Consider the following 136,660-nt stretch of genomic DNA (forward strand, 5'->3'; position numbering starts at 1 on the left):
AATGTGTGATTATGTTGGCATGAAAACCCTAGAAAACTAAGAACATAAGATGAACTTGTTGAATATGGTTTGAAGGTTTTAAAAATGGCAAAGTTTGATCTATTTGGTTTAATGGTCAGATTTGGAAAAGTGTTTGTAGAAACCTTATTGGTAGTTTCCTAATCTGGGTCTGATTTCATATGTACAAATTGGACTGTCATATCTGCATCATCACGTGTACATGAAAGGGACAGCTTCCGACTCGCAACCACACGATTACGACTCGAGACCACGCCGTTGCGACTCGCAACCAAAGCGTGACAACTCGAAACCACACGGTTGCGACTCGCAACCATAGCAGGACAACTCGAAACCACGAGATTGCGACTCGAGACTACGTCGGTTGCGACTCGCAACCACAGCATGATGACTCGAGACCAAACGGTTGCGACTCGCAACCATAACGTGACAAGCCGAGATCTCCTGGTTGCGACTCGAGACCTCCTGGTTACGACTGGGCTGTCCATTTTGGTTATTGGGCCATTATGTGTTATGGGCTATCTGTTGACTGGGGTTATGTGTTACTGTTGACTGCTTAATTGTTTAGGCCGGCCCAATAACCCCATGACTGTTTGTATTGTTTTGCATGTTACGTGCCAGTTATGTGTATAGTTTTTACGCGATTGCTTGTGCACCAAACCTGACCTATACCGGTAACCATGTTAGGACGTGGTGACCAACGTGATTGACAAGTAACCTAAACCTACCGAGCAACCCAAGGTGAGTTCACAACTTAAAAGCATGCGTCCCGGTGGTTTGGGACACGAGACTAAAACAACCCTATCCCCTGGTAAAGGGGGATACCATTTACATACCTTCCCTGGTTATTGGGAACAAAACTACTTTTCCTTCCCTGGTTATTGGGAACAAAACTACTTTTCCTTCCCTGGATATTGGGAACAAAACTACTCTTCCTTCCCTGGTTATTGGGAACAAAACTACTTTTCCTTCCCTGGTTATTGGGAACAAAACTACTTTTCCTTCCCTGGTTATTGGGAACAAAACTACTTTTCCTTCCCTGGTATTGGGAAACCTTTTGGTTAATTACGGTTTATACGGATTGCAACTAACGGCACTAAACGAAACTCTATCACTCAAGTCCCTACTACATAATACCGATTAGTCGCCGGGGCCAGGCGAACGGGTTATTAGTTGATAGCGCTATTTAGGTGTTTACCAGCCTCACACCGTGCCCTGGTTTGGGATCGGTCGTGAACTAATAGACTCAGGCATCCGTCAATGATGATAGAACATTGGCAACGGGGCATCCTGCGGATACGCAACGGTTACCTAGTGTTCGGTATTGGAAAAACAGTTTAGTCGCTAACTTTTGGGGTAGCTCCCCAGGGCATGTATAAACGGGTAAATTAACCGGTGAAACAAGTTTTTGGTAATTAAAACTGGACAACTAGTGAACTCACTCAGCATTATTGTTGACCCCTTACTGCATGCTTTGCAGGTAACCAATGATTCAGGAGCTGCTGCTTGGGGATGTGTAGTGTTCGTCAAACCCGTGTGTCGGGATAACTGTTTTGAACAATGAACTGTCTTTAAAACTATTTTGGTTTATGCTTCCGCTGTTTTGTTAAACTAATTACCGAATCTAAACTCTAATGTTGCTAATTACTCCGGATATTAAATACTTCTACTATTAATTAAATGCTCAGTATAATTGGTGGCTGGATCCTGGTCAGTCACGCCCTCGAAGCGGGTGTTATCCGCAGGAGGAATTTGGGGGTGTGACATATAATCCTTCATATTTATTAGACAGGGGACATAAGTCACGACTGTCAATGTCGTACCGACATTTTATATAGCACAAAGGCTTGTTCCAAAGGACTTTTCGATGGCACAGATGCCTTGTCACTAGGGAAATTTTAAAACATAATTAGTGATTCATTTGGATCGGAAAATTTCATAATTCATTGCCTTGACAAGAAGTTATGAAATAAAACTATCTTATTCATGTATACATCTTTGCCCGTAGGTATACATCCTAGATGGATGTTTAGATGTGTACATCATGTTCGACGTTTATTAGCCATGATTCCTATTGATCATTTAGGCTAAATAAGGGGTTTGGAAGTTCCTAATATAAAGATGACAAGTGTGATTTTATCGCATCACGGTTGTCGGGAGGTGCTAACACGTTTTCAGGTGTTAATAAGGATCTGAATCTCTTTTAAACAGGTTTTTTACCATCTTAGCCAGGTCTTTAATGACATTCAAGCTAGGTTATACCTTTTAAGATTCTTTTTTAATACATATACTAGGAGAAAAAGAATGATATTTAGTTTATTCAGGATTTTCATTATAATTATCCTAAATTTAATTAAAATATAACTATGGCACAAAAGGCCTAGTCACGTAGACAAGTTTAATTTATAACCAGGATTCTCACAGAATCGAGGTATTAGGGTCTGAATCCAAGTTCATTACCTTTTCTTGACAGGGAGTTGTAGGTTACCCCTGTCCTTAGTCCCACAGGACGTTAATTATTGCCCGTAGGCACTTCATCCTTAAGGGATGGTTACATAGTTACAGGGAGATTAAAATATCCCGATTTCAAGATGGCCTGTGTGACTTTATCACATCACAGTTTGCCAAGCATGTTAACATACTTTCAGATGTTAACAAGATTTGGAATCTTTTGCGCAGGTTTTACCATCTTGGCCATGTCTGCAATGACATTTAGGCTAGGTTTTACCATCTTGGCCATGTCTGCAATGACATCTAGGCTAGGTTTTATCATCTTGGCCATGTCTGCAATGACGTTTAGGCTAGGTTTTACCTTTAAGATTCTTTTAATATTTAACGCAGAGCAACCCTAGATTGAGATGTAAACAGGGATCTAAATCTAATTGTGGAACTACCATCTTGGCCCTGTCTTAAGGTGACACATGGGCTAAGTCTTGTCCTTTTTAGATTTTTCCATTTTATTACAATGGTAGATCTTATAGCAGGAATGTTATTTCAAATCCAACCATTCCATTAAAATTTAAACAGGTACATGGTTGCCCTAAACGGGACTTCTAATAGCAATGACTCGCCCATGCAGGGGCTAATCAGAAAAATAACAATGGAAATAAAAACAAATCAGGAATAGTCCTAAGTTCTTTGTCTAGACTCAAGAATCAAGAAATGTGCAATCGTGTAACTAAGATTAAACACAAAAGGCTAGTGTTTAATTCACTCAGTGTTGGCTCTGATACCAACCTGTCACACCCCGATATTTCCACGTATTACCGGTGGGCCCGGTGGGGAGTACCGTGACATAGTTGATATCATCATAGTCAAACAACACAAATTTAAATACACAGCGGAAGCAAAAGGTAATTATATTACAATCCGATATAAAGTAATATCCAAGTATTACAAACGGAATGTAATGGATCCACAGGCGGATCAAAATAAAGAGGAAACTTGTTCAACAGACTTTAACATCTAAGCTTGCGAGACTTCTATTTGATGCTAGGAGAGACAAGCCTATTACGCGTAGTACCCGCACTTAGTCTTTTTGGGAAAATACGTCAGTTTACACTGGTAAATACAATTTAACTGACTCATTTTGAAAATGTTTTAAAAATTGATTTGAATGCCCGCGGCACAAAACTTTTTATAACTTGGGATAATTATTTGCTTATAATCTTGTAAAAGAATTACATGTTTATTTTGCGTTCAGTTGTCCGTGTCGTTCCGGGTTAAAGATTAATAGACACACCACTTAGTATAATTCTGTCGCGAGACTTCTCTCGTACCGACGATTATACTTTATTGAATGCACTACGGGTGTACGCCTACACCCGTATGCTAAGGTCGTGGCCATTCTTAAATGATGCCAAGGATATCCGGGACATGGTCATTAAACCCCCAAAGGCGATAAACAAACAAAACAACATTTTCAAACGGGTCATTTCGACCATACTTAACCACCGACCGGTTAAGGTCGATTACCCGACCAAGCGGTATTTTATATACCGTACCCCAAGCCCGTATAGGGAAAATAAGTTAAAAGTATTTACCTGAGCAAATTTATACAATTTATCCCAGCCGTATACCACCAAGCAAGTACAGATAGCTTTTACTGGGCTCCTAAATCTGGAACAAAGGTTTTTAATAACCTATTAGATTCCTAACGGGTCTTAATTAAGCCTATGCTTATACCGGTTAGTTTTAAAGGAGGATACGGTTCAAAACACATGATTAAGCGAGAACCGGATTAGAATGTGGTTTAGACCCGACAAGCTTGTATACTTGTGTAATAAGGGTAAACTAAACACATTCTGGATTTTGAGATAAAAAATGATAAGGTTTGACCCGTTTCGGCTAATTTATGCAAACTAGTTACATAAGCCGATCCGAACGCGAAAAGGGCGTAACGGGTAACCACAAGAGTCATGAACAGGTTTCCTAAGTTAATATGCCTTAAATATGTTATGATATCAGTAGGATACCTTCCATTATGCCCAAAACGAATTTAAAACCAATTTATGCCCCGTAGGGGTATTTTGGTCATTTTAGAGGTTATAAAAGAGATTAAATATCATTCTGAGTTCCAGGTCTGATATAATCAGTAAAAATACTTAGTTTACTAAGTTATAACAGTAGGGTATAGCATATATGTGAAATTTACTACTTATAACCAAATAATGCACCGTAGGGGCATTTTGGTAATTTCACATAAGCTTAAAAGGTCAAAACTGGAAATCTGAGTTTAAAACTTTTCCTTACTGTTAAAATATAAAAATTTACTGAATATATCAGTAGGCATCAACGCTTATATGTTTAAAATAGTTTTGATACAGACTATGCGTTAAAAACGCTTAAAAAGGCGATTTGGAGCCAATTCTGGGTTTTCAAAGGAAAGCTGATATTTTTATTATTCCAGGAGGCTCAAAATAATTTATTTATCATATTAGATCCATAGAAAAAGGTTTGACATCAAAAGGATTTTTAAAACTCATTTTATAGCCCAAAAGGGCAAAACCGACAACTACCAAATCAAGCTTAGAACCCTATGTTATGCTCAGCCTAAAAATAATTAAAAATCTCCAAAAATACCAAATAATATATTATATCAGTGGGTAAAAAGTTTGATATAAAAAACTGGGTTTAGATAGGCTATACGCTAATTATGCCATTTAATTAATAAAAAGCTTTCTATTTACGCTAATGAGCATAACTCTTAATCTAGACCTCAAACTGATGTTAAATTTTAGGGACAAATTTATAATTCAGTAATAAAGATTATTATCCTCTCATATTTTCAAATTTCTCGTTTTAGGGTCAAAAGGCATAACGGTCAACATTTAGGCATTTAAAGGAAACATGCGTGAACTAGGATTTCTATGGAACCAAGTTGTATAACCTTGGAGGGTTATACTAACTTATAATACGGTCCTAGTGGAATCCTAAGGCATATCTAAATTAATCTAAATCGGGTCAGAACTGAAAGTCATAGCAAAAGTCAACTTTTGCGACTTTCGGTTCCTGACCGAACCTATACTTAGAATTGTCGGGTTGAATCATGCTTAGGCATGTTCAACTAATATTTACCAAGTTATTAAAGTGAGAAAACTGATTTTATGACTTTATATTAATAGTTATGTATTTTACTTAAAACTAACCCGTCTGACTTTTATTTGACCCGACAATTAAACTAAGTAAACGTGGTAATTAGGAGGCGCCTTTTTGAGGGTTAATTACCTACCTAATTACGGTCACGTAGCCATGTTCGCTACAAACAATAGCTTAACCGTTTAAAAGTCAAAGCGTTTATCGAAAACGCTTGACTTTTTGGTTTAAAACGCTAAACCAACTAAATTAGCACGAAAGAATACTTACTAAGAGTCCAAAGGACTGAAGGAGGTTCTCAAATAGGTTCAAGATCCTCCTAATTCACAGACAAGAGCAGAATGAAGGAATTGGTGTGAAGAACAAATGAAATCCCACATCTATTTATAGTTTTTGGGATTGCACGGGATCGCGACACATGTCGGGAGGTTATAATCAGATCATGACAAGTGTAAAGGGTTCTTAAATTACTGTGGGCAGCCCCTAGATTCAATGTTTGTGAGTATGAAAACCATTTTGAACAAAAACCAGCAATAAACAGGCTGTCTGCAGTTGTTCTGCATCTGATCAGCCCACGCGGCCCGCGTAGGGAAACCCAGGCAGCTTACGCGGCCCGCCTGCATGTCCAAACCAGCAAACATAGTTCCAGAATGTACAATATCAGTCCCTGCACTTGTTAAAAGGCTTTTCTGACACGCATAAGGTCCGTTAACCTCATTTCAAGGCTCCACCATGATGCCCACACATAGGGGACATGAAACATGCTCAAAAACATGTCGGATGTCGGTTGGTTTGACCGTACGGTCGCGATGTGCGTCGAATTACGACGAAACACGGACGGACGCTAAAAACGGTCCAAATCCCGCGACGAGTGGAATTTTATCATGCCACACACTAAAATAAAATATTTTAGTGCTTACATAAATTTTTGGGTGTCCGGGGATATACAGAATGCGAGATATGCGCAAAAGTGCAAACTTGTGCACTTTTTGACACTTTTTGTCCCTGCATGATATAAAAGTTTATTTTTGTGCACCAAACGCTTCTAAGCCTATATCTAAGCTATATAAAGGATAAATAGGGTATGTTTAACTTATGGACATATTCTGGAAGGTCCGATACCCTACGAATTGACATACTTTTGCAGTTTGACGCAATTAGTCCCTTAATTGCGCAAAGTAGTGCGGAATGCCGTTTAATGATATCCAAGCCTTCCATGACCCATACTGGGCATTCCCAAGCATATACTTAAATATTACTACGCTTTTTCCCTTAAATGGTCAACTAAAGGCGTAGATTCAAAAGTTGACGCTTTAGGCCCCTCTATTGCGCAAACTTGTTCATCTCATCATTTACTTATAGGCATAAAAACCTTAGACGGCCCTTATTTGGCATTCCCGAGTGTATAATTAAATATTATGAAGCTCCCGGTTTGTTAAAGGTCACTGAGAGGTAAGAATTAACATGTTGACGCTTTTAACCCTTTATTGCGCAAACTTTCAATTTATTACGCAAACGGCTACACTTAATCATCATGTGGCACATTTGTGAACATAATCATCATGAGAGGTTATTCAGAAACTTATTTTAGGTATGCTAACACTTCTAGTCCTTTCAAAATCAAAGTTTTCGATTTTTCAAAAAATTACACGTGTCAATACATCATTGGACGTGATTTTTAGAGGTGTTACAATTAAGATCTGGTAACGGATTAGATTTATCACCTCTTTTTTTACTCACCCTAAGACCGTTACACGAACTAACAGGTCCATCTTTAAAAAAATCCAGCCCAACAGGTTTAGAAGGTGATACTAAACCTTGGGCTTGCCTTGACCCACCTGAACCCAAAGGATCAGAACCCGCATGGAACATAAAAACACCTCCTGTCCCACTCTTAGGTCCCACTTGTGATGTCTCCTGGGATTCCACCTCACCATGACTACCATCATTCTTAGGACTACGTACTTCCACATTCTCATGCATCTCTTTCTCCACTACATTAAACCCTTCATGCCCATCACTATACTCCATATTATGACTAGCTTTTTAACCAGAATCATTATTCAGCGATGACGACCCATCCACCTAACAAATAAAGTTTGGCGACCATTCTCCCTCTTCTTCAACCACCCAAATCTTAACCCGACGGTCTCTCCACACAATTACCACCTCTTCGTTAATCTTCCTTCGGTGATTAACGACAGTCGCCATTTTATTAAAAGCTAAACACCAATCCGTTGAAGAGGCTTCCGATGGTTGTACAATGCGACCGAACCTTTCACCGATAGAATTGAACACACCTTTATCCCATAACTCCAACGGAATACCCCGAACAATCAACCAGACTAACCGACTAAATTCTAAATCTTGACCATTCCAAACCTCCATATTCTTTGCCCAAACTTCCCAAAAAAACTTTTGATTAGTAAAAAATTCCATAGCTGTCTCGGGGCCATTAAAACAAATCAGGATTTTCAACCCCCCCCCCCCCCCCCACAAAACTTGTTTTGGCTCCAAGCATATTATCTCTGGAAAGGAAAGTTTCTAAAGTATTCAACAATTCCAAAGATTTGACCTTAGCAATTAAGGACTTCCCTTTCCACTTCTCATTAGCCTCCGTGATACTTGGATTTACCAAAACAACATTCTTCTCCTCCAGATCTCGAATTCCTCCATTGCCAACCTTCTTGAGAACGTTAACACCCTTCCATGTTGTAGCTTTAGACGTCCCCACTAAATTAACATTAGGCACCGGCACGCGAACCCTACTCCTATCATCGTCACCCTCTTTAAACCTTGACCCATTCCGTACTAGTAAATCCTTACGCATCGGCAAAGTACCCTGATTAAACGGCCCATCTCTAGTGAACCTTGCAACATTAACTCCAATAATAGCCCCATCAATGGTCACCGTCTTCAACTTTTCCAACCACATCTCAACGTCTTCAACTTCTTTTAAACGAATAAAACCAAATCTATTACCCGCACCATCTCTCTTTTTTGGAATGAACGCATCTCCCAGATTACCCAATGGAAAGAACGCCTGCCAAAGTCTCGTACTTGTACAATCATTTAGGAGATTGGAGATAAAGAACGTTACCGCATTACGAAGCCTTTCCTCTCTTCTTACCCATTTCATCTCCTTTTTCTTCTGGTTCCTGGACACAACCGTCTGCCACCTCTCATCTGATCGATACCACGATCTGTTGATGCGTTGTTGCTCTACCTATTTCCTCTGTCTCAGTTCTCTCAGATCTTTCGGCTCCTTCTCCCTCTTTCGCCCTCTCTCCATATCTACTTATTTACAACTAACAAACATTTAGGGTTGGGATAAGATTGGTATAGAGTACCTCTACCCACACCTGTATCGCTATCAAAAATGTATCGGTATCCAATGATATTGACTATATATAACATGAATTTGAATAATATGCTATTAAATTAACAATGATAATGATAATTAACTAATGAAGAAACAGGATATAAGTTGTGATGGTCTCTTCTATCCAAGAGGTGAAGGCTTCAAATCTAACATGTAAATCCTATAATCTGCATATTATGGTGTATTTGTCTTAGAAAATCCAAGAGTTGTGCGTAAATGAGGTTCAGCGTCGCCTGACTTTTTCATACCATGAAGCGGAAGTCTCCCCTTCTGGTAGTCCTGAGTCCTGACATCGCGGGTGCTGAAGGACCAGTGCCCTGATTTGTTGGAGTCACCGTGTGGGCGGTACGAGTACCGCTTGCGCACATGGCTCCAACGTCTGTGCGTTCTGTCACACCCCAACCGATGGCGGAAACATCGGGGCGTGGCACTTAGCGAAATAGATTGTCCAGAAGTTTCCATAACAACTATTATTACCAATTATTTAAAGCATCACGTCCCATACCATGACATAAAACGTAACACAATTATTACAGGCAAAGTCAAGACAAATTGTTCTGTTCCGACAACTCAGAATTTAAGTACAGACAATTCATTTATTTGTTTCTAGACCTTTCCTAGCCTCGATTTCACAGCAAGCAAAGCATCTTAACATCTTAAGCACCTGCCACATACGTTAAAGTAAAAGTCAATACACATAGTGTAAAGGTGAGCATACAAGTTTAATAGATATAATAGAGTTCGAAATCGTTTACGCATAACCAGCATGTACACATTGTGAAATTAAGCACGTAAGTTATCGACATGATCCTATCAATTCCAATGGCTGCGGGTTGACTGCCCGAGGCAGTTCGTAATACACACTCACCACTGTGAGCCATGTAAATAATTGTCCTTAACAACCCTTGAGTGAACAGGTGCTGAGTCCAAACTATAATCCACATGTAAACATAACAAACAAGCATTCATTAAGTCACGTATAACATGCGGTAACGGTTAGCGTTAAACTATTGCATAGTGTGTTTGATGTGATTTAGAATAAGTAACGTATGTAACACCCAAAAGTGCGTAAAGCAAAAAGGGTTCGAGTATACTCACAGCGATGATGGATTGAAGGGAGCGCTAGAATGAGTTTAGCTTGATCAGAACGATAACACAAAAGATAAGCGACGCGTAAAATGGTGTGGAGTGTCAATGGATCGGACGGTAATGATGACTGTCGTAAGGGTCATGCAAAAACCTAAATAAACTATGTAGATAGTGTAAGTAGGGTATCGTATCCATGGGGAATTTGTGGTTAGCGTTAAAGAAATTAATTAAAACTAAATTATCTAAATCGGGGGTTTGTTTGTTTGTTTGTAAAGAAAACACAATTTGTCACGAAAAGTGTTATCAAGATGAGAAGAAGTAACCTCCACCCGGAATCCCGAATACCCATTTTAATATAAAAATCCGTTTTCTGATTCAAAACATCACATAGACATGGCCTCGGAATTAATGAATTTGATTAGTTAATAGGGATAGTTTTTAAGAGTCACTATGCAACCTAATAACCCGTTTGTTTGTATCAACTACCCACCAATTTACTAACCCGCTAACAACGCAAGGAAGTTGCCAATACGCTTAATAAATGACAAGTAATTCAAACACAAGAAACGTTTACCAATAATTCAACACAAGTGGTCAAGCTGTACCAGTTTACAAGAATCAGAAAAACAGAAAATTATATCAAACCGTGTAAACGTTCATCCGGGCAGAAGTCACGAGAGGCTTAGCCGCGCATAATGATCTTCACGGCTTCGGTTGTCATCCCGGGTTAATCAGATTTCATGGAATGGCTTGAGAGATGAGATGGAATAATAATGCTGAATTCGTCCCCAATCTCCAATGTATAACGGCTGATGTCTAAGATTATGAAAAGATCCCTTTTTAAGCAAGATTAGCCGACTTCCTTCTTTTTTTTCGTTATGTGGCTCTTTAGAATAACGTAATGGGCTGCCAACTTTTTAATTCCTTCGATCTTCAACATGCCAACAAACAGCCCAACACAAGCCCACTTTTGATGTCTAGACTTCCATGTTCCAACGTGCTCCTATCATGCAATTTGACAACATTTAGTTTTGACTATTAAAATCAAATTAACATTCAAAGACATTTTTTTTTTGAACGGCAAAAACACTTTATATATATATATAAAGAGCCAGCAAGAAGCTGGAAAACAAAACAACGGACCCGAAACAAAACAAGCTACACCAAAACAGGTTACAAAAGATCTACAACGTCAAACATGACCCATTTACTCCAAGAAGGTTTCTTGAGATTGGATCTATTACAGATCCAAAGGAAGGATTCTTCTTTGATTAAATCGACCATTTTGTTGATGGGGATGAACGAATCTTCAAAAACTTTAACGTTCCTGGCTTTCCATAGGATCCAGACCGTGGCCATTAAGACCGTGTACACTAATTTTTTCCACACTTGGTCTCCTGGATTTCGCCGAATATGATCCGATAACTCACTGAGTTTGGAACAACTCTGGTATCTTAATCGCAGCCAGGAAAGGATGTTCCACCAGACACATCGAGCCCATAAGCAGGAAACGAACAAATGGTCTGAATCTTCTTCCTTAATGCCACACCGAGGACATAATGCATCCCCGATCGGAACACCTCTTTTGATCAGGCCCACCTTTGAAGCGACTTTCCCAAGAAGAGCCCTCCATAACAGATAGTTGGCTTTAGGAGAAGCCCAATTGTTCCAGTCGAAAACCATAATATCGTTGTTTTCACCGTTGCCTCTTATGTCTATGTCTTTCCGAACCTGCCTGACGGAAAAGGAACCATCAGGATCAGACACCCATTTCCATCCGAAATCTCCAGCCACCAGATTCTCCTTAATATCGATACCGAGCTTTAATAATTCCGACGCTACTGAGCCGATGTCTTTCCAAGCTCCGGGGATAGATTTTTTAACCGGAATAATACTTTCGTTCAAAGAATTATGGTTACCTCCGTGAATAGCCTCCACCACTTTAACCCAAAGTTGGTTTGGATTCTGTTTTGCTCTCCACCACCATTTTGTTAACATCGCATAGTTATAGCTTTGGATCCCACCAACTCCCATTCCTCCTACTTTTTTATGCTTTAAGATGAACTCCCATTTCAACCATCTTAATTTGTTCCGATTGTTTCTTTTGCCCCATAAAAATTCTCTGCGAATTTTCTCAATTCTTTTGATAACACATTTGGGGGCAATAAATAAGGATAAAAAATAAGAAGGCAGGCTCCCAAGAACGGATTTAACCAAAGTCAATCTTCCGGCGAAAGAGAGATGATTAGCTTTCCATCGGGAAAGCTTAGAATATATTCTATCAATGATAACCTTCCAGAACGAGGCACGCTTCATGTTCACACCGATAGGGACCCCAAGATAAGAAAAAGGAAGGGAACCCGCCTCACAACAAACTTTGCTTGGAAGGTGTTCCACTTCATCCGGATCCACTCCAATCCCATAAATCTTACTTTTCCTCCTATTGATTTTTAGCCCGCTGACTAGATTGAGCCATCTAAGAAGCCTATTAATGGCAATAATATTCTCTTCCAACCAGACCCCAATAAAAATCACGTCATCGGCATAACACAGATGAGAAATATTGGGACCCCCATTCGGGAGCTGGCAGCCTTGAAACACACCCATTTGAGTCAGCCTATTAACGAATAAAGTCACTATCTCCATAGCGATAATGAACAAAAAAGGAGAGAGCGGGTCACCTTGACGAAGCCCTCTTTTAAACGGGAACTCGTTAGTTGGAGAACCGTTCACTAAAACGGACCCCTTTCCTGAAGACAAGCAGCCCTTAATCCACGAAACCCATTTAGAAGGGAAATTCATCTTTTCCATAATCCCGAAGAGAAACTTCCAATTTATGGAATCGTAAGCTTTTTCGAAATCCACTTTAAAGATAAGCACCTTCTTCCTAGCCTTTTTAGCCCACGCAATCGATTCACTTACTATGAGGGTACTATCAAGGATATTTCGGCCTCCCACAAAAGCCGATTGCTCCGAAGAAGAAATGTTTCCAATGACCTTTTTAATTCTTGTAGCCAGGACCTTTGCAATAATTTTATACATAGATCCAACTAACGATATCGGCCTGAAACTAGCGAGGTCTTGAGGATCTTTACATTTGGGGATGAGAGCGACGAAAGAGGAGTTGCACCCGCCATTTATAGACCCCGTAGAATGAAATTCCTTCATCACCTCCATAATAATGTCTTTAAACTTTAACCAGAAGACCTTAAAAAACCTCAAAGAGAAGCCGTCCGGCCCCGGCGCTTTCCCTCCATCGCAGCTTCTAATCGCCTCCAAGATTTCCTTTTCTGAAAAAGGCTCACACAACATCAAGCCTAGCTGGTTCGATAACGAAGGAAGGCCACGTTTATCATAATCCGGTCTTCGTCTAATCGGCTCCGCAAATTGTTTTTTGAACCAAATTCTTATTTCTTCTTTGAGCTCCAACGGGTCCGAGATAACCCTATCATTAAAAGACAGACCTTGAATTCTATTTTTCGCCGCATTTATCCTGATCGCTTTGTGAAAAAACTCACTATTTGCATCCCCATACTTGAGCCACTTGACACGGGCCTTTTGATGTAAATCTTTGGATTTCATAGCCTCCAAACGGATTAAAGTGTCCCGCAATTCAATTCTTTTAGCTTTATCTTCAGAGGAAATCGGCCCAATGCAGGCCTTATCCTCAATTTTTTTAATGGCTTCTTCCAGCTCAAGAGTGGCCTTAATATCATTGGCCTTGATCTCCTTTCTCCACTGCTTAATGTTATTCTTAATGCATTTTAAAATTTTTGCCAACCTCACATCCGCCGGACCTACACCCATCTCCACTAACAAGGCACAATCCACAATCTCCCCTAGCTTCTTATCACCAAGCCAAGAGTTGAAAAATTTAAAAGGAATAGGACCGAAATTATCCGAAGCACACAACAGAGAAATCGGACAATGATCCGATGGACCTTTTTTATGGACTTGAAATTTTGCATTGGGCCAATTACTCAAAAAAACATCGTTCACCAGACATCTATCTAATTTACTCAGTTTAATGTCTCTGTGACCAGAAATAAAGGTGAACTTACCTCCCATCATAGAGTATTCAAAAAGCCCGGCAGCGGAAATGAAATCGTTAAACGAATCCGAAGAGGCTCTATCAAAACGCGAGTTGACTCTTTCGTCTTCAGTTCTAACATCGTTGAAATCACCCAGCAACAACCATAAGCCATTTTGACTCAAAACCAAATCCTTGATTTCATCCCAAAGAATTCTCCTACGAGAGGGTTCATTAGGAGCATGCACATTCACAATATGAATACGATTTTCCACTCCAGACAACGAGCCTGAGCAAAGTAGAAATCGCTGATGCTTGATAACCGAATCAACCGAAAAGATATCTGGATCCCAAATAGAGAGCAATCCACCCGATCTGCCAACAGAATCTACCGACTCCATCCTCATGTTAAAATTTCCCCAAATCCTCCGAGCAACTTCCTCTTTGATATCCGATTGATGAGTCTCCTGAATGCAAACAAAATTACCTTTAACGCTTCCTTTCAAAATGTTGATCCACCGACATTTCTGAATGTCAGCAACCCCATTCAGATTAATTGAGATAAAATTCATTGATAAACAACTCTTCCTTGTTCCCCACTGACGAGCTTTCTAACGTGATTGTCAAAGCCGTTAACATTTATTCCAAGATTAACTCCAAGTTCGAGCGTCCTTCTCACCTCCTCTTCGAAGTTGAGACGAACCAAGTCTTCCTCCGGCAACCCGGCCTGCGTTCTTGAAGAGTCCTGAACCTGAGGGTTTCTCTCCGCCGTAGTACCATTCTTATCTTTCTCCATCCTGAAGATTTCTTCAATGTCGAAAGGGTCAGACGAACATGGGTCCACCACTCCTTCATTAAGATCCGGGATATTATCTTTAAGGTTCCTTGAATTATGAGGCCCCTTTTTGGGCCTAAGAGTGATGTAACTAGGCCTAGGGGAATCTTGGGTGGGTTCCAAAACTGGGCTTTCACCATTACCCACAAAATCCATACCCGGGCCCCCCCCATTAGGTATATGCTCCTCTGGGTCCACAATTTCTCTTTCCACATCATTAAAATCGCCTCCACTAAGACTAGCCTCCATTCCTTCCTGCACGTGGTCCTCGAGAACTGGAGGTATTAAGACGTTTGAGTCTCCCATGCATGCAGAATTATCCATGCAACCTTTCGTTTTCCGAGCCCTAACTATCGAAGGATCACCAATATCCGAAGACTTAGCGGGAGAATCCATAACGTTGTCGCACCCCAGGGACTCATCAGCTTCCGAAGAGTTAACCGGAGATCCAGGAATGGATGTTTCGTCTTCCAGGAACGCCGGAGACCAATGGCCGGAGATTTCCTCCACCCAGATTCTTAGTCTGTGATCTTTCCAAGATAAAACAAATTCTTCGGAAATTCTTCTTCCCGAGTTTACAAGCACAGCCAATCTATCTTCCGCTAGATTTCCATTAGCCGCATCAACGTCCGATTTGACCAACAATCTGCCACACCTCTCGCCAATCTTGTTAAAAACGTTATGATCCCATAAGCTGACTGGCACCCCTAATATCTTGATCCAAGCCACTCTCTCGAAAATTGGTGGCAAACCTTCCCAAACATAAAGTCTTGAAAACCATTTTTCCCATTCATTTGCCAAGTTGATTCTGAACTCTTCTGCTTCTGAATGATTATTAAAACAAAGGAGAACCTTGAGGCCCCCCAGGTATTTCAGTTTGAGTCCTTCTTCCGTAATGAACGACAAGTGCGAAACTAAATCATTAAGGATATCGATGTCTTTAACTTCTCCCACAAGAGATTTGAACTCCAAGTTCGATTTTGTCTCCACATTCATAGGGGGTAGGGCAATAATGGCATCCTGGTCTTTACTACACGTTCCGGCAACAACAGAGCTGAAAGTTTTTCCTCCAAACCGAGGAAGAGATGACTGAGCTGGGATTGCATGGCTAGTAGGAGCCTGTCTCCTTTGTTCAGAATTCGTCTTTTTAGCCTGATTCAATCCCTGTAATCTTTCGAAAACAGACACCCTATTGCCATTAGTCCAGTAAGCATTTTTGGATCCGTCTCTATTGAATCTGGCAAGATTAACGCTTAAGACTGCTCCTTCTATCCGAACCTCCTTCAGTTTCTCTATCCACCAGACCGGGTCAGAAACGTTAGATAATTTGATGAAACCAAATTTGTTACCTCCTATGTCTTTCTTCTTCGGGACGAAAGCATCTTCTAGGTTTTCTAGGTGCTGAAATGCATTCCACAGTGTGTCTTTATCGCAGTTTACCGGGAGATTGGAAATGAAGAACGACGTCGAGTTTTGCAAACGGGCTTCCCTCATTTCGAACAACTTATCTTTTTTGAATTCTTGGCGACTAACAATCTTATTCCAGTTATCGGGTTGATGTTTCCACGTCCTCCGCCCCATGGATACTCCGGGAAAACAAAAGAGCAGAGATTAACACGGCCCAAGAGGTGTTAATGGGATTCGAACACGATCTAGCTTAACTATACTCAGATAGCCGCGATCGGTATCAGACCCGCTAAGCCCTCCGAAAACCGGAAAACCTCTGAGGGAAAGGAGTCCAGGAGGGAGATGAAGCCGAGCGAGAAGACAAAGAGGAAGTCGACAAAACGAAAGAGCGAAGGAAAAAATCACGAGACCAAAATAGGGGGAACGGTACGACCGGCTATAATCCAAGGATTAACCAGGACCCCTCACACTATTCCGGCAGTGATCTTACCGACGCCGGAAAAAGGAGGAGAGAGAGAGGTTTTCACGAGTTATCGGGCTACACTGGCATCATCTTAACATTCAAAGACATTAAATTGCATATCGCATTCATATTTTCTTCATATCATCATACCCGCATAATCTCAACATCTCAATTAATTGTTTCAAACACCCATTAATTGACTATAAGAAGCATTTATTAAATTTATATTATCAATTTATTACATTTTTATTCACAACTCACAACATATTAAAAACTCACTAACCTACCATATATTTATATCTTGATGGTGTATATTCTAAAGAATTAACATCAAATAAAGCTTACCGAAAATGCACCGATCAAACATCCTTACATTTATCTTTTTTTGTCCCGAAAAAATTATTTGCAATGGAATCACAATCAGAAACATTGGCATCTAATATATTCAATTACTTTATTAACAAATCAAACCACACATTAACTAGGATTGTAGGTATACGATCCACTTAAACCCAACCGCCAGCTTCCAAGCCCTTATTCACGATTCATTTAAGTTCAAGTAATTATAGTCATCTATGGATCTCACACTCAAAAGACTACAACGCCACCTAATCCCGTTTCAAGCTTATAAGATTAAAAGATTTTAAATCTACCGTCTTATATAAAAAACCCTTACGTTATTCCGATTAAATTTTTGATGGATAGATGGATGTATTGTGAGCTTACATGCTTTTGTATACGATCAGTTCAGCGGACATACGCCACACGAGTCACCATCCCCATGGTTAATGCCATAAACTTCACGTCTTTTTTTCTTTTCTTTTTTCTCTCTTTTTTTACATGTGCTCAGATGAATGGATGGAATGTTTTTTTTTCGGGCGCCACACTGTTTTGGATTTGTTTTCACAAAAAGAAACAGGTGTGCCAATTTAATCGGAAAAACTTATAAGTTTTTTACTTATGACGTACCCCTCATACTCTCCACAGTTTCAGTTTTGTCATAGTGTAACGCCCTGTGTTTTGTACTTTCTATTTATAGCTTGTCTTACTCGTGTTGCTAATTTTGGAAGCTTTGTATCATTGTACTCGTTCCTTCTAGTACTCGTTGTAAACTCGAGATTTTGATCATGAATGAAAACTTGCATTTCCTTGTTACATACTATGCATACACCATAATACGATTAATCATGAGATCATTTGATACTTCTTTGTGATACTTACAAACATATGTTGAACTTGTAAATATGTGACATATACTTGTCACTTACAAACATGTTACAAACATGTTACATACTAGTACATTACACTTTTTACCTAGTTAAATCATGTTTTATTTCATATTTCACCTTGTTACAAGTTAGGGGAAACATTGTTGCATATTATTACACAACTTAACTAACAAAATTACTCATTATAATGTTTTAAAAAAAATAAAAAAATAAAGAAATATGGCAGCCCAATTCAGCAAAATTCAGCCCCATATAGTTGGGTTTTGTGGGCTAGTTTCAAGGTGTAACCCCTTCTAAACACTTCCAAAGCCCAACCCATTGAAACCCTAATCCTTCCCCCTATAAATATCACTTATAACCAGCCTCCCTACCACTTTTGCAACACTAGAAACTCTCAAAACATCCTCCAAACCGTAGCTGAAAGCAAAGGTTCGAGTAGATTGACACCCCTTCACGAAAATGAGCATAACTCACTCAATTCTTATCCGATTCACTCGATTCTTTTTCCTACTTGCTTGGTTAATCATGTAGTTTGATTCCTTGACTTCTCCTTGGAGAAATCAGACCTGGAATTGCTCCGAAATTGACCAAAAACTTTCTGTTTTGTTTCAAACTTATGTAAACTTCATCTAACTTGTGTGAAACACATCTCAAACCAATGTCCTAATGCTTACAACCCCTCTTATGGTTGGTTAAGCTTAAAAACATGGTTGAGACATCTAAATCAGAGGTTAAAACCTCATAAACTTTCTGTTTTTAATTAGGGTTTTACCCACAAGTAATGTTCAAGTGTGAAACTTGTTGATTGTGAGATGGTTGGATTAGCTTGGGCTATCCTTCATAAGAATCCACTCATTACTTGATGTTTTACTATAGATTAGATGTTTTTAATACCTTGATACTTGTATGTTCATGACCCTCCTTGTTGTTTATAACAACAAGTGTAGTGGTGAACAATAGAGGTGCCTCAATGGAAGCTTGTTCTTCCTACCTCATGTATGTATTCTATGACACAAAGAGGTACCTAAATGGAGACATTAATCTCCTACCTCATGCTTGAATCTTAAGACTTGTAAAACTATATAATATATAAGTTATTCTATATGTATACATCTAAGTAACCAAGACTTGATGATGACTTAATAGTTATTTGTTAAGTGGACGTTACATCATCTATGACCATGCCCTTGTTACGACTCTAATGGATCTTAGAATCCATGAAATCATACCAACTCTTTTGAGTTTTAATAGTGTCAAGAACAAGAGTTATGTGTACATGATGATTATTTTCACCTATCTTACTTTTCTATACATTTTAAACTCCGAATCTATAATCTTCCGTTATACGCCAAACTCACACACCTACGTTTCCTTGTGTAGAAGGACAAGGTGCTCCGAACTAATTCATCTACAAACTTGCTCTCGGAACTTCAAGTCACCACTTGTAAACCGTGAGTATACTCGATCCCTTTTTCCCTTTACACTTTGGGATGCAACATGTATGATTATAGAAAACAAACTTTTATGCTTAAAGCAAAACATACTCTATCTATGAACGAAACATGAAACTATTGTGATCAATTGCTATGCTTGTATGCTCTATGAACGATTTGTGACGTTATATGCTCATTAACTTTGCTAGCCCACCTTAACAATTATAGCGCTATAGGATTAACGCCCCGCCCGCTATTCTAATTGGGTATTGTTGAGTTAAACATTTCTATCCCGCTAAACTATTGGGATTAGGCTATTGTGCGTTGTATTCTTGGGTTTGATCATATAGTACGCCAAAAATTGCATCGCTAGTAAATTTAATCACTATGTTACATGTTGGATATGAGTTTTTATTCTATTATGCTATGTAGTCAAACTTGTATACTCGCCTTTGCTTTTGCATTGAACTCTATTTTAATACATGTTGCAGGTTAATTGTTGAAGTATGGACTAAAGATGAAACGAGATTTAGGGTGGACTAGATACACACCTAGATTAATTTATCTTAGTTGTTATGTTACAATTTGAAACTATGTTGTTATTTATATTTGAACCTTGTATGAAAATTTAGTATTGCAATGAAATTTGAATTTAATTAAATATTGTCACATAGTGTTATGACGTCTCTAGCAATCTATACACACTTCGTCTCATCCCGATGTTTCCGCCATCGGTTGGGGTGTGACAGATTGGTATCAGAGCCATAACTATAGGGAATTAGGAAAATTGCCATGCTTTTGCCCTAATCTATAGTTCTAGGAATTTTGCCTCTTATTTGTCGTTTAAAACTTTTGTACTCTACCATGCATGCTTCCCAGCTATACTTTGATTAAAAAATTATGTGCCTTTCCTAAGGCTAACACGAATACACTTATGCTATTTTTATACTCTTGTAACACCAACGAGAAGAATTTACCAAAATAGGCGTGAAACCCACAATTTGGTAAACGACTCTCATTCTACCTTTAATCTATTTTTGCACGAAATTTCACCATTAAGCTAGGAGTGACATCCACAACTTAATGGTAAATTCCATTTCAACTCTAGTGGACCCTCGTCAAAGTGTCAAAATTTATTTTGGCCGACGAGTACCAACCACATTTAGGGTACGAAATCGTCAAGTTAGGGGTGAAACCCGCATCTTGTCGATTAAGTCCCATTCCTTGATTTTTATTCTCGCCAAAGTCCCGAATGTTCCAATCATTTAGAGATGTGTAGTAACTGGAAGGGTAAGATACCGTTAATCGCTTCTCGACGGGAGTATCTTGCCTATAGGCCAAAGCACAATATCTCTAATTCGAAAGGACTTTCGACCCACCTTGGAATAGTCGACGTTTCTCTACCCGAAACACTCCAATGTTTTATTGAGCCTCTCTTTTATGTATCTCAATTTATATGTGATTTCATACTCGAACGTTCATTCATTTCAAAATGTCGTTTTAATCATTTCGCACGTTACCGCAATCACAAACAATAATAATCCCTCGTGAACAAACTAAATTTACAATGCTTTCGTTTATTCATGTTATGTTATGTGGAACTCATGACTATGCTATATGAAATGTTTAAACTTTCATGCTATGCGAATCAATTTGAACCCTTTATGCTATGTGACTCTTCATGTTATGTGATCAATTTCATTTTTCTTAAACAAACATTGTGACCAAGTCTCACCTTTTCAATCTTTTGAATCTTAGATGTCTTCTCGTCTCTCCAAAGCATCTAAGAAGTCAAAGTCTCGCTCCACGAAGAAGATGATGGCTTTCATGGCCGATCAATTTGCGCGCGTCGTTCCAAAGGTCATTTCCGAGATTCGAGCTTCTGAAACTCCTCACTCTTCCGTCGACTCTAAGGTCGAAATACGCAAGCCCGCTTCGTTCAACTTTAAGCACTTTTCTTCGTGCAATCCCAAGCCATTTACTGGCAATGATGGGGTGACCGCTATGCTCGAGTGGTTTGACAGCATAGAGGTCACATTCATCAATAGCGATTGCCCTGACGAGCTCAAGACGCGTAGCGCGACTGGGGTATTCCAAGCCCGAGCTCTCGAGTGGTGGTCGAATGAAAGAAACATACGTTCGAACGAGTTGGCTTATGCGTTGACCTGGGAGGAGACTAAGGCCCTAATGATGGACGAGTTTTGCCCTCCGCATGAGCAACAAAAGTTGGAAGAAGAATTTTGGGTCTTAAGGCAGATTGACGATAATAACCTAGCCTATACCACCCGTTTCAAGCAACTCAGTGTCATTGTCCCTCACCTTGTCTTGACTACCGCACGCAAGATAACCAAGTACATCAATGGGTTACCCCCTAGCATGCGCGATACGATTGAGGCAGCCAACCTCGATAACATCGAAGCCGTGTACCGCTTGGCCGCTTCCCTTAATAACAACCGCGTTCGTGATAAGCAAGCCGCAAAACCTATTTCTTCCAAGCCAGCCAACCAGATTACCCAACAGTCGAATAACAATAGAGGAAGGAAGCGAAAGCCATCCAACCCCGTTTGTAACGCGATTGTGCCGCCTGTTAACCCAAACCCTGTTGCTCCTGATAACGCCCAAAGGCCGTACACTGGGATTCACCCCAAGTGTGCCACCTGTAACTACCATCACCCCGCCACTGCTAGATGTCGTCGTTGTGGAAATTGTAACCGTTATGGACATGACACCGCCTTTTGCCGCTACCAACAACAGCAAGCGCCACAAGCTCAACAAGCGCAACAAGCTCCACCTGCACCTCCAAACGCAAGACCCGCTAGGGCTTGTTTCAAATGTGGGGATGTTAATCATATTCGCCCCCAATGCCCGTTATGGAATCAAGAGCAACAACAACCTCCTCGTGGACGCGCTTTCAACCTGAACGCGAATCAAGCACGCAACGACAATGATGTCGTTAATGGTACGTTTCTTGTTAACCATCTTTATGCTTCGATAGTGTTTGATACTGGTGCGGACAAAAGCTTTGTGTCCTTAGAATTCGAATCATTGTTAAATTGCGCACGCTCTAAGCTACCCAAGTCGTTTTCCGTCGAAGTCGCCAATGGCAAATCTATCTTAGTCGATTCCATTCTCCTCGATTGTCGTCTTACTCTTAACGAGCACGTTTTCCCTATCGATCTCATACCCATGCAACTGGGCAGTTTCGACGTTATCATAGGCATGGATTGGCTTCAAAAGAACCATGCTGAAATCGCTTGTCACGAGAAGTTCGTTCGCTTACCTCTTCCTTCTGGTGACGTTTTACACGTTTATGGAGACCGACCTTCAAAGGGACTGAAGTTAATGTCCTGCACCCAAGCGAACAAGTACTTACGCAAATAGTACTTTGCCTTTTTAGCCCACGTCGTGGAAGAAAAGGGCAAGGGAAAATGTATAAGTGATGTTCCAGTGGTGTGCGACTTCCCTGACGTCTTTCCTGAAGATTTGCCTGGTCCTCCTCCACCTCGATCTGTTGATTTCCGTATTGATCTCGTACCTGGTGCAACTCCTGTTGCTAAGGCTCCTTATCGTCTTGCACCTTCTGAGATGCAAGAATTATCCTCGCAACTTCAAGAACTCCTCGAGAAGGGTTTCATCCGTCCAAGTACCTCTCCTTGGGGTGCTCCCGTGCTCTTCGTTAAAAAGAAAGATGGTTCCTTTCGCATGTGTATCGATTATCGTGAGCTCAACAAACTCACCGTCAAGAATCGTTACCCCCTTCCGCGTATCGACGACCTCTTTGATCAACTCCAAGGCGCTACCTGTTTTTCCAAAAATCGATCTTCGTTCTGGTTATCATCAACTTCGAGTCCTCGAAGAGGACGTTCCCAAAACAGCTTTTCGTACTCGCTATGGACATTACGAGTTCGTGGTTATGCCTTTTGGCTTAACCAACGCACCCGCTGTGTTCATGGACCTCATGAATCGTGTTTGTAAACCTTACTTGGATCGCTTCGTGATCGTCTTTATTGACGATATTCTCATTTATTCTAAATCTCGAGCCGATCATGAGCGTCATCTTCGTCTTATACTCGAACTTTTGCGCAGTGAACGTTTATACGCTAAGTTTTCTAAATGCGAGTTTTGGATCAAAGAAGTTCAATTCCTTGGACACGTTGTTAGTGAAAAAGGAATCCATGTCGACCCTGCAAAAATCGAAGCTGTGAAGAATTGGACTGCGCCTAAATCCCCTTCTGAAATCCGTTCTTTCTTAGGATTGGCGGGTTACTACCGTCGATTCATCTCGAATTTTTCGAAAATCGCCGTTCCTCTCACTTCGTTGACTCAAAAAGAGAAACCTTTTGCTTGGGGTCCTGAGCAAGAGGAATCTTTTCAAACTCTCAAGGATTTGCTTTGCAACGCTCCTATCCTCGCTCTTCCTGATGGGAATAATGATTTCGTGGTGTACTGTGATGCCTCGAATCGTGGTCTTGGTTGTGTGCTCATGCAACGAGACAAAGTCATCGCTTACGCCTCTCGTCAACTCAAAATACATGAGAAGAATTATTCTACCCACGACCTCGAGCTTGGCGCAGTTGTTTTTGCATTAAAGATTTGGCGACACTACCTGTATGGTACTAAGTGTGTGGTTTTCACTGACCATAAGAGCCTGCAACACAACTTTGACCAAAAGGAACTCAATATGCGACAGCGACGTTGGGTGGAATTACTCAACGACTACGATTGCGAGATTCGCTACCACCCTGGTAAGGCAAATGTCGTGGCCGATGCACTTAGTCGTAAGGCTCATGTAGATGTCATTCGTTGTTTTCATATCTCGAGCAATCTTCACAATTGCATTCGTGAAGCGCAATATTCGTCTATCAATGAAGGTTCCATGGCTGTAGAAATACGTGGAGCTTCTGAAAGTCAACTCGTTTCGAAACCTGATGGTCTTCTTTATTGTTGTGATCGCGTCTGGATTCCAGACCGCGACAACCTTCGTGACCTTATCATGAACGAAGCACACAAATCTAGGTACTCAATTCATCCTGGCGCCGACAAGATGTACCATAATCTACGTACATCCTATTGGTGGCCTGGTATGAAGAGAGACATTGCTGTGTACGTTTCCAAATGTCTTACCTGTTCGAAAGTCAAAGCCGAGCATCAACGACCTTCTGGTCTACTCGAACAACCTGAAATCCCTGTTTGGAAATGGGATAGCATTGCGATGGACTTCATAACTAAACTTCCTCGTACACCCTCTGGTTACGACAGCATTTGGGTGATCATCGATCGTTTGACCAAGTCCGCTCAATTCATTCCTATTCGTGAAGATTTCAAGGTTGAACGACTTGCTCGCATCTATACCGATGAAGTCATACGCTATCATGGTGTTCCCCTAGACATCATTTCTGATCGTGATGGTCGATTTACTTCGCGTCTTTGGCAAACTTTTCAGTCCGCTATGGGTACTCATTTGAATCTCAGTACGGCCTTTCATCCTCAAACGGATGGACAGACTGAACGTACTATCCAAACCCTTGAGGACATGCTCCGTTCTTGTGTCATCGACTTTGGTGGTAGTTGGGGTGTGCATTTACCTTTGATCGAATTCTCGTACAACAATAGCTACCACTCTAGTATTCAAATGGCTCCTTTCGAGGCATTATATGGCCGCAAGTGCCGATCTCCTTTAAGTTGGCACGAGATTGGCGATAAACATTTTACTGGTCCTGAGTTCATACAAGAAGCAACGGATAAGATTCACCAAATCCGTGATAATCTACTCAAGGCTCGAAATCGTCAAAAGAGCTATGCTAACAAGGGACGCAGACCCATGGAATTCAACATTGGAGATCTCGTCCTACTAAAGGTATCTCCTTGGAAAGGAGTGGTTCGTTTTGGTAAGAAGGGAAAGCTTGCCCCTCGCTATGTTGGTCCTTTCAAGATACTCGAAAGGATTGGCAAGGTGGCTTATCGACTCGATTTACCTCAGGAGCTCAACAATGTTCATCCCACGTTTCATGTTTCAAACTTAAAGAAGTGTCTCGCTGATGAAGGACTTCAAGTTCCTCTCGAAGATCTTCAAATCAACGACACTTTGCATTTTGTGGAGAAACCGATGGAAATCGTGGACCAAGAAGTCAAGTTATTGAGGCGCAGTAAAATTCCTATCGTCAAGGTTCGATGGGAAGGTAAACGTGGCGCTGAGTTTACTTGGGAACTCAAGAGCGATATGAAGAAGAAGTACCCTCATCTTTTCCCTACGTCTTCCTAAATTTCGGGACGAAATTTCCTAAAGGAGGGGAGACTGTAACGCCCTGTGTTTTGTACTTTCTATTTATAGCTTGTCTTACTCGTGTTGCTAATTTTGGAAGCTTTGTATCATTGTACTCGTTCCTTCTAGTACTCGTTGTAAACTCGAGATTTTGATCATGAATGAAAACTTGCATTTCCTTGTTACATACTATGCATACACCATAATACGATTAATCATGAGATCATTTGATACTTCTTTGTGATACTTACAAACATATGTTGAACTTGTAAATATGTGACATATACTTGTCACTTACAAACATGTTACAAACATGTTACATACTAGTACATTACACTTTTTACCTAGTTAAATCATGTTTTATTTCATATTCCACCTTGTTACAAGTTAGGGGAAACATTGTTGCATATTATTACACAACTTAACTAACAAAATTACTCATTATAATGTTTAAAAAAAAATAAAAAAATAAAGAAATATGGCAGCCCAATTCAGCAAAATTCAGCCCCATATAGTTGGGTTTTGTGGGCTAGTTTCAAGGTGTAACCCCTTCTAAACACTTCCAAAGCCCAACCCATTGAAACCCTAATCCTTCCCCCTATAAATACCACTTATAACCAGCCTCCCTACCACTTTTGCAACACTAAAAACTCTCAAAACATCCTCCAAACCGTAGCTGAAAGCAAAGGTTCGAGTAGATTGACACCCCTTCACGAAAATGAGCATAACTCACTCAATTCTTATCCGATTCACTCGATTCTTTTTCCTACTTGCTTGGTTAATCATGTAGTTTGATTCCTTGACTTCTCCTTGGAGAAATCAGATCTGGAATTGCTCCGAAATTGACCAAAAACTTTCTGTTTTGTTTCAAACTTATGTAAACTTCATCTAACTTGTGTGAAACACATCTCAAACCAATGTCCTAATGCTTACAACCCCTCTTATGGTTGGTTAAGCTTAAAAACATGGTTGAGACATCTAAATCAGGGGTTAAAACCTCATAAACTTTCTGTTTTTAATTAGGGTTTTACCCACAAGTAATGTTCAAGTGTGAAACTTGTTGATTGTGAGATGGTTGGATTAGCTTGGGCTATCCTTCATACGAATCCACTCATTACTTGATGTTTTACTATAGATTAGTTGTTGTTAATACCTTGATACTTGTATGTTCATGACCCTCCTTGTTGTTTATAACAACAAGTGTAGTGGTGAACAATAGAGGTGCCTCAATGGAAGCTTGTTCTTCCTACCTCATGTATGTATTCTATGACACAAAGAGGTACCTAAATGGAGACATTAATCTCCTACCTCATGCTTGAATCTTAAGACTTGTAAAACTATATAATATATAAGTTATTCTATATGTATACATCTAAGTAACCAAGACTTGATGATGACTTAATAGTTATTTGTTAAGTGGACGTTACATCATCTATGACCATGCCCTTGTTACGACTCTAATGGATCTTAGAATCCATGAAATCATACCAACTCTTTTGAGTTTTAATAGTGTCAAGAACAAGAGTTATGTGTACATGATGATTATTTTCACCTATCTTACTTTTCTATACATTTTAAACTCCGAATCTATAATCTTCCGTTATACGCCAAACTCACACACCTACGTTTCCTTGTGTAGAAGGACAAGGTGCTCCGAACTAATTCATCTACAAACTTGCTCTCGGAACTTCAAGTCACCACTTGTAAACCGTGAGTATACTCGATCCCTTTTTCCCTTTACACTTTGGGATGCAACATGTATGATTATACAAAACAAACTTTTATGCTTAAAGCAAAACATACTCTATCTATGAACGAAACATGAAACTATTGTGATCAATTGCTATGCTTGTATGCTATATGAACGATTTGTGACGTTATATGCTCATTAACTTTGCTAGCCCACCTTAACAATTATAGCGCTATAGGATTAACGCCCCGCCCGCTATTCTAATTGGGTATTGTTGAGTTAAACATTTCTATCCCGCTAAACTATTGGGATTAGGCTATTGTGCGTTGTATTCTTGGGTTTGATCATATAGTACGCCAAAAATTGCATCGCTAGTAAATTTAATCACTATGTTACATGTTGGATATGAGTTTTTATTCTATTATGCTATGTAGTCAAACTTGTATACTCGCCTTTGCTTTTGCATTGAACTCTATTTTAATACATGTTGCAGGTTAATTGTTGAAGTATGGAATAAAGATGAAACGAGATTTAGGGTGGACTAGATACACACCTAGATTAATTTATCTTAGTTGTTATGTTACAATTTGAAACTATGTTGTTATTTATATTTGAACATTGTATGAAAATTTAGTATTGCAATGAAATTTGAATTTAATTAAATATTGTCACATAGTGTTATGACGTCTCTAGCAATCTATACACACTTCGTCTCATCCTGATGTTTCCGCCATCGGTTGGGGTGTGACACATAGCTCCTAAGGTGAGAACCCACAAGACTCCTAATTTTAAGTATATTATATCGATCCTAAGGAACCTTTCAACCGGCTGGGCCTACCCACATATCCTAAGTTAGACGCGTGACTGACCGTTTATTATCTCATATATATAGTAATCAAATGCCAATGAACTGATTATACCTATCATTTTCCATTTCTTGCAAAAAAAAACTATCTTGAGACATTTTCTATTTTTTTCAATTTTTTTTTGGATTTTTCATTTTTTTTAATTTTTTTTTAATTTTTTTATATTTACGACAAAACACGACACTAAGACACAACTAGACAGACGCTAGTCTCCCCTCCCCACACTTAATTTCTTCATTGTCCTCAATGGAGCGAGAAACTATCTACGACACAACTACCAATATAAATAAATATACAAAGAAAAGTGGAACAGACTCCCCTGATTTGACGCGGTTGAATTCCTATGAGCCTTGTTCCACCACAACCGTATAGCATTTCATTCGCGGCTGCTTCAACACAGGACACTTGACTTGAAATTATTCGAATCACTTTTGTCCAAATGGAGATTGAGTATGGACAAAAGTGATCGTCACCTCCTCAGACTTCCCCACACTTGGGTAAACGCATTCGTGAAGATAATTAAAACCTGCAAGAACACACACGCAACACAAAACAAAACAAAAATACAATACTCTACATCCTCGGGCTGCCTCCCGAGAGCGCTAAGTTTTAGATCTTCAGCCAGATCGTACCTGATATGCGCTACGGTGGTTTCAATGCACATTTACCCCTTGTATTTCCAATGAATGCCCGAACTTTTACATGCCATCTCCATAAGCTCGTCAGTATAATTGGCATGTCTAGAAAGCACCTGCGGGTTTGGCTGATCCACTTCACGAGATATACACCGATGTCTTGTAGCTTCGCCCTATTCATCTTCCTCCTCGAACCCTCTTCCCCACACTTGTTAATTGGAATGATTGATACGGGAAGAGGTTCGATACACACATTTATCTCATCAGACTGCTGCTCTGCCTCATCATCCTCACACACCATCTGATCCACCAGTGACTCTTCATCAGATAAAGGATTCATTGGTGTGGTATTATCCTCCACAACCTCCTCCTCCATGTGAGAATAATCTCTAATATCATCAGGTAAAGGTGAGAGACGCTCTTCTATTTCTATCTTCATTTTTAACATCTGACACTTGGAAACTAGACAGCTGATTCGATATTCATCGGAAAGGTTGGGTGTTGATAAATACTGCTCGAGTTTGGACAATTTCACTTCCAACTTAGCAAGCCTTTTCTCCTCCTCGGTCTGATAAGTATAGACACCCTCGGGCTCATAATATGCCTCGGGATGATATTGTCGGTATCCCTGATACGGTCTTGAGACGTACGCATCCTTCAATTTTTTATTCCAATACTTCGGATTTTCCAAATACACAGCGCACACATCATCATAATCATAAGTATGATTACGACCGCAACAGAAACATCGTCCATCCGTCCTTGGCTCATAATAAGCATCCTCGTCCCGATCCCATCCGTCAGAGTAATAACCATCCTCCACCGTTGTATCATAATCATAGAAATATGGTGGATAGGAAGAGTTCTCATAGCAAGGCATCGGTGGTTCTTCCAATTTCGCTTTTTCCCGTCTAAATCGGGCCTCATGGCAACCGATACACGGGTGAAGTGGTTCCCCGCACAACTTGCATGTAGAGGAGCCGCAAAATATAGTAAGATCTGTCATCCTACACAACACAGCTCAACTACCCACGTAAATCACGAACAAACCAGATAAAAAAATATATTTTTGGGTTTTTTTTTAGATGTTTTTTTTAAAAAGAAGAACAACTAACTAACTAACTAACACTAAGCGCACTAATTCCCCGGCAACGGCGCCATTTTGATGACTTTCGTAAGGGTCATGCAAAAACCTAAATAAACTACGTAGATAGTGTAAGTAGGGTATCGTATCCACGGGGAATTTGTGGTTAGCGTTAAAGAAATTAATTAAAACTAAATTATCTAAATCGGGGGTTTGTTTGTTTGTTTGTAAAGAAAACACAATTTGTCACGAAAAGTGTTATCAAGATGAGAAGAAGTAACCTCCACCCGGAATCCCGAATACCTGTTTTAATATAAAAATCCGTTTTCTGATTCAAAACATCACATAGACATGGCCTCGGAATTAATGAATTTGATTAGTTAATAGGGATAGTTTTTAAGAGTCACTATGCAACCTAATAACCCGTTTGTTTGTATCAACTACCCACCAATTTACTAACCCGCTAACAACGCAAGGAAGTTGCCAATACGCTTAATAAACGACAAGTAATTCAAACACAAAAAACGTTTACCAATAATTCAACACAAGTGGTCAAGCTGTACCAGTTTACAAGAATCAGAAAAACAGAAAATTATATCAAACCGTGTAAACGTTCATCCGGGCAGAAGTCACGAGAGGCTTAGCCGCGCATAATGATCTTCACAGCTTCGGTTGTCATCCCGGGTTGATCAGATTTCATGGAATGGCTTGAGAGATGAGATGGAATAATAATGCTGAATTCGTCCCCGATCTCCAATGTATAACGGCTGATGTCTAAGATTATGAAAAGGTCCCTTTTTAAGCAAGATTAGCCGACTTCCTTCTTTTTTTTCGTTATGTGGCTCTTTAGAATAATGTAATGGGCTGCCAACTTTTTAATTCCTTCGGTCTTCAACATGCCAACAAACAGCCCAACACAAGCCCACTTTTGATGTCTAGACTTCCATGTTCCAACGTGCTCCTATCATGCAATTTGACAACATTTAATTTTGACTATTCAAATCAAATTAACATTCAAAGACATTAAATTGCATATCGCATTCATATTTTCTTCATATCAGGGTATAAGGAGTGGTTAAACACTTTAAAGTGGCAAACCAAAAAACCGACCAATGAGAGCGCGCCATGTCAATTAGGCAAAAGTGTTTAAACTTTGGTGAAAAATGTTGGCAATGGTTTAAACACTTGGTGAAGTGGTAAACTATTTTAAAAAAAAAAGGAAAAAGGTGTGATTGGTTGAGATAGGAATGGACCCCACCCACAATACCCTCCCTCTCTCTCCTTCTCCCTCTTGCCGAATCGGTGTTCCATCACCGATTTACCCCCCCCCCCCCATTTCGTCAAACACCCACGCGGCAAAGTGTTGGCATTGGTTTGCCGTGGGTTTGCCGATCGGTGATGGGAGTTTGCCGCATCCCACTCCTTACCATCATACCCGCATAATCTCAACATCTCATTTAATTGTTTCAAACACCCATTAATTGACTATAAGAAGCATTTATTAAATTTATATTATCAATTTATTACATTTTTATTCACAACTCATAACATATTAAAAACTCACTAACCTACCATATATTTATATCTTGATGGTGTATATTCTAAAGAATTGTGACACCTCGAAAATTCCTGTCCATTAGAATAAAAACACGTGTCATATGTGACAGACGTGTCAGAAAAACCGGAATAAAATAATGAGATACAGGGTAGGATTTCTAATAAAAAGGGGGCGTCATGTATTTAAAATACCGCTGAATGACCCAAGGGTGTCATGTATTTAGATTACCTCTGAACAACCCGCAAATTTTATAAATCCCAAGATCCTTAAATAAATATCTCATTCGGTAACCGGTTACTCTCAAATAAGTAAAGTCTCATCCTTAGTAAGGGACATGGAATTATGAGTGTTACCACTCCTAATCTAAATAAATAAAAACCTTGGTAAATAATATAGCTAGCCAAATTCTACAAAAGAATTCATGACCCAAGTTGGAATCTCCGTCAATTTAAAACCTCCCTAAATGAATTTATGAAAATGGAGACATGTAAGGTAAAGAAAGGCATGCAATGGCTGATCTTGAAGGCCCCACACCTGATTAAAGGCAGCATGTTTCGGTTTTGTAAATTGCATGGTCAAGACTTAAAAGTTTGTAAGTTTTTGCCCTCTGACCATCGCTTACGGACCGCAAGGTCCATAGCTTACGGTCCGTAAGCAAGGCGCTTAAAATTTGGTCCGCATAGGCTCGTTACGGACCGCAAAGCCTTAGGCTTACGGTCCGTAAGATAGGCACCTGAACTATGTTTCAGTAAGGTCGGTTACGGACCGCAAGGCAAGTAGTATACGGTCCGCAAGAGGTCCTTACGGACCGTAAGGCCTAAAGCTTACGGTCCGTAAGACCGTCGCTGGCAGTCTGTTTTGGACAGCTGCCTGTCCAGCCCTTCTAACCGACTTAAACAGATGGTATTCGAAACCATGGCCTTCCTAGGCAGTATATAGCTCACTAGGAACACTTGGAATGATCCCCCATCATTTGTAGACTTGCTTGTTGCAATCTAGAGCCTCTTGGTTCACTATAAAAGGAGCCTAAGTGTGATCATTTGGGGACTTGCTCATTCATATTGCACTCAAGGGCACTTGGAGCTATTCTCTGGTCACCAACTCTTTTCCTTAGGCCTCCTAATCCTTCTAAGGACTCTTGTAAGTGTCCTTATCCATGTTTAATCCTTTCTAGCTTAGCTAATTAAGTAATAGTCAAACCGTCGTAATTAAGGTTTGACTTCGTGATTAAGCATAATGTACTTTGTCTAATCACGAATTAAAGATACCTTTAGGAAGGTAATTAAGTGGGTAACAAATCCTTAAAAGGGTGTTTCCAGATTCCCACTCTAAACACGCTAATTGTCGAGTCAAAGCTTTTTATAAAAAGTCAACAGAACGCCTAATTGCGAATTAACGCATAATTAGTAATGTAGGATGCATGTAACCTGTGTAATCATCAATATAACTTTGAAAATAAAATAAGAACATGTTCCAACATGTTCAACTCGACGATTTTCTGTTTAGACCCGGTTCGGAACCGAAAGTCGCATAGTTTGACTTTCGCTTTGACTTTCAGTTCTGACCCGTTTTAGTCAAGTTTAGGATTGCCTTAGAGCTTCTTATGAACCTATATTCATGTTAGTATAACTCCCTGAGATTATACAACCCAGTTCATAAGATATCATATTCATATGCATGTTTCCGTTAATAGCTTATATGTTGACCATTATGCCCAATCAACCTTAAAAAGGGATTTTTGAAAATATGAAAGGATAAATACCTTAGCTACTGATTTATAAACTTGCACCCAAAATTTGAAGTCAGTTCGAGGTCTAGATTGAGAGATATGCTTGATAGCGTAATTAAGAGCTTCTTTACTAGTTAATTAGCGTAAATTACGTATGGCCTATTAGAACCCGAATTTTTATACCAAACCTTTTACCCTCTGTTATAAAATAATAAATTGGGATTTTTAGAGATTTTTATTTATTTTTAGGCTGAGCTTAACCTAGTGTTCTAAAGAATTTTTCGGTTTATGCCGGTTATACCCTTTTTGGCCATAAAATGAGTTTTACTAATCCTTTTGACCTCAAACCAATTTCCACTGATTAGTTATGATAAATAAATTATTTTGGGCCTTCTGGAATATTAAAAATATCAGCTTTTTACAGAAAACCCGGAAATGGCCCGAATCGCCCTTTTTAGGCATTTTTAGCGCATAAGCGTGCTCTAGAACTTCATTAGGTTTAATGATTTCAACCTACTGATATAAATAATGAATTTTTATATTGTTAAACAGTAGGAAAATATCTTAAACTCAGATTATCATTTAAACCCTTTTTACACCTTGTAAAATGACCAAAACGCCCTTGTAAGGCATAATTTTGGTTTAAATCCATTTGGGGCATAATGAAAGATATTATTCTGATATCACAACATATTTTAAGCATGTTAACTCCAGAAACTTGTATTTGACTCTTATGGTTACTCGTTACGCATTACACGCGTTCGGATCGGCTTATATGACTAGTTCGGCCATTTTAGCCGAAACGAGTCAAACCATATCATTTTGGTTTCAAAATCCAGAATGTGATTATATTACCCATATTAAACAAGTATGCAAACTTGTTGGGTCAAAACCACATTCTAAAACAGTCTTCGCCTTATTATGCGTTTAAACCGTAATTTTCCTTTATAACTAACCGGTTAAAGCTTAAGACCCGTTAGGATTCTAATAGGTTATTAAAACCTTAATTTCCAGATCTAGGAGCCCAGTAAAAGCTACGTGCACTTGTTCTATTTGGTTTATACTTGCTCAGGTAAATACGTTTAACTTATTTTCCCTATACGGGCTTGGGGTACGGTATATAAAATACCGCTTGGTCGGGAAGTTGACCATAACCGGTCTTGGTTATGTGCAGTCAAACGAACCCGTTTAAAAATGTTGTTTTGTTTGTTTAAAGCCTTTGGGGGCTTAATGACCATGTCCCGGATATCCTTGGCATCATTCAAAGAATGGCCACGACCTTAGCACTCGGGTGTAGGCGTACACCCGTAGCGCTGTATAACTTGTATAGTCGTCGGTACGAGAGAAGTCTCGCGGCGGAATTATATTAAGTGGTGTGTCTATTAAACCTTAACCCGGTACGCACCCGGGCTACTGAACGCAGAATAAACATGTAATTCTTTTACAAGATTATTAAGCTAAATAATTGTCCCAAGTTATAAAATGTTTTGTGCCACGTGCATTTAAATTAATTTTTAAAACCTTTTCAAAACGAGTCAGTTAAATTGTATTTACCAGTGCAAACTGACGTATTTTCCCAAAAAGACTAAGTGCAGGTACTAAGCGTAATAGGCTGGTTACTCCTTAAGCATCCATAGAAGTCTCGCAAGCTTAGGATGCATGAAGTCTGTTGAAATGAAGTTTCCTTTTTGTTTGATTCCGCCTGTAGATTTTGTTTCGACAATATGTGATACCTTGATATTACATTATTAATAAGTTGAAATAAATCTATTTTGCTTCCGCTGTGCATTTTAATTTGTGTTGTTTGTCATATGATGATATCAACTACGTCACGTACTCCCCCACCGGGCCCACCGGTGACACGTGGAAATTAGGGGTGTGACAAGAATTAACATCAAATAAAGCGTACCGAAAATGCACCGATCAGGTAATCTGATCGGGTGGCCGGTCGATCGGGTGATAATCCGTTCGGATGGTCATCCGATCGGGTGACCATTCGATTGGATTGTTACCTCATTTGGGATGGATGTGTTTGTGTATGATGGCTTGCCTTTTGAAGTTTTCGTTGTAGCATTTTGAAAACAGAGAAGTATCTCTACCCTTCAGGTCGATCAATCGAACGACGGTCCGATCAGGCGACGATCCGATTGGTAGGACACTCTAGTGAGAACAAGTTCACAACAGTTTGTCACTCGATCGGATTGCAATCCGGTCGGGTGGCAATCCGTGTTGAAAATTGTTTAAGTGTTGAAGTCAAAACATCACATGGTCGGGTGGTAATCCGATCGGGTGGCAATCCGATCGGTCGGCAATCTGTTCGATGTTCAAACCTCAAAGTTTGAAAATAAAAGTTTAAGTGTGGGACCAAGGTGCAAGCCGATCGGGTGGCAATCCGATCGGACGTGTAACATATCAATTTTTTTATATATAAGAATTAAAGGTTGTTTAAATTTATTAACCACTAGTAACTAACTTTACTTTTAATATAATTATTCGACCCATATAGTTTTAAAAACTATTTTATATATAACTGGTTGGAATGTTATACTAATTAATTGGCTTGTATATATGTGACATTTCTATTTACTATATTAAAATAAAGTATATAAAACTCGTATTATTAAACGGGTAGGCTACGGGTAAGTTGACTGTTAGAAATATGAAGTATCTAGACGGGCTTAGGAACCGTTTAATAATTAAATTATAAAAATACATTATGTTTGAACTTACTCTGTTTTTAATGAAACTTGGTTCAAAATGTAGATACAAATATTCTTGTTCTAATGACATATTCTTGGGATCACAAGGTATGTCACAAAACCTAGATTGGTTAAAGTTGAAATTTGAGACAAGTAGGTTACTTGCATATAAATTGATGGATTATGATCCAAGGATGAAATAAGGAATGATTTTTATGTCTAGGAGTAAACCCTAGTCATTTACTTGTTAAATTGAGGTTCATAATTGTGAATTTCATGATTATCCATTTATGTGTTAAATGGGTTTTGTAGAAATAAGATGAACCCTAGAATTATGACTATTAAAATGGTGATTAACTGATTCCATGAGATGAATCAGAGAATAGTATGCATGCTAATCATAATGGAATTGAAGTTATGTTTATGTTTAGTAGAAATAACTAGTTATGAACTAGTTGTAAATGTGTAAAAATTTATGCACATTAGGTGTTTGTTAAAATGCCTAAATGAGAACTAAAGTGTTGATATTAGAGTGAAAATGTGTATTTGAATGAAATGGCAATTACGCGTAATATGAAGTGATAAGGGTTCTAAATATTATGTTGATTTAGACTTAATGTTGTAACCCATGTGATCAAAAAGTAGTTAACTTTAGATAAGCTAAGTTAACTAATCATGAAGTCAAATAGTAGCTTCGGCATAGAAATAAGTGAGGTGGAATAGTCGTGATTTTTATGAATAATTTAACCGCCTTGTAAATGATTGAGGGGTTGTTTGGCTGAGCTTTTCAAAAGAGCTTATTTGCTTATTTGCTTATTTGCTTTCTGAAAAGCAAATAAGTCAATAAGCTGTTTTGAAAAGCTCCATTTTAAAGCTTTTCAAAAGAGCTTATTGACTTATTTGCTTTTCAGAAAAGCAAATAAGCAAATAAGCAAATAAGCTCTTTTGAAAAGCTCAGCCAAACAGCCCCTGAAAATAGTTTGACGCCTAACGAGCTAGGTGGAGGCTTGGGAAATGAAGCGGGTCAAACAAATCATGAATGGAGGAAAAGCATAATTCGGATGCAAGGTAAGTATATCTTACACTAGTCGTATATTTTAGAATATCCTTTTGTCGTATTAATTACGTAAAACACAAAAACCTAATTGAGATATGGTGTTCCGGCGTGTAGTCGTACGGAACAAGATAATCAAATATGATGAGAAACCATAGTGATGGCTAAAAAATGAGTTAAATCGGTAATTCGATCATATTATGACGAATGAAATGTGTACTTTTAATGGTTATCATATAAGGTAAATCATAAAAACTAATAAGGGCAAAATGGTAATTTGGTCACACGTTGACCTTAACCGTTAGTTTTGAAAGACAATTATGACGTAATCCATAATAGGCCAAAAAGTGTTAAGGAATGGAATTATAAGTAAAATGACCGCACGATGTGAATCGGAGCGAGTCATATATACGAGGTGGTAATAAATGTCATCTCACTAATATAATTGGTCATTTATACCAAACGGGTCAAAAGGTGAAATTATCACCCTTTGACAATATCGACTAATGGGTTGTCGAGTTGTATGATTTTAGGGAATAAATAGCACATGGATGTTTACAGCGCTATCGCTTAGCAGCCACTAAGGCAAGGTATTGAAACGGGTCAATATATTGATCCGAGCCAGGTATGTATAATAACACAACTCATCATGTAGAATTTGGAGTTCTATAAGAGTTGGACAAGGTTAAAATATAGATATTCGGTTATTTTTTTGGTAAACCAAATAAATTGAGTTATGATTATATTGTTTTAGAAGCACATGGGTTTATAAACAAGATTATAGTTAAAAGGTCGGAGTTTGGGTCAAACAAGTATTTAAAGGTCCTTTGTAGTAAAAGAGGGATGAAAATTGACCAAATTGCCCTTGTAACCTAATTCGAACGAACGACCCTTAAAGGTGGTTCGGAAACGAGTTTTAAGATTAAATAAATGCTTAGAATGAGTATAGATAGTGAAAGATGTAAATTTTTGGGTCAAATGACTTTATATGAATCTTTGCCGCAAAATGATAATCCGAGGGGTAAAACTCGGAACATATAGATATCCACATTAAATCCAACGCACATATAGTTGTGGTGGAAGATTAGTTGATAAGAAATGTAGGAATAAGATGCTAGAAATGAATGAAAACGATTTCAAGCTTTAAAGTGCTTAAATACCCTTAACGGGTCAAAATAAGCATACGAGCGAAAACGGTTTAAAATATATAAGAAACCCGCAATTAGAACCTAACAAGGTAGAAAATATTGAATTAAAGTGGTTCATGTGAAATAATGATCAAACAAATATTTGTTTGATAAATGCGTAAACGGGTCAAAATTTTGTAAAAGGTAATAAGCCGAAGGCATAAAAGTCTCAAAATTTATTAAGCCGGATGTCGGATTTTAACTCCATATGATGGAGAATCAAATTACAAACACGTAGGAAGAAACGGTAGGTCAAACGAACAAGCGGATTAAAAGTTATGAAAGTTTTCATTTTAGAAAACGACAAACTTGGAAAATCCTGCAGAGGCCACCGTAACTTACGGTATCCTTAAAGTCTTTATGCCACACACCCACTGTTTTACGGTGGAAAATCAACATTCAGGGGCTACCGTAAATTACGGTAGCCACCGTAATTTACGGTAGACCCTGTACAAAAATGTATTTTAATCAGTTTTGCTTCCCGGATTCGTTTAGACACGTTTTAAACCCCGTATGACTAAAGCATTTCATGTTTATGAAATATAGGTACTTTTTGGATGCCGGAAGACGATCAAGCTCAACGAAGGACCGAACACGATAAAGATACATGCTTCCGCACATTGCCTCGTCATAAATTTTAAACGACGAACCGATCACGTTATGTTGAATAACTGACGATTTGTAAAAGTTTTAATAAATCCGTATTTTTATAGTATGTGTAGTCTTAACTACACATCTAATTGTTGGTATCTACATGTCAAATCGTTAAATAGTAACTAGGGTCTTACATCGAGTGTCCGGCGCGATGAGTTTTGCGATTTCGATTTATGTGTAGAGCGTTGTGATGCGATAGAGTTTCCCATTCAATTTATTTTTAATCCCAACTACTATATCTAACATACAATCATCCTAAATATCTTGCGTTTAGCGTTTGCGATTCGATTGCGATTGCGTTTCGATTAATCACCACAACATAAACATAATAAACATGCACAAGTAACACATAAGGTAACACACACACACACGTAAAACAATATCCATAACACATATTTCGAGTTGCGAATGCCATTGCGATGCGATAAGCGATAAAACATGCGATAAACATCGATTAAACATCGATTATTAGCAAGTATTCCACATAATACAACTAACGTAACAAAGAAATAGACTATCTACAATTCAAAGAAGTCAAAACAGGAGTTGAGCAAGGAGTGACAGATCGCAATTAACAATCTTTTCTTCCTTTGACTTCAATCTTGACCTTGACTTTGACTTTTGAAACACGAGGTGTTACACATTCACCTTCGGCGTACTCGTCAATGGGTTGGTTTTGGACGTGCGAGTTGTCCGCTGCCATGCCCATTTGAGAGTTTTGATCGAATGGTGTAAAAGGAAAACCTTGATCAGCCATTGATCAAGAGTAGCAGCTCAAAAAGAAGATGAAAAAGTGATAGTAGAAATCCGTAGACGCCAATGAAGAAACATCAAACTAATCTGGTGGTTAGTTTGTGGTTAGTGTCTCGTCCAAATAATGTTAATCTTCTTCCGTTCTCGTCTAAACAACGATGATGATCATGCAAAACAATCAACACACCGTAAGCTAGTTACAAGGAGGAGAATAAGGGGTTCTCCTTGTAACCACCTTTCAGCGTGAGAATAAGTAACTGTTTTGAGGAAAATAATGTGTCTATTAAGTGAGAAAGCAAGAGAGCGATCCCTAAACCTGGAGGTGAGTTCCCTATTATAGCCAAGGTGGTTTGTGAAGAAGATGGGCTGATGGGCCTTGGGCCTGAGGACGACAACAAGGAATATCCATTCTGCTCCCTCTGCCACGACCGTTAGTGATCCACGTGAGAGGGTAGCTGGCGCATGCTGAATGGATCTACGTGTCCTGACGATCGTCCTTGTTGTCTGGTCTGTTATCACCAGCTAAGTGGAGATCATGGAGCAGTGGTCGGTGCACACTGATTGGTGTCGCGTATTCGTCCTTGTGTACCTTTTGGCTCCTGTACGATTGTCCATCGTGCAGCACGATCGGATACAGTATCTTGAACGCTTATTGGCCCACTGCTCTGCCACTTGTACCTTTTGTACTTGTCCGATGTTTACCCACGCTTCTGCCTTCGCATGACTCGGGTATATCCCGTGCAGTCGGCGCAGGTCGAGGAAGCCAGGTCTTTTATCTAAGGAGCTAAGTGTCAGGATTGATTTCGTTTTGGTCCTGACCTACGTGCGACGTGGAACACATCTGTGTAGTCGGTGCAAGGTTGGGGAAGTAATCAATTTGGTGTATCTTGGGTATGGTCTCGCACGCGGCTTGAGGTTGACTAGTATGGTCGGCGTAGGATTTAGGACCATACCCCTTCAGTTGTTCAAAACAAAAGTACGAATCAACTAGAAACTACAATTGATTATGTCGAAACATTAAAAAAATCAACGATAATATTGAAATTAACATTATAAAAAGTAACCACTTCAACACAGATATACACATGCAAAGTCATCTATTTTATTTTATGTATACTTTTCTAAAAATAATCCCACATCATATTGAATTTGAACTCTCAAGCTTTTGGTTAAACTTTTGGTTGGTAGGATCCTATAGTTTGTTTCATTCCAATTATCAGGGCAAATTACATAAGGATAACAGGTAGACGAGCAACAAACTGGGCCGCCATCCCTTTCTGAATAGAAAACCCTAATCTACTAAAAACAAAGCCTCGCCCCTGAGGAGTCGAAAAGTTACTGTGGACCACACGCTGAACTCTAGACAAGAACCGAAATGCCTCTGGCGCCAAGGAGCCGAACTTGTCAAACGCTAGGGGGACGAAGGCATGCTGATTATCCTCACAAGTTTTCGCATGCTTTTCCACCTTTTTTGACTCTGCTTTCAGTACCGCTTGCCCCGCCACAAACCCATTTTCCTGGAACCCGGCTAGGGGGATACACCTGTGAGATCGACACAAGCATGTTTCCCGCCCTCCCAACCAAAAACTAGCACATCAGCTGGGCGTAGGGTGAATCTCCCCTCCGACGGATCTGTAAGAAAATTAACCGCTGCCTCTTTCTTTGCCGAGATCACTGCTCGTTTGAGAATATCCATTAACGCGTCTCGAACAAAGTCATGGTTGAATTTATCAAAACGGGAAATTGATTCAAAAGCGCGAAATGGGCTATTATAGCTTTGAAGGAATTAGGGAAATTGATGAAAATATAAGTTAAAACTAAGGGTTGACTTTTCTTGTGAGTGGTCTTCCATTCTCTTTAATATAAGGCTGAGATAGAACAAATAAGTTCCTTGCTAAAATTTGTCTATGAAAAGACCATTATAGCTTTCATTTAGTTTGTCAGTGTGGCAATTACATAAAATGACACAAGATGCACACACATACAAATATATATAAAGAGTTTTTTAGGATACTTTTTTTTAACGGCTAATTTCTTTAATCCCTTGTCGTTTGTGGGATTTGAATCCAAGACCTTCCCCTTCTCAACCTAGGTGTTTTAAAGGCTTTGTCTTTGCCAGTGGACTACCAACCCATTGTTGTTGTTTTTTTTTTTTTTTTTGGGATAGTTGCGAAGAATTTTTTACTATAGTGAATGTAAATGTTTTGATACAGATGTTTATAACGGCGCTGCAAAATCAATTTAAGGTAGTGCTTTGTTGTTCGAAATGTGGATTGGGTCAAGCGACCCACTCTTGTTCAAAAATTGTCTCCTCATAATTCTTGGGCCAGGTCCAGAGGGTGAAACTTAAGTTCAACAAAAACAAGTTAAATGTAAAGGAAGTAGCCATTAGAACACTCAATGTCTATGTGGGCTTGTAATATTTTGTGGGTACAAAGGGCATTTTGATTTTGGTAACCGACCCTTGATACGTTTTCCCTCGGATCACCACACCCATGGCTATGTTCTTCTTCAAGCATGGACTAACCCTCCACTGGTAACCTCCCCATTCTCATTCACTGTGACTCCGAGAAAAGCCCCACCCGCCTGATTGCGAATCACCTCCGCTCCAAGAAACCCGCAAGTGAGCCCAGCCTCCACAGGGGTTATGTGTTGCTCCATGTCAGCCTCCACAGCCTAGACCGGTCAACCGCACTTTCCCTTGTGATTTTTCAAGGATCGCTTTTGCAAGATCTCTGAGGGAACCGAGATCTCAAATCCATCTTCACCGGTATACATGTAAGACGTTGTTGATGCGTTATAAAATTAAATTACTTCATTCATTATCAGCTTTTTGGTAAGAGCAAACATACGACCCAGTTCAGTTCAGTTCTAGTACTGGATTGGCATGCTCCAACCAGCAAAAGGAACCTTCTTTCCACCATTGGTAACAACAGGACGGTTTTCTTGAGGTCAGCCTGTGAGGCGTAGCATCTACCTACGGGCTATGGCTTTTTTATCAGATTGACCAAGCGGGAATGAAAGCTAATCTGGATTGGTTACTTCTCAATCAGTTAGTTAGTTAGGAGGAGACTGAAAATGCTTATTTAGCTACTGTTTTCTTATAAAACTAATATTATTCTTGATTTAGTGAAATCAGCCAGGAAACTACCTTAGGTTTCATTCCTAAAAAGCTCAATGAAGATGCTGTAAAAACGTTGCTGCTTAAGTTACCTTACAAAATCATTGATATATTATAGCTGCCGCTAAAATTAAAAAAAAAAAGAAAATCATCTAAAAAGGCATGTGGTTAAAGGGGAAATGGACCTATTCGGGGGCATGTTTTATCTCAAGCAGGTCAAATTAAAAATTAGCTAAAAAGGTACCTGGTGAAATGGGTCCTAATACGCCTTTTCAAATATTAGTTTTTATTGTAATAATATGATAGTGTAATCATATATAAATTTGACACGTTAGTTAGCTAAAACAGGTCAAATTAAAATAAATTAATAGCTAAAAAGGTATGTGCTCAAATGGAAAATGAGCCAATTTTACAAGGCATAGTAACCTCCTAATACACTTAAAAAAAATTAACTTATTATTGTAATACTATAATTGTGTAATCATATTTAACACGCTAATTATTATTGTGATACCATTATTTTTCCAATTACAGGAGTAGGCTTGAATGATAAGGCAACAACATACTTGAAGAATGCAGCGCTGCAAAAGTTAACTTGTTGCTATCAACTACGGAGAGAAGACATCACTTCATCCTTCTTTAACAAATTCGAGCATCTCTTCCATATTTTAATTAACCATGGTTAGTTGTAATTTGAGTCCAACCCTTCTTAAGTGGCATGTGTAAGTCATATGCTACTTATTTTAACAAAAAAATGATCTGATCAGTTTATGCAAATCCTTGTCAACTGCGACCTGCATTATTTAGATTTCAATGGCTGTTTTTATCTTTTCAAATGCATGCTCTCCATTCGATATGCAGTCAAAGAACAAATGTTTGCAGATTTACTCTAAACTCGAGTTCAGATTTAAACGAATGATTTTATTTAATAAACCCCACAAATCATTATTTGTATATTTGAATACAACGGTTACATAGTAAATGAAATGAAACTCGCCCTTTCTAGAAAATAAGCCAGTGTTACCAGAAAAGAATTAGAAATTCATGTGGAACCCAGCTACAATGAAGAATGTTGCAATGAACAAAAACTAATTAGCTGTAAAAAAAAACTGGAATAAGTAGTTTAGTTGCCACCCTCTCGTGACAAACCAAATCAATCACTATCTAGTCTCATAGCGGCCTTGTGTGTCGCCCTCTAGCACGACCACATAGTAATGCGTTCTTGGGAATGGGCAACTCGTCTCTCCACGAATGCGCAGGTGAGTACACTCGAAGATAAAACTGTTGCCCCAAATACTGCCTCACCCAATTCTGCGATCGTATGTTCCACATCCCCACGTTGTCCAGTGCGATATAGATTGCTGTCCATGCCTTTGGGTACACCTGTAGTAAACACACCGGCACCGCCTTGGTCTTAGTGTCATGTAATTAATTAAATGCATTTACACTAACAAAATCAACTTATACCTGAACGGTACTACGAGCAACCGTATCTCTTAGATTGTAGCGCCATCTACTTGCCGGTGTCCACTGTCCGCCATCCATTCCGACAACAAAGAACGAGTACCCATCGATGTGCCATGATTGGACAGTATCCTCCCAGTTTTGGAACACGATTTCAGCAAAAGACCGGAAATCAGCATGCATTACAGAGGTTGCAAGATACGCATTGTTCCCGTTGTATGACTTGTCAGAGATGCTTCCAATGCTAAAGACTCCACCAATATTGAAGTAATCGGCTAGTTTCAAAGGAGTGTCTCCGGCAACAAACGACACACCGTTGACCGCATATCTTTGCTTTCCGTTGATCCAAGGAGCCGAATTGGATAGAATAATCGTGCGGCTAGGCTTGATCATACCGTAATGGTAAGAGCCTTGTGGGTTTGGTCTGGGTCCGCTGGCAGTTAGGTTCCATCTGATTCAAGAATGAAAAAGATGAGATTTTTGTAAGTAAATGCGTTACTGATCACAAGTGCTATGCAGAAATTACCTCAAGGATCGGGCCTGCATGAGGGACCAGGCAATCTGGGTGGTAGGGCCACCAGGAGGAGGACCGGAGACCCCAATTTTGGAGTTGCGGTAGTGGAGAATGGCAGTGGTCGTGAGCACACGACGGGTGAAGCGTGAAGACACCACAACATAGTAATCTTTGACTGGCTGGTTGGCAGTGACCAAGACGGAAGCGGACTGTCCGAGGTGGAGATCGAGGGAAGTGTAGGTGTTCTGGACTGTGTGAGATCCTTCCACTTCCACAAGTTTCATTGTATGTCCCTGGATTCTAAAGTTGACGGATGTTGTCAACCCCACATTTGATATTCTGAATCTGTATGTTTTCCCTGTAAATGCATGCATGTGGTAGATTAAGCTAGCTACTTAATTAAACATATAGAAAACAGAAGTTAACTAACACGCATGACGCACCATGTTCAACTTGGAAGGTGTAACCGTTCCAGCCACGGCCATTGATGAGGAGTCCGTCAGGAGAAGAAATGCCTCGACCCATGTCCAATATGTGTCTCAGCCTCTGGTGGCTTTTTTTGTACCAATCACCAGCAAGAACAGTGTGATCTCCGGCAGGGAAAGGAAAAGGGACTGGAATACGAGGGCGGCTGTAGATTTTAATGCCGCCATAGCCTCCAGCAGCCTTCTGAAGGCCAAGTGAGGGGAAGTAGAAGAAGCTACCGATCTGATCCTTGGCTTGAAGCATGTAAGTGAAGTTCTTGCCAGGTGGGATTGGGCAAGTTGTACCATAAGTACCATCCTGCCATGAGTTTCTTCTGTGTTGTAGCCCGTTCCTGCAAAAATAAGCTCGGTTCTGAGTTATTCATGATGGGTCACTAGTACATATCTTGTCCGATTTTCATTCATACCAACCATGTAACGCGAATGTCAAATTTAGTGACCAAAAACGAAAAGGGCCATAAGTATTTGCTCATTTAAGCTCACACCATATATATACAGTATGTCCCCCCCCCCCCCCCCCAAAAAAAAAAAAAAAAAAAAAAGTAAACTCTATTAAAAGGGGTGACCTTTTCAAAACATCTTTCCATACCTAAAAACAAATAAATTCCCAAGATCTAAGATGCAAAATAACACATGGGGCCAATCATTTATTACATATAACCACTGCCAGCTTTTTATTTACAAAAATATATTATATATATTATCATATGGTGTCAATTAGGATATACCATGTTCATAAAAATAATACAAGTATAAATAAATAAATAAAATTTGTCAGAGATCTAGCAGATATATGCGACCAAGGGCTTAAGCTCACACCCTTTTGTACCATAGTACCAACAGCATTATTATATACTCTTGGTTTCATGAAAAAAATACAATAAATTTATATTTGGAACGCCTTTCAGTGAGATCTCAGTCTGAAATTACTAATTTGCTCGTGTTTTGGTCCAAACGAATTTATTATAAATACACATATTTAAGTAAACCTGTTTGAATTTAACCAAATGAGAGGGAAATAAAAAAAAATAGGAATATTGGATTTTAATAATCCCAACTATTCGCCGTTGGCCGTCAACGGTCCCAACTTAAAAAATAACCACTGACAGTCCTAACTTTTAACATATTGGCCTCCAATGGACCCTGACTAACAGAACCCTAACGCCTTTAGTTTCCGGTAGCCGGAAAAACGTTTTTTGGCCGGAAAATTCATTGTAACCTTATTATGGACCTTTGGGAACCTTTTTCTAGTAAAAGCCCTAATTATTAACGTCGTTGGAAAACTCCATTTTTGTCGGAAAACTTCTTTTTTGCCGGAAAACTCAACATTTTCGTCTCAAACCTCTTTGTAAACTTAGATCGGACCTTTAGAAACCTTTTTCTAGTCAAAAATGGTTTTCCGGTGATCGGAGACTAACGGCGTTAGTGTTCTGTTAGTCAGGGTCCATTGGTGGCCAATATGTCAATAGTTGGGACTGCTAGTGGTTATTTTTTAAGTTGAGACTGTTGGCGGCCAACGGTGAATAAAATCCAATATTCCAAAAAAATATCATCTTGATCTAGAATCAAGAAATTGGCTGTGATTAATCATGAAACCCAAAAGTGTTTCTTTACTTTGAGGACATCAAATAACTCCTCCTTCCAAAAAGGGGAAATTTAGCCACCACATCAATCAAGTGAAACCAAATGTCAATATGAATAATAATACAATACAGATCTCATAAATATGGAAACAATGTAATACAGCTATTCACAATATTTACTACAATAATATTCTATTAATGACACCAAACAAATAATGAGCAAAACCACTGTGATTGGAAATGCTAATCATTATATAACTTCAAATAGCAGAACTGAAACAATTCTTCACCAAATTACTTTCCAAGTTTCTTGAAAAATGAAATTATTTCCTATTTATTGTTTATTTTATGTTATCAATTCTGTGGGTCATCTTCTTTTCTACCAACATTCAATAGCCATATAAAACTCTACCAGCAGCAAAAAATACAACAGAATCAAGATCTGCATTAACTAAACAAGAATGAATCAAGAAGAAGTTACCAAGAAAGGAGAAAAGGCTCGTTCAAGTAATTGTAGACACTAATGATCAAGTTATCATTGGTGACACAATTGATTTGAGGTCCTGGAAACTGCCCATTGATCAGTATTCCCTGCAAAACCCAACAACATTCAAGATCAAGAAAGAAACCCTCAACTCAAATCGTGTGGTTGATGTTAGAGAGAGAGTAAGTATACCTGTTGCTTGACACCCATTGGATAAATGTCACCATAAGTGACTTTCCAAGTGAAAAACCTATATGGGTCTTCACCATTGATGCTGCTTATGACAAAAAACAGAGCACAAATCAGAACCAGGTTTCTTTTTTCCACCATTGTTCTTGAAAAACCCCTCTGTACAAAAAAGATTCAGTCTGGGTATGTATGTAGTATCTACATATAGTGGAGGGAACTGGGAAGAATGCGAGAGGTGAAGAAGGGGAGTGCGTGTGTGTTAACAGAGGCTCGTGAGTTGTCGTCTGCAATGCAATGTAATGGAAAATATATATAGAGAAAAAGTGAGTGAGGAATCTCATGTGGGTTTTTATCCGCTGTGAGACGGTGTATGGTACAGATCAATGGATCGTACTTCATTTTTTATACCTATTTATTATTTATTTATTTGGATTTAAATATATGAGTTAAATGCTTGGTTGGTCCCTGTGGTTTGCGAAAATTGCAGACTTGGTCCCAATGGTTTATTAATTACAGAGTTGGTCCTAATAGTTGTAATTTTTGCACTCGGGTGGTCCATGTTACTAACCTCTGTTAAGTTTTCTAGTTAAGTGTGTGTGTAATGTCTGTTTTACCCCTAAAGTTAAAAAACAAACAAAAATAAGTGGACCCCACCCCACCCTATCCCCACCCTTCTTCTTCTTCCCCACTTAAATCAGAGCCCGTATAAAAAGCACACAATTCATCAAATTCAAATCACACACACTTAAAAACATTGTTTCAGATCGATCTGCTCTAACAAACCCTATCTTTCATCACACATGTTTCTCATCATCACATCATCTCCATCACATATACGTACACAATTCATCTCTATATCACCTTCACTTCAGGAAGAACTAATTCACTGCAAACAATTACCGGAATTCAATTTTACCGGTAGAACATTCCGATTGACGGTTACTGGATTCGTAATTTTGCATGCAAATCGTCTCAAAGTTGTTGTAACTACTAAATTTTGTAATGGAATCGAAGTTCAGATCGATTGAAGGTACGTATTCAACTGTTCATCGATCGTGTTAATTCTATTTTGATCGGAAGTGGGTGGCTGCCGGTGGAAACGAAGGGGTTGGGGTGGGAAGCGGGTGGGGGGGCAGAGCACTCACAGTGACGATGATGAAGAAGATGATGGGGTAGGCCGGTGGTCGCCGGTAGATGGCTGTTAAAGGGTGATTTGGGGAGATGATGATGGTGATCTGGGGAGAAGATTTGGGGAGATGATGATGGTGATTTAGAGGATGGTTGTTAAAGGTTGGAGTGGGGAAGAAGAAGAAGGAGGAGGGTGGGGTCCACTTATTTGTATTTATTTTTTAACTTTAGGGGTAAAACAGACATTACACACACACACTTAACTAGAAAACTTAACAGATGTTAGTAACAAGGACCACCCGAGTGCAAAATTACAACTATTAGGACCAACTCTGTAATTAGTAAACCACTGGGACCAAGTCTGCAATTTTCGCAAACCACAAGGACTAACCAAGCATTTAACTCTAAATATATTATAACAAGCTTTGGATTTGAACTATTTTCGATCTGGCTTTGTGTTTTTAAAGAATAGGTGTTTTTCTGAGTGTCAACTAAGTAGCCATGTTGTAGGTGTTTTCAGGGATGCTATTAGCATATGTTTGAATTTGTAAAGTTTTTACCATTATTACGTATTTTAAATGATCTATGACATATCACAACATCTTCAATACTTGTTTTCTAGACGTTTTTAAGCTCACATTGAGGAAAGAGGGAGGAAATGTGGTTGATGGGAGGAGAGGCGTTTTTTCCCACAACCTCATAAAAAACTGCATTTGTGAGAGGTAGTCGTTTTTGGATATGAGAGGCGGAGGGCAAAGCCAAGGCAAGGTAAATTGTTAAGAAGTATCAAAATCATCTGTGTGAAAAAAGAAAAAAAAAAAACCCTTAAACAAAACAGTCAACAAATAATACAAAACAAAATCATCTAGGTGAAGAGAGAAATAAATTTAAACAAAACAATCAAGAATTGATAAAAAAAACAAACAGGGAATGAACAAAAAAAAAAAGAAACCGTAAACAATTGAACAAAACAATAATATATAAAAGGAAAAGGGTGGAATTAAAAAAATTATAAAAATAATATTTTTGGAAAGTAAAGTATAAACAGTAAAAATGGAGGTGCATTTAGCCACACCCCTAATACGGGTATCATATAATTCTCACTAGATACGTATTTCAATATGGTCAAACTTCATGTAAAGAAAACTATATGCTTCAAATAATCTACACCATTCAAAATTGGGGATGCAATTTCTTCTTTCTAACAAACTTTAAGTTACAAAAGCGATCCCTTGGTTTTTTATTCTATTTAGACTGGAAGGTATGGGGGCCAGCTGATGCCCGGCTAGGCCCGGCGCCGGACCCCACATCGCCCCCCTGGGGCTCGGCTCAGCACAAGCGGCGACCTACAGCCGGGTCCGCCGTGCCTCCCTTTTCTTTTTCCTCTCACATATACCTATACATACATACATATATATACATAAAGGGGTTCATCCCCCACCCCCTAGGTCCATCCCCTCCAAGCCACTCCTACGTGGCGCCTATGTGACGGCTCATCCCCTCCAAGCCCATCCAAACCATACCTTCTAGTCTTATACTTCAACCACAACTTAAACTAAAACGCCAACAGTCTTTCGGTTTTGGGTTTTTTAACAAACTTTTGTTACAAAACTGCGTGACCAAGCAGTGGCAACCAAGCCATTCATTAAAACGCAACAATTGCACCCCGATTGGCCCATCCCATCGGTGGCAAGTGACCCATTGCGCCATCCTAACCGTGAGATGCAACTCATCAGCAAGTCGCATAGCAACTGCGGCAAGCAAAACTTCAAAATATAAAGGCGTCTCTCAAGCGTAATAAAAGCAAATTCGAGTATCGATATCTCATTTATTTTAGTTTTGTTTTGGAAGTGGTTTGTTTCGTTGAGAAGCTCTCACATATTAGGATGCAAACCAAGAAATAGATACTTAGAAAACATATATGCATATATATATATACACACACATTAAGTCCTTGGTCACACAAATCTAACAGAAACACAATAACTAATTAACACATACAATATTACATTTACACTCGTTAAAAGAACATGAGATGCGATGACAAACCAAATAAAAATAGTAGTCCCATAAATTATTTTACTAGATAATATATTAAACAAGTGAGGGATGAACATGTTACCAGCTAAATATATATATAAAAAAAATAGAGGAATTACGATTTGAAAAATGGATAGTTTTAAGGAAAATTCGAAATTCCTCAAGTCAACTATGTCTTGGAATCATGGCACGTTTTGAATCAATTCTCGCCGGTGATTGTAGGCTCAGTCATTGATCACTTTAGATGGCAAGGGTGCATGTGATACTTTGAAATTGACCTCATTTACCCACTTTTAATGGAGATGAATAGGACTAGCAATTAAAAAATATTCTACTTATTTACATTCATAGTAGTTTAGAAATCCGTTTATAAATGTACTTTTTTAACAGCATTGTATAAATGTAATACATGGTTTAGAAAAATATTAAATAATCAGTAATAAATATTTACACGGTTTTTAATTAATCTTTTTCTAAATTAAGAAATCGAATTCAAAGCGATTAATAAGAGAAACATAAAAAGAAATTTTGGATCATAAAATTGTAACATGATTTTAGACGGATAGTACATGAAAATTATTGAACATAAACAACTTAAGAGTTGTTGTATTGACTAAATGTCAAAGACGAGACATCAAATGTGTAACCACGTCACGAGCGAGTAGTGAGTGTATTGAGATGAAATACACAAACGAGATTCATGTTGAAGTACTTCGTTAGAATTCGTCGGAAAATTCACAAGTGTGAATTCTAAATATGAAAGGAAAAAAACTATATGTTATTGTATAACTTTGATAAATCTTGCGAGATTTGTTCCGAGTGATTTATACGTAGATGCGTCTACCACTTGATTATTGTTAAAACTATATGGAGATTTTACATTTGTTTGGAAGAGCATCCCAAATATACATATCTTCTAATGAATAACAATAGATGTGTGCAAATCACTTATGGAAAAATTACGAATGCCATGTTTTCGAGTGTCGATTTAGTTGACTCTATCTCACACATTATAGTGATTGTAGACGACGAACATTCATCTTGTTGGTGATGAATATATTCGCCAAGTGACTTGCATTAAGACTTATGTTTAAGTCCTTATGAGTCAATGGTAATGCGTTGGAGATCAAAGGTAAACAAGTTATCTTCCTTAATTGAATGATAAAAAGATAGCTATGTGCTATATACAATAATTTGTGAGACCTTCCTAAATATTGACGTTTTAGAATTATGAATAAGTCTCTTTATTTTGTCTTAATAACGGATGAATGTTACAAAGTGATATTATGATATCCTTAGGGCTGTGAAGAATCAGAATGATGCATCTTCTGTTCACATGCTAAAGTATTGTAGTCTAAAGCATGCTAGACTAGTACTTGGTTAATTATGAGTCTTGACGGGGACTAATTAACTCTAAACCATCAAATGTGTATGAACATAAAAGAATTTGTGTACTGACAAAGTTGAGAGAGAATTTTCATTCATTATAAGGAAAAGACATGTAACTTTTGAAGAGTTTGTTCGAAAAACTAATGGGGAGAACTCATTGTCTAGGCTTATTCTAGATGTTAAATTATAATTATGCTAACTTGGTGACAAACTTATTACAATGGCATGTGTTGCTTTGGTTAGCTCGGAAGCTTATGTAAGCTAATGCAATATGAGTTGAATTCACTGATACAATGAGGTTGATCTTATTCAATCATATGTGTATAAATGTCTTCATAAGTCAAGTTACGGAAATGTTGATCAAATGGCAAGAAATGTGGGAGAGGATCCATTTAGAAACAACCCTATAAGGGTATGTAGAAATGGTTTTCACTACCCCATCTGGATGATATCCTATAACACTTAAATGTGGGGGTGTCTTGCATTTGTATCATAAAAGTTTAGCAATAAGGATTTTGTAATCCAATCTAACATTGCAAGCAGACGACTATGTGGAGGACACAAAGGTCGTAGTGCATAATGGAGATGTGTTTGCCTTAAATGATAAGCGTATCTTACAAAGACATATATTATAACCAGATTCAGATGGCCACTGAGGTTATAGTCTTAGGAGTTGACAATAGGCAAAATTAACTTACGAATTAAGAACACATCATGACAACTGATCTCAAATATGCAAAGTTATTTGTTAATGTTATGGATCCAACAACCTAAGGGTTTATTAGAGATCAAGTTGTGGAATGAGACGGAAGCCCATGGAAAAAAGGTATGTGAAGGACACCTTACTTAATTGACTGGAGATCCCAAGATCTAAGTTCAATAGGACAACTAACTCATATGCGTAAAGGTGGTCATTGTGGGGGCATAAATGATATGCATAAGATAGTATATATGGTTATACATACCCCCAAAGTATAAAAGGGTGTTTAAATACGTCCTAGTCTATTCCTATGATATTCAGTGACAAAGAGTGAGGCTAAGCATAATATGTGGTAAATGATTTGGATAAATCACGATAACCACAATGCTTTTAATGATCTAAGGAGAATCACCTATGTTAGAGAGGGTGTTTAAATACGTACTAGTCTATTCCTATGATATAAAAGGGTGTTTAAATCCGTCACAACGCGTCTATTTTCGCCGTTTGATAGGTCTGTCGCAACGTGCGAGTCAGAGATCGACTTAGTTTTTTTTTTCTCGATTTTATACGCAGGCTCGTGGTTATGTGAGAAACATGTGCATTTCATCTATCATGATATATAACTAATGAATCTCCCGCCGCATTGCGGCGGCGGGTGGTAATACTAGTTATAATAATTAAAAAAATGAATATATTAAGGAGATGAATCACTACATTCTATTTTATCAAAATTTAAGAAACAAATCACATAAAAGATAACAAAAATGCATACATCAAAACTGAAATATTTAAATTTAATAGTTAGAGGCTGAAAGATTTAAATTTTAAATGAAGTCATGGATAAGTTGAAGAAATAAATTACACATAATCTAAAGTTTTTAGATATCTTACACTAAAACTATTGACAACTGTTTTTGGACTGGAAAACAAATTTCCACCGACAAAATAATTATTTTATGTATGATTGTATTTATTTTACACAGAAAAAATATATGTATTCACAAGTATACATGTTATCGGTTATTTATTTCACTTTGCATGTCAGAGTTCATTAGTTGCAAGAGGTGTCACATGTAGCGTATATAATTGAAAAATCACATATATAATAATCGACTCAATTAAATGGTTAACCAATTTAAACACGAATAAAAGGAGAAAAAAAAATTGAAGTTTGACTTTTACTTTAAAATATCTATCATCAACTTTAATATATCGAGTAGAGTAAAACGTCATTTCGTTCAATGAGGTTTGAGCAGTTTTACGATTTTGGTCTAAAAGTTTGTTTTTCGCATCTGCATTCAAATAATTTGAAACTTTTCTATTTTCATTTGTCTTGTTAACTTCATCTATTTTTTTTCGTTAAGACAGTGGTATTATTTTTGTTTTTATTTAGTAAGGGTATTTTTGAATATATGTATATTATGTTAAATGTTTGTATATAAAGTGAAAAGGACCAAATTACCCTTTAAGTTATTAAAAAAAAAGCCGAAAAGCACACACTCCCTTGTGTAGTTGTATCATACAAGTATAAATAGTTAAATTACTTTAGCTTCTTTTATAGGGGAGATACTCCCTTAGTTTTTGTTTTCTAAACGACGTGGGACAAAAAAATGAAGAATGTAAACTTTAGCGAGTCAGCTCACGAGCTCACGAGCCGAGCCAGGCCAAGCTCGAGCTCGGCTGTTTACAAACCGAGTCAAGCCGAGCTGGTTCGTTTACAACCGAGCCCATTTCGAGCCGAGCTTTCTTCGAGCTTTTTTCGAGCGAGTTTCGAGCGAGATGCGAGCCACGAGTTTTTTGAACACCCCTAGTTGTATGATTAAGTTATTTTTTTTTCTTAATTTTTATGTTGTAAATGAGTCGTGGAGAAGAATAACACATGTTGTAGTCAAAAGGGAATGACACATGGGACCATCAACAAGTGTTTACCAATGGGCCATGTTACTACTGGTCAATCATCAAGAAACCCATTACACCCCCTTGATTAGTTGTCATTCATCAAGCATACACAAAGCAGTAAGTAAGCCACTAATGGTGTTTTTTTTTTTTTTTTTTTTTTTTTACAGGGCAGTCACAGATAACAGCAACCCAAAATGGTCACTGGGCAAAACAGGAAGCTCCAATTCTTTCCCTCCCTTTATCTCCTTCATATATGTCACTTGTGGTATAGCTTCAGTCCCCACCATTTCAATGCATTCCACTTTATAATCACTCAAACTGACCAAGAATCGGTCGAGCCGTTTCTGCAGTTTCCTATTACCAAACAGCATCGGGTTTGCCTTTGTATCATAAGTCCAACCAACTTCTTTCGGGTTCAGTTCAGTCCACGCATCAATCCATCCATCTGCCAGAGGAAACTCTCCATCTAATTTCTCGTCCCAATTCATATCACCACAAAATATCACATTCGTGTTTTTCTTGAGAAAGTCGACAGCCTCGTTTGCTTGTTTTACACGTTCTTTACTGTACATTTGGTCCCATTTTGGCGGGCCAGGACACGGGCTCTCGAGATGGGTTGTTGCAACCACCAAAGAAGAAGTATCTCCTCCTCGGGCCAAAACTTCTGCGATACATAACTCTCTTCCCATTGAGGAATAACTAAATGGCTCACAACCAAAGGATTTCACAGGCAATTTGCTAAGCTGCAAATTTAATTAATCATTATGTTAAAACACACTTCTTTCGCAAACAGATAATTAGTTATCTGTTTTGTTACAATTAAAACGTTTTTGAGGATTGTAACAAAATATTTGATCTTTAAAAAAATTTACAAACATGAAACTTCAGTCTCTTGTTAAGAGTGAAGCTAAGACCACCTGTAGTGGTTTAGAAAAATAATGCCCTCACCATGGGGCATTATCCGACACGTGTCATCCCAGTCAGCATGGGGTGTTATTACAAAAGTGGCGTAGTGAAAATAATGCCTGATAATGCCCCTTCCAATCATTAAACAAAAAAAAAAGCAAACTATTTTCTCATTGGTGGGTCAAACCTAGTCAAACCTTCCTTCTTCCAATTTAGGCGTTTTAATTATAATGCCCAAGCAAATTTTTTTCACAAATAATGCCCCATAATGCCGTATGTAATTGGGGAGTGGGCGTTTTTTTTTGAAAATAATGCCCCCATAATGCCCCACCACACATGGTCTAACAACAACCTGCATGCAAAAGTATGGCCTGGTGTGAGAAGAAAGTGAACATGTATACGACTTCCACCAGTTGGATTTTTGAAAAATGGCATATATATCAGGAGTCACCTCCTACAATCACATTTGCACACATGAATTAGAAACAACATTTATGAATTTCATTCTGTAAAGATAACACATTAATACCTGCAAACATATGACATCAGGAGAATGCAATTGAATAATGTCGCCTATGGCTCTCATTCGTATACGAAGTTCAACACTTTCAGCAAACCAGACGTTGTAACTCAAAATCTTCAAATCCTTTTTTGGCACAACTTTATCTGTAATATGTTCAACGCTATTATATCGTACAAGAACCACATCATGCAATCATCAACCCATGAAATTACACCAACACGAGAACCATTATTCTAATTCACTCTAAACGCTGAATTAAGTAGGTCATTTATCTTCACAAAAGGGACTCATCCCGTCCGTCGATTATAAATATCATAAGTTACTCACAGGAATAATCATATTGATAAAATATGCAGTACACGCATAAGGGTTGTAGCTGCTTTTTTTTCATTTGGTTCTTGATCACACAGTAAAACAATACGACAAATATACCTTAAGAAAAAAAAACGACACACATCAATCCTATTATAAAGGAGATGAAAGAATACCAAGAATTAGTGTGTAGTAAAACCTAACAGTTTGGGCCATCTAATCGTTTTACATATTGGGGTACCTTTTATAAGATATGAAACATAATCAAGATTTGACTGATCAGTATTATATCGATCGACTAGTCAGAACCATAGATACAAGAACCAAACATGACAAGAAACTGATAAAAATGAAACAGAAATTACAAGAAGCGCTATTAACTTATCTTTTTGTATGAAACAGAAAACACGAAGCGATTGCAGCATGCTTACCAGAAGAAGAGGTGATGGTTTTTCTCTTATCTTTTGCTGACTTTTTTGCAGAAGAATCTCCCCCATAGCAAAACAAACAACCCATGTCTCTCACAACCTCTCTCTCTCTCTCCCTAGTCTGTATGTATATGTTAAGTTATTCTGCCGTGTTGACTTTTGTTTATAGATTAGTTAAGATTTTAAAAATAAAAGACAAACATTTGGTAAATAGAAAAGTGTCCCAAACCAAACCAAAGTAAGTAGACATTTTCAAAGATGAAAGCCTAAACAAACAAAGTCATTATTCATAAGAAACAGTTAGTTTAAAGAACAAATATGGCAGTTGGGTGGTAGGGAATCGGGGGTACATCTGGAGCAGGCCCATGAAGATATGGGTGACGGAATTAAGGTTTGCTTAAGGTTTTCATCGTTTGAGCTAGGTTGAGATTATGACTTGAGACTGCCTTGATTTTAAAACAACACATTTACCCGCCTCATTCATTTGTATACTTGTTTTACGAATTTTATCCATAACCATAAGTATTAGAATTTCAGTCATCACTATTCGTTCATGGGCACTCCCCTCATCGCCCCCATCGTGTAGGGCGGTTTGGAGCTCGCTCGATATGACTCAGTTTGAAATTTCGAGCCGAGCCGGTTGAGATCGTAATGAGATAAATTGGCTCGCTTGTTAGCTCATATTATTTTACTTTTAATATACTTTTTTAAATATACATGTAATGTATTATAAAAAAAATTGATTATTATTTGTAGGCGTTTACAAGTACAGTTAGATATCTATGACATATTTGTAGGTTGGTAGAATACTAAAGAAGTTATATTGTATTTAGTTGATGTTTGAAAGATATTTTATATTTGGTTGACCTTGATTTTACCTTGTAATATCGTAAGTTAAACTTATTTTAGATATGTTCTTTTGAACTATCAAATGATTTTTACAAAAAAATATGTTTTAATGTTTCTTTTTAAATTCGAGCCAAGCCGCGAGCTCAAGCCAAGATTTTTAGCTTGGTTTCAAATTCAAGCCAGCTCAGTTTATAATTGAATTGTTATTTTAATTAATATCATAACTGGTCTAATTCGACTCTCTAGCCGAGTCACCACCGAAAAAAAATTAGTGTCGCCCCAAAACGACATTGATAACGTAATATAATTTGAATACACAAAAATATAGAAGAAACCAATAGAAGTTGAATGAAAATGAATAAGATTATTGTCGTTTATATAGTAAGTTTTTACGGAATATTTCATCGCTTCAAATTATTAACTCGCGAACCGAGGAATCTAACGTCGAATCAAATAACTCGCATGAAAATCGAGGAATCTAATGTCTACTCGAATAACTCGCATGAGAATCGAGGAATATAACATCGAATCGAGGAATCTTATGTCTAGTCGCACGCGTATCTAGGAATAATACGTCAAATCAAACAGTTTAAAAAAAATAGAAATCCAATGTATACGGACCGTATAAGGTTATACAACCCGTATAAATGGATCGTAAACATTGTATACGACCACTCCAAAATTTTATTTTCACGTGTGTTATCATTAGGACCTTAAAAAAGTACAAAATTTGGGCCCAGGAAAGTGGGCCATAAAGAATCGCCCACTTTGCCCCTCCCCATAGTCGGCCTGAAACAGTGAAACCCAAGCAATGATTATTATCAGGGGGAGGGGGTCGTTATCACTTGCAAAAATTCCATCACTCACAACATCCAATCAAGTTCCGCCATGTCATCAACCATTATTTCATCACTCACAACTTTTTTAGTGGCGATGGTCATCACTCACACCACCCAACAATAAACCCTCACACCCCTCACATCCATTTATCACGGAATGGGTCATAACGTGTGAAGTTTATCACGCAAATTAAGTTACACGCGTGGAAATTGAGAGGTGGGGGTGGTGTGTTCATTTCCATCACTCGTTATAAAGTGCCATCACGTGCAAACAAAGAACCACCCCGCCTCCCCTCACAAGACCTAAAATAACATTTCTGTTATAATTTATGCAAGATTTAAAGCTTAAAAAACATGTTTAATCTGATAATCTAGCAAACAACCAGTTGATGTGTGTAAGAATAACCTAACTACTTAAATAAAGGAAAATGTGTTTTAACTTTAAGAACACTAGTGATTATTATTTCTTCTTAAAAGCGTGCAAACCTACATTACTTTTTTTCTCATTTTTGGGTGCTTTATTTGAAGGAGGCTTCTTCTAATTATTGGGCTACAAAATTAACACTCTTTCTTATTAAGAAAAACTGAGGTTCAACACCAACCATCTTTAGAGGAGTGTTGACACCCCCCTTAGATCCGCCCATGGTCACTTATGTCCACATTCTTTCCTGCTTTTTCCCCATGAATTACCTTAAATACTAAATACACCATTATACAAACATTTAATCCATACCAAAAAATAATCATAGGCTCCGCTCCATCTTCGCCTGCAATAAATTTAAAATCATTATCAATACACCAAGAGTTTAGTTTAGGTCCGTCCAATCCAAACAGAGGTTAGTTAGTTAGTTCACGAGCTTACCTTCAAGAAACCGACAACTACACTGAGGTCACAAAATGTTTAAATAGAGCATGATACCAAGAACGAGTCCCCAAAAACCGTCCTTATAAGGCCTTGTTCCAATGAATCTTGATGTATCCGCCTCGCTTGTTGCATTGGTCGAGTTCACCACCGCGTCTGTTCTATTGCTTATTATCTTACTGCACCACATTCAGACATCATCAGCCTGAATCTTACAAAAAGGGTAATGCAGTAACCTTACAACCTCAATCACTTTATTAGAAAAAAAATATATAAAGATATTTAATTTGACCCTAACCCATTACCCAATCCAATCCGTGCTCTAGGTTCGAGTCTTGGAACAAACACTAGCAAGATCACTACTTACTTTATGACAAGAAAGATCATGCCTTTTGAGTTTTGACTCCTCAACCCAACAACCCCTAAGGCGCCTTGATTTGCTCTTTAGTTATATACATAAATAGAAGATTAACCACTCCCTTTTGTAATACTTACATAAAAGGAATATTTTTTTTATTCTATTGGTTTAGAGTCGTGTTATAAATTTACATCGAGATAGTTGGTAAACGGGCAATAAGCTGCGTCGCTACCCCTTTTTGAATAGCAAAACTAAGTCTTTTAAAAACTACGTCCATAGATCTCGGGGTCATAACATTACTATGCATGACCCTTTGAACTCGACTAAGTAGGTCCACAGCCTCTGGCGCCAGAAAACCAAAAGTATCAAAAGCAAATGGGATAAACACGTGCTCGTTGTCAAGGAATATTAACCATCTTAACTTATTTCCAAAAAAACAAGAAACAGTTGTTGCAAATAATTTTTTAAATTTTTGGGAAATGAAAATTTGGACAAAAGATGACAGAAAATGTAGCTAACCTTCCTGGAAACACACATGCCCCGTGACCTGCAGTTGGTACACAAACCAGAACAATTAAAGTAAGGTAGCAGTGAACAGATACAAAACTAATGGGCCCCCCCTGCATGGTCCTTACAAGGGCTAAAATGGTAAAACAATCATAGTGGTGTATAGATTTCATTGCATCATTTATTTGAGTCTAACCATTATTAGCCATATTTTGTGGGTTCGACTGCTTTCACTTTTCCCTCCATCAGTCAGAAAAACAAGACAGGTATGCGTATATTTTTGTTTTGCAAGTGGAGGACACTGTGTACACATACTCATAAATGTTTTTGAGTTAAATGCCGTTTTAGTCCCTGTGGTTTGGGCCATTTTGCCAGTTTAGTCCAAAAGTTTCATTTTTAACCTGTGGGTCCAAAAATGTTTCACAGTTGCCATTTTAGTCCACTGGGTTAACTTCATCCATTTTTTCTGTTAACGAGAAGGCCAATTCAGTCATTTTATATGGCTGAATTGCCCTTTTAGTTAACAGAATTACATACAAAATGACCAAATTGGCCTTCTCGTTAACAGAAAAAATGGATTAAGTTAACCAAGTGGACTAAAATGGCAACTGTGAAACCTTTTTGGACCCACAGGTTAATAATGAAACCTTTGGACTAAACTGGCAAAATGGCCCAAACCACAGGGACTAAAATGGCATTTAACTCTAATGTTAACAAGATGAAGATTAAAATCAAAGACACCACCAGTGGCGGAACTAGACCTTCAACTCAGGGGTATCCCAAAATTTTTTAGGGGTGTCCTCGTACTTGTTTAGGGGTGTCCTATGTATAAAAATGGGAAAAAGTTTTTTTTTTTTACACTACTCGTAAAAACTTGAGCCGTAGCCCGGGCTACGCCCATTTACACTACAGGTCCGCCCCTGGACACCACACTAGCATGAATGAATAATGTTGTACTAGTACATTGTGCAATGAAGGAAGTACTCACTTGGATCAGTAGTGGTGATAATGGCCACACCTTTGAAATCACAGGACCCTCCAGCTCTTCCTTGTTTCTCATAGTAACTATCAAATGCATAAGAAGCATGATTCTTTACATTATTCGGCGAATAACAGCTTTCCCCCGGTTGAATCTCCGAACAATTTGCTCTTCCAGGCCCACAAGCCCAATCCAAAGCCGTTTGCAATGTTTTACCATCAACACCATCCATTGCAACACAAAATGTTTGATTTGTAGTATCATTTGCCAGAAATTCACCGCTCCCCGATACATGAAGCAAGTAAACCGGAGTTGAATTCGCATAAAACAACCCCCAATGCGCCTCAGAAACCGGGGATGACCTCAAATCTTCATTGAACAATTCATATATGTAAACACTAGAGGTCACCTCAGGATGAAATGGGGTTCCACTTCTATCGAAAATATGCTTAATCAAATTAGAGTTATATGTATCGGCATTATCGATCGTTGCATATGGCTCTTTTGCGTCGCCTTTTGAAGGCCAACCGGTTTCGGTAACAAGTACTAAAACATCAGAAACATTCAGATTCTTCATTGAAGAATAAACTGAATCAATCATAGCATCAAGAACATTGGTATAATGCAACAAAGTATTTGGATCCACCATTTCTTTTGAAGGTGTTAATGGCTTAAACAACGAATTATCGAGAGGGACGACCCCTTTGTTCTGCATAAAGACATAGTAGGGATACAAATTCATCATTAGTGGTGAACCCGTCCTTGAAAGAAACTGAAGTAGTTGCACTATAACAGGGGCAAGGGTTTCATTGAAATAAGCTTGAGAAGGTGGGAATGGGTCAAGAATAATATTCGAAGCATGTGGAGTCGAAATCTTGATCTGGGTATGCAAATTGGAAGCCACTAAAGCACTGTAAAGTGCTTCAATAGCTGGCATTAACATGGAAGACAACGAAGGGACCGTTGTTAACACCTCATCGCCAACCGCCACAGCGGTGATGAGGGTATCCGGGTAATAAGCTACCACATTCCGGTTAATCCAGTTGGCTGCAGTGGTGTTGGATGACCCAATACCAAGAATTTGGTTATTGGGTACCGAAATGACGACCCGAATCTTGGTTTTCGATAGGGCTTTTAGAATATCCGGGTCAGCATCATAAAGACGGATATGGGTTACCTTTTGTTGTTGCAGGAATGAAACTAATTGTGCAGGGGGAAGCAAGTTCGATATATCTGTACCTATGTTAACTCCCACATAAGGTTCATCTCTTGCTTGTTGTACCTTAACCTCTGCAAAGTAGATAAGAAGACTAACATTAGGGTTTCACTCTTTTCATCATTACTTGAAGAAAAATCAAATCTTTTCAAGTGGGGTTTATGAATTAGTATTCAAAAGAGTGAAAAAAAGGATTTTTTGAAGTGGGGTTTGTAACTTGGTAGGTTTCTTGAACTTTGTGCGCAAAAATATGTACTTATTGACATGGTTTCTAATATCTTTCAAGCACAACTGAACTAGGTTTATGAAATTTGTGAAGAAAAATTAAGTTATGTACCTGGAAATGCAGCAGTGAAGATGGTGGAGAAGATGGAAAAGAGAGAAAGGAGTCTAAGAAGCGCCATTAGAGAGAAGTGTGAGCTCTGCAACTTTCATGTTCTGTTATTAGTGGCAAGAACAAGGGGTTGCAGACTATCAAGTTGGGCAAGAAATCTTTTGAGAAATAATTTTGACTAGTGAGATCTAGAGCAATTGAAACATAGGATTTTGTAGTTAATTACTATTATACCCTCAAGAGCATTGGGTTGGGTCCCCACACTTTTGGAGCTTTGTCCCTTTGCACTTTGTTCCTTTTTTTTTCTTGAATATGGGGATCATGTATTGATGCAAAAGGGCGTTATTCCTCTGTGTAAAAAATTAAAGGGGGGTTTAATGGTGGTTTAAAGTTTGGTAGGAATTTTTAATGCACAATAAAAATTTAATCTTTCTGTAGATATTTTCGAAATGGATTCGGTTTGATTTTCTTCCAGTTTGATGTTATAGCTATGTCAGTGTATTAGGGGTTAGGAAGAAACACAAAGGTCTTTGATAATATCTCGTTCTGGGTGGGAAAGGTGGTGGACGATATTAAAGAGGACTATTAATGTGGATCAAGAACAAGTCGAAGTTCACAAATTTGAATTGGGAGAGTAGGGGTGACTTTAATGTGAGAGATGTTATCGTTTAGAGTTTGTTTATCTTGTTTTGTATGTTTTGTTTCGTCTTGCTTTCCGGGATTCTCAACTACATGTTGCCCCTTTGTTTTCATTTTTATGATCATATAAAAATGCCGCTGTTCAAAAAAAATTAGGGGTTAGCATATGATTTTTATTTGAAGACTAAAAAAAACTAGTTGTCATTCTAAAAAACTCAATTGTTTTATACAATGTCTTTTGCCGAAAGTACTTCAGAAAACTATTATAATATTTCAATAAGATGCCTCGGTTTATTGCTTCTAGTGCACTTGAGTTGAGGTATAATGAATGGTTTTTTTGTATACTAAAAAAGTTAACTATGAATTTTGTAAATCAAAATTATCAGATTTAAAAAGAAAATAAAATATATTACGTAAGATGAAATCTTTCCTATATTTAATACTGCTTCTTCTGGTTAAATATTTTCAATATCTAATCTGATTTAGGCATTAATTTGTATACGGTTTTACTTTGCATCTTATTGTTTAAAGATTTGCTTTAGAAAAAAACTAGGTTAATGCCCGCGTAATACGCGGGCTTCAGCCAAAATTATATTATTTACTTTGAAATGAAATATTTTGTACAAACGCATACATTGGAATAAACAAACAGAAAACTATTTAAATCCCGGAAAAAACCAATTATTTATGTTCAAATTTAATACTATGTAAAAACACATACATTGGAAGACAAAAAAAAATTCAAAGTAAAAATAGCAAGCAAAATTAGACGTTTGAACTAACATAATACATGAATATTTTATAAATATCTAAAACCTTCTTTGAATTCAACATCAGACGTTTTATTAGTAACTTATGTGATACTCGGTGTAACAATTAAACATAGAAATTAAGAAACAAAAAACTTTCTCCACAATGGGGTAATCAGTCAAAGGAATAATCTACATGTTAAGGTTGTCGTAAACTCTCATGTAAATCAACTCTTTCATGCTCTTCAAGTTTGCGTACCTGAAAAACCAAAAGATGGTTTAACAATGATAACCAATTGAGAACATGTTTGAAAAGATATAAAATGAACTAAAACCTAAAAAATATAAAATGTATATACTTTTTCATATTAAGTTACAAAATTACATAACATTGCATTAAATTACATATAAGGATAAAATGAAATAAAGCCTAAAAAAACTATAAAATGTATATACTTTTTTATATTAAGTTACTAAATTACATAACATTGCATTACATTACATATAAGGATGAGCTCGGTACCAACCTGTAGCGAAATATTAAAAAGTGGGTACCGGTACCATGGATGTTGCCTGTAGAGGAGTTCATGGCCCGGTTTTGACGGTTTTAATGTCAAACCGTGAGCTAAACTAAACCAAAGTAAACCGAACCATTACTATGGTTTGGTTTGGATTGGGTTTCATGGTTTAAGCTCTATTGGTCTTTTTTTTGTATATATCAAATGCATAAATTATAAAAACATAAACTATATCATAAATGTATCTCTGAAGTCATATTCCACTGCGTCTAAGTGCAACCGTATTATTCCTAAATTTTGCATAAAACATTTAAATGATTACTTGTGTTCTAGCCTATAAAAAGTGCAATCACATTATGCACATAAGTGTACATGGACTCGTTAGAATTTATATGAACGGAAGCTACTGTATACAAAATTCAATGAAAAATCCTTTATTTCAATTATGAAAATATTTAAATTCATGGAGCAATTGATGCTACAAATATAGACGCTAACAAATTAATAAAAGTATGCGAGCTAATTCCCACTAATATATATATATATATATATATATATATATATGGGTAAGGATAGTGTAAAAACTGTGAGAAGTGTATTATAACACTATATATAATACTATATAACAAATATAACACTATAATTTGTCTGATAGCATGTCTATGATAGATGTATAGTGTTATATTTGTTATATAATGTTATATAGTGTTACATAGTGTTATATGGTATTATATGGTGTTACATATTGTTATACGGTGTTTATATGGTGTTATATAGTATTATATATAGTGTTATAATACACTTTGAGCACTTTTTACACTATCCTTACCCTATATATATAATGTTTTACGGTCCGGTCCGATTTTATACGGCCGTCTTACGGTATAAACTGCATTATCTTACGGTAAAAAAAATCACTTAGTTTGGCCAAAACCTGTTTTCCTTCCTTCCGACTAATATGTTTGAAATACAGGTCAAGCATAAATAACAGGTGACTAAAACGAAGTTAAGCATTAAATAGACTTGTATCAGCCCATAATGAAACAAACATGACATACCTTTCAAGCTGCATTTGACCATTGACCAGCTCATGGCCAGTGTTGCCAACTTTCCTTCATCCCAAACAGCCTGGTAAATGTTTCCAAACATCTTTGTCAAAGTTATTCGGTATGAATAGCTAACATGGTACATAAATGTGTATTACTAAAATGAAACACAAAAAAAGTAAGAATTTGTTTGGTTTGAGGGTTTGGGCTTAAGTTACGGATCTGATAGTGTTTTAGCAAGTTCATTTTGAAGTACGTGTTGAAAAAGATTAACCGATTAAGGTTGTTAGCCATAAAGTTGGATGTTCTCTATACCCACCTAAAGAGCTGAGTATAGAAATCATCCCCATCCATATTCCATCATTTATCAAACCTATACACACAATGATACCCAGCAAACCAAACACCACCTAAATTGCTATACTTGCGACAAAATAAAAATATTCAAAATAGTAATGATTAGCATCTAATCTTTTAAATAGAACGATTTAAGAGGCCGTAAAAATTAAAAGGGCTAGTTCTTATCACCTACCACTTGAAGTAGCCAGCAAAGCCAAAATGTACTCAAAATATGTCAAAAGGTATGACCTGAAGATTTGATACGCCAAAAAAAACTTATAAATTTCATTACATACAATTTAAATAAGTGACAAGTTAGACACATTTTGGTGCAGTTAATCCATATTATAAAATATACTTTGGGTAACTTTTGTCTTTCATCACATTTGACATATCTTTTTTTCGCTGTGTTATCCATTCATATAATTCAGCTTTGCAAATTACCCGATCATTGCTTTGCTTGGGTGAGGATTTTTGAAGCTCTTGTCTTTTTTCTACTAAACGTTTTCTCTTCAACAAACAGTCACATCTGCAATGATGGAAGGTTAATACATATTATAAAAAAAGGAATTTGTTTAACCAATAAGTTAAAAAAATGGATGGTACTCCTCAACCCTAAAACCCCCAAATCTAGACAAACTTCGAATCTAAACAATAAGATAATGCATCATACATATAAAACTCAACTAACATAGGTTAAACTTAAAAATATTTGAAGTAAATACAAAAGAGACATACCAACAAAGGATAAAACATACGATTTACTTAGGGGTTGGCGCACATTACTACGGTAACACGAAGACATTAGGTAATCTGCAACATAAGAACTAAAAACCCTAAGCCCAAACACTTTGAATTAGTTATCATCTTTCATAAACACTCATATCCCAACTTCCAAAAACCCCCTTTAATACCTAGAATCCAAAAGATTGAACGATTGCTTAACATAATCTTTTACTGTGAATAGCCAAGCACACTTCACCAACACCAGATAAACAACAAAAATCCTCCTTCCAACAGCTGCAATTTCACGTAAAAATTAGAACTTTATATGAAATCATCACCAAACAATACACACAAATTCAACGATCACAAATTTGCAACTCCAAATCAGATATAACAACTTAAAAAATGAAAACCAACGGATTTGAAAGTACCTTCATTCAAAGAACATATCTAAATCTGAAAACGTCTCTGAAATCTTTATGCCATTCATCGCCTTGAACATCTTCAATCCTTGTAAATAATCAGCGAAAAGAAACAGAATGAGTGAAAACGATTATCAAGAGGATTATTAAATTAGGGTTTGTTGAACCATGTACAACTGATTTATCCAAGTGAAGAACATGCAGTAGAAAAAGGCTTACCGGAAACGTGTCGGAAGTTGATCAAAACCCTATCCACTTGACCGCCATCTCGCCGCCCACATCCACCATAACAACCAACATCATCAACGATTATCATAAACACATGAAAGATGAACATGAATAGTTTGCGAAATCATAGTGTGACAAAGATGAAACCGAATCAGACCTAATCAAACAAAACCGAGCCACCGAATTAGATTGTTTGTCACAAAAGATGAGATAAAACCCAAAACAATGCTTCAAGCACAAAAAAAAAATAATAAAAATAAAAATAAAAAAAAAACTCGATTAACACTCAGATTAGATGTAACCAAACGAATCATGGATGAATGATAGAAGAATCATAAGAAATTGAATGAAATTATCGATGAAAGATATAAGAAATCGTCGATGATTCATTCAATCAATCATAAAAGAAGAAGATCAAGGAATCATTACCATTGATGTTCACTATTGAGTATTGAAGATTGATTAAACATTGTTGCCTCCTGAGTAGCCGATTCGGCATTAGGGTTTTGAATGAGGAAAGGAACGATGATTGAAAGATTGAGAGAGAGAGAGAGAGAGTAATAGAAACGTACATAAGAAGCATCTCCAATACTCAAAGCAGAGCAATGCCACTTGTCCAATTATTTGAGATTTGCCACCTCATTGCCTATGTGTCTGCTTAGTTGGCTTGAACCATTGGATGATATGTGTCCTCCAATGGTTTGCTTTATTTATTGTTTTACTAGCCTATATCCCGTGTGACACACGGGTTAAAAAAATCAAATTAATAACCTATTATTTAAAATCATCTTTTATATATTAACCAACAAAATAACCTCTAAGAGTATTGTCATTCGTGCCTTTATATTCATTTCGTTATTTTAATATAAAATTTATTTATCTCTAAATTATCTTTAGTTTTAAATAACGTATCACGTCTATCTCTATATCTATATCTTGATCTAACTCACAAAAACTAATTTTAATATTTATTTGTCTTTACTATTCACTCACAATCCAACTTTTTTTTAATGTATTTTTCTTCTTTTTAACTGTACACTCTCATCACAGTAAAACTTGTTAACTTTTATTTTTCAAACCATATGGCTAAAGCTTGACTAAATCCTATTTTTCGAAGTTGGAATTCAAGTTACCCACTTTGGGTTTAGTGAAACTGTAGCCATATTATTTGAAAAATATAAGTTAAAAAACCATATATATGATATATTTGGAAAAGATCTTTTTTTATATGAGAAAGATAAAAAAAATAACGTTAGTGAAAACCCATCGGTCTCTCAATATTTCCCCCTCGGTTTCTTCAACACTCCCCCCACATTTCTCTCTGTGTTTCTTATCTGCAACATCCATCGAAAACCTAAAATCGCCGAATTCCGCCTCTTCTTCAACATCAACACAGTCGATTTCACGATTTCACTCACCAAAAGGATCCACACTAACAGTTATCAGAAATCAGCGCATTCGGTAAACAATTTTGAACTTATTTGTTACTTTTTTAAAGATTTCCTAGTTTTATTTGTTTAATAATGTTCAATAATGAGAATGTAAGTGTCGGAAATCCAAATAACGATGACCAGAACTTCAGTCGTTTATGTTTCTAATTTTTTTTGACTTGTTTTTATATGTAAGTAATGTTTAGATTATGTTTTGTTATGCATTAAACACTAAAAAGTTGATCATGATCAAACCCTAAATGTTTTGTTAGTGCTACTTGATTTTCAATTTAAACCCTAAAACAGAGATTTGGATTGTTTGTGCTTGATTAATGGCCTGGTTATTTAGAATTTTCACACTTTTTGGTATTTCATATAACATTTCTGGTGATAATGATGGTTTTTAGGGATATGATTGATAAAGGTTTAGTTTTTATGCTAAATTTTCATCGTGCTGTTTCTAGGAACTGTTATATGAAACTTGAAGGTCGTTGTGGTTTTTCTTTACTTCAAACCCAAAAATGGAGATTTTGATATATGTTCTTTGAAACCCTTAAGTTATCCTTAAGTTTGTTATTTGAAAATTCTGATGCTACTGTATTTACCTTCCTGATTGTAAGTATCTATTTCATTCTTTGCAGATATGGATTCATCAAAAAACCGTCATTCATTCCTAGCTTTTGTTGATGATGAAGAGCCTATTTTAATGGTATTTTTTTTTAATTTCGTTGGCTTGTTCTATTAATATTTTAGGTAAACATTTGACAAGTTTCTTATTGCTTTATTAGGAAATACCAATTGATTTTGCCAAAAATCTTTGGGGCGATAAAATACCATATTATCAAACTGTTGAAATAAGAGATGGAGATAAAGTGAGGAAAATGCGTATTAGAAAAAAAAATGATGGGCCGGTCTTTACAGATGGTTGGATGTGGTTAGTTAAAGAAAATCAATTGAAAAACAAAGATGGGGTACGGATAACAGCAGTTGGCCAGTTGAACTTTGAAGTTTTGTGTTTTAAAGATTTGGTATGTAAGAACACGTATATTACAGCACAAGTTGAATGCGACTATGGAAATTGTGTAAGTGAATTCATATTATTTGAACACTCATTTAAAACATATTTGAAATTTTATGAAATTGTTTAGTAAAAATTTGTTTAATTTCTTTTATAGGTAATGCCAGACAAATTTTATCCTGACTTTTACGGCAACAATTTCAAAGGTGGAATGGCGAAGGTTATTTTTGGAGAAAGATTTTGGAACGTAAGACTGGAAGGAGGTTCGAACGGTGGTTATTTCACCGATGGATGGGAGAAGGTGGTTGAAGAGCTCCCTATAGACAAATATTATTACTTTGTTTTTACCAGCCTTGATTTATTAAGCTTTGCTGTTTCCGTATTCGATCCTGACACCGGAACTGAAGTTTTTTTAAAAAAGGTTGACTGGTTGTTTTATAACGTATATAGTGAAACATATTAATTAAAACTGTTCATATTTATACTGAATTTTTTCTGCGCTTTTTAATATTTTCTAGTCTACTGCGGATGATGATATGATAGTTGAACAAAAGTTGCCGGCGGATGTTTGTGAAGAAAATCTGGAAGGAAATAAAAAACATGTAAGTATTCCGCTTGTTCATTTTCAAATTGTTTTATATGTTTAACAATTTATAATATATTTTATTCAATTATTATTTAACTTTTACGTTTTGATGCTTTATTAGACCAAGCTAACTCCAAAACTGTTTGATAGGTTTAACATTAATTGATTTATTTATTATAATTATTATTAAAGCTTTACATAATCATGTTTTGGTAAGAAATAATGAAAATACAAAACATTCTTTGTTTATTTCAATTTTTTTTAAACTTTTAATTATTCATATTTATTGTTTTTCTTGTGAAGGTTAAAGTCAAGTCCAGAGTTGATGAAACTCAGGTATTTAAAACATAAAATGAATACCGGTCAACTCACTTATCGTTATATATTTCATAGTAACATGTTTATTTAAAAGTTGTTACTTATTTGTGTTACTTTTCATACAGCCAAAACGAAATCTTCGCAGCAGAATTAAAAGAGTTGATGCAGCAGCAAGCAATGCTTCTCCGGTCTTGAAATCCACAGAAACGGTAGAAAACATAATTGTTAATTTTTTGACATTTAAGGTTGATATTTTTTAGTAACAAACTTTAAAAAAAGTTAATAATTATTTGTCTTACTTTTCGTACAGACAAAAAGAAATCTTCGCAGCAGAATTAAAAAGGTTGATGAAGCGCCATTGACGGGTTCTCCATACTTGAAATCCACAAACCTGGTAAAACAACAAATTGTAACTTTTTGGGAAATTTTATTTTCTTTACATACTTCATATATCTTAATTATCTAGTGCTTTTCGTTCAATATGATTTCTGCAATAACTGGGTTTGGGTTTAAATTGTTTCGTAAAAATAGAGCCACTATTTGTTTGGTTATAATATAGCCGTTCTTTGTTAATGGATAAAATACTGCTTTGTTCCTTTCTTTTTGGTGATAATACATGTTTTATTTGTTTAATGAAAATAGAGTCATTTGTTCATTTGGTGGAGTGATAATATAGTTGTAATTCGCTTCCTGATAATATAATCATTTGCTCCTTTTGATTTGATGAAAACTTTGAAATTCGGTGTTTGATAACAATAGAGCTGATAGTAGTGGTTTGCATTATTATATAGTCTCCGCTTCCTTTTGTGATAAAATTGTTTTTTGTGATAAGAGAGTGTCGTGTAGGGGTCGTCAAAATTACTTGACGAACTTGTAAACATCCTAACAACAAAGTAGTAATTTTATTTGTCCCATGTTTTTTTGTGTGTGTTTACGAAATCGGATATCCAAACTTCGGAAGTCGTAACTTTCAAATACGGTTTCGGATAATGATATTTAATAACCAAAATATTCGGATAGCCGGTTTTAAACACTCGTGTTTGTTTCGTGATAATATATAATCTCTATAATACATATGTAGAATATGTTCAAATGACTTAAAATTTCTGCAGATAAAGCGCAAGAAGACACTGCAAACACTTAACCCACAATCAACGGTTTTGAACTTCAAAAGAATTGCGGAACACAGAATTGTAAGATTTTGTACATTTTTTTTGGTTTCTTTCTATTACTTTTTATCAAAAGGATATATTTAATCATTACTGTAATATGTTTTGTTTTTCAGCGACTACCACCAAAAATGTCATCTGTGTTGGAGTTATCTCCTACGAATCTCAAAGAAGTGAGTGTTCAAAACCAGACAGGTGAAGTTAACTTTATAATGACCAGATCCGAAAAAAACCGCAAAGTGTTTCGCTATGCATTTGTTGGATGGTCGAATTACTTGAAGGCTTGGAACATCAAAATGGGAGCAGAATTGTTTTTTGAATTCAACCATTCAACCAAGGTCTTGACACTGACAAAAGTTGTGGAGAAGCGTGGTGTTAAGAAGAAAAAATCGCGTGCATGAATCGAAAGTCTAGTTGTAGTTGTGGTCGTTTTTGTAAACAATATATATCCTAATTTGTTTTGTAGGGCTTTAGAGTCCTAGTGGGTCTAGAAAACATGGGGGCTAAATTAGACAACTTTTGGTTTATTTTGGGTTGTGTTTTTTTGTTAATCCAGGGGAACAGGTACTTAGCTAAATGCATGGTTGGTTGTTACATTTTTGTATAATAACTTTGACTATTTTGGATATTATGTGTTAGGTTTAATGGTAATACACATTTGACGTGTGACTCAAGGGTTTAATACTTACAATTAATAACCTATGATTCCATTTTAGGTTTTATATCTTAACAATCAAAATAACATCTAAGAGCATTGAAATTGATGCCTTCATCTTCATTTATATAATTTTAACAACTTATTTGTTTTTCTCTCAATTATCTTAGCTTTTAAAAAACCTATCACGTCCATCTCTATATGTATATCTTTATCTAACAGAAAAACACAATTTTTATTATTTATTTCTATTTCTTACACACTCACAACAAAAAAAATAGTGGATGGATATGAGCCTCTAAATATACAGGTTTACTTTAATGTCTTCACAAATTCTCTATTATAGAGATATCAATGTAATGTTATTTTAGTTCTTACTTTAAATTTAAATAACATTTGATTTTTTATATAGACTACTCAACTTATCATTGTATTACATTTCAAAAAATGCCAATAAATGAAAATAACGATAACAGTATTCATACAGTATACTAACGTGTTGGACTTAAACTAAACATAAAGCAACATACACGTACACTTCACTGTTACTAAACACATGATATTTACATTTACATTACAAATTTCTAAAAACTTCTTTGTATACGACATTTGACGTTGTATCAGAAAGATTTCCATCACTATCTAGAATAACAATTTTGAGGCCATCTCGTCGGGTAACTCTTGATAATGCAACATACAATTGACCATGTGTGAAAACTGGATTTTTCAAAAACAAACCAACTCTACTGAGTGATTGTCCTTGACTTTTGTTTATGGTCATTGCAAAAGATACCGCAAGTGGAAATTGTCTTCTTTGTAACTTAATGTGAAGTTTTTTGTCTGTAGGTATCAACGTAATTCTAGGAATATAATGACGATCGCCAATGTGACTTCCAGAGATAATCTCTACCTGTATAACACGTTTACCCAAAGAGACCACCTTTAATCTTGTTCCGTTACACAAACCACTTTTTTGGTCAATATTTCTAAGAAGCATGACAGGAACACCCACCTTGAAAACTAACCTATGATTCGGCAAACCAGAAGCTTTAATTCCATTAAGAATATCCGGTGAGCATAATGATTCATCTAAATTCTCATTAAGCATTTCTGTTGGACAGACACTATCGGAGCTTAAATATTCCTTCTCAACTCCCGGAAAAAGTGACAGCATACGATCGTTGATTTCTTGAACAACGTCATTTGTTGGAGCTAGAATGGCTCTTTGATGGAAGTAATTTGCTTCATTGAAATTATATATAAGAGAAGGATATACAAACTCGATTAACTCTGAAATGGGATCAGACGAATGTTTGATGAGAAGATCTTCGGGTATTTGTAAAATTGCATTGCCGTCATTCACACCACCAACATTACCTTCACCTATATCCAAAAGCCAATTTGCAAACTTGGTAGTTTCTTGTATTTCAAATGGATCATTTGAGCTACTCAACCTCAAATTTTTGGTCAATTTTAGGACTTTGCAAGTTCTCCAAATATAAGAAGAACTTAAAGAAGCATTTACAATTTGTTGTCTGCTTCCTCCTGGCACCACAGGTAGAATTTGACGAAAGTCTCCTCCAAAAACTATAACTTTCCCACCAAATGGCAATTCTGATGATGCTCCAGATACAGATCTAAAAAGGTCTTTTAACGATCTGTCCAAAGCTTCAAATCCATGTTTATGTACCATTGGTGCTTCGTCCCAAATAATAAGTGAGGTTTCTTGTAATAAACGTGCAAGATCGCTATCTGGCTTAATGAAACAAAAAGAATCCTCATCTAAATTGATAGGAATGTGGAACCGAGAGTGAGCAGTCCTCCCTCCTGATAGCAAAAGAGATGCAATTCCACTGGAAGCAACACTTAAAACAATTTTCCCTTCTGATCTTATAGATGCACATAAAGTCTTCCAAAGAAATGTTTTTCCTGTTCCACCGTAACCATAAACAAAAAAAACCCCTCCTTTGTTATCTTCCACTGCTCTGATGATTTCTTCATATATAACCCGTTGTTCTTGAGTTAATGAAGAGAAAAGTTTACGAAACTCTTCAGCTAATATCTCCGTGTCATAAGCCAACTCTTCACTACGTAAAAGATTGTTTGCGGAAGATATACAATCATTATTAGGAAAAGGCATACTGGAATACCTTTTAAGAGTGGAATTATTTCGAAGTAAAAACTTTTGGATCTCAAACAATGTTAGGTTTTTAATTTGATCTTCGTTGAGTTCCAAACCTATCAAATAACGAAGGAAACGTCAAATAAATATATTACATTAAGTTAAACATTTAGATAAATTCTATTATAATGGAAAATACCTGGATGTTTTAAAATACGACGTTGCTTGTAGAGAATGTCATCTGATAAGTAAGTGAAAGTTTTTTCCCACACAAATTCCGGTCTAGACATACTCTCTGACATTAACATTGTACAAAACAAACTTCTTAAATAATAACCCGATCCGGTGAAACTTGCTTCTATAATTGCTTCAACATATTCATTGTCATCATCCAAAAGGCCATATGCATAACATGCATCTCTAAAAGTAGGATACTCAACATCATTTACGGTTCTGATATCCTCAAAATTTCTTGGACCTTTCACCTTGTTCAACAAAATCCTCAAATAATAAGCTTCACCGACTGAAGGAGAAACCGAATGAATTCTGCCAATGGAAAAACCTCGTTTCCTTGGTTTCCACTTACGTTTGTTGATCTTCCATACAAATTTTGTTGGGAATTCAACATAAGTAAGTTGACGTGCCGCATGGTATTTTTCATTACAAACAAACCACTGTAAAAACATGGAAGCATTCACAGACGGTTTATCTAACACATCTTCTATTTCTTCAAATTCTTCATAGATAACATGTTGTTGTCCTGGAAGATGAAAAGGAAGCCTAATGACAGAAGGATTTCTATAATGTATATCATAAGAAAAAATCCGCCAAGACGCTTCACAAGCAGATATGTATCGACAACTATAGTAGTCTTTTATTTCATCAACCGTCTTTTCTTGATCATTTGCTTCTTTACTTGGTACAAAACAAATTGATGCCCTATCATGACCTTTATTTATATATTTAAACAAATATTTTATTGAACCGGCCTGATTGCACCACTCAACATTGATGTGTGCTTGATATCTTTGTAAAAGAATTTTATTGTATGGCACAACACTGCGGTTATCTAACTTGACATCTGACTTCTCAATAAAAACACCGTTGTTACGTCTTCTATAAACGGGAAAACCATCACCATCTATGCATGTAGCTTCACGAAATTTTTTTGGAAAATTTTTGGAACACTTTCCGTCAATCATGCAGGGACAATTCATTTTTTCAACACCACAAGGACCATGAATCATGAACTCACTTACAAGAAAATATAACTCTGGTTCTTTGTCTTTGTCAGGTATTTCGGCAGAAATGAATGGATCGATATAATCAACGGTTGGAAGTTTGTGGTCGGCATGCATAAATAAGCACAAATGAGCATGAGGCAAGCCGCGCTTTTGAAACTCCACCGTATATACAACTAAAAATAAAAATTACAAATAAAATTAAAATTGTGTATTAATTTTAATTTTAATTGTTTACTACCGTTTACTAACTAAATAAGAATATATAACATAGTTTAAAGTTTATTTATTTTAAATTTGAAAATAAATGTAGAAAAGTTTTAAGACAAAAACATAAATATATAAAATACCTGCTTGAAGCTTTCCAAGAATTGCATTATCCCTTAAGTCTTTAATGATGGAATCCAACTTGATTTTAAATAACCTACACAAAATATCAGGCCTATCTTCCGGGTTAAGAGTCGTGTCCTTATGAAACCTCTTCACTTCAGGCCATTTTGGGTTACATGTGATTGTTATGAAAAAATCTGGATAACCATACCATTTACAAAGGGACATGGCATCTAAATAATTTTGAAACATGTACCGTGCACTTCCAGTAAAAGACGAAGGTAATATAACACGCTGACCGATTTTAGAGACATCACTTTTGCCTTGTTCTTTAACAGAACATAAATTCTCAAAAGTCTCGCATCTTAATTTCTTTTGTTGAGTACGTATGTATAAGAGCCTTTCACTTTCAATCATAGTATACGCATCGACCAAAAATTGTTGAAAAAGCCTTCTGGAATTAAGAACCAAAGAAAACGTATTCGATCTATCTTGGATTCTGTAGCAAAAGTATTCTCTCATTGTGCACGTATGTCTTTTACTTGTGGTTGAAGGAGAAACATCACTGCTGCTTGAAGTAGAAACATCACGATGAAGGATATCAATTCTATAACCATCATCACCGTAAACAAAAAGTAGGGGATATTGAAGAGCTAAATAAGAAGGATGTAGTTCACTAATTCGCTCCAGATAACCTTGTTTACTCTTCACAATAATATCTCTCGGTTCAAACAAAGTGTCAATATCTCCAACTATTAAAGCAGCAACTTCAGAAGCAGTTGGCAAGTTATATGTCCTACCATCTTTATTCCTTTTTGCAATAAGGCGAATCTTAAGATTCTCACAAGGATTTCTTTGAAAACAATCTCTCGCCATTCTGTAAGACTTAACCAACTGATTGTGAGAATCCAACATTGCCTTCAATTCTGAAATAATTTCAAAATCCAAAATTTCACTACTTGAGCTGGAGTGTTTTCGGCTTTCCCTAATTACAAAAAAATTAACTAAATTAAATAAGGATTGATAAAAAAATTTGAATGAAATATGAATTAGAGTAATATTAAATAAAAAACATACCCTAAAACAAATTGTCTGTTTGCAACCTCATTCTCAGTATCATATATATATAACTGAGAAAACTTAGGCTTGGATCCATTCGTTGGTATAAGACTTCCAATACTATGATAATTCTCACCACTAAGTCTGAATACATAAGGAGAATTACCATTGTTAATGGAGTTGTCTACTTTTCCACCCATGGAAGTAAAAGAAAACATTGAGTTGTAACGACGAATGTTTTTCAAAAAATGAATGCTTTTAGAGTCAGAAGAAGTATAAAGACTTTTATAATCAGAGGGCGGGGGTTTGAAATCGGGAAGTTTGACTTTGCTGTAACCACAACATAGAGAAAAACTTGATTTAGTCTTTCTTTGATAACTTCTTAAGACTTCATCTTTCCATAATTTTGCATGACATGTTTCACATATATGACTCTGATCACCATGATCCAAGTAATCTGTTAATGGAAATTTATAATTTTATTATTATACAATTATAAAATGGTATTGTTAAATGGAATAATATTTCGAAGTGAAATATTACCTTTTGATATGCCACAAAATATATTCGTTATAAATTCTCCGGAAAAATGGAGTTTTTCTCGAGAATTGTTCACCGAAGATAAATGAATATTCTTCTTTGACGTATAAGTACCTAAAAAAGGAATTCGGATTTAACAATTTTCAATTTATAAAAATATGTTAAGTACTAATAATAATTTGAATTTACATTTCGAAAATAAAAATAAATATATAACGTACTTTGTGGTAATTTGATAGATGCTTGTGTACTTGACCTTCGAAATTGTAATGATGGAGATTTAATTCCTTGTTTTTGCCTATCACGATATTGTTTCCTGATGCTCCGACAAAACTTTGGGCTACTATAATCATCAGTGGTGATTGAAGCTGTAAAAAATATAATGTTGTATACAAAGACAAAAAGTTAATGGATTAATGTACCTTTTTTTGAAATTTATAATAAGAAATTTATTAATTTATATACCATTAGTAATATCTGATAGCATAGGTGTAAAATATATATTGGAAGAATGAACAATGGTATGTTGATTTGGTTTTGATTGATAAGGAATAACAACTTGCTTCACATAAGGGACAGTTCTATTAATTGGTGAATTGTTAAAACTTAATTGGATATCTGAAGAAGAAGTACCTACAAAATATAGGACAAGTATTAATAATAATTTGAATTCCAAGCGTGTAATTCGATAATGAGAATACCACCATACTTTGACAATATGTGAGACAAGGTTGTGTAGTTGAAATTGGATTGTTGGGTGACGTAAAATTCAAGCCTTTTTTCCTCCTATCTAGATATTCTTTACGGATGCGGCGATTAAACTTCGAGCGAGTATAATCATTATCGGGGAGTGAAGCTGTGAAAACAAAAAAACGTGGAGAACAAAGTAAAAAACATAAGGAAAAAAGGGACTTTTTACATAACTAATTATAAATAAATATGTACCATTTGTAACATCTGATAGCAATGGGGTATAATAGATATTTGAAGCAGTGTCAGTTGTATGTGTGTTTGGAATTGATTGATAAGTATTGACAACTTCCTTCCCATAATAGACATTTAGGTTACTTGGGGATTGGTTAGAACTAACTTGGACATCTTGCAAACCTGCTTTAGGAAAACAAATATTAAGTAGTGTAATAATAGTGTACTCCAAAAATTTCCAAAAAATCTAATTTATAAATGAAATAATATGTGAGTAATGAAAATTAAGTTTACAAAATAGCTTATTCTTAAATTATTAATGGTAAAATGAAAAATTACCTTTAGACTTCTTGTGGGAATTCCTTTTACCGATCTCTTCTTTTCGCATAACTATTCTTTCCTTAAAATCTAGAATGAATACAACTATTAAAACAATACACAAATTGGTGAAATAAAATTAAAGTAAATACATACCATTTGTAATGTTAGATAGCGGACTCCGCATTTGAAAACCTGAATAAATATAAAAAACTAACATTAATTTCAAATTATTGTATTATAAGTGGGAATAAATTAATATTCAATGGCATATATTTATCACAAATAGGATAAACTAATGAAAACATGACCTTTCATTGTGGAAGCCAAATCACAACGTTTCGTTTTTTTAGCTGCCAGATGTAATTTCCGTTTTTGTCGCATAACCTTTGCTTCAAAAATTCCTTCGTTTTCATCTGAGGATAATAATATATGGTATAACTAAGGAAATAAATAATTTAAATAGACTGAAATATAACCCATATTTATATAAGTATTTATAAAAAATAAAAATTAAAAATGTGGAGTTGTAAAATTACATAATAAGATGTGGAGTATTTGGACCGTATAGAATTTGGAAGTTTAAAGGGGATAAACTTTTGAAAAGTATGTATTTTGATAAATTATGTAGTACAATCGTAGTATATATAAAACAAACTCATGCTTAAAATTAAAATTTGAGTTTATAATAATGTATTATATGTGAGTGTCAATATTTACAAAACATTTGACGTCTTTCTATAACTACTATCAAGTGAAGAAGATAATATATATTCTTCAAATAGTAGTTCAAAATGGAACATAGTTGAAAAACTTATCAACGTTATCTAGGTATATTTACCTTACAACCACATCAAATATAATAGTGTCAAAAATAAAAGGAAAAATGTAAAAAAACATTAAAACATTAAAAACCAAACATAATACTTGCTTTTAAATATTGTCTAGAAGCATTCAGTACAACAAAATGATATTAAACTTCTGAAACATAAAAGCTTGAATGATCCAAAGCTTTTGAAGTAGTTCTTAAACGATAAACATAACTTAAAACACATAAAAATAACATAGGAAAACAACACTTAGAACATAAAGACTGTAAAGCCTTCATTTTTCAATTTTTGGAATTAGGAGAGTTGGTTTTCCAGGTTTAACTGGTTTGGTGGTTGACATTTCTCCATTTTCCTCAACATCATAACTCTCAACCAAGTTTTTCTTGAAAGCAGGTTTTTTGGTTTTCCTCTTAAAAATCGCAGGCTCACCAATAGGCTTACTTGCCATGGCAGTGTCCTCCAAATTTTTGGTCAAAGGGGTGATGACATTATCATCCATGGACTCAGAAGGAACCTAAAATTGATAAACAAAATTTTTGTCAGGAAAATTATGGGAAGATTTAACTTAAAATTAAAAATATTTAATATAACTATACATACCTTCGATTTGAAGTCTTCATTTGATTTGGTACCAACAGTGACTCCCATAATAACATCAGTGCAGTTATCATCCTGCATTTATGGAATTTTTCAATTTTAATATCAAACATCAAAAATAATTCACAAACATAATATTGAAGATAAAGTATAATAATGAGGAGGTTTATAGAGTACACAATGCATACATTCAGGTTAACAGTATCTTCTGATTCCATATCCGTGAACCTGTTGTTCAAAGAAGCAGTAGTTTCCACCTACAATGTTTTCCAGAAAATAGAGTATGTAAAATATGTTTATATACTAAATGAACAGGAAATGAAGTACTTAAATTTAATATTACCTCAATGTTGTTTGCTTTCTTCTCAAGCTCAAATATGATATCCTCATCGTCAGTCAATTTAGAAACACCAAAAAACCAAAAGTTGTGTTCAATGTTGAAGTCACTGATATCAATCTTGAATGCAAATTTTTTCCCTAAAAGAGCTTCAAACTCGTCAGGATACAGACCCTTATCACCACCCTGTAGTATATATACAAAAATATTATTGACATATTACCGGGGAAAAAAAAAAATTGGAAAATTCATTAAATGGAAACTTACAGCAACGTGTTTCTCAATTAAGTTAGCTGCAGTGGTATTTAGAATGCGGCAAGCATCTCTGTCAAACAATGTCAATGACACAGTTCCACTGGAATCTTGAACAGTCAATGGAATTTTAAGCCTAAATCAAAAGGTGTCAAAAATGTAAGCAATGAAATATAAACACCTAAGATAAAAAAATAATTTCCAAAAATTTATAATAAATTACACCTTTTAGTATATTGAATCACAGTGTCCTTGCAAGTTTTGGTTTTGCACTCATAAACCTCTTCTTCATCAACCAAGACACCAACCGTTGGTGTATCATCCGAAACTTTTGGAAAAACCTTCTTGTTACAAGTTTTACAAGCAAAGTAATACCAAGGCAAATCTTCGGATATCATTTGAACAGTACCAACAACAACAACAGACTTGGCCTATAAAATATGTAGTTTAGTGATAATAACAGAAATAATGTTAATAAAAAAACATAGTCAATTGTAATACCTGATTGAGATTTACTTCAGCTATGTTGTTGAATTCAGATCTAACAACATACTCATCATACAAGGATAAAAAAAATTCCAGAAAGCCGAGAAGATTGACTCGAACATGACGAAGCAGCAGAGTTTGCAATCAGACTGTTACAAATAATCATAGTAGATTATTATTTATGTTACTATAATATATTAAGGAAATAATTTAATAAATTAAATCTCTGTTTGCATTCATTGAAAAGATTCACCTCTTACGAAAAGTAGTCATTTCATCAACATCAGAATTTATGAAAAGCTTGGAAACATTGAAACAGCTGTTAACATAACCAAAACGACCAAAGTACTTCAAGGTACCAAACTGCAGAATGACAACAATAACACCATGTTGTTCTCTGTTTTCCCATTGCTCTAAAATCCGATCAGCATAGGAATCCCACAAAGACAGGTATATTGATTCCATCCTTGACATAAAATATACAAAATTCAGGAATAATGTAAATGGGTAAAAAAATAAAAATTAGGAAATTATAATCAACAGATTGAATAAGAATTAAAACACATACTCTAGATCTTGAATGATGACATTGAGTTTCTTGGTGTCTTTACCCCTTGCTGTCTTAAACTTCTTAAGGTCTTTAACATCAGCAACAAAACCAATAACATCTAGAAAATGAAAGTTGGTTAAATGTGAAAAAATTATACAGTATATAAAAAAATAACTAAAAAACATGTATGAGGTTTTTAGTCACCTATAGATTTGTTTTCTGGAACAGTTTTGTCAATGATATCCTTAAAGGATGTGAATGAGAACCCATACATGGGACCATTGAAATCCTTACATGGATACACATCGGTATCACAGTAGATTCCCAGCTTGTTTTTGTTGTCCACATACTTGTACTTGGACTCATTTAAACCAATAGTGGGTTTGACAATGAAATAGCAATCTGTTTGCAAATATAAAAAATAAACATAAATGAATTCAAAAAACTATAATAATTTAACATGTAACGTAAATGTAAAAAAGTTGCTATGTAAAACATAAATATTAAAAAAATATCAAATACTTAATATACTAACTTTACAATTGAAGGTGGTAATATTAAATTTAAAATTAAAATTACAAACAATGTAGAAATATATTAAGCAATTGCTAATGTATACATGTTATAACTAATTGCATATAACTAAGTTATAGGTACCTTTTACTACTACAATATGTGGATGTCAGCAGATTATTTTTAATAAATTTAAGGATAAGGTAAATGTAAGTATACAAATATTATAGGATGTTTATAATATAAGCATATAAGGTACTTAAATGACAATGTGGTCAAAAGTTGTGGTTGTTCCATTACAAAAAGAATCACAATTTATTATGGATAATATGAAAATACAATGGATAATACGTTTTTGGATATAAATTAACTTATAACTACCATTTAGTTCTAAACTATGTGGATGTAAATAACTTCTTTTAAATAAATTTATGGATACCGAATTTGGAAGTATACAAATAATTTATAATGTATACAATTGAAACATGTATAGGGACTTAAATGAGAATATGTTGAAAACTACACGATTCACAATTTGAAAGTAATCATAAATTTGTAGGGGTAACATGATATTATAACTACTAAATTAATGAAAAGTGACTAAAAATAATTTAAAACAAAACACATAAACAACCAACGCAGCTGTAAAAATATACATTTTACTGTAAATATGGGAGTTGTAAATAAGTACATATAAAACACTTAAACAGGCAACTTGTTTCATTAAATATTACTGAAAGTACTTTAAAAGGTTAAAAGAATATACCTGATTCATTGAAAACTTGTTCAAATCTCGGAAACCATCTTCGGAGAACATTGCCTTGCATGGTGGTTCCCTGTCAAATAAAAAATTACAAGTAAAAATAATAAGGAAAATATTCACGAATAATATATTAACTTTAAGGAGATGACATAGAACAGAAACATGAAAATAAATTTTGACATGTTAAAGTCAAATGTTCATAAGCCGAAGGATAACAATTTAAATTAAAGGGATAACGAATTACATAACATAAAATTTAACAAACTGAATGTCTAACAGCGTATCTGTTGATGATAAGCAACAACCAAATTTTTTTTACAAAATAAAAAAACATCTTTCTTTATGTGTAATTGTTAACAAAAGTGTTAGACTACACAAATGGATAAGTCAAAAGTTAAAACAGCGGTGTAACAAATTATACATTGAAATACACGCAATAAATCAAAAACAGGAATTTATTAACAAAATGCCATCAAAAATCATACATACGGATAAAACAGTTTGTTGGTAATCAAATACACATAGCAACATAATTTATGGGGCATACAATGGAAAGACGGTTTAAAACTATATTTCAAATAAAAGGCGTGTGTCAAACGGGATATAGCCTACTATTTGAAATAAAATCAAACAAAAACGAAATTATATCATCATCAACATCATCATCATAACATAACATAAACTAAATAAGCTTTAGGGATAAAATTAAATTTAAAACTACAAAATCAGGAAATTAAACATTTGAATACACGACATAATTAAAAAACAGGATCAAAAACATAACAAAACAAAAACAAATAAACAAACACTAAAATTAGAAGATGAAACAACACAAACTTGTAAAACACGTGGTTCAGATCTACAATAATCCATAACAATATCAAGTCAACAAACGGCTAGAATCAAGAACAGTGATGAAAAAAATAAGGAAAACATAAACGATTAAACGCGTGGTTTTAATATTCAACAAAGTTTAAAAATAAAATAATCATCTTGAGGGATAATCAAACATGACTCTGAAAAGGTTGCAAATACATAGAAGAAATACTAATATGATGAACGGATGGTTCAGATCTACAATAATAAGTCACAATAGTATATATATAAATAATACAATGGAAAGGCGGTTTTAAACAATATTTCAAATATTTCAGATCTACAATAGTAAGTCACAATAGTATATGATTTTTACACTTTTTTCAATTAATAACAATAACCCCTAGTTGATAGCACTTTAACAAACTAACTGAATAAATAAATCACTGGAAAAATGTTTACCTTAAACGGATAAGTTGAAGTTTTAAATTTGTTCGTTACTAATAAAATATGTACTTCATATGAGAAATATATACCTCTAAATCAACAACGATCTTAAGGACTACTGTTGTATAGGTTTAAATTAATTGTCTTTGTAAAAATTAAACAGGTTTATGGTCTTTAAAGTGATTACAAAACTATGGTTATGATTAGAAAAAAAAGTGTCTTTATGAAACATAATAAAAATTTATTTTTAACTTTAAATATAAAGAAATAATGTAAGTATATATTTTAAAAAAAAAACTGCAACGTTAATAAACTTACTTTGTTATGGATTTGTGATTACATATACAACGACAACAGAAAATGAGACTTTTAAAATTATAGAATTTTGAAACAAATATACCTCTTCATCAACAACAATCATTTCGATTGAGTAAAACTGCTCTGGATTGTTATACATCGGTTGCTTCCATAAACGGAGTACACGAACCTTCACAGTGTAATCCCGGCGAGCCAAATCCAAATCCTTCAAATAAGTGATGTTACTATATCAAAGAAATTTGCGTTAATATTAATATGTATAAATTACAATATGAAACAGAATATGTTTAAAATTTGAATTCAGTACCCGAGCTCCATTAATTCAAGAAGTTGCTTCAAGATGAAAGGGAAGAAGGAGAATTGAAATGGGTGAAAAAGGAGGAAGGGGTAATGGATATAAATAGTGAGTATTGGAAGAAAAATACAAAACTATATAAGGTATATGAAACTTATCAGAAATAGTCAACTTTATTGAAAAGGTAGTAGAGTAACTAAAAGGTGAAAAACTTAAAAATTGTGTATTTGTCCTTATAGTTGACCGAGGAAAAGTTTAAGCTTCCAAAACCTCCAATTAAGAAACAATGAAACGTTGAAAGTGACATGTTTATACAAACAAAATGTTCAGAACCATTTTAGGCATTCAGTTTTGTTTTTAGTATTCTGTTTTAAAAAGTATGGTCTGTTAACAGCCTTAATAGGCTGTATAAATATCAGTGGTGTATGTTGAGTTTTTCTTGTTAATGAAACGTTGAAAGTCAAAATTATTAAGGAACAAATAATTCAGACCCATTTTAGGCTTTCACTTTTGTTTGTATTACTATGTTTATATAACTAAAGTCTGTTATGGACCTTAATAGGCAGTATGAATTTGAATTGGGTATGTACAAGTTTTTAAGTTATTAATTATTCTTAAAACTTTTTAAATACATATGTATATAAAATATATTTTACTATTCTTAACATGTAATGTTGTATAGGTTTAAATTACTTATCTTTGTAAAAAAAAAACAGGTTTATGGTCTTTAAAGTAATTAATAAAACTATGGATATGAGTAGAAAATAAAGTGTCTTTATGAAACATCATTGAAATTTATTATTGACTTTAATGGAATCACGCCTAATAGATACGGATTAAACATTATGAAAATGATATGAACTGAAATAAAAATATGTTATAAATTTTTAAAAAATATAACTAATATCAAGGTATTTAACATAAGTGACATTATTTGTTGCAAACAACAAAAACACAAAATGGACAGTTAGGGGTGTTTGGCCTACCTTATTTAAAAAAAATTATAGCTTTATTAATCTTTTTTTACATCATCATAACAGATCATAAAGTAGAAGGCAGTTTAGGGTTAAAGTTTATTTAAAACATCATCAATATGAAATTAAACATTACAATATAGGCGATAAATAAAAAACAGGATCAAAAACATAACCTTTTGATAATGACTTTAAGAACAGGAAGCATGCGGTACTCATGGAAAAGAAGAACGGTTGAGCAAGTTGAGAGGAAAGATAACAACAACAAACGCCTACAATCAATAACAAAAAAAGGATAAAAGATAACAACAATGAAGAAAAAAAAATTAATAATTATAAATTAACTTTACATGATACATTTTCACGTAACAAAAACCAATCCTCTGTTGAAGAAGCAACCAGTGACAGTTTTTTGATGGAATTATTATGAGGGGTCGGTGACATTGTCAAGGAGAATAAGAATATGCTATCACTAAGCATCTAATGACACTCCTTGACAACATCACCGACACATCGATCTTTCCAGCAAAGGTCTGTCACTGGTTGTTCTTCAAGAAAGGGTTAATTCTTATTAAGTTTTTAAGCGTATCATCTAAACAGTAAAAAAAGTGAACTTATGGTTTTATTTTAAACCGCAATTATACCATCTGCAAAAATTACAATAAAAATAGGGGATTAGAATTTAAAAATGAACAATAAATATCAATACAGATATTAAGATTCAGATATGTTATAAATAATTACTTTTTCAAATACATAATCCATAATGTTAATATAACTAAAAATTAAAAACAAAAATATTAGTCATATTAAGTCAACAATTGAATTTGAATTATCAATACAAAAAATTAGTATGAATATTCAAGTACCAAGTTACAATTCCTCAATTACATTTTAAAATGTTTATTAACAACTTGAGTTGGTTTATGGAAAATTATCAATATTAAATAGACTTATCTGATTAGAGCAATTCCAAAGAAGAATGAACTGAAGTGCTAATCAAATGAAGCCCACCAAGTTGATTGACTGCCAATACTTGAATAAACCCTAATCTGTTCAAAGCAAAATCAAATGTTAGAATAACAAAAATGAATCACAAATCATAAAAACTAACACAAAATCAACAAAGACATGAAGAAAAATATATTTACCTGTTTATCGAGTGGTTAAGATCTTCAGACATGATTGACTGATGAAAAATATCAATGGATGAAGAAACCCAAATATCAAAAACGGTGGTTCATATCTAGAAAAAAAAAATAACTAAATCAACTAAAGTGCAAGAATCAACAACAATGATCAAAAATTGAAGAAACCCATACCTCTGAAACGCGTGGTTAAGAGCTTCAAGCCTGATTCACTACCGTTAAATCAAGAATGGATGCTGAAACCCTAATATCATAAACGGTGGTTCAGATCTAGAAAAAAAAAATTACAAAATCAACTAAAGTGCAAGAATCAAGAACAATGATCAAAAATTGAAGAAACCCATACCTGTGAAACGCGTGGTTAAGAGCTTCAAGCCTGATTCACTGCCGTTAACTCAAGAATGGATGATGAAACCCTAATATCATCAACGGTTGCAGCAGATCTATAAAAAAAAAAGAAAGGAAATCAAGTAAATGAAAAAAGGGGGTTCAGATCTACAATCGAAAGGAAACAAAATCAAACCCATAAACGGCTAAAAGAAAAAACCCTAGTAACAGATCTAGTAACATCAGTAACAAAATCAACTCAAGAAACTGAAAAATTTGAAAAACAATTAAAAAATATTGAATAAAACCATACCTGTAAATCAAAACGTTAAGATCCGGATTCATAAGGGAGAGATGGAGAAGAAGAAGAGTAGGGCGAGTGGAGAGGAAAGAAAAACGAAGGGTAGCGGCGGGGGAAACTATTAGGGTTTCTTCATAAGGGGGGTCAGATCTACAATCGAAAGGAAACAAAATCAAAGGCATAAACTGGTCAAAGATAACAACAATCAACAATAATTTCCATACCTGATAATAGCGAGGTTTAGAACAACAAAACTGTAGGACTGATTGAGAAGAAGAAGCTTTGAGCGATGGAAGAAGGAGAGAAGAAAGAAGAAACCTTGGTAGCGGCGCAGAAGAATGTTTTAGGGTTTGTTGAAATGTTTACCCCAAAACCGGGTTCTCAATTGGTGGCATACGTGGAACATTGAATGGTGTACACGTAAGTATGTTGAAGGATAGTTTGACATGTGTCTTGGTTGAGTGAGGTTATGACAAGTGTCATAACCTAGTTCTTTTATTAGGTATAAAGATTTGTTAAAAATATAAAGTTAGAACCGGTATTTGAATTTTGATGATTATTTTAAAGTAAAAAATGTTAGGAGAGGAGGAGCGTATGAGAGAGAAACAGAATCAAATTCTATTGAGGTGATGTTTAAGAGAAAAAAATGTTTGTTTCTTATAATACTCAACAAAACAAACTTGCATCAAACACAAGACCAAAACTGGGACTACATTCTATACCGGATATTATACAATGACCAAGACCAAAACCAAAACCGTGCATCAAGTTGTACATGCGCATAAACAACACACTTTTCTAGTTTTCTTCATCATCTAAGGGCGTTAATGAAAGCCATCAAAGAGTCAACATCTCTCTTCTCGGACGCATACTTAATAGGCCTTGACGAGTGCTTCGGGAAGAAAAGGATCGTCGGGAAGCTCCCAAGCTGCAATTCTTGTTTCGCGAACGTCTTCTGCTCACCGTCGGCTCTAAATTTCCCAACCTTTACACCACTTCCAGCTAACTTATCAGCCAGTTCCTCATACGATGCTTCCATTGCCTGCAAACACAATGAACGTTTAACACTATGACAATGTGTAAAGTACATTAAATCGATGCATATAGTATAACCATGATCGTGTTCATTACCTGACAGAAGGGGCACCAGGGTGCATAAAGAACAACCATCCAACCGTCTTTTCGGTCTTCCATCTTCAGAAGATTCTCAATACCAGGCCGGCTCAAGTTCACAATGTTTTGGCTCTCAAAGATATCAGAACTCGCATTACCATTCACCGAACCATTCCCATTTACGTTTTCCTCTTTAAGGTTTCCTTTATGCAGCCCGCATTCTTTAGCTTTGGCATCCTCCCACCACCACCTTCCTTCCCTCTCGTGTTGACCGGGCAAGACCGGCCTCGTGCACGGCTCGCACCCTATTGAGATGTACCCCTGAGCATGCAGCGTGTTAACCGGTACCTCCATGGTTCGGAGGAAGTTCCATATATCGTTACCAGCTACATTAGCAACAGGGTTCCACTTCACCAAGCTTCCCGACCCACCATCCATCCCTTCAAAAACCGGATCCACCTGAACCACTGGAACTTCGGACCTAGTCCCTGGAGACTGGTCTTTTCTCTGACCCGTGATCCAAGCCCGCAAACCCTTCAAAGCCCGCCTCAAAGGTCGCACCTTTCGCACACGGCAACATTCCTGATGACCGTCTTCATAAAATGAGAAAAGACCCTTGGTTCTAACCAAGGCTTGTACTTCCACAGCATCCGGGAACATGTACTCAATCCGGATGCCATAGTGTTTCTCAACGGTATCAAAGAATTTGTACGTTTCCGGGTTTAGCCTCCCGGTGTCAAGGCTAAAAACCCTGAACGGGCGTCCGGTCAAGTGAGCATACTCTATCAAAGCAACATCTTCTGCACCACTGGAATCAAGGCACAATTTTGGGATGTTAAGATTGTATTACAACAATCATAAGCTAGTTTTAAATCGTGCAGAAACAAGTTGTAGTGTTGGATTACCTGAAAGCTATAGCAATATCATTCCCATATTTTTCAAGGGCTTTATCCATGATTTCAAGTGGGGAAGCCTTCTCAAGATCCTGAGCCAATTTCTCAATGTCCTCAACCTCTATTGATTTGTCCACTACATCTGTATAATTAACCAACACAATAAGCAATTATGACACACACCCTAAGTTACTTGTAAAAAAACCAGTAACATTTTAGCAATTTTAATTTTCAAATACTTGACCTTAAAAAGTCAAAATTTTCTCACCAGTGAGTAAACCTTAACCTAGTACTATGATTATTGATTAACATGAACCCTGGATTATATAAAAGGGCATAATAAAATAAATTAATCCTATAAAACGACTAAAATGCCCCTAATTGATCCTGATTGCATGGTTGATTTATAAACCCTAGAAAAGTAATAATAATCATACCGGGAGCAAACACAGTGGCAGCAGAAGGAACGATAGAATCATTCCTCTTGGGTTCAGCATTCAAAGCCTTCACAGCCTCAGATCGTTTCCGGGATAAATTAAGAGCCGCCGGTGACGGAAAAGATCGATCTAAAGTTTGCAAATTGCTTGCACTAAACTGAATCCCTGCAATCATAAATTAAATAAGAAACATTGCAATTCAAAACACTATCAAAAAATTAGGAAACAGAAACAGTAAATACAAGGGTAAAATCAATGAATATACCTTGTTGTTCTGTACGAGAATTAGAAGAGGAAAATGCAATTGAAGCAGAAGTAGAAGCAGTAAAAGCCAACGCCATTGATGATGAAGGTTGAAAGGAGATGTAAACAAATTGAGAATTGTGAATTTGAGGATGGAAGGAAGGAAGTTGGGGGAATTTATGAGAAGAAAAAGGATGATCAAAGGTGAGGGGTTCATTGAACCTGGACGTGTTTTGAACGTGTGTTTTTACATCAAAACACGCACTCTGCGGATGACGTGGCACTTTCTAAAGCAAGTTGAGGGTCGACATGTTTCGCTTAGTTAACGGCTTACGTCACCTGCCAGGGAAAAAGTTATATTAATTATATATTTTAATAAGAGGAAGGTTCAAGGATAAATTACATGATCACTTTTTTCTCTTTTAGAACGACGATTACATGAACAGTTGCCTTCGGCGTACCCAGCACTTATGATTATTGTAACATTGGATATCATAGGGGACAGATATCAAATGCATCATGTTAATCAAGCATTACGTATTAAATCGAATTATCACGTGGTAAGCATTTAGCACGATTATATATGATACAAGAACCAAGATGTTTACACTATAGTTTTAATAAAATAAGCTAAAAGTATTTACATGTACTAACGGTTAAACACAGCGTATTCTGTTTGTAGCACAGCCGAGCCAAAGTTTATTAGTTTATGATGTGAATATTGGTGGTTCTATAATCACATAACGTATGGAAATAATATCTATGAAAATCGTTTATTGATCGTTATAAGTTGGTGAGACTCGATCGGTTAACGTAGATTTGAGAACGGTTTTTCGTTAGATTAATTAAATCAAACAAAATGTCGGTTATAACCTTACGAGTGAGGAAGTCTTGTATGCTGTGGTTTTGTTAACCATACAGTTTGATTTGAAAAGGTTTTGGTAAGATGTTAACCCGTTACGGTTAGTTAATGGTTATTCAGTTACAGTTACATAAGTAATAAAACCATCAACACAAAATTATCAGTAGCTGATGAATTACATGTTATCAACAACCCATCACTAGTCATTGCCTAAGTTGTTGTTGATGACCATTTATCACTAGTATCTAGTTACCACTAATGTCTGGTTATTCCTGATCGTAGTTGTTACTGATTCTATTTGCCATGTCTGGTTATTCCTGATCGTGGTTGTTACTGATTCTATTTGCCACTAATCATATATGTCATTAATAGACCAACTTGTTGGTAGTCTTAGTTACCCCTAGTGATGAGTAACAACTTATTACTTATAATCGGTTCTTACTAATGACCACCTCATACTGATTATCATTCCGATGCAACTTTTCATCAGTCATGCGAATCCAAAACAACTTCCAATGTCATTACGTTTACTTGTTTAGCTTATCGTTACAAAAAGGTTATAATTTTCCATGATCTCGAGAAATGTAATAACAATGTAAGGTTCTTTCATATAAATGTTTGAAAATTAATGTCCTCAACTTCATTTATATTTTATCTTAAGGTCATTCGTTGTACCCACCATTCATCTTTCACTTTCACTTTAACATCACATTACTAACACTTACGCTCTGTTCCCGAGTTAACTTAACGAGGGATAAGAAAAGAAAGCAAACGTGAGAAAAGAAAGGACGAGAAAGGAAAAAAAAAAAGATGACTTTCCAACCGTTTCCTCTCAAATCGTAAGGAAAGAAAAATTAAAGAATTTAGCCTAGTTTTCCTGTCATTTCCTTTCTTTTCCTTCCTTAAATGAAACTCGGGAACACGACATGTTTTATTTTCCTTTCTTTTCCTTCCTTAAATGAAACTCTGGAACACAAAATATTTTTACTTTCTTTCTGTTTCCTTTCCTTTCCTTCCGTTAGTAAACTCTGGAACACAGTGTTAGGGTTGGCAATAGATATCCGTATAAGACACGATTAGACATGTTTATTGAAAAAGTACATAACATGATTTTTTTTTTACTTTTTAAAAATAAATATAATTATGAGGTTAGAATGCATTATTTCTTCTTTTTGGTACATAAAACGTAAAACTGTGTTATAAACATGAGATATAAAGTAGTTAAACGAGTTGTATTCAAATTTAATACTTGTGTTACACGCGTCGTTAGAGACCCGTTAAACCCGATAAAACACGGTTTGCCAGCCCTATGAACACCTCCATCATTCACTTCCACCACTCAACCTATGTTATACCCAACACTCACAATTCACATTTATTATAACCTATGTTATACCCAACACTCACAATTCACATTTAGTATTGTTATTTAGTACAATTCAATATAGAGGGGGAGGGAGCGGAATGGAGGTAAACGAAACACACATTGTTATTTTTTGCAGGATGAGCGTGCCGCCCCACGCAACCATGTGGGCTCCCCGTACCCTCTCCCCCACATGTATAACACATCCCATAACAAAATTGTTGAGGTTAAAAGCTCATCTTTTTTTAAAGCGACAAATTTCTTTAATCTTATCATTTGTGAAACTTAAACTCAAAACTTTCAAATATATGTGTTCATACAGGTTTTACCTTTTTCAGTTTACCACCAACTCTTTGTTGTTGAAAGCTCATCTGGTGACCACATATCAAATAATAAATTGTGTAGCCTCACACATGTAAAAGAAAAATCCATAAAGAGGCGACAACCACCCATTGCCATGCTTTAGAAAATGGATGTCACAATCCCTTTATAAATAAAGAAAGTGGTGCAATAATTATGTCTTTTGTTATCAAACAATTATTTTACATAATTAAAGTATTGAAAATAGAATCTTAAAAGTTTAATACGTCTTCGTAACATATTTTATTATGACACTGAAATCTACAAAATTAACTATTTTTTCACAAATCATAAATCAAATGTTTTCAAAAAAGTATTTTGGTGAAAATATCTTACACAAAAGCAAAAACTGCATGACAATATCTCTCCCACATATTTCAAAATCGAGTTTGCCCTCCAAGATCCCACAACTTTATGGTTACATTTCCTTAGTTACCTTGCGCATGTTGAATCCCACCTAAATGACAAGTTTCTTTTTACAAGATGCAATAATAGAATTAAAATCTCCGCAGAGACCAATTGAGTAAGATTAAAAGAGAACTCACTGCCGGGATCATGTCCTCGCTATATTTACCGGTCTACAAACAAGATAATAAAAAAACGATTTTGACCCGTGTTACAAATGATTTTTCAAGAAACCGAATTAAGATGCGAACGAAATGTATATGTAACTGATTTAACTTGCTCACAGCAACAACACTAACAAAAGAAGTTTTGCCAGCAACATTCTAGAGCCCAATCAAAGAAAGCTCCATTTCCTGCTTGAAAAATAGGCTGTAACAAACTCAATGTCAATGACATATAATGCAATAACAAACCAGACACAAAGATTTTCATCAAACACCTTATGTACATAAACATAACATGTTCATCGTCTTCCGTTTAGGGATCAATTCAAAACCCCACAGTGAAATCCATCAAGATTGATAACCCTATGTGGAAGGTTTCGTTCAATCAAATCAAACTTCAACACAACTCAAAATTTGATTACCTTAGAATCTCTTAATGAAGTTGTAACAACCCGCGTTTTTGAAGTCAAAGTACAAGTCAAAGTCAAAGTCAAACGAAGAAAAGATTGCTAAATGCGATCTGTCACTCCTTGCTTAATTATTGATTGTACACCTTGAGTTGTTAATCGATACTTTAAATTATGTTACTTTAGTTTTATAATGTGGAGTAAATGTTAATAACCGCAGTTTAAACCGCAGTTTAATCGCTAACCTGTTTAACGCTAATCTCATCACAATCGCATCACAACTTTAATCGCATGTTATGGATATTGTTTTTCGTGTGTGTGCTACTTATGTGTTTCTTGTGCATGTTTATTTATGTTTGAGGTGATTAATCAAAAACGCAATCGTAACTCTATCGCAACGCAATCTCATCGCGAACTGGAAACGCAAGGTTATTTATGTTGTTGTATGTTAGTTAGGTTATTTGTGTAACTATTAATTAAAGCCATCGCATCGCTTATTCGATACTCGCTTAAACGCATCGCAACGCACGAAACGAAAATCGAAAACCAACTCTCACCAACCATCCGATCGAAGGACCATTCGATCGAATGGTTATCCGTCCGGATGGCCATCCAATCGGATGGCCATCCGATTGGATTGCCCTCCAATCGAATCACTTACACCGCCTCACTCTCCACTCACCTATAAATACCACCTGTCACATCATTGTTCATGATGTGATAGCTCTCTCGTTCGACCAGCACGCTCTTGGCCTATTTTCTCTCGATTCCTCGCGATTCTTGTAAGTTTTCATCTCAAATCTTGTACTTCTTTGATCTTTACACACATTCTCATCATTTTCACCATCAAATCTTAACTTTTCACCATGAAATCGGCTGATTTGAGCTGTTCTAGGATGATGTCATCATGGGTTCTCTTGAACTTCAAAGTGTGACCTCATTCCACCAAGAACAACTCAGATCTAAGAGATTTCAACATGTTTAAACACTGATTTCACCTAAATCTAGACATTTTCAAACCTCACAAGATTAAAAGAGTTGAAAGATGTTTTCATAACTTTTCTTCCACATTCTTTTACATTCTTGCACTCAAAACCGATAGAATCTGAGCTCGTGCAGGCCCTTTACTCGTTCTATAGTAAAGTGTCAGTCTGAGAACGAATTTCTATCAAAGAGATGATCGACTTAACGGGTTGAACATGAACAACCGTCAAGAACAGTTAACTGATCGGACGGGGTGATTCCCATCCGATCGGATGACTTGGACTTGGTGGAGTTTCCGTTGTTTAAACACGTTGTCACACCGTCTCGATCAAACCGCAAAATTTCCAAACTTAGTAAATTTCCAGATTTCAAAACGAATAGGTTACCAAACGGATTGCCGTCCGATCGGATAGCCATCTGATCGAACGACGATCCGATCGGACGACTTGTGGCCTTTCAACACTTAAACAAATTTCAAAAACATAACAGTTTCCAACGAATAGTCATCCGATCGGATGACCATCCAATCGAATGACTATTCTATCAAGAGACTGGAAACCTTAGGAAATATCTCACTTGGAACGGATTTCCATCCGATCGAATGACCATCCGTCCGGATGACCGTTCGACCGGACGACCTGAAAGGTAGAGATACTTCTCTTTTTTATAAAATACTACAACGAAAAACTTCAAAGTCACATCATACACAAACACATCCATCCTAAACAGATCACCCTCCGACCGAATGGCCATCCGTCTGGAAGATCATCCGATCGGATCACCTTTGTCACTTAACTCACCAACACGCTGTTTAACGCATTATTCATCGCTTATGCTATCGTTCTGTAATCAGCCTAACTTTCTAGTGCTCCCTTCAATCCAATCCAAGGCTGTGTTATTCATTTAACACAATTTGTGAGTATACTCGAACCTTTTTTGCTTTACGCACTTTTGGGTGTTACATACGTTACCTGTTTCAATTCACAATCGACACACAACGCAAACACTTTTATACGCTGACCGTTATTGCATGATATACGTGTTACTCGATGAATGACTGTATGTTATGTTTACACAGTGATTGTTGCCTGACACCTTAGCAACGATAGTACTATAGTTTGGACTCAGCACCTGTCGTGGACAGGGGTTGTTAAGGGTTTTACTTCACGTGTCACGGTGGTGATATGTGTTGCGCATTCTACAGCTCGCAGTCATGTATGTGCATATTTCATTGTCGATAACCAACTAGCTTCACTTTGCTACATGTTACATGTTGGTTATGCGTGAACCGATTTCGCTATCTACTATACTATTAAACTTGTATGCTCACCTTTACACTATGTGTATTGACCTCTATTTTAACGTATGTGACAGGTGTTTAGGATGCTGTGCAATACTTGCTTTGTGGAATTAAGCTTAGGAGAGTCTAGAAACAAACAATTAATATTTTGAGTTGTCGGAACTATGATTTGTCTTTGAGATAACTATGTAATAACTGCTTTATTTGATGAGTTATGGTATGGGACATAATGTTAATTATCTGGTAATTTAGTTGTTATGGATTTCCCCTGGACAATCTGTTTCGCTCAGTGCCTCACCCCGATGTTTCCGCCATCGGTTGGGGTATGACAGAAGTCCTCCATAAGAACATAAAGAAGGTCAGAGGATGAAGGCGCCATTCAATCGTCTGTTTATTGAAGACAATTTCAATCAAAAGAAAACCCATAACCGACGATTTCATTCTCATTCATATTCAATTCGGACCATTGAGTCGTCGATGTCATTGAAGGAGGGTATTCATTGCAATTCAATAGAGCGTCCTTAGGGGATGTAGAAGAGACGAGGGTAACAATGGAATTGATTTTCAGCTTCAACTTTGGGGAGTGGGTTTTAGCGTCTTAAAAATGATGGACATTACTGTATTGTCCCAACGAAATGCTTTATAAGGTATATAGATATCATAAAACATCAAAGTGTATCAAGTCATTTTGTTGGAAGTTTACAAAAGTATAACATTATGGATGGTATTGTTGTATATTATCACTCTAAAATATGTTAGATATTTTTAGTGTAATCGGGATTGACTTGGTGCATCAAGCAAGTTAGGAGGTGCGGGAGTGCACGCTTGTTTGAGTTATTATAATTCGAAGTGTATAGGCGGAGTCTGTTGTAAGACCCTCACTTGATTTGTATGGTTTTTATATAAATATCGGCTATAGATGTGTATTTACTATTACACATACATAAGAAAATTCGAGTTTGTTAAAACATTTTAAGGTTTAAAACATTTCAACGTCATATATTGATATCGTCGTTTAAAACATGACGACGACACGTAACACGGGAGCTTGAATCTTGATCGTGTTCGGTTCTTCATCGAGCTTGATCGTCATCTGGCACTTTAAGGTATACCTACATTTCATAATTCATGAAATGAGTTAGTTATTTAACGTTTATAACGTGTCGAAATGAGTTCGCAAGACAAAACAATCAACAGCAACTACTTTTGCCAGATACACTAGCTCTCACGGGGCGCAACCGGGCTGGAGGTTTTTGTCGCGGGCCGCGACAACTGTCGCGTTGTGCGACGGTGATCATCTCTTCCCATCGTGTGACGCGACACCCTCTTTTCGACAGAAGGTTTTGAATCAGATGCTGCATATTGTAGCCAAGCTAAGTTTCACAAAAAACGGACATATATTTTTCCCCCACATGGAGTTAAAATCCGACATCCGGATTAACAATTTTCCAAGTTTTTAAGCCCTCGGCTTTTATATTTTTCTACAGAATTCTTGACCCGTTCATGATGTTATCAAACACACTTGTTTGTTGCATTCAAATTATCATGAACATCGGGTTATAATTGTTTCCTATTATATAAGGTTCAAGTCACTGGTTTATATGCATATTTAACCCGTTTAGTCGTATATGCTTATTTTGACCCGTTAAGGGATTTAAGCATTTTTATCATAGATTTCACTCATTCTTTGTTTGTATCATATTCCCACATTTACATATTAACTTGTCTTCCACCACAACTATAATTGTGGTGGATTTAATGTGGTATACTATTTATTCCGAGTTCTACCCCTCAGTTTATCGTTTTACAAAAATACTCATTTCGAGTCATTTGACCCAAAGTTTCATATCTTTTCCTTTTATACTTATCCTAGGGATTTACTTGATCAAAATGCTTATTTCTAAACAACCCGTAAGGGTCGTTTGCTCAGTTTATCAATCAAGGGCGTTTTGGTTAACTTTAGCCTTTCTTTTACGATGAAGGATTTTTAAAGACATGTTTGACCAAAATCCCACTTTTAACTATGATCTTGTTTAAAAAATCATTATGTTTCTAAAAACACAATGACTATAATTTAAATTATTAAGTTTACCTATTAAGGTAACCCAATGTCCATTCTCGACTTTGTCTAACTCTCATCGAACCTCAAGTTCTAAATGAGAAGTTGACCTAATATACATACCTGGCTCGGATCAACTTATTGACCCGTTTTAGTATTTCATCAATTAAGTTGCTAGTTAATAGCAACGCATATTCCACACGCTATTCATTACTGTGATCATTATACTCAACAAATAATGATTAGTCGTTATTGTCAAATGGTGACATCTTCAACTTTTGACCCGTTTTGTCTAAATGACCATTTTTTCCTTGTGAGATGGTATTATTCTTCATCTCATCTATGTAACCCGTTCCGGTTTACACCATACGGTCACATTACTTATAACTCATTTCTTAATTCTTTTGACCCACCATGGCTTATGCCATAAAGTGTCTTTCAAAAACTAACGGTTATCATAAACGTGTGACCGAATTACCATTTCACCTTTATTATCTATTTTTGGCTTACCCTATAAGGTAACCATTCAAATGTAAGACCCTTACTTGATTTATACGAGTTTCATATAGATTTCGTCTATAATAGTGTAATTATCACAACACTTACACTTGGAAATACTCGTTTGTTAAAACATTTTATGATTTAAAAAATTTCAACATAGATTAAGTATATTCGTCGTTTAAAACGTGACGACAAAACATAACTCGGAAGCTTGATTCTTGATCGTGTTCGGTTCTTCCTTGAGCCTGATCATCATCCGGTACCGTATCTGTCACACCCCAACCGATGGCAGAAACATCGGGGTAAGGCACTGAGCGAAACAGATTGTCCAGGAGAAATCCATAACAACTAAACTACGAGATAATTAACATTATGTCCCATACCATAACTCATCAAATAAAGCAGTTATTACAGACATAGTTATCTCAAAGACAAATAATAGTTCCGACAACTCAAAATATTAATTGTTTGTTTCTAGACTCTCATAAGCTTGATTCCACAAAGCAAGCATTGCACAGCATCCTAAATACCTGTCACATACGTTAAAATAGAGGTCAATACACATAGTGTAAAGGTGAGCATACAAGTTTAATAGTATAGTAGATAGCGAAATCGGTTTACGCATAACCAGCATGTAACAGGTAGCAAAGTGAAGCTAGTAGGTTATCGACAATGAAATATGCACAGGCATGACTGCGAGTTGTAGAATGCGCAACACATATCACCACTGTGACACGTGAAGTAAAACCCTTAACAATCCATGTCCGCGACAGGTGCTGAGTCCAAACTATAGTACTATCGTTGCTAAGGTGTCAGGCAACAATCACTGTGTAAACATAACATACAAGCATTCATCGAGTAACACGTATATCATGCAATAACGGTCAGCGTTTAAAAGTGTTTGCGTTGTGTGTCGATTGTGATTTGAAAGAGGTAACGTATGTAACACCCAAAAGTGCGTAAAGCAAAAAGGGTTCGAGTATACTCACAGATTGTGTTAAATGAATAACACAGCCTTGGATTGGATTGAAGGGAGCACTGGAAAGTTAGCCTGATTACAGAACGATAGCGTAAGCGACGAATAGTGCGTTAAACAACGTGTCGGTGAGTTAAGTGACGAAGGTGGTCTGATCGGATGATCTTCCGGACGGATAGTCATCTGGACGGATGGCCATTCGGTCGGAGGGTGACCCGTTTGGGATGGATGTGTTTGTGTATGATGTGACTTTGAATTTTCATTGTAGTATTTTATAAAAAGAGAAGTATCTCTACCTTTCAGGTCGTCCGGTCGAACGGTCATCCGGACGGATGGTCGTTCGATCGGATGGCAATCCGTTCCAAGTGAGATATTTCCCAAGGTTTCAAGTCTCTTGATAGAATAGCCATTCAATCGGATGATCATTCGATCGGATGACTATTCATTGGAAACTGTTATGTTTTTGAAATTTGTTTAAGTGTTGAAAGGCCACAAGTCGTCCGATCGGATCGGATGGCTATCCGATCAGACGACAATCCGTTTGGTAACCTGTTCGTTTTGAAATCTGGAAATTTCTTAGTTTGGAAAGTTTGCGGTTTGACCGAGACGGTGTGACAACGTGTTTAAACAACGGAAACTCCACCAAGTCCAAGTCATCCGATCGGATGCGAATCACCCCGTCCGATCAGTTAACTTTTCTTGACGGTTGTTCATGTTCAACCCGTTAAGTCGGTCATCTCTTTGATAGAAATCCGTTCTCAGACCGACACTTTACTATAGAACGAGTAAAGGGCCTGCACGAGCTCAGATTCTATCGGTTTTGAGTGCAAGAGTGTAAAAGGATGTGGAAGAAAAGTTATGAAAACATCTTTCAACTCTTTTAATCTTGTGAGGTTTGAAAATGTCTAGATTTAGGTGAAATCGGTGTTTAAACATGTTGAAATCTCTTAGAACTGAGTTGTGCTGGTGGAATGAGGTCACACTTTGAAGTTCATGAGAACCCATGATGACATCATCCTAGAACAACCCAAATCAGCCGATTTTATGGTGAAAAGTTAAGATTTGATGGTGAAAATGATGAGAAAGTGTGTAAAGATCAAAGAAGTACAAGATTTGAGATGAAAACTTACAAGAATCGTGAGGAATCGAGAGAAAATAGGCCAAGAGCGTGCTGGTCGAACGAGAGAGCTGTCACATCATGAACAGTGATGTGACAGGTGGTATTTATAGGTGAGTGGAGAGTGAGGCGGTGTAAGCGATTCGATCGAATGGTCCTTCGATCGGATGGTTGGTGCGAGTTGGTTTCCGATTTTCGTTTCGTGCGTTGCGATGCGTTTAAGCGAGTGTCGAATAAGCGATGCAATGGCTTTAATTAATAGTTACACAAATAACCTAACTAACATACAACAACATAAATAACCTTGCGTTTTCCAGTTCGCGAAGAGATTGCGTTGCAATAGAGTTGCGATTGCGTTTTCGATTAATCACCTCAAACATAAATAAACATGCACAAGTAACACATAAGTAGCACACACACGTAAAACAATGTCCAGAACATGTGATGCGATTGCGATGAGATTAGCGTTAAATAGATTAGCGATTAATAGCGATTAAACTGCGATTATTTCATTTACTCCACATAATACAACTAAAGTCACATAAATTAAAGTATCGGTTACTAAGTCAAAGGGTACAACCAATAATTAAGCAAAGAGTGACAGATAGCATTTAGCAATCTTTTCTTCCTTTGACTTTGACTTTGACTTGTACTTTGACTTCAAAACGCGGGTTGTTACAGTATCGTATACCTACACTTCATAAAGACATGAAATAAGATAGTCATTTGGCGTTAAAACATGTCCAAACAAGTTCGCGAGTCGAAACGAACAACAACTATAAGTTTTAGCAGCCTTTGCTGAGTTTAACACTCGTCGCGTGCCGTGACGGGATTTGATGTAAATGGTGACGCCAAATGGGGTTCTCCGTCGCGTGACGCGAGGGCCCTATTTCGACAGAAAGGTTTGTTTTCAAACCTACACATTCCCAGCCAAGTTAATCTTTACGGAAACGAACATAACTCACTCATTTTTTATCAGTTTTACGTCACGTTTCTTCCTACGTGATCATAATTTGATTCTCCATTACATGGAGTTAAAATCCGACATTCATATTAATAAAATTATTGATTTTTAAGCCATTGGCTTATTATTTTTCTACTAAATAATGACCCGTTCATGATTTTTATCAAACAAACTTGTTTGTTGCATTCAATTTCTCATGAACATATTATTATAATTATTTCCTATTATACAAGATTCAATTCACGGGTTTTTACATATCCTTAACCCGTTTTTGCTTATAATCTTATTTTGACCCGTTAAGAGTAATTAAGCACTTTTAAGCTTAAATTGCGCTCATTCATTGCTAGCATAATATTTCCACATTACTTATCAAATGGATTTCCACACGCTATTTATTCCTGTGATCATTATACTCGACAACAATGATTAGTCGTTATCGTCAATTGGTGACATCTTCACCTTTTGATCCGTTTGGTCTAAATGACCATTTCATCCTTGTGAGATGGTATTATTTATCATCTCATCTAGGTAACCCATTCCGGTTTACACCATACGGTCATATTACTTATGACTCATTTCTTTATTCTTTTGACCTATCATGGCTTAATCCATAAGGTATCTTTCAAACTAACATTTATAGTCAACGTGTGACCGAATTACCATTTTACCCTTATTTACTCATTTTGGTTTACCCTATAAGGTAACCATTCAAAACTCATTGTCTATTAGTCATTACATGACTGAATATTCGTATTATTTCTTCTTAACCGTTAAGCATGGTTTATTATTATTGTCTCTTTTTCCGACCAGTATCCTGTCACGTCGGAACATCATAATTTAAACATGACTTTATATTATTCATAACCTATAAAACAAATAAGTATTCAATAAAAGGTGTAAGCTTTACTTACCTTGCTTCCAAATTATGCTTCTTCCTTCATACTCGATTTGTTTGACCCGCTTCCTTCCCAAGCTTCCACCTAGCTTGTTAAGCGTCAAACTATCATTGTAATTCGTAAGATGGTTAGATTAGTCATAATCATTCACGACTATTTCATCCTACGATTTTTATGTCGAAATTATCATTCGATCATATCAATGGTCATTTTGACTTTTTAAAGTCAACTGCCTATTAACGTAAGTAATTACACGACGTAGCTCAACTACTCGTATAAGTACTTTGTCAATTACCCGGTAAGCATCATTCCTATGCTACCGTTTTAACCACTTATTAACCAAGTTCTTGTAGTCGTAATTCATTCAACTAATACGTGATGATATCAAACATCATTTTAGGATGAACATATCATCATTTTCATTTTATCATACAAAACTCATTTCATAGCAAGTATGATGATGTACTCAAACACACAATTTGTTCAAGTATCTTCTTATTACTATCAAGTATGATGATTCTAATCATAATTATATCATCAATTTCATCATTTGATTAAAACCCACTTATCCTAGTGTGGTAAATCATCTAAACATTCAATTCATAACATCATATGTATGATTTTCACTTAGGGTTTTGTTCCTAAGCAAGTATACATCATTAATTCAGCCATAGCTTCCATAATTCATACATAATTCGCGATTATAATGTTTCTTCAAATTTCACAACTTCAAAAATCATCAAAATTTTACATACCTTATGATCCCCTAGCTTGGGTGATCATTAATTCACGTTCAATTGTGAATTTGAGCTTCGTTTAAGCCTTCAATTTGATGGGTTTTGATGAAACTAGGGTTTTGGCTCCTGAGGAGCTTCCTGAGATCGAACAGGGAACACACACCAAGTGTGTGTTTTGTTTTACCTTTTCTTTTTATAACTTAACTTTCAAGTTATCCAAATTTGGCCCCTATTGTTTGGTTAGTTATTAAGTAGACCACAACCTACTTATTTCTAACAATATTTCCTCTTATTAACTTGGTTAAACATTCCTAGTTAACTTAGCGGGTTCGGGGAAATTACTACTAAGTTTATTTTAAGTCTCGTTAACTTGGGCCTTTTATAAACTTTATTTCCTCAAAAACCTTCGTTCAACTTTTATTTAATATTAGGTTTATTTATTTAAATCCTAATATTCACCAGGTTAATTTTACCACTAAAGGTACTTTACCCGTCTTTTAGTATTAACGTGGTTTGATTATCAAACCCGTTTTCGGAGTGTTACATCAAACACAATATCTATTCGTAATTGTATGACTGAATCATCATATTATTCATTTTTTAACCATTAAACATGGTTTCTAATTATTTTCATTTATTTCATTTCGTACGACTACACGTCGAAACATCATATTCAATTATTTATTCTTCTTATTCGTAATCAATACGATAAGAAATATTCTATAAATTATTAAGAGTGTAAGCTTTACTTACCTTGCATCTAAATTATGTTTTTCTTTCATACATGATTCCTTTGACCTGCTTCCTTCCCAAGCTTCCACCTAGTTTGTTAAGCGTCAAACTATCATTACAATTCGTAAGACGGTTAGATTAGTCATTATCAATCACGACCATTCCATCTTATGGTTTTTATGTCGAATTTATCATTAGATCGTATCATTGGTCAGTTTGACTTTTTAAAGTCAACTGCTTATTGACGTAAGTAATTACACGACGTAGATCAACTACTCGTTTAAGTACTTTGTCAATTATCCGGTAAGCATCATTCTTATGCTACCGTTTTAACCACTTTATTCACCAAGTTCTTATAACCGTAAGTTACCGAACCAACACACATGATGATATCAAACATCAATTAACATGAATCTATCATCAATTTTCATCTTATCATACAAAACCCATTTCATGGAAAGTATGATCATGTACTCAAACACATAAATAGTTCAAGTATCTTCTTATTAATATCATGTATAACAATTCTAATCATAATTATATCATCAATTTCATCGTATGATTAAAACCCACTTATCCTAGTGTGATAAATCATCTAAACATTCAACTCATGGCAATAAATGTATAATTTTCACTTAGGGTTTTGTTCCTAAGCAAGTATACATCACAATTCAGCCATAACTTCTATAATTCATCCATAATTCGCAAATTATGAGGTTCATCAAATTTCACCACTTCAAGAATCATCAAAATTTTACATACCTTATGATCCCCTAGCTTGGATGATTATTAATTCATGTTCAATTGTGAATTTAAGCTTCAAATAGACCTTCAATTTGATCATTTTTGTATGAACTAGGGTTTTGCTCCTTGGAGCACCTTCTGGTCGAACAGAACACACTATGTGTGTGTTTTGTTTTTGTTTTTTTTTTTATTAAATCAATTTCCAAGTTATCCCATTTTGGCCCCTCATATTTGGTTAATTATTATGTAGGCCACAACCTACTTATTTTAAACAATATTCCCTCTTATTAACTAGGTTAAACATTCCTAGTTAACTTAGTGGGTTCGTGGAGGTTATAATCCGTTTTATTTTAAGTCCCGTTAATTCGGGCTTCTGGTAAGCTTTATTTTCTCAAAAGCATTCGTTCACCTTTTATTAAATATTAGTTTTATTTATTTAAATCCTAATATTGTTTTCGGGGTGTTACATCTGTACTCTACGGGGGTTCCAAGGGGGCAACGCCCCCTTGGCGGTGGTCCGAGGGCAGCGCCCCCGGGAGCAGGGTCCAAGGGGAGGCAGCCCCTGGCAGGGTCCAAGGCGTAGAGCCCATGGCTACATCAAAAAATTTTATAACGAGACTCTCGTTCTCCGTAGGAAATATCATAGTACAATACCGGTTGCAATAACTAAATAAAAAGAATATAAAATATAATTTTATATACCAATCTTGATTCAAGCCGCGTCTCTGGTAGGTCATTCACGCGCATTTGATAACATCCTAGACTCGAGTATTCATCATCTTGAGTCTTGAAAAATACTCCTTGACTGCAACAAAGAGCATACTAAAACGTTGACGATTTTGGTTGAGGCACGTGTTCAACACGCTTCCCTTAAAATAGATTTCGCGCCTCTACTAAAGACGACGCGTCTGTCTCCCAGGGTACAACAGCCGAAGCAGTATGTACTGCCGGAGATGGCCACACGCCCGAGGTTACACTGGATAAAATTATAGTGTTAGAACTTGTGGGAAATAATGGTATGAAGATGATGAAATGGAATAGAGAAAACATATCTCTCTAAGTACCTAACACATGGGTCTTCACGTATCTCCAAGAACTCTTCTATTTTTTTTCCATCTAAAAATTCCACTTTCAATTCTCTACTTGTAATTAGACTCATCAAGTTAGGCACATCACCTACTTTGCATATAAGAGATATGGGGTAGAGAAGAGTCTCACTTTATTAGAGATTTATTAGAGAAATAAACTCTAATAAAAACTAATAAATTGACATAAAAACTCTACTAAAAGTCTCACTTTATTAGAGATTTTATTAGAGATATAAACTCTAATAAAAACTAATAAACTGACATAAAAACTCTACTTAAGAGTTTATCACCCATATAAAGAGTCTAGTAAATAATGATAATTTTACTAAATTATAGTTTCAGTAAATTAATATCCATTCACACCATCTAAATTTCCAACAATCCCCCACATGAATGGAGATCGTTCAAAACACATAAAGTTTCCAATGGAACCTCGACAGTTGAGTTTTGCATACGATAGGTAGGTGTTACCCTTTGAACCTGCGCTCATGAAATGCACTTAGCCCACTAGCTCTGAGTAGATCTTGATGTCTTTGAACTCGTCTGCCGTTTGTGTAGACGACAATACACTTCACACAAGACTCTCCCTAGCCGGGTCATCTCCTCACAGTCGTGTCCAATTGTCACACCCCCAAAATCCACCTGCGGATAACACCCGCTTCGAGGGCGTGACTGACCAGGATCCAGCCACCAATTATACTGAATAATTAAATTGATAACACAAGCAATACTTACTAACCATAAGATTAGCAAATATCAAGTTCAGAGTTTGAAGTTTTAAGTTCAGAGTAAATGTAGCGGAAGCATAATTAATAGTTTTAAAAAAAATGTTCATAAAGTAAGCATATTAAATGCCCAACACACGGGCAGACGACCACTACACATCCCAAGCAGCTGCTCCAGTCACTGGCCACCTGCAAAGCATGCAGTAAGGGGTCAACAATAATGCTGAGTGAGTTCACTAGTTGTCCAGTTTTAATTACCAAAAACTCGTTTCACCAGTTAATTTATCCGTTTATACATGCCATGGGGAGCTACCCCAAAAGTTAGCGACTAAACTGTTTTTCCAATACCGAACACTAGGTAACCGTTTGCGTTTCCGCAGGATGCCCCGATGTCAATGTTCTATCATCATTGACGGATGCCTGAGTACATTAGTTCACGACCGATCCCATACCATGGCACGGTGTGAGGCTGGTAAGACCTAAATAGCGCTATCAACTAATAACCCGTTCGCCTGGCACCGGCGACTAATCGGTATTATGTAGTAGGGACTTGAGTGATAGAGTTGCGTTTAGTGCCGTTAGTTGCATTCCGTATAAACAGTAATTAACTAAAAAGGTTTCCCAATACAAGGGAAGATAAAGTAAGTTTGTTCCCAATAACTAGGGAAGGAATGTAGACGGTATCCCCTTTACAAGGGGATAGGGTTGCTTTAGTCTCGTGTCCCAAACCACCGGGACGCATGCTTTTAAGTTGTGAACTCACCTTGGGTTGCTCGGTATGATACGTTACTTGATTAAGTATGTTGGTCACCACGTCCTAGCATGGTTACCAAGTATGGGTCAAGTCGGGTACAAGTAAACACGTTTAGCATACACGTATACAAGCAGTTAACAGGCAGCAATACAAACAGTGACATGTATACATACAGTAGCAGATCAAAATGAAGTCCAGTCAACAGGAGGCCCAACAGTCGAAGCCCAAAACATCAAGACAAACAGTTAAGCCCAACAGCCCAGTCGAAACTAAGGTGGTTGCGACTCGCAACCGAGGTTGCGACTCGTAACTGCGGTCTCGGTCCGTCACGTTTTGGTTACGACTCGTAACCGGAGATTGCGACTTAGCAGGTGTGGTTGCGACTCGCAACCAGGTTTGATGCGTGCTGATTGCGACTCGCAACTGGGAGGTTTCGACTGGTTATGCGTGGTTTCGAGTAGCAACCAAAGGTTGCGACTCGCAACCGTGGTACGTGCATGGCAATCCCTTCTAGAACCTGCAGTGTACTATCCAATGAAATTGCATTTTCATGTAAATGTTGTACTATGCCACTAAAACATGTTTGTTTGTCTGATCATTAGCCAAAACAGATCAAATATACACATTTCAACAATATTTCAAAGGCATTCAAACTGTTCTTCATGTTCATCATCATCATTTAACAGAACATTCAAGCAATAATCTGAAAATCATTCAAACAAAGACATACTATTAAAAACCCAAAACCGTGCACTTAAAACCTCATAATCAAGCCCTTGACATGATCATTCAAGCAATTAGCACATATCCGAAACATACATTTATAATGACCACAATCCATCTAAACTTCCTAACAAACTGAGATGCACACAAACCAGAATCACAATAATTTGCAAAACAACAAGCATCTAACATTATCCGAATATCAAAACCATTTAACACAAAACCGGATTATTTTTCATTAAGACATATAATCATTTCGAGAATCACTTTTATAATCAAACAAGTCTTTTATAGCAATAACCTCAACAATCAAGCATTAACAAGCATAGAACCATGAATATCAACAACCATGAGCATATAAACACTAACCGGTTACTCGGGGTTGAGAGAAAAGGGGTGTTCGGGTGGTCTCTTGGTTCGGCCGATCCTCCTTGTTGATAGCTCACTTGATCCGAGAGATATGAAAGAATGGGGAGATGATTTTGGTTGCTAGAAATTTAGGGTTTTTAGGGTTTAGTGAAGAAGATGAGAGGAGAGTGTGAGAAGAGAGTGTGAAAAATGATTAAGGGAGGTGGGGTTGGGTTTATATAGTGCACCGAGTTGGGCTAGGGGGGTTTCCGGGTTGGGTTTCTCGGCTACAAGGCCTTAACCGGCCCATTGCTACTGTTCACTCGAGACCATTCCGGGTCTCGAGTCGGGTCGAGGTTTCGGTTTACATATATAACACTTATATATATATATATACACACATAAATAAATCGGCATACAACACATAATAGCAAATAGTTTTTCATACATCTTTACTGTTAGTCGATTACGTACACGTTTGTTACATCGAAAGGTTATCCGGAAAGATCCGAGGTGTCACATTATCCCCAAGTTTTAGGAACTTTCGTCCCGAAAGTTAAGGCAGCCACTGTCAAGCTAGTGTGAGTGAAAGCGTTTCAACGGGGTGTCACATCATCCCCCCGTTAGTTTGGAATTTCGTCCCGAAATTCGTTCGTAGCTTCAGTGCTGGGGTTTTCGTTAGGGAACAGCTGGGGATACTTGTGCTTCATCTGGTCTTCCCGCTCCCAGGTATACTCTGGGCCACGTCGCGAGTTCCAACGAACTCGTACAAGAGGTATCTGGCTACGTTTGAGGACTTTGATCTCTCGATCAGTGATCTCAATCGGTTCCTCAGTAAAGTGTAGCTGTTCGTCAATCGTTAGTTCCTTAAAAGGAATCACAAGTGTTTCATCCGACAAACACTTCTTCAGGTTGGATACGTGAAAAACGTTGTGTACCGCACTCAGTTCTTCAGGCAGACTCAATCTATAAGCAACCTTACCGATCTTCTCGGTAATTTCGAATGGTCCGATATATCGCGGATTAAGCTTGCCCCGTTTACCAAAGCGAACCACACCCTTCCAGGGTGAGACTTTAAGTAGAACCCGGTCACCGACCTGGAATTCCAATGGTTTCCTACGCTTATCAGCGTAGCTCTTCTGACGGTCACGAGCTGCCGCCATGCGTTGTCTGATCTGGGCAATCTTTTCCGTTGTATCTACCACCATCTCTGGGCCTGTGATTTGACTATCACCGATTTCTGCCCAGCAGAGTGGTGACCGGCATTTACGTCCGTACAATGCCTCAAAAGGTGCTGCCTGAATACTAGTGTGGTAGCTGTTGTTGTAGGAGAATTCTACTAGCGGTAGATGCTTCTCCCAGTTCTTGCCAAAATCGATCACACACGCTCTAAGCATGTCTTCTAGAGTCTGGATGGTGCGTTCGGACTGTCCATCCGTTTGCGGGTGATAAGCAGTGCTCATATCCAAACGTGAGCCAAAGCATTTGTGCATAGCTTGCCACAATTCCGAAGTAAAACGAGCGTCTCGGTCGGAAATAATCGAGGTTGGCACTCCGTGCCTCGAAACTACTTCCTTTAAGTAAATCTCCGCCAAGGTAGAAAACTTGTCCGTTTCCTTAATAGCCAGAAAGTGTGCGGACTTGGTCAATCGATCTACGATTACCCAAATAGCATCATTTCCGCGTTGAGATCTAGGTAACCCTGTAACAAAATCCATGGAAATTTGCTCCCATTTCCATTTCGGGATTTCTGGTTGTTGGAGCAGACCTGCTGGTTTCTGGTATTCTGTCTTGACTCTTGCGCAAGTCAAACATTTGCTGACGTAGGTTGCTATGTGGGCCTTCATACCAGGCCACCAATACGTAGTCTTCAAGTCGTGGTACATCTTGTCCGAACCAGGATGTACCGAGTAGCGGGACTTGTGGGCTTCGTCCATCACGAGTTCACGTAAACCTCCAAAGAGTGGAACCCAGATGCGCCCTGTTACATAATAAGCACCATCTTCTTTCTGTCCTAGTTGCTGTCTCGATCCTCGCAGGGATTCAGCCCTGATGTTTTCCGGCTTCAATGCTTCAACTTGAGCATTTCGAATCTGGGTAGGGAGGTTAGACTGGATGGTAAGTTGCAGTGCTCGCACGCGCTTTGGTACGGTGTCCTTTCGGCTGAGGGCGTCTGCCACGACATTGGCTTTGCCCGGATGGTATTTGATGGCGCATTCGTAGTCATTCAAGAGTTCGACCCATCGACGTTGTCTCATGTTCAATTCCTTTTGCCTAAAGATATGCTCGAGACTCCTGTGATCGGTGTAGATAGTGCACTTGGTACCGTACAGGTAATGTCTCCATATCTTAAGAGCAAAGACCACTGCTCCTAGTTCCAAGTCGTGCGTCGTGTAGTTCTTTTCGTGCGTCTTGAGTTGTCGAGAGGCGTAGGCAATAACTTTCTCGCGTTGCATTAACACGCAACCGAGCCCATGAATAGACGCATCGCAGTAAACCACAAAGTCGTCAGTACCTTCAGGTAGCGAGAGAATAGGAGCGCTACAGAGGTTATCCTTAAGCCTCTGAAAAGCAGATTCCTGTGCTGCATTCCACTTGTAGGCGACGCCTTTCTGAGTAAGAGTCGTGAGGGGTTGTGCAACCTTCGAGAATCCCTGAATGAACCTGCGGTAGTAACCTGCCAAACCCAAGAATTGGCGAACTTCCGTGGGAGTCTTAGGTGTAGGCCAGTTCTTTATCGATTCGATCTTAGCGGGGTCGACGTGAATTCCGTTCTTGTTAACCACATGGCCGAGGAAATGGACTTCTCGAAGCCAGAAGTCACATTTAGAGAATTTGGCGTACAGTTGCTCGTTGCGAAGGAGTTCCAGAATAAGGCGTAGGTGCTGTTCATGCTCTTCTTGACTTTTTGAATAAATCAAGATGTCGTCGATAAACACAATCACGAATTTGTCGAGGTAAGGCTTACATACGCGGTTCATAAGATCCATGAACACTGCCGGCGCATTGGTCATTCCAAAAGGCATGACGAGGAACTCGTAATGACCATAACGAGTCCTGAATGCAGTCTTGGAAATATCTTCATTACGAACTCTCAGCTGATGATAGCCTGATCGCAGGTCAATCTTTGAATAGTAGCTCGATCCTTGCAACTGATCGAATAGGTCGTCGATGCGCGGGAGGGGGTAACGATTCTTGATGGTAACCTTGTTCAACTCACGATAGTCGATGCACATTCGGAATGTGCCATCCTTCTTCTTGACAAAGAGTACTGGTGCTCCCCAGGGTGATGAACTAGGACGGATAAATCCTTTATCCAATAGTTCTTGTAGTTGCGTAGAGAGTTCCTTCAGCTCTGCAGGGGCTAGACGGTACGGTGCACGAGCTATGGGTGCTGCTCCGGGAGCTAGCTCGATTTGAAATTCGACCTGATGGTGGGGAGGGAGTCCAGGTAGTTCCTCAGGAAATACCTCGGGATAGTCGCGTACTACAGGAAAATCTTCAATCCTCTTTTCCTTTTCGTGGGTGTTGGTGACAAGTGCTAGGATAGCGGTGTGCCCTTTCTGCAAACACTTCTGGGCTTTCAAAAGCGAGATGATGCCTGTGACTTCTCCACCTTTGTTGCCTTTCACGATGAGGGGTTGACCAGAACGGCGAGGTATACGAACTGCTTTCTCTTGACAGAGGATCTCAGCGCGATGTTTGGATAACCAATCCATACCAATGACGACGTCGAAGCTTCCAAGTTTGACAGGGAAAAGATCGATACTAAACGTGTGGCCAGACAATTCTAGGGTGCAGTCGTGGATCATGTGCATGGCCTCGATGTTCTTACCATTAGCTATCTCGACGATGTGCTTAGAACTTAATAATGCGGGCGAGTGCTTAAGTTTCTTACTAATGCGAAGGGATACATAACTGGCATCGGCACCGGAATCAAATAACACAGAAACGTAACGATCATCAAGTAGGAACTTACCCGCCACGACGTTGGGATCGTTCCTCGCTTCTCCAGCTCCAATCACGAAAGCTCTTCCCCTCACGTTCCCAGCATTGTTGTTTTGCTCATTGTTCCCAGCTCCCTGATTGTTGTTGCGATTCTGATTCAGTTCAGGGCAATCCTTTCGCATGTGCCCTGTTGCCCCGCATTTAAAACATGCTCTGTTGTTTCCCTGCTGCTGTTGCTGTTGGGGTTGTTGCTGATTCTGCCTTGCTGGGAACTGACTTCTGCAATCCTTGGCTTCGTGCCCCATCTTGTGGCATCGCTGACACTGACCCTTGTTACATGCCCCATTGTGGTGCCTGTTACACTTGTTGCACTTAGGGTAGTTTCCCCGGTAGCCACCCTGTTGCTGAGCGCCTTTGTTGTTTTCAGTTTTCCTTTGCTGAGCTGGGGCTTGAGTAGGGTTAGCATCCTTGCCCTGATTTCCATCCCACTTTCGTTTGCCATCACTAGAACTTCCTTCCGCAGCACTGATCCTTTTGGGCAACCTGCCCTCTTCCACAGCCTGATCAGTGAGTTTGTGAGCAAGTCGAACGATCGGCTGAATGGTAGTGTGACAACCCTCACAAAACCAGGTATCCGTACGACTTAATTAATTATTAATTGTTGCCTAATTACTGTGCTTGACTGAGATTTCTGCTACTTGATTGTTGATACTTATACATGTCTGCATCATACTATAACTTTCCTGTCACTACATTACTTATTTACTGAACCTTAGTGACAAACATGATGCACAAAAGCACAGTAGCACTAAACGGATACACAGTGAACATGCTGATATAGCCAGCATCAGGCAAACACTGCCTCTAAAGGCCTGAATGAGCCAGAATTATTTTACTACACCCATAGTGTGTGTAGGGATACAAGGGTTGTATGATTACGTCTCTAGGAATAAGATATAGAGATTTGGATGTGCCTAAAACATACTTTAAGCACGGGACACAGCACTTTTATCAACACACTAGCTTCTAGCTAATTAATAAAGTGCCAAAATATGATGAATTATTCCCGACACTTTGCAGAATAAATTGTGTCGCTAAAAATATTAGTTATGACGCTTAACGGATATCTTAAGCACTTTAACGGATTACTATCCGACCGAACAACCGGACAATACCCGGAACATAAAAATATTGCCAAAATTAATATTGGTATTTTTCTGAGCCAGTTAGGGCCCCTGATTACCCTAACACCCGCTTTTAATGCACTAAAACAACTAACGAGGTTAGTACCTTAAAGTAACGCACTTAACCAAAACTGAACCGTAACTGAACGATTGAAAACGAACCGAGCACCATTACATCCTAAAGGAATCGGCCAACTAGTGGGACCCGGGGAGTACACCTTTATTATTTTATATTGGATTGCACGAGGATCGAGACGACTTTCTCTATAAATACCTCACTACCTCTCACACACACAAACACACACTTCACCTCACCACCACTCCCTCTCCCTCTCCCTCCTCTCGGCCGAGATCACCACCACCCTCACATCCGTTTTTCGGTTCAAGTCTTGACATTCCAAGGGTATACAAGTGTCGGTGGTTACGTACAACGGAGCTCGGAACAAACGGAACGCGGAGGACCTCTACCGTTTGCTATTATCCACGCAGTTTTCGACTAGTTTCTTCCCTAGCCCCGAGCTAGAGGTATAACGTTTAAAACTCATTTTTGGTCATGTCTAAAGTGGTTAAAAGGATTTTTGTCGGTTGAATGTCGGTAACCCGCTTAATGAAACTTTAAAGTCTGCTAAAACGTGAATATCGTTGGTTAAAAGCTCAAAACGCGTGTAAATGTCGTAGTACTTGAATATGTTGATTAATATGGCCTGATCTACGATGTGGTGGCTCTCATCATCGTTTAACCCGACTTTGTTCGGATCGCGTATCTTGACATACACTTGTTTCTTGTGTACAAGGGTTAAAAGGTGAAACTCCACCACACGGGAAACATGAACTTGTGTAAAAATGTTTTAACATGAAAAATAGTATTTAAAACAAGCCGATCTACGTATGTACAAGTGGTATATTCGTAGGACCGGGTGTCGAGAAAATCATGTTTTTAATAAAAATGGATAAAGTGTTAACAAATACAATTTCTATAAACTACAAGTATAGAAACACTTGTAGAATAAAAGATCCGACAAAATAACAATGTTTACAAAAATTGTCGGGAAGTTGTAAGAAGTGATTTGTTCCAAAAACGAGGTTTTTGCAAGACTAAGTTATGTTATATATAGATCCACTAAAAATAACGAGATCTACACCGGAGATTTTGTAAAAACTACAAGTTCATGAAACAACGCGGTTTTACATACTAGTCTTCTATTTTGAGTGTTGAAAATTGATTCGGTTGATTTGATAAATTGTTGAGATGATTTTGTAAAAGAAAATGATACGCTTGAAAGCGTGGCCACCTCCAGTTACAGGGGAAACTCTGGCGAAATTTTCTAAAAATCTAACACTTAGAATTATTTAACAAGTGTTAGACTACTTTGACATGTTTTCAAAAATATATTTTCGCCACAACTTTATTTATAAATAATCGGAGGTGGGATTTTCACAAAACTAAAAGTGATAAATATTTATTCGGTAAATATATTTTGTCACCTCACTGTTTATGATTATTTTGTGAAAATGTATAAATATTATTTTTAGAGTAAAAATAATATTTACTAACCTTGTCAAGCCCGAAATAATACAAACGCCTTCACGGCAAACATATAAGTTACAACGGTAATTTCTATTACCACCTAATCACCAAAACGTAACTTACGCTTTATTCGGAAGTGTTCATAAGCACGTATATTGTCAATATATTATTTTGGGAAGATATTATAAGAAAAAGGAAATACATTATTTTTGAGAAAAATAAATATATTTTGGAATAAGAAATAAAATATATTAAGTGGGACTTAATAAAATGATATAAATACACATGTATTTAAATCCCCCATCCTTGGGAAGGAGAATGCGTATCAAATATATACACGGAACGGTTGCCTAACTGTTTCCAATGATGTAAACTATGAAGCTAAAGCACGGCCATCCGTCTAATAGAATTAGCACATGTAGGTCGTTGCACAGCATTTGGATATTGGATTGCTTGATTTTGTGACGCGCTCACTGTGAGTTCATGTCCCCATTTTCTCTTAACTGTTTTCAGTTTTATAAACTGCGGGGGTGAAATACATGTTACAATGATTATGGATATGTGATACATGGTATGATTAGCATAAGGAGGGTTATTACTTAGATCATGTGAGTGGGTAGGCAGAAACTTGAGGCCATTAATCCTCGTTGAGGACCGAGGGACAGGAGCGGTAGATCTATCTGGGTGTAGCGAGCCCAGCCTCAGGTCCAGCATAACGGACCTCGGGGTGACTTAGTGCCCGACGCATAAATCCGCTAGGTTTGAGTCATCCCTACTTGCACTTCACACATATCAGTGGACTTGCAACCCATTGGTGATCTCTTTTATTTCCTTATTTGCTACATACCAGGGTTTTTGATAAAGATAAAGGTTTATTTACTCATTTTCGCATGAACTCGCTCAACATTATTGTTGATTTTTCAACTTACATGTATTTCAGGGAATTAAGGATCTGGCACGGTTTAGCAGGATTTTCCGCTGCATTTAGATTCAGAGTCATCCGGGGTTCAAGGCTCATGGCTCTTTCCTGGACAAGCCATGGCCCCTGAACCATGATTATTTTGTTTGCATTATGGTAGTAGTTGTACTGTTTAAGACAAGTAATGGTTGTTGGGTGTTTACCCATTTAGACAATGTTTGACAATTTTATTTTCAATGGATGACTTTGCATGATTTTAAATTCATATAGCTTGTTATGGTTAAGCTATGGTATTAAGAAGTCACACCAAATTAACCACGCTTCCGCAAAGCCAGGGTGTGACAGCTTGGTATCAGAGCTCTGATCATAGCGAACTAGGGTTCATTTTGAGTCTAGACTATGATCACTAGGGCTCTCACGAAAATGTTTTTCTGCATACCACTTAAGTCCAGATCCAAAACTTTTTATAAACAAATGTTGAGCATATTTTATTATTTTAGGCTCAGTCTGGGAGGCTGAGGCTCGGTCTGGGAGGTCGAGGCTCGATCCAATCGATCGAGGTAGTTGTCTAGTGGGACTAGGGAGTCAGTCTGGGAGGCTGGGAAATGTTTGTCTAGTGGGACTAGGGAGTCAGTCTGGGAGGCTGAGAAAAGTTGGCTAGTGGGACTAGGAAGAACAGTCTGGGAGGCTGGGAGGCTAGTGGGACTAGGAGGAATATGTGATTATTATGTGGTAACTTGTGTGATTACCTGATTTACTGATATTTGTACATACTTGTGATTGTATTACAGACTCATGGATACCTCAGATACAGGAGATTCGGACACTACTGGACCCCGACCCATGGAGTCAGACGAGAGTATGTCATCAGAGCACGAGGTGCACACCTCGGATTATACCAGTACAGACGACGACGACTTTCAGCCATTCGCACTACCTGACGGCGTCGATGAGCCCATCGTTGGTGGTCCTGCTGCGGATCTTCCTCTCGCTGTGATTCCCGCCCCGATTCCTCTTGCATCCTACCCAGCTTATGAGCTTATGCTTGATGCCGAGGCTGGTGACGATATTGATCTTTTCGATGATGAGCTATACGAGGACGAGGATCCTGACCCAGCTCTTTTGCCCGCTGGCGGTCTTTTGATGATCGCCGGTGCTCCTGCCGGAGACTCGCCTGTTCATTCTCCAGCTCCAGACTCCTTTGAGTCTGTGGCATCTGCTCCATCACATGTGGCGAGCACGCAGCTTTTCGTTCATGACTCGGATCCTGACCAGGCGTCATCTGCCGCCCCTATGCCGAGCTTTGTTTTTGAGCATGACGATATCGAGGATTCTGACCCTGTATTTCCTCCTGGATTCGATCCAGACCGTGATATTGAGTTCGTTCATATGGACCAGCCTGTAGAGGACCCCGTTGACCCTGCCGACCCTTTTGATCCTATCGATCCGGACTTTGACTTCGATATGGCGTTTGACGATCCCGAGCCTGCAGTAGCTCCAGAGCAGGCCGCTGCTTTCGATCCCGCACATGAGCATGGTTTGGCACATGCTGATGTTCCTGTTGATCCTATTTTGGCGGGTCAGCCACTTGGCGATGTTCCTGTTGATGATATTCCTTTGTTAGATGCTGACCATGTTGTTGATCCTCTTGTTGACCCTCTGATCGCTGACATTCCAGTTGACCCTCATGTCGATCATATTGATCCTGTTGTTGCTCACGTTGATCCTGTTGTTGCTCACGTTGATCCTGTTTTAGCTCCTGTTGATCCCTTACCTATTGAGCCCGAGCATGCTCTGTTTGCAGAGCACATGGATCCCCCTGACGAGGAGGCTCAGCACGGTTGGATACCGGCTGACGAGGATGTTCCGCCGCTTCCTCCTCACCGTATGGATGCTCACCATCCTGAGTTCTCGTTTCAGATTCCTTCTGTCATACCTCCAGCGGGGCCTGGAGAGGGCTCTTCCGCCCATCCATTTGGCCATGTATCGATGCCCATGCCTGTTATGCCTCAGATATCTCCTGTTTCAGCATCCACTTCATCTTTTCCTGTTATGCCTTTTGGCACTGCCAGCGAGCCTTCTTTCTGGTCTTCGCTACCCGTTATGCCACCCGTTGATCCACCTCATATGGGGCATACCCTAGAGGACCTATTGATGTCATTTGTTTTTCAGCATGATTCCCATTCTCAGCGTTTGCAGGAGCTCGAGAGAGCTCAGTTGTCTTTTGGTCCATATCTTGGTCCGTCATCCTCATCTGCTCAGCCTTTTCGATCTTTTCCTCCTGACATTGTTGCTCGACTTTCGATCCTAGAGCAGCAGATTGCATCCGTGATCCGCACCCAGCAGGCCTTGGAGGAGGATTGGCTTTGTCACACCCCCAAAATCCACCTGCGGAGTATCACCGCTTGGGAGCGTGACTGACCAGGATCAAGCCACCAATCATATTGAACATGCATTTAATATTAAATAAAGTAAATGAAAACCATCCATTCAATACAAAAGGTGTTCAAACATTAAATCGTTTCAAAAGTGTTGCGGAAGCATAGTAAATAAACCAGTATCAATAGTTTTAAGTATCACAATAGTAAAGCGGAAAAGCCACGATCCTTGTCCACAACGACCCGCTTCTCCAGTGCAAGCTCCAAGTATCTAGCGATCTGCAAGGCATGTAACAGAATGATCAACAAACTAGTTGAGCGAGTTCACATAAAGGAAATGCGTAATAGTAAGTTCATTTGTAATAGGTGGCTCTACTGGGCCGTTTGTATGTTTTCCTGTGGTGGTGTTCCACGTTTTCCTGTGGTGGTGTTCCACGTTTTCCTGTGGTGGTGTTCCACGTTTTCCTGTGGTGGTGTTCCACGTTTTCCTGTGGTGGTGTTCCACGTTTTCCTGTGGTGGTGTTCCACGTTTTCCTGTGGTGGTGTTCCACGTTTTCCTGTGGTGGTGTTCCACGTTTTCCTGTGGTGGTGTTCCACGTTTTCCTGTGGTGGTGTTCCACGTTTTCCTGTGGTGGTGTTCCACGTTTTCCTAACCACTAGACTACTCGTAGCTATAGGTATCCTTCACAACCGAGGATAGTGATGTGGTAGTCTAGTCATAGTGTCAATAGAGTATCTAACCAACCTTTCAATCCCATTCCCAACACCCCGGGAACCCCATGCCTTGGTAAGAGTGTGAACTCACCTTGGTTTGCTCGGTATGCTAAATAAGTACACACGCTCACAGTTAATCAATCACGTCCTATTGTATACACGTATAGCAAATCAGTTCATGGTCGGAATATTACGCATGCAATTAATTGTTCACACAGCAGTCAGTTTGCATATCAGCACAACACGTAGTATTACACAAACATGTTCATCACCAAGCATGGCATGTCAATTAATTCAACATATGTTCAATTGTTCAAGACATTATGCAAAACCCTAACATCTTTCGATTCATACTTCATAATTCATCCTTCGACAGTCCATTATCTTTCGGACCGAAGGTTATCCTTCGGACCATGTTATCTCTCGGTCCAACTATCTGTCGATCAGACTATGGTTCGGTCAATCATAACAATGGTTCGACCAAAGCTATCCTTCGGTCAACATGACATCCTAACAGTCTCAACACAAATCATCGATCAAACAGGCTGAATTCAAGTTGTTTCTCAAGAACCCTAATGAACACAATCCTATTTACATACAATCAGTTTAACCTTGAAACACATCAAGTTTACACTAATCAATATCAATGTGTGAATCCATGGAGTAACAATCCAATCAACATAACTATCATTCAACACGTATATACCGACCGATTACAATTTTGATCAATCCGATTAACCTATATCCGATGTCTATACCAACCACATATTGCGAGACAATTGGTAAATAATGAATCACACACACAACCGATTAAATCAGGTTATCATCATACAACGATCCGACCGGTTAAGCACATTCATATATGGTAAATCAAACACATAATCACCAAACCGATATGGATACTAACCGGGGTAGAAGACAAAGAATTGATCAGCAAGGTCTCCGTAAGGGTTGTGATTGCCGTCACAAATTAAGAGTGTTCTAGGGTTTTACTGAAAAACTGCCGACTATGCATGTTTTCGTATTTAAACATACTATGGAAGTGGGCCAAGCCCATGAAGGAACTGGGCCGAAACATATCGAAGGATATGTTTCGTGATCCTTCGGGCCAAACCATGTCGAAGGATGTGCTTCGTGTTCGAACCATGTTGTCGAAGGATATGTTTCGAGGTCTTCGGATCCTTCGAACTAAGTTAATAATATTATAATAATAACAATTCTAATATTTATTTTCTATCACCACAAATAGTAACATGTAGGCAAAACGACAATATATTTCATTAACACACAACTCGTATAATTCAAGTCCACAATCCAACAACTAAACAGTCTAAGTCAAAGTCAACGCGCATTAAATGCGAAAGTGAAAGTCAAAAACTCGAGTTGTCACATTATCCCCAACTTAAAAGAAATTTCGTCCCGAAATTTGGTACGCACTTACTGAGGAAGCTAGGTATCGTTCACTGGTTTTCCTGGGGTGTCACATCATCCCCCCGTTGATTTGGAATTTCGTCCCGAAATTCAGTAGTAGTAGCTTCAGCCTCAGAAGTGGATGCATTGGTTTCGAATAACTGGGGATACTTTTCTTGCATCTGATCTTCGCGTTCCCAGGTATACTCTGGACCACGCTGGGAGTTCCAACGAACTCGGACAAGAGGGATTCTCTTGTGTTTGAGGACCTTAACATCCCGGTCCGTGATTTCAACTGGTTCCTCGACGAACTGCAACCGCTCGTCGATAGTGAGTTCCTTAAAAGGAACTATAAGGGTCTCATCTGACAGGCACTTCTTCAGATTTGACACGTGAAATACATTGTGAACTGCACCGAGTTCAGTTGGTAGGTTCAGTCTGTAGGCTACTGGGCCTATTCCTTCAGTGATTTCAAATGGTCCAACATACCGTGGATTGAGTTTGCCTCGTTTACTAAATCGAACCACACCCTTCCAGGGTGAGACTTTCAATAAAACCCGGTCCCCGACCTGAAATTCCAAGGCTTGCTACGCTTGCCCGCGTAGGCTTTCTGACGGTCGCGTGCTGCCGTCATGCGTTGTCGTATCTGTGCAATCTTTTCTATAGCGTCCACTAAAATCTCTGGACCCGTAATTCGACTATCCCCCACCTCTGCCCAACAGAGAGGTGACCGGCATTTACGTCCGTAGAATGCCTCGAATGGAGCGGCTTGAATGCTGGTGTGATAACTGTTATTGTACGAAAACTCCACTAAAGGGAGGTGCTTTTCCCAGCCGTTGCCGAAATCAATAACACACGCTCGAAGCATGTCTTGAATAGTTCGCTCAGACTGCCCATCCGTCTGAGGGTGATATGCTGTGCTCATGTCTAAACGTGAGCCAAACGCTTTGTGCATCGCATGCCGTAGTTCTGACGTGAATCGTGCATCCCGATCCGAAATAATAGAAATGGGCACCCCGTGCCTCGAAACAACTTCCTTGAGGTAGATATCTGCGAGAGTGGAGAACTTATCCGTTTCCTTAATAGCCAGGAAGTGTGCAGACTTGGTGAGTCGATCCACGATCACCCATATTGTGTCGTTCCCACGCTGAGATCTCGGTAGGCCTGTAACAAAGTCCATGGAAATTTCTTCCCATTTCCACTGTGGTATCGTAGGCTGTTGAAGTAGGCCAGCTGGTTTCTGATATTCGACCTTGACTCTCGCACAGGTCAAGCATTTTCCAACGTACGTAGCAATGTGGGCCTTCATACTAGGCCACCAATATGTAGTGCTGATGTCGTGGTACATTTTATCCGACCCTGGATGTACCGAGTAGCGAGACTTGTGTGCTTCGTCCATTACGAGTTCGCGTAAACCGCCATAGAGAGGGACCCAAATCCGGCCCGTGACATAGTAGGCGCCGTCCGCCTTTTGTTCCATTTGTTGTCGTGAGCCGCGTAAGGCTTCAGCCTTGACGTTTTCGGGCTTCAGGGCTTCTGTCTGAGCAGCTCGTATCTGAGCAGGAAGGCTAGACTGAATCGTAAGCTGTAGCGCTCGCACGCGCCGTGGTAAAGTGTCCTTTCGACTAAGGGCATCCGCCACAACATTGGCTTTGCCTGGATGATACTTGATAGCGCATTCGTAATCGTTAAGTAACTCGACCCATCGTCGTTGACGCATATTCAAATCCTTCTGCTTAAGGATATGCTCGAGACTCCTGTGATCGGTGTAAATCGTGCACCTGGTACCGTACAGGTAGTGTCGCCATATCTTAAGCGCGAAAACAACAGCTCCCAGCTCTAAATCGTGCGTCGTGTAGTTGCGCTCGTGAACCTTGAGTTGACGAGAGGCGTAAGCGATAACCTTGTCGCGCTGCATTAACACACATCCCAGTCCCCGAATGGATGCATCACTATAAACCACGAAGTCGTCTGTGCCCTCTGGCAATGAGAGGATAGGTGCATTGCAAAGTCTATCCTTTAGGTGCTGAAAAGCAGTCTCCTGGGGCTCTCCCCAGCGATAGGTAACACCCTTCTGTGTCAGTAGCGTAAGTGGTTGCGCGATCTTTGAAAAGTCTCTAATAAACCGTCTGTAGTAACCTGCCAGACCCAAGAATTGACGTATTTCTGTCGGTGTACGCGGTGCAGGCCAGTTTCGGATCGAATCTACCTTGGATGGATCGACATGTATCCCATCCTTGTTCACTACGTGGCCTAAGAAGTGGACTTCACGAAGCCAGAAGTCGCATTTAGAAAGCTTGGCGTACAACTGTTCCTTCCGAAGGAGTTCCAAAATAAGACGAAGATGCTGCTCGTGCTCCTCCTGACTCTTGGAGTAGATCAGAATGTCGTTGATGGAGTCAAGAACATTTTGTCTAGGTAGGGTTTGCACACTCTGTTCGTAATGTCCATAAATACGGCGGGTGTGTTCAATAATATCAAACCATTTATCACATCAATCATAAAATATAGTAGTTGAAATAATTCATAAAACCCAAAACATTTGATGTTCAAACCAAACTTTGTTCGAATAGCGGAAACATAATAATGAAAAACCCCAAAAAGAAGTCATAAGTTCAATTAGCGTTCATTGCGTCTCCTCCTCCTAACATGAAAACTCGACCTCTTGCCTCGTTGCCATTGTTATTGTTGTTTCCCCCGTTGTTGTCGTTGTTCCCGTTGCCCTGGTTATTGTTGTGGTTCTGATTCTGGTTCAACTGAGGACAATCGCGTTTGTAGTGTCCTTCTGCCCCACACTGGAAACATCCCCGGTTTCCACGCTGTGGTTGCTGCTGCTGGTTCTGTGGAGCTGGCGGTGGGAGTTGCTGGTTCTGATTTGCAGGCCGTGGACTCCTACAGTCTTTGGCCTCATGACCCATCTTGAGGCATCTTTGACAACGAACCTTATTACACTGGCCACTGTGATGTTTGTTGCAGGTGTTACACTTTGGAAGGTTTCCTCGATACCCTCCTTGTTTATGGCTGCTAGAGGAGTGCTGACTTGGACTCTGGTAGCTGTCCGTCTTTCGCTGCTGAGACTGCGCCTGCACTGAAGCTGACCCCTTGCTAGAATCCCCCTCCCATTTTCTTTTACTTTCACTGGGAGTAGTAAGTGTAGTAGAAGCAGTAGCGGTAGCAGTAGCACTGATACGCTTTGGCAGTTTGTTCTGATCCACTGCCTGATCGGTGATGCGATGAGCGAGACGCTGGATCTCCTGAATGTTGTTGAGGTTAGCCGAGGTAACGTGGCTCTGAATCTCTGGTACAAGCCCCTTGAGATACAACTCAATGCGCTTGTATGGTGGGTCTACCATGGTTGGACATAGCACAGCCAACTCGTTCGACCTCTTGGTGTAAGCTTCAATCTCTGAACCCACCATCTTCAAGTTGTACAACTCATCCTCCAACTTGTGAATGTCTTCTCTAGTGCAGTATTCCCTCTTGATCAGTTCTTTGAATTCATTCCAGGGTGTGGCGTTAGCAGCCGCCAACCCTAAGATCTGCACTTGTGCGTTCCACCAAGTGAGCGCAATCCCTTCAAGTGTGCCAGTGGCGAACTTCACCCTGCGAGCCTCAGGGCATTCACACATTTCAAAAACCGACTCAAGCTTTTCAAACCAGTGGAGGAGTCCAACTGCCCCCTCCGTGCCGCTGAACGAGCTAGGACGACAGTCCATGAAATTCTTGAATGTGCACCCAGGTTGTTGCTGAGCGGGTTGACCTGCTTGGGCGGCTGCAACTGCCGCAGCAACGAGAGCCTCTAGCTGGGCTTGAGTCATGGTAATTCGTGCGGCCATTGATCTTCACATCAAAGGCAACATAAGTGAGAAAGGTTCGCGAATAGTGCGATGACAGAAGAGTGTAAGCACATAAGTATTCTCATGCAATAACAAGTTGTGAGCAAGTAATGTAAGCATACTATGAGCAAAGTTCTATGCAAATTCTAGCATGTAGGCAATAAACATAAACCTTATTACCTAGGAAGTTGAGTCTTGCACGTGGAGCGAAGCGTCGTTGTGGATCGTTGAGAGCACTGTTCGGGTTATAGTCTGGTTTTAATAAAAGCGTTTTCCCATATTAAAACCAAGTTCTCTATAACCAATGGCTCTGATACCAATCTGTCACACCCCCAAAATCCACCTGCGGAGTATCACCGCTTGGGAGCGTGACTGACCAGGATCAAGCCACCAATCATATTGAACATGCATTTAATATTAAATAAAGTAAATGAAAACCATCCATTCAATACAAAAGGTGTTCAAACATTAAATCGTTTCAAAAGTGTTGCGGAAGCATAGTAAATAAACCAGTATCAATAGTTTTAAGTATCACAATAGTAAAGCGGAAAAGCCACGATCCTTGTCCACAACGACCCGCTTCTCCAGTGCAAGCTCCAAGTATCTAGCGATCTGCAAGGCATGTAACAGAATGATCAACAAACTAGTTGAGCGAGTTCACATAAAGGAAATGCGTAATAGTAAGTTCATTTGTAATAGGTGGCTCTACTGGGCCGTTTGTATGTTTTCCTGTGGTGGTGTTCCACGTTTTCCTGTGGTGGTGTTCCACGTTTTCCTGTGGTGGTGTTCCACGTTTTCCTGTGGTGGTGTTCCACGTTTTCCTGTGGTGGTGTTCCACGTTTTCCTGTGGTGGTGTTCCACGTTTTCCTGTGGTGGTGTTCCACGTTTTCCTGTGGTGGTGTTCCACGTTTTCCTGTGGTGGTGTTCCACGTTTTCCTGTGGTGGTGTTCCACGTTTTCCTGTGGTGGTGTTCCACGTTTTCCTAACCACTAGACTACTCGTAGCTATAGGTATCCTTCACAACCGAGGATAGTGATGTGGTAGTCTAGTCATAGTGTCAATAGAGTATCTAACCAACCTTTCAATCCCATTCCCAACACCCCGGGAACCCCATGCCTTGGTAAGAGTGTGAACTCACCTTGGTTTGCTCGGTATGCTAAATAAGTACACACGCTCACAGTTAATCAATCACGTCCTATTGTATACACGTATAGCAAATCAGTTCATGGTCGGAATATTACGCATGCAATTAATTGTTCACACAGCAGTCAGTTTGCATATCAGCACAACACGTAGTATTACACAAACATGTTCATCACCAAGCATGGCATGTCAATTAATTCAACATATGTTCAATTGTTCAAGACATTATGCAAAACCCTAACATCTTTCGATTCATACTTCATAATTCATCCTTCGACAGTCCATTATCTTTCGGACCGAAGGTTATCCTTCGGACCATGTTATCTCTCGGTCCAACTATCTGTCGATCAGACTATGGTTCGGTCAATCATAACAATGGTTCGACCAAAGCTATCCTTCGGTCAACATGACATCCTAACAGTCTCAACACAAATCATCGATCAAACAGGCTGAATTCAAGTTGTTTCTCAAGAACCCTAATGAACACAATCCTATTTACATACAATCAGTTTAACCTTGAAACACATCAAGTTTACACTAATCAATATCAATGTGTGAATCCATGGAGTAACAATCCAATCAACATAACTATCATTCAACACGTATATACCGACCGATTACAATTTTGATCAATCCGATTAACCTATATCCGATGTCTATACCAACCACATATTGCGAGACAATTGGTAAATAATGAATCACACACACAACCGATTAAATCAGGTTATCATCATACAACGATCCGACCGGTTAAGCACATTCATATATGGTAAATCAAACACATAATCACCAAACCGATATGGATACTAACCGGGGTAGAAGACAAAGAATTGATCAGCAAGGTCTCCGTAAGGGTTGTGATTGCCGTCACAAATTAAGAGTGTTCTAGGGTTTTACTGAAAAACTGCCGACTATGCATGTTTTCGTATTTAAACATACTATGGAAGTGGGCCAAGCCCATGAAGGAACTGGGCCGAAACATATCGAAGGATATGTTTCGTGATCCTTCGGGCCAAACCATGTCGAAGGATGTGCTTCGTGTTCGAACCATGTTGTCGAAGGATATGTTTCGAGGTCTTCGGATCCTTCGAACTAAGTTAATAATATTATAATAATAACAATTCTAATATTTATTTTCTATCACCACAAATAGTAACATGTAGGCAAAACGACAATATATTTCATTAACACACAACTCGTATAATTCAAGTCCACAATCCAACAACTAAACAGTCTAAGTCAAAGTCAACGCGCATTAAATGCGAAAGTGAAAGTCAAAAACTCGAGTTGTCACAGGCTTCTCTTTCGCCGCCTACATTATCCTCCACCACCACCACCATTCTAGAGATCATCGACGTTACCAGGGTAGACACCGGTGAGACAGCCGCGATTGTTATGCACAGCTTTTGAAGACCATTTGACCACACAGATTTTTGTTGATACATGTGATGTATTGTTTGTATGTAACACTGATATGATGTATTTTGTACAGGGGTGATGTAACCCCTATGTGATTGATGGATGTACTAACACGCTTACTATGCTTATGGTCTTGATATATATGCAATCGCCGCATTCTCATCATATCTGATTTACTTGATTGATTATTTTTATATTTGGACATGGGATGTTGGACATGGGATGTTGTGTGCGATATATTGATAACATGAGATGTTATATGCTATTACTATTACTATATACGTATGATTTCTATGGCCTAATCGACGTACGCATCTTTAGAAAATGGCACCAAGACGTCAACCGCAGCCGATGCCCACGACTCAAGAAGAACTGCAAGGAATCATTGCTGCCGCGATTGCTCAGTATGCTGCATCGCAGGGAGGACCCAGCTGGAGTAGCTCCAACGGCAATGGCAACCAGAATCCCACTCATGGTAACCCTAAGTCTTTACGACGTACCATGGTCTAATCGGATTCCTGTAACAATTGCTAATACAGTTCCTATGTTGAAACGAATGTGCAGGGTGCACCTTCAAGCAGTTTCTGGACTGTAAGCCCACAAACTTCGACGGCACGGGCGGTGCTGTTGCCTTCGTTCGTTGGGCAGAAAAGACTGATTCCACCATCCGTATGAGCAAATGTGCGATCGACCAGCAGGTCACTTACATTTCAGGGCTGTTTCTAGATGGAGCCCTATCTTGGTGGAACCTTCAAGTGCAAACTCTAGGCGAAGCCGCCGCCTACGCCCTGTCTTGGGCCGAATTGAAAGAGCTTATGCGGAAGAAGTACTGCTCTCGCGCGGAGATTCAAAAGCTTGAAACTGAGTTTTGGCACTTAAAGATGGAAGGGTCGAAGATAGCGGAATATGTTCAGAGATTCCACGATCTGTCTCACGTGGTACCTTATATGGTAACACCCGAGTTTAAAAGAGTTGAGCGCTTCATCTGGGGATTGGCTCCTCAGATAATCAGTATGGTGACTTCTTCCAAGCCCGCAACCATCACAGAAGCCATTGATCTCAGTGTGGCTCTTACTGAAGAAGCGATTCGGTTAAACAAGTTCGATGAGATTGAACCCAAGAAAAAGGAGACTCATGTGGAGTCATCTAGTGGTAATAAGCGGAAGTTTTCAAATTTCAAGCAAAGCACCGGGACGGTGGTCAAGAAGGGAGAAGCGAATGCACCAGCTCAAGATTCAGTTGGTGATAAAAAGAAGAGCAGGGGATACATGGGTGCACAGCCCAAGTGCAACTCATGTCAAAAACATCATTCTGGTCGCTGCAGTCTAAGGGTTTGTGAGTCTTGTGGGAAGACTGGACATACGAGAGATTTCTGTTGAGCTAATGCTGGCCGGGGAGGCCAAGGAGGAAATGGGAATAGAAACAACCGTGGTGGTAATGGGAACCGCCCACAAGGAAATCAGGGAAGAGATGGAAACCGTGCTAACCAAGCAGGAACCGTGAACCGAAACCAGGGAAACCACCAAGCTGGAAACAATGGTGGAAACGGGCAGAGGCCCGGATGTTTTAACTGTGGAGATCAAGGGCACTTCAAAAGGAACTGCCCGGAATTGACCCAAGCTCGTGGAAGAGTTTTCAACATGGAGGCCAGGGAGGCGCGCCAGGATCCCAATGTCGTTACTGGTACGTTCCCTGTAAACCAACGCTATGCGTCTGTTTTGTTTGATACTGGTGCCGATTATAGCTTCGTATCGCTAGAATCTAAGAACATGCTTGGTTTAGCCGCTAGTAAGTTAGATATTCCTTATTCAATCGAGTTAGCTAATGGGAAGTTAGTAGAAGCCAATGAAGTGATTAGAGGTTGCGTAATCGAGTTAGGAGAGCGTGAGTTTGCTCTCGATCTACTACCAGTCCAGTTAGGAAGCTTCGACGTGGTAGTAGGGATGGATTGGTTAGCAAGTAACAAGGCGGAGATTGTTTGTCACGAGAAGATTATCCGTATTTCGACCGACGATGGTGAGACCATTGTTGTTCATGGAGAGAAGCGTGAGACGCCGTTGCGGATTATCAGCTGTCTGAAAGCAAGGAAGTGTCTGAAGAAAGGATGTGTTGCTTTCCTAGCACACATCGTGGATAAAAAGGCTGCTGAGCCGAAGATCGAAGACATCCCTGTCGTAAGGGAATATCCGGAAGTCTTTCCTGAAGACTTGCCTGGCTTGCCGCCTCAGAGGCAAGTGGAATTTCGCATCGACTTAGTTCCAGGCGCCGCGCCTGTGGCTAAGGCACCTTATAGACTTGCCCCGTCTGAGATGCAAGAGCTATCAACACAACTTCAAGAGTTGTTGGATAAGGGTTTTATTCGACCAAGCTTCTCGCCTTGGGGAGCTCCAGTTTTGTTTGTCAAGAAGAAGGATGGTAGTTTCCGTATGTGCATTGACTACAGAGAATTGAACAAGCTGACGATCAAGAATAGGTATCCTTTGCCAAGGATTGATGATCTGTTCGACCAACTTCAAGGTTCAAGTTTCTACTCAAAGATCGATCTTCGATCTGGATACCATCAGCTCCGGATACAGGAAGAAAGTATTCCGAAGACAGCCTTCAGAACTCGATATGGGCACTACGAGTTCCTTGTCATGCCGTTTGGTTTAACAAACGCACCTGCAGTGTTCATGGATTTGATGAACCGAGTTTGTAAGCCGTACCTGGATAAGTTCGTGATTGTGTTCATCGACGACATCTTGATCTACTCAAAGACGAAGGCAGAACACGAGCAACACCTCAGAGCTATCTTAGAGCTACTGAAGAAGGAGCAGTTGTATGCCAAATTCTCTAAGTGTGAGTTTTGGCTGAGAGACGTGCAATTCCTTGGGCACGTGGTAAATGAAAGTGGAATTCATGTGGATCCAACCAAGATCGAGGCGATCAAGAATTGGGAAGCGCCAAAGACGCCAACCGAGATCCGGCAATTCTTGGGTTTGGCTGGTTATTATCGAAGATTTATTGAGAATTTTTCAAAGATCGCTCAGCCGTTGACGCTCCTCACGCAAAAGGATAAAAAGTTTGATTGGGGAATCAAACAGGATGAAGCATTTCAGTTGTTGAAGGATAAGCTTTGCAACGCGCCAATCTTAGCTCTACCGGAAGGTACCGACGATTTTGTGGTATACTGCGACGCTTCGCGTCAAGGATTGGGTTGTGTGTTGATGCAACGTCAAAAGGTTATCGCCTACGCATCACGCCAGCTGAAAGTGCACGAAAAGAACTATACCACGCACGATTTGGAGCTAGGCGCAGTGGTTTTTGCTTTGAAGATTTGGAGACACTACCTTTACGGTACAAAGTGTACGATCTTTACAGATCACAAAAGCCTCCAGCATATATTCAACCAGAAGGAGTTGAATATGAGGCAAAGGCGATGGGTTGAGTTGCTGAACGATTACGACTGCGAGATCAAGTATCATCCAGGGAAGGCGAATGTGGTCGCCGATGCCCTAAGTCGCAAGGAGAGAATCAAGCCCATAAGGGTTAGGGCTATGGAAATGATTATCCAAACCGATCTTTCCTCACGCATTCGAGCAGCGCAAAAAGAAGCTCTCAAGGAGGGAAACCTTGAGAAAGAATATCTCCGTGGGATGGAGAAGATATTGGTTCCAAACAAGGAAGGAACGTTATGTTTTGAGAAAAGGATTTGGGTTCCTTTGTTTGGTGATTTAAGAGAAGTTATTTTTGATGAAGCTCACAAGTCACGGTACTCTATCCACCCGGGGGCGGATAAGATGTACCAAGATCTTAAGGATTATTATTGGTGGCCTAGGATGAAAGGCGATGTTGCTATTTATGTGAGCCAATGTTTGACTTGCGCTAAGGTTAAGGCGGAATACCAGAAGCCTTCGGGACTTCTGCAGCAACCAAAAATTCCCCAATGGAAGTGGGAAGAAATATCCATGGATTTTGTTACAAAATTGCCAAGAACGCCTAAGGGCCATGACACTATCTGGGTGATAGTGGATCGCTTGACGAAATCAGCACATTTCTTGCCTATCCGTGAAAAGGATCATACAAGCAAATTGGCTGAAATTTACATGAGAGAAATTGTCACTCGCCATGGAGTACCTCTCTCGATTATTTCTGATAGAGATGGAAGGTTCGTATCAAGGATATGGCAATCCTTCCAGGAAGCTTTTGGCTCGAAGCTGAATATGAGCACCGCTTTTCACCCGCAGACCGACGGCCAAAGTGAACGGACGATTCAGACATTGGAAGACATGCTGAGAGCATGTGTGATGGATTTAGGCGGTAGCTGGGATAAGCATTTACCCCTGGTTGAGTTTTCATACAACAACAGCTACCACTCCAGTATTGGTGCCGCGCCATTCGAAGCTTTATATGGGCGCAAGTGCAGGTCGCCGCTCTGTTGGTCTGACGCAGGTGATAGACAATTGGTAGGTCCCGATGTAGTTCAGGAAACTACGGATAAGATCGCGCAAATCCGAGATCGCATTAGCGCGGCTCGCGATCGCCAGAAGACCTACGCTGATCTGAAGAGGAAACCTCAAGGGTTTGAGGTTGGGGATATGGTTTTGTTGAAAGTATCACCCTGGAAGGGTGTAGCACGCTTTGGGAAGCGTGGGAAGCTGAATCCACGCTACATTGGTCCATTTAAGGTTTTGAAGAAAATTGGAACAGTAGCATACAAGTTGGATCTACCTGCCGAGCTGAATAACGTTCACGATACATTTCATGTATCCAATCTAAAGAGGAGTCCAACTCAAGTTAACGTTGCCATTCCTACCGACGAGATTCATATTGATGACACGCTCCACTTCGTTGAAGAACCTGTTGAGGTCACAGATTGGAAAGTTAACAAGACCCGCCGGAGCAGTGTCAAGCTCGTCAAAGTTCGCTGGAATGCTAGACATGGTCCTGAATTCACCTGGGAGCGTGAAGACCGAATGAAAGAGAAATACCCCCACCTGTTTCCTAAGAACCCTGCTTCTTCAAGCAGAACCTAAATTTCGGGACGAAATTTATTTAACGGGGGGAGAATGTGACAACCCTCACAAAACCAGGTATCCGTACGACTTAATTAATTATTAATTGTTGCCTAATTACTGTGCTTGACTGAGATTTCTGCTACTTGATTGTTGATACTTATACATGTCTGCATCATACTATAACTTTCCTGTCACTACATTACTTATTTACTGAACCTTAGTGACAAACATGATGCACAAAAGCACAGTAGCACTAAACGGATACACAGTGAACATGCTGATATAGCCAGCATCAGGCAAACACTGCCTCTAAAGGCCTGAATGAGCCAGAATTATTTTACTACACCCATAGTGTGTGTAGGGATACAAGGGTTGTATGATTACGTCTCTAGGAATAAGATATAGAGATTTGGATGTGCCTAAAACATACTTTAAGCACGGGACACAGCACTTTTATCAACACACTAGCTTCTAGCTAATTAATAAAGTGCCAAAATATGATGAATTATTCCCGACACTTTGCAGAATAAATTGTGTCGCTAAAAATATTAGTTATGACGCTTAACGGATATCTTAAGCACTTTAACGGATTACTATCCGACCGAACAACCGGACAATACCCGGAACATAAAAATATTGCCAAAATTAATATTGGTATTTTTCTGAGCCAGTTAGGGCCCCTGATTACCCTAACACCCGCTTTTAATGCACTAAAACAACTAACGAGGTTAGTACCTTAAAGTAACGCACTTAACCAAAACTGAACCGTAACTGAACGATTGAAAACGAACCGAGCACCATTACATCCTAAAGGAATCGGCCAACTAGTGGGACCCGGGGAGTACACCTTTATTATTTTATATTGGATTGCACGAGGATCGAGACGACTTTCTCTATAAATACCTCACTACCTCTCACACACACAAACACACACTTCACCTCACCACCACTCCCTCTCCCTCTCCCTCCTCTCGGCCGAGATCACCACCACCCTCACATCCGTTTTTCGGTTCAAGTCTTGACATTCCAAGGGTATACAAGTGTCGGTGGTTACGTACAACGGAGCTCGGAACAAACGGAACGCGGAGGACCTCTACCGTTTGCTATTATCCACGCAGTTTTCGACTAGTTTCTTCCCTAGCCCCGAGCTAGAGGTATAACGTTTAAAACTCATTTTTGGTCATGTCTAAAGTGGTTAAAAGGATTTTTGTCGGTTGAATGTCGGTAACCCGCTTAATGAAACTTTAAAGTCTGCTAAAACGTGAATATCGTTGGTTAAAAGCTCAAAACGCGTGTAAATGTCGTAGTACTTGAATATGTTGATTAATATGGCCTGATCTACGATGTGGTGGCTCTCATCATCGTTTAACCCGACTTTGTTCGGATCGCGTATCTTGACATACACTTGTTTCTTGTGTACAAGGGTTAAAAGGTGAAACTCCACCACACGGGAAACATGAACTTGTGTAAAAATGTTTTAACATGAAAAATAGTATTTAAAACAAGCCGATCTACGTATGTACAAGTGGTATATTCGTAGGACCGGGTGTCGAGAAAATCATGTTTTTAATAAAAATGGATAAAGTGTTAACAAATACAATTTCTATAAACTACAAGTATAGAAACACTTGTAGAATAAAAGATCCGACAAAATAACAATGTTTACAAAAATTGTCGGGAAGTTGTAAGAAGTGATTTGTTCCAAAAACGAGGTTTTTGCAAGACTAAGTTATGTTATATATAGATCCACTAAAAATAACGAGATCTACACCGGAGATTTTGTAAAAACTACAAGTTCATGAAACAACGCGGTTTTACATACTAGTCTTCTATTTTGAGTGTTGAAAATTGATTCGGTTGATTTGATAAATTGTTGAGATGATTTTGTAAAAGAAAATGATACGCTTGAAAGCGTGGCCACCTCCAGTTACAGGGGAAACTCTGGCGAAATTTTCTAAAAATCTAACACTTAGAATTATTTAACAAGTGTTAGACTACTTTGACATGTTTTCAAAAATATATTTTCGCCACAACTTTATTTATAAATAATCGGAGGTGGGATTTTCACAAAACTAAAAGTGATAAATATTTATTCGGTAAATATATTTTGTCACCTCACTGTTTATGATTATTTTGTGAAAATGTATAAATATTATTTTTAGAGTAAAAATAATATTTACTAACCTTGTCAAGCCCGAAATAATACAAACGCCTTCACGGCAAACATATAAGTTACAACGGTAATTTCTATTACCACCTAATCACCAAAACGTAACTTACGCTTTATTCGGAAGTGTTCATAAGCACGTATATTGTCAATATATTATTTTGGGAAGATATTATAAGAAAAAGGAAATACATTATTTTTGAGAAAAATAAATATATTTTGGAATAAGAAATAAAATATATTAAGTGGGACTTAATAAAATGATATAAATACACATGTATTTAAATCCCCCATCCTTGGGAAGGAGAATGCGTATCAAATATATACACGGAACGGTTGCCTAACTGTTTCCAATGATGTAAACTATGAAGCTAAAGCACGGCCATCCGTCTAATAGAATTAGCACATGTAGGTCGTTGCACAGCATTTGGATATTGGATTGCTTGATTTTGTGACGCGCTCACTGTGAGTTCATGTCCCCCTTTTCTCTTAACTGTTTTCAGTTTTATAAACTGCGGGGGTGAAATACATGTTACAATGATTATGGATATGTGATACATGGTATGATTAGCATAAGGAGGGTTATTACTTAGATCATGTGAGTGGGTAGGCAGAAACTTGAGGCCATTAATCCTCGTTGAGGACCGAGGGACAGGAGCGGTAGATCTATCTGGGTGTAGCGAGCCCAGCCTCAGGTCCAGCATAACGGACCTCGGGGTGACTTAGTGCCCGACGCATAAATCCGCTAGGTTTGAGTCATCCCTACTTGCACTTCACACATATCAGTGGACTTGCAACCCATTGGTGATCTCTTTTATTTCCTTATTTGCTACATACCAGGGTTTTTGATAAAGATAAAGGTTTATTTACTCATTTTCGCATGAACTCGCTCAACATTATTGTTGATTTTTCAACTTACATGTATTTCAGGGAATTAAGGATCTGGCACGGTTTAGCAGGATTTTCCGCTGCATTTAGATTCAGAGTCATCCGGGGTTCAAGGCTCATGGCTCTTTCCTGGACAAGCCATGGCCCCTGAACCATGATTATTTTGTTTGCATTATGGTAGTAGTTGTACTGTTTAAGACAAGTAATGGTTGTTGGGTGTTTACCCATTTAGACAATGTTTGACAATTTTATTTTCAATGGATGACTTTGCATGATTTTAAATTCATATAGCTTGTTATGGTTAAGCTATGGTATTAAGAAGTCACACCAAATTAACCACGCTTCCGCAAAGCCAGGGTGTGACAGGTAGTGTGGTTGGCTGAAGTTACATGGCTTCGAATTTCTGGAGCCAGACCCTTGATGTACAGTTCGATTCTTCGATACATAGGTCGAGACATGTTTGGACAAAGAGCAGCATAGTCGTTGGACAGCTTAGTGTAGGTCTCAATCTCAGACCCAACCATCTTGAGTTCATAGTACTCATTTTCCAGCTTGTGGATGTCATCCCTGTGACAGTACTCTTCCTTGATCATATCCTTGAAATCTTCCCACGCAGTAGCGTTTGCAGTCTCCAAACCAAGCATTTGAATTTGCGCTTTCCACCATGAAAGTGCGCTTCCCTCTAGAGTACCAGTAGCAAACTTCACCCAATTAGCAGGGGGACACTCGCAGACAGCGAAAACAGCTTCGACCTTCTCGATCCAGTGCAGGAGTCCTATGGCACCCTCAGTGCCACTGAACGGAAGAGGCTTGCAGTCCATGAAGGTCTTGAAGGTACAGACACGTGGTTGCACAGGTGCAGGCTGACCTGTTGTGAGGAGCGAAATAGGTTTAGAGGCGGAAAGACGATGTGGCGGTAGGATCTAAACATCCTAAAACATCGAGTTTACCTATAGGGTGAGCTGCGAAAGCTGCAGCCACAGTGTTGAGCAGGTTAGCGAATTGAGCCTGAGTCATGTTGACGTTTCCTCGTCCGCGTCCACTCATTGTCTTCATAACCAGAAAACATAGTATGAGTGCGATGTCGTAACATAGCGAGAATAAGATAGAAGAGAGAAGGTGTATCTATCTAATCAGGCAAA

General features: G+C 37.9%; 8 protein-coding genes and 2 long non-coding RNA genes across 11 annotated transcripts; 2 read left to right on the forward strand and 8 right to left on the reverse strand.

The window, feature by feature from the left end:
* The first annotated feature begins 42,052 nt into the window (after nucleotides 1-42,052).
* Nucleotides 42,053-43,882, forward strand: LOC110939615. Its single transcript, XR_002592343.2, has 2 exons — nucleotides 42,053-42,430; nucleotides 43,308-43,882. It is a non-coding gene; the product is annotated as an uncharacterized LOC110939615 (long non-coding RNA).
* Nucleotides 43,680-47,781, reverse strand: LOC110939614 (L-ascorbate oxidase homolog). The gene is made up of 6 exons (XM_022181193.2): nucleotides 47,496-47,781; nucleotides 47,301-47,410; nucleotides 45,195-45,568; nucleotides 44,764-45,109; nucleotides 44,241-44,688; nucleotides 43,680-44,156 (listed from the first exon to the last, which is right to left on the reverse strand). The coding sequence occupies exons 1-6, from the start codon at nucleotides 47,631-47,633 to the stop codon at nucleotides 43,944-43,946; spliced, it is 1,629 nt and encodes a 542-aa protein (XP_022036885.1). The 5' UTR covers nucleotides 47,634-47,781; the 3' UTR covers nucleotides 43,680-43,943.
* A 6,833-nt stretch (nucleotides 47,782-54,614) lies between these two features.
* On the reverse strand, nucleotides 54,615-57,092 carry LOC110939616 (tyrosyl-DNA phosphodiesterase 2). Of its 2 annotated transcripts, XM_022181194.2 has the most exons (4): nucleotides 56,821-56,987; nucleotides 56,084-56,220; nucleotides 55,907-56,008; nucleotides 54,672-55,391 (listed from the first exon to the last, which is right to left on the reverse strand). In XM_022181194.2, the coding sequence occupies exons 1-4, from the start codon at nucleotides 56,903-56,905 to the stop codon at nucleotides 54,810-54,812; spliced, it is 906 nt and encodes a 301-aa protein (XP_022036886.1). In that variant the 5' UTR covers nucleotides 56,906-56,987; the 3' UTR covers nucleotides 54,672-54,809. The 2 variants fall into 2 exon arrangements, with proteins under 2 accessions (XP_022036887.1, XP_022036886.1); XM_022181195.2 differs by lacking the exon at nucleotides 55,907-56,008 and having other exon boundaries at nucleotides 54,615-55,391; nucleotides 56,821-57,092.
* A 1,955-nt stretch (nucleotides 57,093-59,047) lies between these two features.
* Nucleotides 59,048-62,948, reverse strand: LOC110939618 (glucan endo-1,3-beta-glucosidase 1). The gene is made up of 5 exons (XM_022181196.2): nucleotides 62,765-62,948; nucleotides 61,221-62,501; nucleotides 60,245-60,272; nucleotides 59,368-59,546; nucleotides 59,048-59,272 (listed from the first exon to the last, which is right to left on the reverse strand). The coding sequence occupies exons 1-4, from the start codon at nucleotides 62,829-62,831 to the stop codon at nucleotides 59,396-59,398; spliced, it is 1,527 nt and encodes a 508-aa protein (XP_022036888.1). The 5' UTR covers nucleotides 62,832-62,948; the 3' UTR covers nucleotides 59,048-59,272; nucleotides 59,368-59,395.
* A 6,013-nt stretch (nucleotides 62,949-68,961) lies between these two features.
* LOC110939541 lies at nucleotides 68,962-71,360 on the forward strand. The gene is made up of 10 exons (XM_035990519.1): nucleotides 68,962-68,969; nucleotides 69,266-69,354; nucleotides 69,500-69,567; nucleotides 69,647-69,940; nucleotides 70,034-70,297; nucleotides 70,395-70,478; nucleotides 70,766-70,798; nucleotides 70,906-70,989; nucleotides 71,091-71,174; nucleotides 71,340-71,360. Exons 1-10 carry the CDS (start codon nucleotides 68,962-68,964, stop codon nucleotides 71,358-71,360), a joined length of 1,029 nt encoding a protein of 342 aa, XP_035846412.1.
* Nucleotides 71,361-73,178: 1,818 nt separating this feature from the next.
* On the reverse strand, nucleotides 73,179-79,456 carry LOC110939542. Its single transcript, XM_022181100.1, has 12 exons — nucleotides 79,450-79,456; nucleotides 79,295-79,333; nucleotides 79,160-79,243; nucleotides 78,842-79,003; nucleotides 78,606-78,752; nucleotides 78,362-78,529; nucleotides 78,118-78,264; nucleotides 77,900-78,010; nucleotides 77,375-77,813; nucleotides 76,318-77,282; nucleotides 74,926-76,143; nucleotides 73,179-74,842 (listed from the first exon to the last, which is right to left on the reverse strand). Exons 1-12 carry the CDS (start codon nucleotides 79,454-79,456, stop codon nucleotides 73,179-73,181), a joined length of 5,151 nt encoding a protein of 1,716 aa, XP_022036792.1.
* A 644-nt stretch (nucleotides 79,457-80,100) lies between these two features.
* LOC110939620 lies at nucleotides 80,101-81,751 on the reverse strand. Its single transcript, XM_022181197.2, has 7 exons — nucleotides 81,656-81,751; nucleotides 81,380-81,585; nucleotides 81,170-81,290; nucleotides 80,909-81,088; nucleotides 80,754-80,822; nucleotides 80,569-80,640; nucleotides 80,101-80,482 (listed from the first exon to the last, which is right to left on the reverse strand). Exons 2-7 carry the CDS (start codon nucleotides 81,550-81,552, stop codon nucleotides 80,243-80,245), a joined length of 855 nt encoding a protein of 284 aa, XP_022036889.1. The 5' UTR covers nucleotides 81,553-81,585; nucleotides 81,656-81,751; the 3' UTR covers nucleotides 80,101-80,242.
* A 138-nt stretch (nucleotides 81,752-81,889) lies between these two features.
* Nucleotides 81,890-86,760, reverse strand: LOC110939543 (replication protein A 70 kDa DNA-binding subunit A-like). Its single transcript, XM_035990520.1, has 7 exons — nucleotides 86,693-86,760; nucleotides 86,493-86,588; nucleotides 85,130-85,271; nucleotides 83,470-83,539; nucleotides 82,395-82,592; nucleotides 82,209-82,308; nucleotides 81,890-82,106 (listed from the first exon to the last, which is right to left on the reverse strand). Exons 1-7 carry the CDS (start codon nucleotides 86,758-86,760, stop codon nucleotides 81,890-81,892), a joined length of 891 nt encoding a protein of 296 aa, XP_035846413.1.
* An 890-nt stretch (nucleotides 86,761-87,650) lies between these two features.
* Nucleotides 87,651-88,421, reverse strand: LOC118492493. The gene is made up of 3 exons (XR_004894015.1): nucleotides 88,105-88,421; nucleotides 87,811-87,907; nucleotides 87,651-87,734 (listed from the first exon to the last, which is right to left on the reverse strand). It is a non-coding gene; the product is annotated as an uncharacterized LOC118492493 (long non-coding RNA).
* Nucleotides 88,422-88,691: 270 nt separating this feature from the next.
* Nucleotides 88,692-90,955, reverse strand: LOC110939621 (5'-adenylylsulfate reductase 3, chloroplastic). Its single transcript, XM_022181198.2, has 5 exons — nucleotides 90,801-90,955; nucleotides 90,536-90,700; nucleotides 90,111-90,240; nucleotides 89,224-90,013; nucleotides 88,692-89,134 (listed from the first exon to the last, which is right to left on the reverse strand). The coding sequence occupies exons 1-5, from the start codon at nucleotides 90,874-90,876 to the stop codon at nucleotides 88,904-88,906; spliced, it is 1,392 nt and encodes a 463-aa protein (XP_022036890.1). The 5' UTR covers nucleotides 90,877-90,955; the 3' UTR covers nucleotides 88,692-88,903.
* Between the last annotated feature and the right edge of the window lie 45,705 nt (nucleotides 90,956-136,660).

This window comes from Helianthus annuus, chromosome 5 (genome assembly GCF_002127325.2).
Source record: "Helianthus annuus cultivar XRQ/B chromosome 5, HanXRQr2.0-SUNRISE, whole genome shotgun sequence".
Taxonomy (NCBI): Eukaryota; Viridiplantae; Streptophyta; class Magnoliopsida; order Asterales; family Asteraceae; genus Helianthus; species Helianthus annuus.

What these genes read in the sequence shown, in the direction of transcription:
- LOC110939614 (XM_022181193.2), bottom strand. Translation starts at nt 47,633, where the DNA reads ATGGTGGAAAAAAGAAACCTGGTTCTGATTTGTGCTCTGTTTTTTGTC. An exon ending in CAATGGGTGTCAAGCAACAG is followed by an intron (nt 47,411 to 47,495) that starts GTATACTTACTC and finishes TGGGTTTTGCAG; the next exon opens with GGAATACTGATCAATGGGCA. An exon ending in GAGCCTTTTCTCCTTTCTTG is followed by an intron (nt 45,569 to 47,300) that starts GTAACTTCTTCT and finishes TTATTTTTGCAG; the next exon opens with GAACGGGCTACAACACAGAA.
- LOC110939616 (XM_022181194.2), bottom strand. Translation starts at nt 56,905, where the DNA reads ATGGGTTGTTTGTTTTGCTATGGGGGAGATTCTTCTGCAAAAAAGTCA. An exon ending in AACCATCACCTCTTCTTCTG is followed by an intron (nt 56,221 to 56,820) that starts GTAAGCATGCTG and finishes AACATATTACAG; the next exon opens with ATAAAGTTGTGCCAAAAAAG. An exon ending in GGCCATACTTTTGCATGCAG is followed by an intron (nt 55,392 to 55,906) that starts GTTGTTGTTAGA and finishes TTAAATTTGCAG; the next exon opens with CTTAGCAAATTGCCTGTGAA.
- LOC110939618 (XM_022181196.2), bottom strand. Translation starts at nt 62,831, where the DNA reads ATGGCGCTTCTTAGACTCCTTTCTCTCTTTTCCATCTTCTCCACCATC. An exon ending in TATCACCACTACTGATCCAA is followed by an intron (nt 60,273 to 61,220) that starts GTGAGTACTTCC and finishes TACCAACTGCAG; the next exon opens with GTCACGGGGCATGTGTGTTT. An exon ending in GCATGTGTGTTTCCAGGAAG is followed by an intron (nt 59,547 to 60,244) that starts GTTAGCTACATT and finishes AATGTGGTGCAG; the next exon opens with TAAGATAATAAGCAATAGAA.
- LOC110939541 (XM_035990519.1), top strand. An exon ending in CTGAAGTTTTTTTAAAAAAG is followed by an intron (nt 70,298 to 70,394) that starts GTTGACTGGTTG and finishes AATATTTTCTAG; the next exon opens with TCTACTGCGGATGATGATAT. An exon ending in TGGAAGGAAATAAAAAACAT is followed by an intron (nt 70,479 to 70,765) that starts GTAAGTATTCCG and finishes TTTCTTGTGAAG; the next exon opens with GTTAAAGTCAAGTCCAGAGT.
- LOC110939542 (XM_022181100.1), bottom strand. An exon ending in GCTATCAGATGTTACAAATG is followed by an intron (nt 78,753 to 78,841) that starts GTACATATTTAT and finishes TTGTTTTCACAG; the next exon opens with CTTCACTCCCCGATAATGAT. An exon ending in AACAGACAATTTGTTTTAGG is followed by an intron (nt 77,283 to 77,374) that starts GTATGTTTTTTA and finishes TTTTGTAATTAG; the next exon opens with GGAAAGCCGAAAACACTCCA.
- LOC110939620 (XM_022181197.2), bottom strand. Translation starts at nt 81,552, where the DNA reads ATGATATCCGAAGATTTGCCTTGGTATTACTTTGCTTGTAAAACTTGT. An exon ending in AGAAAGCAAACAACATTGAG is followed by an intron (nt 80,823 to 80,908) that starts GTAATATTAAAT and finishes AAAACATTGTAG; the next exon opens with GTGGAAACTACTGCTTCTTT. An exon ending in ATGAAGACTTCAAATCGAAG is followed by an intron (nt 80,483 to 80,568) that starts GTATGTATAGTT and finishes TATCAATTTTAG; the next exon opens with GTTCCTTCTGAGTCCATGGA.
- LOC110939543 (XM_035990520.1), bottom strand. Translation starts at nt 86,760, where the DNA reads ATGTCACCGACCCCTCATAATAATTCCATCAAAAAACTGTCACTGGTT. An exon ending in TGATTGTTGTTGATGAAGAG is followed by an intron (nt 83,540 to 85,129) that starts GTATATTTGTTT and finishes TTTATTTGACAG; the next exon opens with GGAACCACCATGCAAGGCAA. An exon ending in ACAAGTTTTCAATGAATCAG is followed by an intron (nt 82,593 to 83,469) that starts GTATATTCTTTT and finishes ATTTGCAAACAG; the next exon opens with ATTGCTATTTCATTGTCAAA.
- LOC110939621 (XM_022181198.2), bottom strand. Translation starts at nt 90,876, where the DNA reads ATGGCGTTGGCTTTTACTGCTTCTACTTCTGCTTCAATTGCATTTTCC. An exon ending in TGCCACTGTGTTTGCTCCCG is followed by an intron (nt 90,241 to 90,535) that starts GTATGATTATTA and finishes TTAATTATACAG; the next exon opens with ATGTAGTGGACAAATCAATA. An exon ending in GATATTGCTATAGCTTTCAG is followed by an intron (nt 90,014 to 90,110) that starts GTAATCCAACAC and finishes CCTTGATTCCAG; the next exon opens with TGGTGCAGAAGATGTTGCTT.